Genomic DNA, 144,179 nt, shown 5'->3' on the forward strand with positions numbered 1-144,179 from the left:
GATTAATTTTTGTGTATGGAGTGATAATAGAGGCCAGGGTTCATTTTTAACCAACATTTTGTAAAAATACAGCCATTTATTGTAAAAATCAATAAAGAATTTTATAGTGAACACTTACATTTCCACCACCTAGATTCTAACATTAACATTTTACTACGCTACTTTATCACTTATTTCTTTACTATCCATCCATCCATTCATCCATATATCCATCTACCAATATACCTTATTTTTAAAATACATGTCCAAATAAATCGTAGACAGTAGTCTTCTACCCCCTAAATACTTCAGCATGGATATTATCAATTTATAGATCAATATTATTTATACACATGAAATACACAAATCTTAAGTATACTTTCACTGTTGTGACATGACCTGTGTAACCCAAACCTCTATTAAATTGTAGAATTTTACTATCATTCTAGAAAGTTCTCCATTCTTCTTCCCAGTTAACCCCATCCTCCATACTCATGAAGCAACCATCATTCTGCCCCCCACAATAGATTAGTTTTCCATGTTCTAGTACTTCATGTAATGGAATTATATAGCATGACTCTTTTGTTATAAGGCTTTTTCACTCAGCATAATGTTTTTGAGGTTCATCCATGTTAATATAAATGTATCAGTAGTGAGTTCCTTTGGATGGATGAATAATATTCTGTTGTATAAGCAATACTACAGTCTGTTTAGGGTCACCTGGGATGTTGACAATGTTATGAATGTTCTTATACAAGATTTTTGTGGACATATATTTTAAATTCCCTTGGGTAAACACTTAGAAGTGGAAATATTGGGTCATAGGATAGGTATATTTTTAACTTTTTGAGAAATTGTCAAGAAGTTTTCAAAAGTGGTTGTATCATTTTACATTTCCACCAACAATGTCTGAGAGTTACAGTCCACATTCTCCCAACATCTGATGTGGTCCATCTTTTACATTTCTCTATTTTAAAATTTAGCCATTCTGGTGTATTTCATGTGGTTTTAATTTGCATTTCCTTGATGAATAATGATATTGAACACTTTTTAAGGTGCTTATTGGCCATTCCTTATATTTTGTCTGTGAAGTAGCTGTTAAATATTTTGCTCAATTTTTTAAAAGTTGAACTAACTTTTAAAAAATTATTTAATTTTAAGATATTTGTAGATTTGGATGCAGTTGTAAGAAATAATACAGAGAGCTTTTGTATACCTTTTACCCAGTTTCTCCTAATGTTAACTTCTTGCAAAACTGCATCTTTTTTTTTTTCTTTTTAACACCTATAGCACTTGGTCTTCCTAGGTGGTCTTCCATCCAAGTACTAACCAGGGCCGACCCTGCTTAGCGAGATCAGACGGGATCAGGCTTGTTCAGAGTGGCATGGCCACAGATGCAAAACTGCATCTTGAAGATAAAGTCTTGCAAAACAGTATCACAACCAGGACACTGATATTGACACAGTCAAGATATAGAATATTTCATCACCACAAAGATCCCTCAAGTTGCCCTTTTATAGCCACCCCAATAGCCTCCTACCTCTGGCAACCACTAGTCTATACTCCATTTCTATAGTTTTATTTCACAAATGATATTAAATGGAATCATATAGTACATAAGCTGTTGGGATCAGTTTTTTTTTCGCACAGCATAGTTCTCAGAAGATCCATCCAGATTGTTTCATGTTTCAGTAGTTTGTTCCTTTCTCTTGCTGCATAGTATATTCCATAGTATGGATGCACTACAATTTATTTAACCATTCATTCATTGAAGGACATCTGGATTGTTGCCATGTTTATGGCAAAGATGCTATAAATATTTATGTACAGGTTTTTGAGTTAATGTAAATCTTCATTTCTCTGGGATAAATGCCCAGGAGTAGAGTTTCTCGGTTATATGGTTGTTGCATGTTTAGTTATTTGTTTTTTTTTTAAAACTGCCCATTTTTCAAACTGATTCTACTATATTACATTCCCACCAGCAATGTATGAGTAATCCAGTTTCTCTGCATCTTTGCCAGAATTTAATGTTAGTCCCTATTGTTTATTCTAGTCATTCTCATAGGTATGTAGTGAGATCTTGTGGTTTTAATTTGCATTTCCCTAATGGCTACTGATGTTGAACATTTTTTCGTATGCTTATTTGCCATTTGTATATCCTCTATGGTGAAATGTCTTTTGCTCATTTTCTAATTGGATGTTGTTTTATTTTTTTACTGTTGTGTTTTGAGAATTCTTTATTCTGGGCACTAGTTCTCTGTCAGCTATGTGGTTTGCAAATATTTTCTTCCATTCTGTAGCTTGTCTTTTCATCTTTTTAACAGGGTATTTCACAGAGCAAAGTATTTAAATTTTGATGTTTTCGTTAATACTAAGAAGTCTGCCTAGCACTAAGTCTGAAGGTTTTCCCATGTTTTTTCTAAAAGTTTAATAGTTTTATGTGTTACATTTAAATTTATGATCCACTTTAAGTTCATTTTTGTATGAAACTTAGATTGAAATCCATTTTTTTGCTTATGGCTGTCCAGTTGTTCTAGCATCATTTGTTGAAAAGGCTGTCTTTTCGTTTTTTTGTCTTTTTATTATTGACTTGTGGTAGTTCCTTATGTATCCTGTATACTAGTTCTTTGTCAGATGTGTGTTTTATCAATATTTTCTTCCCATGGATGGCTTATTAACTTTCTTAATAATTTCTTTTGATGAGTAGAAGGTTTTAGAGTTAATGAAATCAAATTTATCTATTTCCGTTTACAGTTATTGCTTTCTTAATCTTTCTGCCTTTTAAGTTGTGAAGATGTCTTATGTTTCCCACAAAAGTCTTTAGGGTTTTAATTTTTATGTTAATGTCTATGATCCATCTTGAATTAATCTGTGCATATGGTGTGAGGTAGGGGACATGGTTCATTTTTTTTCAGTGTGGACATTCATATATTCCAGCACCATTTGTTAAAAATCTGTCCTTTTTCCTTTAGATTACTCCAGTATCTTTGTTGAAAATCAAATAATCATAAAAGTATTGAGTTTATTTCTGGGTTCTCTATCCTCTTCCATTGATCTGTTAATTTGTGTGTACACCATTATTCTACTGTCCTAATTACTGTCACTTTATATTAAGTATTGAAATTAGGTAACCTAAATTCTCCAATTCTGTTCTTTTTAAAGATTTTTTGGCTATTCTATATCTTCTCATTTCCATATATGTATTAGAATCGCTATGCCTACTTCTTCCAAATAATTTGATGGTATTTTTATAGGAATTGTATTGAATCTATATATCAATTTAGGTAGAATAGATTCATTTCAATACTGAGTTTCCTTCTCTGTAACCATGGTATATCTCTTCATTTATTTAGATTGTCCTTTATCTCTCTGCAATATAGTTTTCAGTTTATAGATCATACACAATTTTCGTTATGTTTCTCTTGCAATGTTGACATTTTTTGATGCATTGCAAATGGTAACTTATTTATGAGAGGTATGATAGGCCTCCTAGTATTCATGCCTTTGTGTAATCCCCTCCCACACTGAGTCAGGCTGACTTATATGATCAATCGAAAGCTGTGGAACTGATAAAGTGTGACTTCCAAGGCTCGGTCATAAAAGGCATTTAGTCTTGGAATCTTGTATCATTCCTTCTGGGAGGAATCCAGCCACCTTATCACGAGGATGCTCAAGTATCCCTATAGAGAAGTCCACATGGACAGGTATTGAGCTTTCTTCCAAGTGTCAGCCACATGAGGGAGCCACCTTCGCCTGGATTCTCCAGCTCCAGTCAAGCCTTCAGATGAGTACAGCCCCAGTCAACACCTGACTGCAACCTTATGAGAGACACCAAACCAGACAGCCAAGCCACTCCAGGATTCTTAACCCTTAGAAACCATGAGAAGTAATAAATAATTTATGTTCTTAAGCCACTAAGTTTTGGGGAGATTTGTTGTGCAGCAATAGGTAGCTAATGCAGAAGCAAAGACCAGAAACAAAAGGCGCTCCTGGGGAACTCGAGGGGATGGACAATGTAGTCCTGGGGAGATGGGGAGACTGAGAGGCATATTAAGGGAGCAGGGTTGAGTAAGGAACCTATGAAAACCAATTTTCTGTATTTTATTTGTCATTTTATCCAGGATCAGCCCTAAAATGTTACTACAGATGCTCTCTGAAATGTGGGATTGGGGAATGCTGTGTGATCTTCATTCAGAAGAGATTTTAGGTGTGTCATAATGGGAGTGTTTCTATAGATAAGTAAGTCTCATTCTATACTGGGTAGGCGATTGAGCTCTATACTGAAGATCAGGTTCTGGAAGGGCAATAGCTGTTCTTTCGTTAACAAACTTTTTTTGAGATGTGTTCTATGTCAGGCCCCAGGATAACTGCTGAGTAAAATAAGCAAGGATAAATGAGACAGAGACCTTGCCTTCAAGAACTCTGAAACATGAGGAAGAGAAAAAGTGGCACAGAAGATAGAGGCTCTATTCATCCCTCTTACGACCAAGTCAAAATTGTGATAGAAACAAGAAGCAAACAGCAAGGGAAATCACCTGGGATCTAGATGAGCAAGCTCTATGAGTAGGGAGAGAATTAAAAAATTGCCCTGCAACAGGAGGAGATAGGACGGGGCAAGGATGCGAGGCTGTCCAGTCCCCAGCGGCTGAGTGGGACAGAGGCTCTAGCAGCAGCAGCAGCAGCAGCTGCAGATGCCTCTTAAAGGAGCCGTGACTGTGAACGGACTTTTGCGATGACAGACCTGCTCGCTCTGAGCAGCAGCAGCCAGTTGGCTGCACAAGGGGCACCAGGGACTTACAGGGGGACACTGAGTTGTCACAGTGAGGGCCGGAGGTGAGACTTGCTCTGCACAGAAGGGCTGGTGATATCCATTGTTCTTCTGTTGAGCTCTTCCCCACTCCCAGTGTGCAGACACAGCACTGCCGTAGCTGAGATGTCATCAAACTGGATAATAGAGGTTGCTTGCCCAGAGGATTCCCTGAAACTCCACCTCCCCCAACTCGTGGCCCCACACAAGCCACATCCAAATGTATCCTCCGTGAGTCAGGTGCCCCTTGCCGAGCAGCGCCTAGACTCACTGGTGGCAGCTGACCTCAGTTTCTGGCGTGGCCTTTTGAGGCAACTATAAGCACAGCATCTGTGGATTGCTTGCTGAATCTTAACAGGTGGCCCTGGAGGGGCACAGGCTGGGGCTAAACTTGGCCTGCAGCTGAACCCCTCTGAGGACTTTGCCACTGGACACCTACTTCACAAAGCTGCACTAATAAGAACACAAGACTTAAGAGTTTTGCTTAGTACATAGAAACAGACATGGAAAGGCAGCCAAAATGGGAAGATAAAGAAGCAGAAACCATATGACAGAACAGAACAGAGATCCAGGAATAATGGAGTCAAGCAATCTCACAGATACAGAGTTCAAAATGCTGGTTATAAAGATGCTCAATGAATTTAAGGGAAGAGTAGATGAACTCAGTGAGAACTTTAACAAAGAGATAAAATTTAAAAACGGAAGTGGAAATTATAAAAGGGAACCAGTCAAAAATGAAGAACACATTATCTGAGATGAAAAATATATTAATTAAATGGAATAAAGAGAGTGAATAAAGAAGAGGATCAAATGACCTATATAGAGGATGGAGAAACCAAGGACACTCAGAATGGCAAGAAAAAAGAAGCCAAAACTATAATAATTTAATGAGTCTATGGGACACTATTAAATGTAAAAATATCTGTCATAAGGGTATCTGAAGGAAAACAAGAAGTTGAAGAGCTATTTAAAGAAATAATGGAGAACTTCCCTAACCTGGTGAAGGAAATAGACATACAACCCCAGGAAGCTCAGAGAGTCCCAAAAAAGATGAACCCAAAGGGCCCACACCAAGATACATTGTACTTAAAATGCCAAAGGTGAAATACAAAGAAAGAACATTAAAAGCAGCAAGAGAAAAGCAGTTACCTACAAGGGAGCACCCATAAGACTGGCAGCTGATTTCTCAAAAGAAACTATGTAGGACAGAAGGGCTTGGCAAAATATTTGATGTGATGAAAACCCAGGATCTACGACCAAGAATACTTTATCCAGCAAAGCTATCATTTAGAGTTGAAGAGCTCAGACAAAAAAAAAGCTAAAGGAATTTATCACCACCAAGCCAGTATTACAGGAAATGTTAGAGAGACTTCTTTAAGAAAGAATATATATCAAAAACAGGAATAAAAAATGGTAATAACTACATTCCTATTAACAAGTACCTCAAATGGAAAAGAATGAAGCGCTCCAACCAAAAGATAGAGTAGCTGAATGGATAAGAAAACAAGACCCCTACACATGCCACCTACAAGATTAATCACTTCAGATTAAAAGACACACAGACTAAAAGGAAGGAGATGTAAAAAGATATTGCCTTGATGGACATAGAGGGTATTGTGCTGAATGAAATGGGAAGGATGGAGAAAGACAAATATTGCGTGATTTCATGTACATGTGGAATCTAAAGAACAAACTAAACAACAACAAAAGTGGAAATAAATTCAGATACAGAGAATATTTTGAGGGCTACTAGATGGGAGGGGGGTTGGGGACAGCAAAAAAAGGCAAAGGAATTAAGAGGTACAAATGGATAAATGCAGAATAGACATGGAGATGTAGATTGCAGCATGGGGAAGATGGTTAATAATGTAATAAGGGGGAAGAGGGGTACTAAATTTAGTAGGGTGATCACTTTCCAAGTCATGTGGATCTCTGATCACTACGCTATACAACTGAAACTAGTATATTGTATGCCAACTATAATTGAAAAAAACTCATTGAATTGTACAATGTAAATAGAAGCAACTAATTATCTATTTCAATAAAGCCTGGGAGAAAAAAGTCTGAAATGTGAGATTGGTAAGAAAACAATGACAACCCTGTGTGACAACGTGATAAAGTAGGACAAACCCAGGTCAATAGAAGGCATAGAGGCAATAGGGAGGGCTTTCAGGAAGAGGTGACTTTTAATCTCAGTTTTGCGAATATAATTTGGCCTCTCTGGGTGGGAGGGCAGAGACAATGCAGTGTGTGAGGGTCTCGGAAGAAGAGCCCTCCATATAACAGGGAAGCATGTTCAAAACTTGGAAGGTTGTCTAGAGGTTCAAGAAACTGTAGGTAGTTCAGAATGACTAGACTGTAGGGTAAAGTTGGCAGTTGCTAGCTCCTGCAGAGTCTTGTATATCCTGGAAGAATTTGGATTTTAACTTCAAAGCACTGAGGAGCAACTGTGGGTTTTAATCAAGGCCATGACCTAGATCTGTATTTGGGAAGGATTTTTCTTGCTGCAGTGGGTGAATGGGGCTGAAGGGAGGTCTGGATGGGAGCCAAGAAGCAGCAAGAGGGAGAATTTTAATGAAATAATGGCAGAAGACAAGGAGAGAAGGGTCTGGGGTTGAGGATGTCAAGAAGGCAGAAGCAATGGAGTTTATTATCAACAGAAGGTAAGAGATACATCAATGACTCCTGGGTTTCTGGCTTAGGCGACTGAAGAGATACCTCTTTACTGTGGTCATAAGGAAACAGGCAACATTTTACATATTAGGTATTTGTTGCAGGAGTTACAAAGAAGTATTTAACTGGAATAATGTACTTATTTATCTATTTTTACACCTACAGCACCTGGTATTCCTAGGTGGTCTCCCATCCAAATACTAACCAGTCCTGACCCTGCTTAGCTTCCGAGATCAGATGAGATTGGGCACATTCAGGGTAGCATGGCTGTAGACCAATGGAATAATACTTTAATCAGTACAGAAGTTCCCTTTTGTCTGTGGGGAATACATTTCAAGACCCCAAGTGGATGCCTGAAACCATAGGTGGTATCAAACTCTATATTCAATGTTTTTCCTATATGGTACATACATACCTTTTTACTTAAAGGAAGCACTTTATGGCTTCTCTTAGCATATCCGAATTGCCAGTATGGGTACAGCGAGTCATCCCTTAAAGTCGTTCTGTGACTTTAAGCAAAAAGATACATAACAAAACCATTTTATATAGGCTAATTGATATAAACGGGAGTTAAGTTCCTTTTGTACCTCAGCAACGTTATAATGAAAGGATATTATTTGAGGATCTGCTGTATTCTTGCATTTTGGGGCCATTATTAAGTAAAAGAAGGGTTACTTGAACACAAGGACTGCTATACCATAAGTTGATCTGATAATCCAGACAGCTACTAAGTGACTAACAGAGGGTAAGTGTACACAACGTGGAGACAGTGGACAAAGGGATGATTCACGTTCTGGAGGGTATACAATTTAAAACATTTATTTTTTGAATTTTCCATTTAATATTTTCCAAATGTAGTTGACTATAGGTAACTGAAACTGCAGAAAGCAAAACCATGGATAATGGAGGACTAATGTGTAATTTTAAAAATGAATTTAAATGTAATGTGGTATTTAACCATTGTCTTCCAGGAAAGGCTGGAATCCCTTGGTTAATGTCTTCTGAACAAGAAAAAATAATTATTCCTACTAAGGCAAGAGATTTGAGACTGATGTGTGGGCTCTTTTGACTAAAAAGGCCTATAAAAGCTGAGGAAGTTATTAGAAACCAATGAAAACCTCTATCCATCTATTTAATCAACATTTACTGAGCTCTTATTTTAGACAAGGCCTTGTGTTTGGAGATGGAGATATGAAGGCAAATGACACAAGACTGCCCTCAAGGCAGTTTACAATCTAACTTGCTTATTATCTTTACTCTTATGTACTGAAATCTGAAATGCCATTTGCAATTCTGCTCTCAACCTTAGGAAAGTGGCAGATAGTACAGTGTAGCTGGCCAGCTGCTAGTGTGATTGTATTCCTACAACTTTTCTATGAAAATTTTGGTAACAGGCAGCAAGAGCCATAAACATATTCCTACCCCTTGGATCTGCCTCTGGGAATTTATCTTGAACTATCTGAGATACAGAGGATTTATATATAAGGATGTTCACTGCTGTCCTAAAGAAACAGAGGATACAACCTAACCTACCAATGGGAAAATGGTAAAATAATTGATGGAACATCCCTATAATGGACTATTACGAAGTAATTAGAAATGGTATTTAAAAAACTTAATGACATGGAGAGAAAGCAGGATACAGATCTCTACAGAATGTGCTCAAAGATATCCATGATTTAGTATTTTTGGGCCCTCTGTATTTTTCAAATTTTTGACAATGTGTATATTATAGTATTTCTACAATCAGAACTTTCGTTTGTAGAGTTCTTTTAGAGACATAATGGAGAGAAGAAAGCTAGAAAGACAACTAAAATGACCAAGATTTGTGAATTCTGTTATGAGGACTCACCAAAATTAACTGAGATTCCACATCTCATGTGGTAAGGTTTGAGTGAAATGTCAATAATACTAATTGCAATGTACTGGTGCCTGCTATGTGCCAGGTGCCAAGTAGGTTTATTATCTGTATTACAGAGGTAAATAAATGATATAATGGAAATTCCATCCTAGGTTTGTTTGGTTTCAAATCCTGATCTTTTTTGACTATGCCAAATACAAGCAAATTCAAAAAGGGTAATAAGCAATTTACAGACAAATCCTACACAGGATTTTTGACATGTTTGAGGCATTGGCACATTAGGTTTGGCCTGGGCTGCTGATTACATTCACAGGTCTTACTCCATTTTTCCCTGCTAGAGAGTGTCTGGCTGTATATATTTCCCTGGTGAATTTGTTTGACATCCGCAATGTATACGCCTCATTTACTGCCAGAAATGATGCCTTATGATTTACATTGTGTGTGTGTGTGTGTGTGTGTGTGTTACTGGCCCTCGTGTTTACCTTAAGAGGAAGCATTTGCTTTATTACACGAATAAAAATTGCAGGATAAACATTTGTTCTTTCTAATGGACTAGATGCCCCAGCGCATAAGACTTCCAGCGCTTATGGTTGTCAGAGAAACGTGCACCGCCCCGCTACGTTCCTGCCTCTCCATCTTCACCTCCGCTATTTCGTTGCAGTGCTTAATTCTGGGCATCTCGGGTTGCACTCTGTTGCGTTTAATTGCACCCTACTTTTTCCTCCAGACCTTCCCCTACCCCCTCCCAGATGGACAGGCAAGGCCGAGGTTCGGGCGGCCTGACCTTGGGTCCCAGCGTGACCTTGGGAATGTCCCGCTTTCCCTCCAGCCGAGCAGCACGGCTGGATACCCGCGTCTCCGTCTGGGCCCGTTCCTCAGCCAGGATGGTCAGCCCCTGCTCCCGCATCCCTTTCACCCCCGGCTTCCTCCGTGCGCGTCGTACCAACCCCACCCCTACGCTCTTGGCGTAGCGGCCGCCTCCAGTCGCGCGGCTCGCTCATTTCAAGCGCTCGTTTACGCCGCGCGGACTGGGAGGGTTCGATTCCCGAACGCGGTCTGCGCTGCGAGCGCGTGGCCGTCCCGCAGGCCGGCGCGGCTTTACGCCGCTGACGCAGCGCGCCCAAGATGGCGGCGCGGTCGTCGTCGGGGGTGGTAGCGGCAGAGGGGGCGGCGGCAGTGGCAGCATCGGGGACGGCAGCCGTGAGGGCGACAGTGGCGCAGGGCCTGGGACGGGGGGAATGAGGAGGCTGCGGCGGGCCAGCGGCGGAGCTGTGTAGCGGATAAGCGGCTCCCCCTCCTTCCCTTGGTTGAGTCGGGGGCGCGCGCGCGAGCGCGCGGCCGTCCGGAACGGGCTCCCCACCCTCCACTCCCGCGACCCGCACGGCACCCCCACCCGGGCCCGGAGGATGATGAAGCTCAAGTCGAACCAGACCCGCACTTATGACGGCGACGGCTACAAGAAGCGGGCCGCGTGCTTGTGTTTTCGCAGCGAGAGCGAGGAGGAGGTGAGGCGCCGGGCCTGGGGTTGCCGAGTTCGGCGGTCGCCTGGGGCGGAGGCACGGGGGGCGCTGCTGTCGGGAGACTGTGTGCCCGGGCTCCGGGAAGGGCCGCTCGGCTCGGCCGGAATGAAGTTCCGACGGAATTTCCTGCGGTGAAGAAGAGAGGGAAGGAAAAAGGACGGTGGGAGGAAGGGAAATGGGTCTGAGCGTGGTCATTCGGCACCGGCCGGCTCGAGGGTGATGCCAGCCTGCGGCCGGGGCACTTTAGAGCCAACCGCCTGTCACTGGGGAGAAGGCAGTGGATGGGAAAGAGTCTGGCTTTCGGTCCAGGCCTCCAGCTTTGAATACAGGAAGGGCAGCTCTGCACTTGTCAGCACAGCACATGTGTGCAGAGGCCGCTGTGCACGAGGCGCTGGCCGCCCCTTTGTGGCAGAGAAATAGACCACTTCATTGGCAGATTTGGGATTTACCGAGGGATTATGTGAGTCTGTGAGCTCAAGGAGGGTCTTCTTAGGAAGATTTAGGGCGTTGTGCAAAAGCCAAAGCCAGTTGTTTATTTTACAGTGCGCTGGATAGCCCTTTTGTGTGGCCTGAGAAGAAGAGACATTTGATAAGATAATCTTTGTGGGCTGAAAATTTTTCCTTTTAATTGGTAAGGCCAAAAGTGGTATTTAAGATCTTTGCCCTGACATTCCTCCCTTGCCTTATAGGAAAGCCCTTAGGATTAAATGTGCTAGCAAAACAGAAATGCTTCGAATCAGTTTCTTTTTGCATAGGGTACTTAAAAAGAAAAAGAAAAAAGAATCTCAGCTTCTCAAAGCCTTTCTGTGGTGATAAAGGGAATTCGGAGAAGGAACATATTTTGTAAGTCCACAATGAATAGCGCTTTGGAAATTCGTAAGATGCCTGTGGGAACGCATTTCTCGTGTGCATGGTGGTAAAATGGCAGTTAAACTGGAAACAATGAAGGACTGTGAAATTCAATATGTTATAGTCCAGCTTTCAGCAGTGGGCTATAGTAGAAGGCTGGCTGCAAGTACAGTGCATCGTGTTGAAATGGGGTGGGGGGGGGAGGAAATTGACCCGTTAGTTATGAAAAAAAAGCTATGAGGAAAGAGACAGATGGATTGGCAGGAGCGTCTCTCTAGAGATATTTAAGAGGAAGTGGGAATTTAAATTATTGCCTGAAAAAAATTAAGAAAACACTAATGGTGCTGTTGAGGGATCTGTGTGTTCCTTTTCAGCAAAACAGAGGGAACCAGATTTGGAAATGTATACATCGTGTCCTAGCATATGTTGTTAAAGTCCTCAAAACAGATGCATTGTAGTAGGAGTATTAAGCAGAGCCATGCTGTAAATTATGTACTGTGTAGGAATATATATGAGTAAAGTAAAATTATTAGTGGTGTTTACTACTCCAGAGTCTTTGTTCTCTTTATTATCATATTATGGGAAATCAGATGGGATCACAGGCAGTTAACCGGAGGGACAACTAATTTAGCATCATAACATGTCTTACTACAGTACTATGGTTAAGTCTGTGAGCACCCCTATTATAAGTAGAAGGGTATATAATTTAGTTGTGTGAATGACGCAAGACTTTGTTAAAAATCTTACTAAACATTGAGGACCTGAGCAATTTGGATAAATTGGAAACCTTTATAGATCATATGCAAATTAACGAAGACTTGATTTTTCGTTTTCTCTTAAAAGTTTTATTATTGATATTAGCATTAACGTTAATACATTTGACTGACCATGGAGTTTCCTCTACTGAATTCCTTTTTGAACACTGGTTAATGAGTAGAAGATACATGCACATCTTTAATTACAGATTCAGTGAATGTTACCACTAAAGCCTAGGAGGAAAACAAAAATTAATGAAATGGGCCTATTTTAGATTTGTTCAGTTCAATTAAACAACTGTATATTAAGACCCTACTATGGGTGCAGCACTCTGTAGTGTGGGATTTAAAGATAAATATCCCTCTCTGCCCCCAAAATATCCCTCTCTGCTGTAGTTTTTGATGTGGCCCCTAATTGGGAGAGATTTTGGACCAGAAATAATCTCTAGGGTGCTGCTCAACTCTCGGATTATGTAATTGTGTTGGATGGGAAGGATTTGTTAGTTCCAGGAGAACTTGTATGTTCTCCATAGAAGTGCTAGAAATTAGAAGTATTAGTTGCCACACATTCTGAGAATGTGAAATTCAAACTCAGTAGGACATTCAACCCAAATTTATTTTTTAATGGGCACTAATGGCTTTAGCCAACTTGGAATAGTTTATTATTAGCATTAATACAGTAGTAATGTAAGTATAAATAGGACCCTGATTTATAAATTTAATTAACCAGTGTCAAAAAACATATATACAATGTAAAGAAAACTAGATGGAAAATATTAGCAGATATTTCAGCCCCAGAAAATTTTATTTATAGGCCTGCAGTGATAGCAGCTGAAATACTGATCCAGGTTAGGATGTGTGAACATATTCAGCAAGTTTACCAAGCAAGTTTGTTTAGCACTTAGAGTGTCAGGTTCTGTGATACAGTTACGAAGGAGACAGGCATGCCGGAAGCTTAGAGTCTAGTGGGAGAGAGAGAAGAGCAAAGAGAACCAACAACATGGTGAAAATGGATTCCCTTTCTTTCAAATCTCTGGCTGCTTTTCCTGTTGATAAACAAGAAAATTCTCCCACTTAAAAGTTTTACTAGTCATGATTGATATTTTGATAAATTAAAATCTTTAAATTTGGGACATTAATGATAACTAATATTTATTACAGTACTTTGAACCTGATGTACAATGAACATTCTCTTACCCAACCTACACTTTAAGCAGTTTGGTGCACTGAACGTTCGACAGTGCTAATCACTGGATCTGATATACCCTGACAGTGTGGCTTCCCGACCAATTGTGTGCTTACAAAGAGTCAGTTGTATTTATTTCTGTATCTGTTCATGTTTATGGTACTTGTTATTATAATTATTCAGTGTCATTAAATATGCTGTAAGCCAGTGAAATTTGAATTAAAAAAGGATGGTGTTATATTTCAACTTCTTTGGAATGATTCAGTAGTATCAAATCTCTAAAAGAAGTTACTGCTCAATTATGTGGATAAGCAAACTGAAAAAGATGGGGAAAGAGTCTTAAAAGTCTAGCAGGACTCTGCACATAGATCACTTCATGAATGTTTTCAGGTTTTTGTTTTTCTTTATAGAACTGGAAAACAGGTTATGAACAATGAGTTTGGTATATGAAAGAAAGACAACTTGCAGTTCAGCAGTAGATCCACAGTCAAGACAAAATCTTGGGCCTACAAAGATTAGCAAATAAATATACATTTATATTTTTAATTTGCCACATCTTCCAATTAATATTTTATCACAAACAATATAGAAGACTGAAATGTATTTCTTGAGTAAGATTTTATTGCACTAGATTGGGTAATATGACATTCATCTTTGTCGTATTATTCAACTTTGGCCCTCCTAATGCACTTCCAGTGAGATTTTTCCCTCTTCCCCCACTCCTTTTCATTTTTGGAGCCTCCGATGACAGGAAGTGAGAGACACTAGTGTTGGACTTGCTTGTACTCTGTACCCTCCCCAGCGTGGGGTGGGTGACTGTAGAAGGCATTTATGAGAGTTGAACTATCTAGCAGAATGAAATACTAATTTGGAAAAGCCAGTGATACAAACTGTATACCAGATGACATCACATTGCTGGTTAAAGCTGGCCTTAAGGGATCTGTTTGAATGCTGAAGGAAAAAATGTGTACTGATAGGATCATCTCAGTTAGCTTTCCGTGTGCATTAAAACTGTTTTTAAAAAGAAAGGACAAAACAGTCCTTAAATGTGTTAGGTTTGTTGAGCTATTCCATCAAGAGCCCAGCATCTCTTGGCAATGGGCTCCTGCTACTTATTTTCTCAGATCCTCGAGTTCACTAGGTTGAATGGGAAGATGATTGACATTGAAGATCCTCAGTGGACAGAGACTCTGGTGGCCTGAGTGTTTGTCAGTAAGAATGCCACAGAGGAGCAGATGGAAGGACGTCAATACAGACCACACCTTCCTCCAGGCTCTAGAGAGGAAGGCACAGGTGGCAATCCCAGAGATGATAAGCATGACAAAGGACTTCCAACAGATCCCAGGCTGGTTGGGTAGTTCTTTTGTAATATATCTTGATCATTCATTGTTCAATATTAATTGCTTTTAGAAAATCACGATAGGTGCACTGATCCAGTCATCTGACTGGACATTTCTGCCTCTCATTTCTCTGTTTTTCCTGGAGGCTTTTTTTTGGCGCGTGTGCTTTCCCTTGTGCCTGCCTAATAATACTGGTTGGTCAGTTAAACATTTCTCCCGTCACCTCCCATTCTACCTACTTCCTGAGATGTGAATTCTGATCTGAAATTATATTATAGCAATCTTCATTTTTCTTTTCCACTCCATGCCCTAATGTTATTTGCTTTTGGGTGATTCTCATTTCTCAATATAGTGTTGTGTATTTACTGTGTATGAAGCAATCTGTATTTTTCTTCATAGCCTAGTACAAAGAGGAAGGGCCCTTGTTCAAGAATACATGTGTTTATTCATTCCTTTAACACACATTTTTTTGAGAGCCCTAGAATGGACTGATCTCTGTGCAAGACCCTGGAAATACACAGATAAATATGACTGTGGTCCCTCATAAAGCCAACCCCTCTGCCTGTTCTGCATTTTCGCCCATCCCCTCCTGCCTGCCCAGTGACCTCACTCCTACAGTTGTCCCATCTCTTCTGCTTCATCACATTTCCTTCTCTACACTATCATTCCCAGGCAAACAGGCTGTAATATTTACCATCTTAAAAAATAATGCTTCCTAGACCCCACATTCCTTCCAGCAACCATCCTTTTTTTCTCTTCCCTTTCACAGGAAAACTTTTTCGTACTTGCTATCTCCACTTCCTCTCTTCCCATTCTCTCTTAAACTCATTCTAGCTCGGTACCCTTCTATGATTCTGCTGAAGCCACTCTTCAAGGTAACCTACAAGTTACCAAATCCAGTGGTCAGTTCTCAGTCCTTACGTTACCTAATCATTTGTCTTGAAACACTCTCTTCATCTTGCTTCTAGGGCATCTCTAGTTCTTCCCTCCCATTCTGTTGCTCCTTCTTAATACTATTGTATTCAAGCTCATTTTTCTGACTTCATTTCATTGCAGTGCATGAGGGCACAATCTTTGAAACCCTCTCTCCACCAGCACGCACTCTTACAGTAGGTGATCTCATTGCAGTCTCATTTTTAAATTCCATATTTATACAGATTACTTTGTCTATTTTTAGCCCTGATTTCTCTCCTGAAATCAAGACTTAAATATCCTGCAATCTATTCAGTATTTTATTCTGGATATCTGAGAGCCATCTCAAACTTAAATGCCCAAAATGAATTCTTGTTTCCATCCATCAAAAAACAAACAGCAACAAAAGCCCACTTCTCCCACAGTTATCCCTCTTTCTGTAAATGAAATCTCCATACTACCAGTTGCTTAGGTTAGAAACCGTGGAGTCATCCTTGACTTCTCCCTTGTCCTACTCACATCTAATTTGACAGCAAATCCTGAATAACCTCTCTTCAACCTCCACTGTGCTATTCTAGCCTAATGTATTATTCCCTCTCGCCTGGAATATTGCTATCTTTTCCTAACTCGTCTACCTGCGTCTGTCAGTACTCCTCTAGTCTTCTCTACCGCAGCTGCTAGAGTGATTCTTTAAACACAGAAGTCAGATCATGTCACTCCTCTGCTCCAGTACTGTTTTGTCTCAATAAATCCAAAGTCTTAACTATGATCTCTCAGGCTTTGGATGATCTGGTCCACTGCTATGGCTCTGACCTCATCATTTATCCCTCTCACTCTTATCCCTCTCTTCCAGTCACACTGGCCTCTCTGTTCTTTCTTTCCCCTGTTACCTGCATGGCTTGCTCCCTCACTTGGTCTCTGCTTAATTTTCACCTTATCAGACAGGTCCTTATTGATTAGCCTATATAAAATAACACTAGTCCATTGTCCCTGTGTGTCTCTCATGCTGTTTTTCTTGGCAGCACATATCACACTACCAGACATATGTATTCATTTGTTTGTTGTCTGTTTCCTCTCACTAGAAAGCAGGCTAATCCAAGAGGATAGGGATTTTTGCCTGTTTTATTCACTCCTATATTCTCAGTGCTTAGAACTCAGTAAATGCTGGGTATTATTTGTTGACTGTGTGAATGATTGAAAGCACACATAGTCCCTGTTTTCAAGGAGCTTACATTATAGTGGAGGAACTGAAAGTAGCCCAAATACACTGAATGCTACTATATACCAATAATGTGTTGATAACTATTTTTCAGAGAAGTCTCCCAGCTCTTTCCTTATTTTCAATGTCTTAGTGACAGGATGTCTGATGATCTTGAGTATCATCCCAGCAGGAGTATATGTATTTGGTTGTAAATCTTTTCCAAATCTTATTGGATCATCCTATGAAAGGACACTTAGCATTTCTTTCAGGTGTTGAACTTGAAAGTCTTTGCCATCTCACAGGATTTGTGTTGGGTGGTTGATATAATGTAGTGATCCCCAACCCTAATGGTACAGCACTTTAGGGAAAGGGATTTTCATTTTTGCTGATTGCCTGCAACCTTTTCTTAATAAGTAAATAAATAGACCCACAAACTACAGTCAAGTACATAGTGGATACTGTTTTAATGACTTGTCCATAGTGGTTTATAGCCAACAATATATGTCAAGCCTAGATTCTAAAGTTTAGTTAATATAAGACTAGTTAATTTGAAGATGAAGGTTGATAGAGATGGTCATAAAATTTCCCTGTTGTCATCATTTTGTTCTTTATCTAGGTCAAAGTGAAAGAAACATGATGTAAAATTTGTGACTGTTGAGTCTTGAAGCATTTGATTTATGGTGGTTAACATATGAAACAGAACCATCTTTGGGAAAGGAACCATCTTAGGGAAAAAAGATAATATGTGGATAAAAGAAAAATAAAGAATTGAATTTGGAGATAAAGTCCTCATACTTAAAATTTAATAGTAAAACATACACACCCAAAGTCAACTTTCTGATTAAAGTCCTCTCAACACCCAATAAAACTTTCCTGAATCGAGCTTCAGAATTTCTGTCTCAAAAATTAACATGGAAGCTGCTCAAAATTATTTGCATTCTTGGATTCCCAGCCTTCCTGAAATCTTTGCTTTCTTAATAGAGAAAAATGTTCATTCTTATATTCATTCATTCATGTATTCATTCCTTCTACAAACTTGTATTGAGTGCCTGCTTCCAGGTCATACACTGTTCTGGGGACACAGTGGTGAACAAGGCAAAATGGAAGCCCTCACTCTTGTGGAGCATTTGATAGTAATGCAGAGAGACAGTAAATGGACAAAAATGTCAGTGAACTTGATGACTTTAGGCAGCAGTAGGTGCTGGTCAGGAAGTAAGTATGTGGTATGACAGAGGGGTTCAGGTTGGCAAATTTTGGTTGAGTGATTCCTAAATGGCAAGGTAAAGGCAAGAGCAATTACAGAGGCCCCAAGTGGGGAAATGAGCTTGGCAAGAAGGAAAAACAGGAAGCAGGTCAGTGTAGCTGGAGGGCAGAGTCAGGGAGAATGGTTGGAGATGTTGGAGAGGTGGAAGGGAACTAAATCCTGGGGGGCCTTGTTACCCTTCCAGTTTTCCTGATTCTCCTTTAGTCTGTCCTGCCTGTATTACTTAAAGCAAGCCAACAAACAAACCAGTAACATTTCATGAAACGACCTTCTTTCCTTTGAATGTGAGGGATAGAAGTGAATAGGATGGTGAGAGTGTATTAGAAAACACTTAAGTAATGTACAGGTGGAGATCAAAGAAAATATGCAATCTTTTTAAGAGCTAAGTCTAAAAGGACCAAAGAAAAGACCCTAAAATTTCTTTACACTCTTCTTAGGGTGGTTTAGTCAGAAAGACTACTTTGAATAGCTAATACATACATATAGTGCAAAATTCAAAAGGTACAGAGGATACAGAGTGAAAGGTTAATCTTCCCATATGTCTTCCCTAGCCACCCTGTTCCTAGATTTGCCCTAGATTCTTGAGGGAGGTCGGGAGGGAGGGAGATAGAGAGATAGATAGAGAGCCTAGAAATCAGTTCTTGTGAGGCTGAGGATGTGTTGTTGGTAGTGTGTTAAGAAGAGTCCTACGTTATAGAAGCTACTTGCCTAACAAGCCTTCAAGCCCCTGAAAAGCATCTCAGCAGTTTTCTAGGTCAGACTGGATTTATTGATTTCAAACCCATCTCATTGTTTAGACTACTCAGAGTTGACCTTTTAAGCCAAAGTACCTTCCTTCTCAAGGTAATATATGTGTCTAAACCTGGTAAGAAGCTGTTCACTTTAGCCGTATGCCTTTGCCCGCAGCTGTGAAATGGGGGGCAGGTAGAATTCTGGGTGGAATTGTGTCTTTGCAGCTCTTCCTGAGGCAGACCATGAATTAAACTTCTTTTCTGTCTCTTCCTACCAGTCTCCCAAATACCAGAGCTGGGTGTGGGAAAACTTGACTGATAAAGATCATCACAGTGCAACTTCCTTATTTAATTTGAAATAGAAAAAAATTACTAGAATGGTATACCTATATTCAAATGTGAACACAGAAAGCATTTGCAAAGCAAACATAATTTTTCTTCTTTTTTTTTTTTTGACATCATTTAAATTGTGTGTGCTGCAGCTTCTTAGTTTAGTTAACCAAAAGTGGACTGTTTCTGCAAATCTCGTTATGAGGCAGAGTAAGATCGTGCCTTTTTTGTATGCTTAAATATACTTAAAAAAAAAAAAAACAACTTAGTTTAGGATGTTTTAAAACTCATTTTCAAAATAGGAATTTAATCACTTGAGTGTCATAAAACAAGATCTTATGTCCATGTATTTTGTGAGCACTTCTGAAAGGAGATAAAGAGAATGAATGTCTACTTAGTGTAAAAAAAATTATTACAAAAAGAATAAAAATTTAAAGCAAGTAGAAACAAACTGTTACAAAGAGAAGGCAAGAATATTATAAACAAAAAAGAAATGATCTCATTTCTTTCTTTGTATGTAGTTAGTTGATCTCTGTTCATAAAACAGTAAAGCCCTTTTAAAGAACTACCTGAAAAATCTTTTCTGTGATTCAGTCTTTTTAACACTTTTCTGATGTGCTTTATAAGAGCAGCTTAGCAGTGATGAACAGAAATGGATATGAACTCAGACATTGCTTTTACTTCTATTAAAAGGATAGTGATATTTCTTTGAATATTTAGGAATCGTAATAAAATATGCGTCAAGAGAAGTCATGTGCTTTTTGTAAAACACTTTTTAATACATGAGTAACTTGAACTAGTATATTTTAAATAATTGGAACTTTAATTACTTAACATTTTCATTTGCTGCTTCTTCGCAGAAATGACTCGGTCGCTAGACTTAGATTCAGACATTGACTAAATGTGCTGATCCCTGACGTGGCTTTTACATCTATCACTGCAGTGCTGATTTCTTCCCGAGAGGTTTACAGTTTTATAGATTTTATTTGTAAAATGAGAAATGTAATCCAGAGAGTTTGTGTGTAGTAATTGTATTCCTATGGTATTTTCATAAGTTCAGCAACTATTTAATAAGGAACTAGCTTGGTAGTGTCCTTCTGCCAAGCATTATGAGTGATTTTTTTTCAAAAAGGAATTAATTTTTTTTATTACCTAAGTAATTGTATCTATAAAAAAAATGCTTCAAATTGAGTTTAAGATGTGTAGAATGCAGAATCAGAGCTCTTAAGGAGCTTTAAACTGTTGGCAAGAAGTAATTTAGAGTGTAAAATAATTAGAGAATTGATGGAGGGGAGTTATAGGAATTTGGAGGAGTCTATGAAGATAAACTGGAGTGTCAGACAATTTTATGGAGTGCGGGACTTCACTTGGGTGTCTTGGTTGGATTTGCATAGTCGATGAAGAATATTCCATCTGGAAGACATGGGCCAGGTAAGCCATGAAAAGTCAGAAGCCTGGATGTATAGCCTTTGGAAGCCTGTTGGTCCTAAAATATTGTGAGGACCACAAACTGATGGTTTACAACTGTGTTTGGGCAGCAAGATGATTAAAGGATTTTTAAAAATTAGTTGCCAACATTTTAATATAGAAAATTTGCAATAAGAAACGTGGTCTTTAGGTTTCTCTTGAAAAATCAGAAGATCTGGCAGCACTAGGCTAACGTTCCTATGTAATGACTAGCCAGAGGTGAGTGGTGGCTGCCCTTTGCACTGTTGTTCACTCCTCAGTTGGCCACAGTTTTACTACTCCCTGTGGTCTCTGTGCTACCAAGGCCCAGTGTCAGCTGCCATTTATTGTGGTGGCCAAGGTGTTTTTTCCTTGTTAAGGTAGAGTTAAGAAGAAGTCAAATACTTCTTATACCCTGCAAATTCCTCTCAAAAGTGGGAAGATGAAAGATAGAAAGGGCTACATGTTTGAGGAAAAAGGGGAGAGTGCTTATGTCTTTCTGGAGATGAAAATATTCTTACCTCTTTACGTTAGAAACATGATGTGTTTATGTCCACATAGTCTGACTGACTTGATATACTTATGCCCCACTGTCCAGGCCCCTAGGTTGGCATTTGAGTTTTGATGTGTACAGTAGTCAAGAACTTGGACCCTGGAGTCAGAGAGACCTGGGTGGGAGCCTTGGCTCTTACATTTACTAGCCTGGTGATCTTGAGCAAATTACATCTTTTTACCCCATTTTCTCACTTGTAAAATGGAGACAATAATAGTAGCTTCTTATTTCATTGTATTGTTGGAGGATTAAGTGAACACAGTCCAGTGCCTGGCATGTGTAAACATTCAATGTCAGCTATGTAAATAACAAGCTAAGAAAAAGACAGTTTCTAGCTTCATTGCAACTTGGGCTTGCAGTAAGAAGGTTATGGGAATTTCTGAGCCCCAGTTGTTTGTGTTTGTTAATTAACTCAGCTAGTGCTTCTTGAGCAGTAAGCACTGTGCCATGTTCTAATGAACAAGGCAGACACAGCCCCTGCCTTCATGTTGCTTACAGTCTGGCAGTGGAGATAGATCTAAGCCAGCACTTGGAAATACAGTGATACTTATAGTAGATCTTAAAATAGACTAGTTCAGTGATTCTTCGGTTTCATCTTTTATGACAATTTTAGTGTTAAGAGAGGTACCAGACAGGGCAGAGTACTTGGTGATGGTGGGCTCTGTTCATAGGAGCATGGAATTGTAAGTGGTCTACCATCTTTCCTCCTCCTTCCTTCAGATAATTTATGGAGCACTTACCATCCATTAGGCAGATGTTTGAGGCTGGCAGAAAAAAGTGAAAGAGAAGCTTTTCTTTGGATAAAGAAAGCTCTTGGCCTCTGCCTGCCTCCTACCTCTGCCCCCAGTCTGTGCTGGGAGAAAAGAAATTAAGAGGGTCCAGCCCAAACCAATGTCTGGGAGAGGGATAAAGACACTACTTCTGATCCCCAAGAACTTGAAAATAAGGCCAACAGAGAACTCTACCAGTTTTGAACCTTGGAGCTGCTACTGGAGAAAAGAAAATCCTTCAAAATTTAATCTACTTTTTATTTCATGATAGCGAAATATGTACCATTAAAAATTAATGCTTTATTGCATGTCTAAGAAATTATTTTAAAGGCATAAAAATGATTTATTTTAACAATTTGTATTTTATTATTTAAAATAATTCCCATGGATGGCTTTTATAATAAAACTTTTTTTTTTTTTTTTACTAGAAATACAGTGCTGTGGGAGCAGGTTTTAACATTTTTCTTTTTGTGTGTGGTAAAAAAATTTTTCATGTTAAAGTTTATAAAACATTTAATAATAATAAAAACAGTGCAGTCAGATTAGAGCAAATGTAGCTAACACTGGCCTGAATGAACGCTTATTTTTATTATGGAATGCTTACCAGCATCATCAAACTCTCTCTACTCTTGATACTTAAGAGTTTCTCATTTTAGAATTGCCCTAAAGAATATTTGAGGATGTGTGAATTCTTAATATTTTAAACTTGTGGGTGTCGAGGACTAGATAAAAAAATGAATTTTAAAAATGTGAGTTTATGAAAACTGTAGGATGCTTCTTAAAGTACACATCTTGTAGTCTTCAAGTTCTATCTTAGTTAACAGGAATTTATTAAGTCCTTTATACAAAGCACTCTTTTAGGTGCAGTGATGATTTTAAAACTCTTCTCTTCAGGAAGAATGATTTTCTAAAATGAGTTAAATTTTCTTTAGCCATTTCAGTACAATTTAACAGGTGGCTACTATGTGTCTTATGTGGGATCATAGAGAAAAATTGAAGAGGCAGAACTTAAAGTACATGAAATAGTTAGAAAAATATATAGAGTCTACTTTGCAGGTACTTCGTTTTGGAGGCGAAATACTGAAGTACATAATATTGGGCTTTAAAAAATGGGCACAGTTTAGATAGGAAGGAGGGGAAAGGGTATGCTAGGAGAAGGGGACCCAGCATGATTGAGGGTGGGAATGAGCTTGTTGCCAGAGACTCTGTGAGCACATGAGCCTGGGTTGGGACTAGTGGTATGGCAATGCAAGAGATTGGTGGTGGGGGGTGGGGGTAGAAAGGGGAGTTGAGGGTATAGAACCTTGATTTCAGAGGATGAGTTTGAGTTTGATCCCACAGTGGGGAACCACGATTGTCCTTTAAAGGATTGTTGTGAAAAGGCTTGCTTGAGAGTGGAATGCAAGATAAACGTGATGGGCTTTTCACCAGAAGGAATGGTTGGAATAATGCTATTCTGTTTTAGAGTCGAGAGCCGTGGCAACAGGGGAATGGAGTGAAGTTGTAAATTAAGAGATGTTACAATCAAAGGACTGTCAGATTGCTTGACAGATGGTATGTTAAAGATGGCTTTTAAATTTTGATCCTGGGTGACACAAAAAATGGAAGTTTAGAAGAGAGGTTGGTTTTGGAGAGAAGACGGGACTTTGGTTTCTGTCTTGTCAAATTTGAACAAATGAACTGATAATAGTTGGAGATGTGAGACTAGAGGTGGAGTGAGAAGTGAAGAGTATAGGTAGAGAGTGTTGAGTGTCGGGGACCTAGATGGAGAGACTGTAAAGTCAGCTTGAGAGAAAATGCACAAAGAAAAGCCGAGGGCAGGGCCTGAGCTCTGTGTATCTTAATGGACAGAGAGGCAGTATCACACAAGCTGAGGGAGATGAACATTTCAAAAGGAATGGTGGATGATAGTGTCAGACCTAGAATAGTCAGATATAATGGAGAGGATGGAGCAAGGGAATTAATGATGACTTTAGAAAGAGGTTCCAACAGAATGGTAAGATGGACACATGGATTTCAGTTGAGTAGGAGAGATTTTAGGAAAGAAGCACATTTTCTTCTGAGATTGGAGGGTAGATAAAAGAAAAAACTTAGAGCCTCAATTATATTATGTGAATTTGAGAAAACTCCTCCTAGATGGCTCCATCCTTCTGAGAAGTTAAGTGTATTTACAGGAAGTAGTCTGGTGATAGGAGTTTGAGAGACAAAAAAAAAAAAAAAAATCAGTTGCTATGGTGTTGTTGGAATTGGAATAACAGTTTTGTAAGATTGGAGGTTGACTGAATGGTGTATATAGCCTCATGAACAATTATGGGCCTACCATGTATAGAGCACCACAGAAGATAAACTGAGAAAAGACCATTTTAGAACTCTGGTATATAACTTAGTGGACTCAAAAGAGAGAATAGAATTTATATAGTGTTTTGAGTTTTATTTTTTTATCCCTTTGCATGTAGAACTGGAGAGGGGAAGGGGACAACAGAGATGTTCCAAGGTTGGGAACTGACTCAAGAGCATCATATAAAGTCAGAGGAATGAGAAGTTGGCTGAGAGTCAATTTTTCATCCATAAAATGGGAATAAATAGTACTTAATTCATGAAGGTGCTATGACTTGAATGAAGAAAGGTAAAGTGCCTCCCATGTACATATTGAGCACTCAGGGATTGTTAGCTATTAGAATGAGGAATCACAATGGTCGACAGATAATTGTGGTATAGTGAAGTATGTGTTGTAAAAGATCCCTGTCCAGAATGCTTTAGGAATGGCGGATTGACTAATGCCGAATTGGGAAGTTGGAAACACTGGGAAAGGAGTAGATCTAGGATTTGAAGGATGAGTAGTAGTTTGCTGCCACTACATTAACACAGGTCGTGTAGGCATTATAAAAATGTTAGATCCTGATTATAACAGCCTAACACAGCTGCACAAAGATAGATTTCAGTGTGGCATGTGATCCCAAAGTATAGGAATTGGGAAATAAAAGGAGCTGTGTGAGTTTACTTTGAAAGGGCTTTATGGAAGATAAGACCTGATGTTATAGAATCTTTAAAATTTGTAAACCTGGAAGTGACCTTAGACATGATCTATCTAGCTACCTCAGTGAGAGAAAGGAAATAAAACCCAAAGGGTGTCCAAATCTGTCTGCTGTGATATTTCTGGTAAACTAATGTGTACAAAGGCAGAAAGAACACAAATTTCTTCTGACAGATCCACAAAAGGAGTTAATTAAGTGTACTGAAAAAACTTTAATAAAAATATATTTCTAAAACTGACTCCCAGCGTTAGCATTAAGACAAAACAAAGCATGTGGGAAGAGAGGCTGTGATACAGTTATAGAAGCATAATCTATACCGACTTCAGCAGCTTTTATTGCTCTTGTCACCATTAGCTGAAGCTGGTCACAAATCTTGGAGCTAGTACATGTGTGTTGTGGGAAGAAGCTGAATTTATCAAAAATATGGATTTTTTGGCAAAATTTACGAAAATTTGAAGGCAGTTTATTAGTCTTGCATTATAAAGCTATTTCACAATCAATATAGTAAATTTGGAAAACGGCCCCACTTTTGAGCCTGCTAGGATTGTTACCAGAGTTCTAATGTGTCTCTCCATATAGTTGATCCTTCATGGTGCTCTATACATAGGCCCACAATTGTTGTGAGGATAAATACCATTCATCCTTCAAATAATTTCCTCCAAAACATGTGGAGGAAATTCCTTTCTTTAATCGTGGTATTTAGTTTTTATAGCATCGTGATTGATTTATATACAATTTAATGTTTTTTCATGTATAATAAATATTTTTTCCTAATCTGAACTTGTCATACACATTTTTAATGGCTACGTGCCCATTGAGTGGATGAAAGAATTTATTTGCTGTTGTAAATGACATTGTTAAATCACAAAAGAAGATAGTATTGGTGATACAAGTAATTATTGGTTTATCTTTCTCCAGTCTAACAAAGTACACATTTAAAAAAAAATGACAACCGTCTTAAAGAGTTACCACCCTCCATTTGCCACTTCCTCCAGTGCTTGTTAAGAAGCCGGTGTTAGAGATTTAGTGAAAAGAGTGGTAGTATTTTATGTTTTTTTAGAAATCTCTTTAATGTCTGGATTAATTGAAGATAGCTGGGTTTTCATATCTGCTAGATTCAGTGTCTCGCGATATGTTGTTTTGAAGTATTAAGAAAATTGAGCAGCACACAGATGTGTAATGAATTATTTTGTAGAATGTCCATTAATTTGGGTTTGATGCTTCCTCATGATTAGATTGAAATTGTGCATTTTTGGCAGTAATTCACAGAAATGTTGTGCATCATATCACAGGGTACATGATGTCAATATGTCTTATTACTGTTGATGTTAACTTTGATTGTTAAGTTAGTGTCTGTCTGGTTTCTCCATTGTAGTATAGTTATAAAATTATTTTTTCTTGCGATGAGAGCTTTTAAGATTTATTCTCTTAACAACTTTCAAATATACAATACAGTATTGTTAAACTGTAGTCATCGTGCTGTATGTTAAATCCCCAGAACTTAATTTATCTTATAACTGGAAGTTTGTACCTTTTGACCATGTTCGCTCCGTCACCTACTTCTGGCAACCACCAATATATTCTGTGTCTCTGTGAGTTTGGTTTTTTTAAATTCTGTATATAAGTGAGATCAGACAATATTTGTCTTTCTCCATTTGACTTATTTCACATAGCATAATGCTGTCAAGGTCCATGCATGTTGTTGCAAATGGCAGGGTTTCCTTTTTTATGGCTGAATAGCACTCCTCTGTGTATACATTCATCAGTCAGTGGACACTAGGTTGTTTCCATGTCTTGGCTATTGTAAATAATGCTGCGATGAACATGAATGTGTAGATAACTCTTTGAGATAGTGGTTTTGTTTCCTTTGGCTATATATGCATAAGTGGAATTGCTGGATCACCTGGCAGTTTTATTTTTAATTTAATTTAAATTTTTTCCATACCGTTTTCCGAAGTGGCTGCACCAATTTACATTCCCACCAGCGGTGCACAGAGGTTTGCTTTTCTCCACATCCAGCACTTATCTCTTGTCTTTTAAAGACAGCCATTTGAACAAGTTTGAGCTGATACCTCATTGTGGTTTTAATTTGTATTTCCCTAATGATTAGTGATGTTGAGCACCTTTTCATTTATTTGTTGGCCCTTTTGCATGTCATTCTTGAAAAAATATTTAGTTTCTTCATTTTTTAATTGGATTGGTTTTTTGTTGTTGTTTTGCTGTTGAGTTATATGAGTTATTTATGTATTTTGGATATTACCCCTTATCAGATATATGATTTGCACATACTTTCTCTCATTTGGTATGTTGTCCTTTCATTTTGTTGATGGTTTCCTGTGCTTTGCAGAAGCTTTTTAGTTTGATGTGTTCTGGACACCAAGGAAAGATTGATTCCAGGCAGAGTGAATGTTAACCATGACAAAGACTGCTGATAGGTCGAGTGGGGTGAAGACTGAGAACTGACCATTGGATTAGCATTGGGAGGAAATTGGTGACCTTGATAAGGGGATGAAATTCTGTTTGCGGTATATTCAGGAGAGAGTGGGAAAAGAAGAATATAAATCAAGAATGATAGACAGTTTCATTGAATAATTTTGCAATAAAGGGAAGCAGTAGATAGAAGAGAGATATGGAGTAAAGAGAGGGTTTTGTTTTATTTTTTTCTTATGAAGAGAAATTTTAGTATGTTTTATGTTAATGGAAATGATCTGATCTGGTAGACAGATAAAATGTTATGATGCAGAAGAGAGCGGGAGGATTGTTGGAGCAATGTCTTTAAGTAAGGCAGAGAGAAGATCTCGTGCACAAATGGAGGGCTTGGTTTTCACTCACAGCACAAATAGTTTCTCCATAAATACCAGGAGGAGAGGCAGGATATATGGGCATGGATACAGGTAGATAGATGGATGTATAGATGAAAACACATGGATGTTCTTTCTAGATTGCTGTATTCTCAGGAAAACAAAAACAGAGAGAGAGGATGGGGCAGTTAAGGGTAATATGCAACATCAAGTATAGCTGTGAAATGGCAAAGAAGCCACAGAAGGACAGTCTGGGGCAATATAATATAACAGGTTAGGATACTTGTGAGTTTCACATCTGGTATTGCAAGTGAATTCTAAGATTAACCATTACAGACTTCCATTTTGGTTCCAGATTCTCACTAAACGAGGTATACTTATATTTCTTTATTTAAATTTCTTACATCTTAACTTTCATATTAAGGAATATTTTTAAGTGTACTGTCTGATTAGGGTTTTATGTCTTTTATGTGCTCACATGATTAGCTTTCACAGTCAAGTTTTACCTTAGAATTTTCTTTGTTTTAATGGTCACATTATTCCTTACAATTCTTTTGCAAATAATATATAAAAGCATTAGAAAAACTTATTAACTGGAAAGCAAAAGGGTAGAAACAGTTGATTGTATCAGGTCTCTCTTTTATATGCTAATAGCACCAATGAAAACAGCATCCATCAGTTATGTAAAATGTGTTAATGAATTTTGGTATAAGATGCAGATCTGTAAAACCAATAGCCAGCTGGTTTCCAGTGAAGGAAAAAAGCAAACAAATTCGTAAAGCACATTTTTGTTAAGTCATCCATTCCTAGAATTGTTTAAGGACTTTGCCTAATCAGAGTGATTTATTATATATTTGAAAGTTTGCTGCTTAATATTTGCTCTTTTGTGTGAAACCCAAATTTATCTTCATTATTAAAGTATATAGTCAAAGCCAGAGCGTTATACAGTTAACTTCAGAGAAGCAACTCTTCTTGTGGGTCACCTCTCAGGTAGCACAGTGACTGTGCTTGGAAAGGGTTGCCTACTCTGCGAAGTGATCAGGCTCTTTAGCTGAGTGTTACAGTTGTTTCTCTGCATGTTAAAACTCTTACGCTTAGTAGGTTGAGTAGTTTTAGTGCTGTTAACTTGTTTCTTTTGCTTTCTGGAATGCCTGTCCAGGAGCTTCTTGATAATAATTGCCTTGGTAGTGTACAGGAAGATCACACAGCCCGTTCTGCAGAATTAGCACTGTGTTGTGGACTGACAATAATCTTGCAGATGGCTGGGGTTAAAGCTCATACTTTGACAGAAAAATCATGTGTACAGCAAAGCTTTTCCCTGGGAGTACAGAACTGGAAGCTGTCACCTAATTCCACTGTAGCAGTATGCTGACAGATAAAGAACTAGCAGACAGACAAAAAATTCTATATGCGTTTTGAGAGATTGGTAGGCAAATTGTACAATGAAAATGACACATCAAGTTCTGGACCAAAGGAAAATTCTGTGGAACAGTAGACTTGAACAGTCTTCTCAGGGGCCCTGATGCTTGAGGTGACATAGACACACTGAATGATTTATTAAACATTTGGTCACTGTCACCTAGGAGCCATATATACTATTAATTGGCAGTATAGGTACCAATTTAAATCATCTCCCAGTAACTACCAGATAAAGAGCCACACTTACAGAAGACAAAAACAGAAGATTACTTAATAAGTGGCCTGATATATATAACCTCCAATAAACACCAGAATGGGACTAATGATAACAGAAAGAATTAGTTAAGTACAAGGGCAAACATCTGAGACTAGTGATGATCAACAAATAAACACTGTAATAGGCTATCAGATCCTTTCTTAAAGACAGGCTCCATCTGTCTGAAATTGAAATGTAGCCCTTTCCTGCAGGTGGAGAATGATCTAATTTTCAGAAGGTCTGCCCTTTAGCCCTGGTTTTATAATTAGCAAATGATAAAGCAGTCTTAAGGACTTTTCTTATTAGACTAGAAGATAAATTCTGTTAAACCTTTTTCCAGAACTTGGCAAAAAAAAGTTTCTAAAAAGTGCATGAAGATCATTGCTCTTATTCAATTTTGAGTAGACAGTCTTACTCTTATAATTTCAGTAATTAAAATTTATGAAGAATGACTGCCCCAAATATTTAAAAAGGAATTTTAAGGTTTATCTATACTCTCCTGCTTTGGTATTAGAGGTCAATTGTGTGTTTAAAAATATAGTAGGACTTTCGTCCTCTTTTGTTCATATTTCAAGGACCTTCTTAATTCAGATTTATATGCTGGTAATAATGTCAGTTAATAGTCTGAACTACATATTACGGAGCTTTCTTTATTCATAGATACATATATACATAGCATTAGACTATTTCCTAGTGAAGGTTCTCACCATCCATCTTTAACTGACAAGAGTTATTTATAGTTAACATAGATTATTTTCATATAAACAAGTGCTTAAGGATGTTTAAAATTTTTTGGATCCTACTACTGATTTACTTAGCATGTCATAGAATAAAAGTTAAATTTTTACTTGGCTTCTCAATTATAAATTTGGATTAATGATGTCTGGATTAATTGATGAACCCTGTACCAGATGCTTCATGCAGTTTTTGGTTTAGATGATATTTTGATGAATTTAGTTCCTTGGCTGGCCATTTATTTCTTAGGGTTCTAAGCACTTAAGGGTCCTTAGTCCCAGCCCAGTAGTTCTAAGAAGTATTGAAATTAATGTTCAAGATGTCACTCTGTAGTTACATGAATTGTTAACACTGAATGTTAACATGATAAAATAATCAAAGTTATTTAAGTCAAATTTAATTTCTAGTCTCTTCTGCTTTCTGCCTTTCCCCTAAAAGTTTTGATAAAATAAAAAGATAAGCTCATTTAATGTCACTTTACCACATGATACAAATTGAGTGGCACTGTGATGATGCCTGTAACATATTGCAGAAGGAATGTTAGTAGTGATCACAGGGAAAGCAGAATGGGGCTCCGCTGAAGCATCTCTAATAGAAATCTGCTGACCAGCCATCTGGAGTAGGAGCTGAAGGGAAGTTCCTGGGGTCTGGCAGGGGATTTATCCTCAAGTGTCTTCTAGTCCTTTGATGTTGATTTGGGGGAGGGAGGAGGAGAAGCAACTATAAAGAAAAGTGAAAAGAGACCAGGGTGTGGATTTATGTGGTTATTTTTGGTTGGTAATCATGATACTTCCATGAGGAATGTTGAAGACTCTAGTATCTCAAAGGAAAGGATCTTCAAAGGGAATAGTTATGAACTGTTTCTCTGTAGCAACTTATTTGAAACTAGGACCAAAAAAATAGCAAACTAATTTTTTGAAATTTATCATGTGTTTTGTTATAATCATTTGAAAGCAGTTGCTTTGATAGTGTTAGATAATAATATATCATTCAACAACTAATTTTAAAGGCGATTCTGCCAGGCCCTATGCAAGATACTTGATATTCACTGATAAGCAAAAATATGGACTCTGTTCTTGTGAAGTTTACAGTTAATCACACTCAGAAATATTTGATCACAAACTGAGGTGACGTTTAGGAAAAGAACATCAGTCAGTGAGTGCATTTGACAAAAGACCTTGATATGGACATGGTGGACAGGGTATCTTAGGGAAGACTGCCCTAATCAATGAAGGAAGAGTAGAAATTAACTCAGCATTCGGAAGGGCTTTCCAGATTGAGGGAACAGCAAACAGTGTAGCAAAAGGGAGTGTCATATATTTGAAGAACTGAAATTAGGCCAAGTGGGATTAGAGGTGCAGAGCACAAGCATGAAGTAAGGTCAGTGGGGCCAGATTGTGGAGGTCCTTGTCAGCCATGGTCTTCAGCATCGGGTCTTTGTTTCTTTGTTTTTTGGTTGTTATTTATTTTTAAACATTTTATTGTGGAAAATATCAAACATACACAGAAGAGACCAGTATAATCTCAGTATACTCATCATCCATCTTTAATCCGTCCTTGGCCAATCTTATTTCATCTGTATTTTCACCCATTTGATTATAGTTATGATTTTAAAAGTAATGGGAAGTATTTGAAGCATTTTAATAAAAGGAGAGGTGGGCGGAAAATTTGACCAGATTTTTGTTTTGAAAGGTAATTTTGGCTGCAGAAAGGAGAATAGATTAGAGCGGGGAGAGTACATATATTGAAAGACCAGTCAGGCAGTTTACTGTAGTTGTCCTTTCAAGTAAATACCTTGCATCAGGTAGTAGTGGCAGTGGAGCGGAGAGAAGTGGACATATTTCAAAGATGTAGAGACCCCTCGGGCTTGGTAACAGGTTGGATACAAGGGTGAAGGAGAGGGGGAAGGTGGCTCTGGTGACTCCTAGTGTCTGACTTGAACCCAGGATGATTGGTGGCGATGCAGTGTGTACACCAAACACAAGAAGAAAGGAGGCAAACGATTTTGCCATCTTATCTCCCCCTCGAACTTCCAATTCTTTGCCTTTTTCCAGATTACAGGACAACATGGCTTCTCTCACTAAAGCCAAGGAACTAAGCTGAACTGTGCTCTCCTAACCCTTCTTTGGAGCAAAGGATACACTCATGTTGGGTTCAGAGAACACCCTGGAGACATAGAATGGTGCCAAGAAGGTAGCAAAACCAAATTTATCCATTAGGGCAGGTGCAAGTTGTCAGAAATATTCTATGGATAATCTGTTTGGACTTTGAGTAATACTTAACATAGTCTTTGAGGAGTCACCACAAAAAATTTTATTCTTAAAAATCACAAAAAATATGTACACTTTGTAAATATTGCGTTTCAGGGCCTTATTTAACTATTTCTTTTCTTTTTACTCTTTCAGGTAATAGGATTATAGTAAACTGCCCCTGGTTAATCTTGGACTTGTCTCCAAGATTATGAGTATTATGTATTTTAGCACAGGCACTTGTGTTAGTGATTTCAGGAAGAAGTCAGGATTAGAGTCTCCCGTCCTTGGAGTCTCTTTACCAGCTAGCTGCTTAATACTGTACAAGCTTCTCAAGACGACCCTCTGAGCATCTGCCCAGCTCATAGCTAACGTTAATCCTCTGTAGGAATTTAAAAATTTTCACCGTTCTGAAGTAACATTATAAATAAATGATTTTAAGTAAAAGGGGAATCACTTTAGATCATTATATTAATTTTTCTCAAAGAGACCTTTCTTGGCTCTCTCTCTGATACAGCTCTCCCAAGTCATACACTGTCACATCATGCTCTTTCATTTTCTTTCTAGCAGTTATTAAGGTCTGATATCACCTTACTTGACTCCCCTCCTCTACACTGACTCTAAGAGATCAGTGGTCTCTACTGTCTTGCTCACCAGTGTAGCTCTAAGCTCTAGTTCCTAGACAAGAGTCTGACCCATACACATTCCCAAGAAATTGTTTTTGAATCAATAAATGATGTCAATATATAAATATATTTCTACCTTTCCTTCATTTACCAGATAATTCATATTGTTTTAATTTAGTTTAAAATAATCACATAAGTGTGCTTTGTCAACCAGTAAATTGTTTAGTAGTTAATGCATATTAAAATGCACATTGAAGTTAACTATGCATTATGGTTTATAAAACAGATGTTGCTTACATGGTATTATGTTTTGAATTTTTACTTTTGAATTTTTAAAAACTGCTGGTTTTTTCATGTTAGAATAATTTTTTTCAGAATGATGAAAGACGAGATTTCAGGGTGCTTTTTTGCAAGTATCTTTCAGTAAATAACATTGAAGATATGAGTAACCTTTAATTCCCACTAATAAAAAGTCAAGATGGAGATATCATATTTTTCTTTGACTTTTAGCTTTTGAGGTGTGGGGATATACTCATGTTATATATAGTGATTTTTATCAGTTGCGTGCAACTTGTAAATGTAAAAATCATTTTGCAAGAAATTTGTAGAATTATATTATAAACATATTTCTATACTAAGTTCCTTCTATATCCAGTATTCAACTAATGATGTTACAGGTTGTGACACAATAATCATTTGTCTTGAGCCTCAAAGAATGGGTAAGATTTATGTATTGATTCCCTGTTCTTTAAATTTAGCAACTATCATTAACAGGTTTTTTATTTTTTAGAAATTGTTATTAGTAAAAATACAAGTATTTTAAAATACAAATATATATTTTTTAAGTTTCTACAGAAAGGAAACAACAGGTTGAACTGCTGTTGGGAATACTGGAAATGACGCAGGAGTTTTATTCAGTGCTAGAGAACAAAGGAGTTGGGTTTCTAGATGAGAGCAAAACCTTAATAAGTTAATCAAAATCAGTTATATTTGCAGTGATTGACAAGTCAGTCAATTTAAGAACTATTACTATCTCCTGTGCCAGTCTTGTTTTCTGACTTTTTATGGTCATCTAAAACATGTTTCTTGATTCTTGATGTCCAACAGAAGTGGATCAAAGCAGACTTTGTAATATAATTTGACAGCAATAGAAGATACCAGCAGAAAAAATTCATGATATGAAACAAGATGCGATCAAGTTTAGTCTTACTTGAGAGCTTGACTCAATGTGGTTAGTTAGCAAGTAGCTTCCTTGTTTAGTTTCCCAAGGGAAACTAAGAACAGATATTGGGAGACCACCGGGAATCTCTCTGCCACATTTCTTTTCTTCCTTTCCTCCTTGCTTTCCTTCAGCTGCCCCACCATTACACCCACCCACAAATCAGATATAGATCATAAAGTTACTTTGACTGGAGGCAGGGATGCAGGGTGAGTGAAGTAAATAGTGGGAGTGAAAATTAACTTTCAAGGTGGGTTTACAAGGTTATAGGACAGTGGCAGGATCAGTACTGGGCTTTGAATAGGTGTTTATTCCCATTGCGAGGATGATTGTGGGGGTAGGAACGATTTTTATGGCATTTCAAAAGATTGATAGCTAGACTAATTTTGAACTGGACATGTGAATGTTATAAATGTGCAATTACTAAAAATATGTGCTGATCAGAACCCTCACCTAGCCCTGTATACATCTATTTTGAGCCCTCTTTTCTCATTGCCAAGGCACTCTAATCTCCCACAACTGCTGAGTTTGCTTCTGACCCTTAAATGGCAAGCCTGCTTTCCTCACTTCTTTTTATGGTCTAGGATAAAAATTCAGTTATTTTTCAACGCTGTGGGTAGGTGAGAAGTTAAATCTGCTCTTTGTGTTTTTATTTCCCTTTGATTATTTGCTACTTTTGCTAATTTATTTTGTACCTATCTTCCTCTAGTGGAAGTGAGGAAATGGCCATTACTTGTTAACTTGCAAAGGGACCCAAGTAACTCTTTACTTTCTTGAGGTAAGTATGTGGATCTGGAGGACTTTCCAGGCTCTGTTGGCTTAGTGAACGCTGGGATGGCTGCTAGCATGTAATGCAGCTTCGAAGTTCATAAACCAGCTATAAACATTTGTCAGCTTTTGGTTACCCAGAAAAGTGGAGAAGAAGGTGATATTCTTGCTGGTTTGAGTATTGTGATTTGTTACTGTATATACTGAGCATGTTTTGCAAATTTAAACCATGTACTATAGAACTGAAGCATAATTTGCTCTTTATTTAGATACAGACCCCAAGATTCTCATTATGAGTTTTAGCTAATGGTGGATAGTGCTATAGCAGTCAAAAAGAGTCAGGGGTGTCGTGGAAAGAACATGGTGGTAGAGTCAGGTCTGTAGTTCAGGTCTGAGTTACCCTCTTTAAACAGTTTCTTCAAGTGTAAAATGGAAATACGTCCACTAGTGTCATCTAATTTTAGCGTTATTATGAGAATTGAGTTAGATTATATTTACATGCATAGCACTTAGGACATTCTAAATTGTTATAGAAATATTAGTTACAACTGTTATTAATAATTCTGTGAGCTGAAATTGAGCCTTTACCTCATCCTTCAATCTAGCACTAGCATTTTAAGATATATCCAGTACCTTTAAAAAATATTTTAATATTTTTTAAAATAGACTGTTTTTTAGAGCTGTCTTAGGTTTACAGCAAAATTGAATGGAAAGTACCAAGAGTGCCCATATACCCTCTGCTCCACACTATCTTATCAGCATTCTCCACCCGAGTGGTACATGTTTTACAATCAGTGATCCTACACTGGCACATCATTATCACGCAAAGTCCATATTTTACATTAGGATTCAGTCTTGGAAGTATGCATTTTGTGAATTCAGACAAATGTATAATAACATGTATCTACCATTATGGTATCATACAGAATAGTTTCACTGCTCTAAAAATCCCCTGGGCTCTGCCTATTCGTCTCTCTCTCCCCACAACCCCTAGCAACCACTGACGGTTTTACTATCTCCATAGTTTTGCATTGTCCATAATGTTATATGATTGGAATCTTATTTACGTAGCCTTTTCAGATTGGCTTCTTTCACTCAGTAATATACATTTAAGGTCCCTCTTTGTCATTTCATGGCTTGATAGCTCATTTCTTTTTAGCGCTGAGTAATATTCCACTGTTTGGATATAGCACAGTTTATTTATCTATTCACCTACTGAAGAACACCTTGGTGGTTTTAGTTTTGGCAATTATGAATAAAGGTGCTGTAAACGTTCATGTGAGGTTGTGTGGACATAAGTTTTCAACTCCTTTTGGTAAATATAAGGAGCACGATTGCTGGATCATATGGTAAGTATGTTTAGTTTTGTAAGGAACCACCAAGCTGTCTTCCAAAGTGATTGTATTATTTTGCATTCCCACCAGCAATGAATGAGAGTTTCTGTTGCTCCACATCCTCACCAGCATTTGGTATTGTCAATGTTCTGAATTTTGACCATTCTAATAGGTGTGTACTGGTATCTCATTGCTGTTTTAATTTGCAATTCCCTAATGACATCGAGATTGAGCACCTTTTCATATGCTTATTTGCCATCTGTATATCTACTTTGCTGAGGTGTCTGGTCAGGTCTTTTGCTCATTTTTAAATTCAGGCGTTCATTTTCTTACTATGAGTTTTAAGAGTTCTTTGTATGTCCTTTATCAGATATGTCTTTTTTTTTTTTAATTTAAAAAAAGTTGAAAAATTTTTTTCCATTACAGTTGATATTCAGTCTCGACGTGGCTTCTTTATATCCTTAGTTATAGGAGTTCTGTTCAGCTATCTTGAGGTGGTTCTCAAGAGTGGTGGTTCTATAATTTAATTGTAATTTTGATGTGGTTATGGAAGAGGTGAGCACAGTATTTACCATCTTGACCCGAACTCTCAGGTATGGCTTTTGTAAATGTTTACTTCCAGTCTGTGGCTTTTCTTCTCAGTCTCTTGATATCCAATACATTTTTACTTAATTTCTGGGAGAAAAAGTCTAGTTAGTTGAGTTTTCTGGGGAGTGGTGGGGAAAGAAGGAAGGAAGAGGAAGAAATTGGAGTTTAATATTTCTCATTCCTACTGATGAGGCATTCTGCCTTGCTTTTGAAGTTAGGTAATTATTTGGACATTCTTAAAACTAGTTTTAACTCTCTACACCCACTAAGATGGCTATAATTAAAAAAAAAGTGGAAAATAACAAGTGTTAGTGAGGACATGGAGAAATTGGATACCTTGTATATTGCTGGTGGGAATGTCAAATGGTTCCTGTGGAATCAGCTTGATGGTACCTCAAAAAGTTGAACATAGAATTATGTTTTGCCTGACAATTCTGCTTGTAGGTATATACCCAAAAGAATTGAAAACAGATACTCAAATATTTGTGCACAAATGTTTAGCAATATTCATAATAGCCAAAAACAGAAACAACAAAATGTCCATCAATGAATAGGTAAATTGTAGTTTATACATTCAATGAACTATTATTCATAAAAAGTAATGAAGTAATTCATAAAAAGTAATACATGTTACAATGTGGGTGAATCTCAGAAACATGAAAGAAGCCAGACCTTTTGTTCACATATCATCTAATTCTGTTTGTATGAAATATGCAAAATAGGTAAATCTGTAGATGCAAAAAGATTGATGATTAGTAGGCATTAGAGGTAGGGGGTTTGGGAAACTGCTTAATGGAAATGAGGTTTTATTTTGGGATGATAAAAGTGTTTTGGAACTAGAAATGGTGGTTTCACAACATTGTGAATATACTAAATGCCACTGAATTGTTCACTTTAAAACAGCTAATTTTATATTGTGTATTTCACTTCATTTTTTTTTAAAGCTAGTTTTAAGATTACTGTAATTTTTAAAAAGTATTCTCTTATAAGTTTTCCATTTAGAGTGGTCTGTTATTAAATGGCAAATTATAATCCATTATAATTTCATGGATAAAAAAGCTTCATTTTGTCCATACTTCATTGGGTGGATGTTGTGAGGTTATTTCATTCTCCAGATCCTCTGAATTACAGCTGAGAGATAAATTTAGGATCAAATTGTTAAAAGTTTTAGAGGCACTACAAATATGTGGCCAAATTAATTGTTCAGGAAAGATGTTTTTCCAGAGTATAGCAGAGTAATTTTGCCCTCTTAATGGTTCAGAAAAAGGAATGTCAAGAGTAATTTATAATTTTCTTTACTTTAAGGAAAGAAGTTATGAGAGCTTGCATTTAAAATATATGGAACAGATCAGCTAAAAATTTAAAAATATCAGTGGAAGAGATGTTCCAGGAATGGGCAGTTGGCCACAAAATCTAGCTCTTTAAGGGTTAGCTAAAAAGAAAGGAAAATGTGATAGGACTAAGGGCTTTTTTTAGTGACTGATAAAAGAACACATATATGTAGTCTAGAAATAGACTTCTTGATATTATATTTTAAGATGCATTTATAAAGCAAATTCTCATTTGTAGGGAATTTGAGTAGTATAATGACAATATCTTTATACATGGTTTTTAGAAGATTCAGAATTGTTCTTTGTTTATTTCAGCGAAGTCTTAAAATTAATTGTAGTTTTGAATAGGTAATACATTTACATGGTTCAAAATTCAGAAGGCACAGGTGAGATATAGTCAGAATTCCCCTTCCCATACTTGTCTCCCCAGTCACTTAATTTCCTTTCCTATAGACAACTAGCATTATCAGTTTCTTATGATTCCTGTAACAGATGTTTGATTATATAAGATTTACTTATATTAATTTTATGTAGAGTTGGAATAATTAGAACATCTTGGTCTGTAATGAACCATCTCCCTCCACATTTACTTCTGTTTATTCTGAGTCTTAGAGCAATGGTTTGTCGTCAAGTAAAGAACTCTCAGCAAAGAATTGTCAGTCTTAATGTAGTCGCTACCTAGTTTTCACTGTGATTTCTAGTGATACTCTCCATCTTCCTAAATAGAATAAAAGAATAATTTATAGTAGAATAAAAGTTTTACAGATAAATTTAATTCAGTTAGGAACACAAAAATTTGTGAAATATAGTACTTGAAATTACATAAAAGTATTTTCCCTATAAAGTTCTCTTTCCATCTTAATTTTCTCCTATATAATTAAATATTTGGCTTATTCCTGGTACACCATATATTTTTGGCCCCTTTTTTGTTCTCATTTTTGTAAGAATTATAAGCTGGAGTTCATATGAACATAGTCAGAATTGCAAAAGAACAGTTGTTTGTGACTTGCCTGCCCCCTGCTAGTACTACTTCTCTGCCCTTCCTCCTCCTTCACCCCGCCGCCCCCCAATAAGGCATCGTTTTCCTATATATCTGCTTGTGGCTATGGCCATAATGTAACCTATTATGGTTTACAGAATATTGGTGTAAGATTTCTTTTTTACTTTTGGAATTTCCTCTTAATCACTTGATTGAACTTATGTATGGAATGAATATTATTTTAGTAGTAACCTATAAAAATTTGGTGTGACTAATTTGAAATAATAAGCTGTAGAATAGTTAGGAGCTCCATTATAACAGTAACAAAAAAGAATAAACAGAAGTGTGTAAAGAAAACTTTTAAAATGTTACTGAGAGGACTTGAATAAATGGGAAAATGTACCATATTCTTAGGAAGATTCAACATCATAAAATGTAAATTCTTGCTAAATTAATCTATAAATTTAACTTGATCCTTGTGGAAATTACAAGTTGTTTCCTTTAAACTACTCAAGCAATTTCTAAAGTTGAAATGGATAAGCAAACATGAAAGAATAATCAGATTCTGAAAAAGAAGAGTGAAGGGTAGGAGTGGTGATGTCTAGTCCAATTAAACCGTGTTGCAAAGTTATGGTGCTTAAAATAGAATGCTAGTAAACTGGGTCATGAGTAGGCAAGTGAATCAATAGAACAGAATAGATCGTCCAGAAATAGACATCAATGTGTATAGATGTCATCTAGAAAAAAACAAAATTGGATTCTTTCCTAATGTTCCAGATACTTTCCATTGTAGATAAGAAGTATAAATATTTGAAAAACAAAACTGTAAAAGAACAAAAATGAGGTAATTTCATTACTACCTTGGGTTAGAACGTTAGAATTATGCTATCTAATTCAAATCATAAAATAGATTTGAAGGACCTATGTAAGTGGAAAGTTAAACCTTGTTAATGGATTAGAAGACATTACATTTCTCCCCAAATTAATGTTAGTTTAATATTACTAATCAAAATCCCAGTAGGTTTTTTTTTTAATAGGCTCATTCCAAAAAATATATGGATACACAAAGGACTAAAAATAACCAAGACATTAAAAAAAAAACAAAACTTTTATTATGAAAAATTTTAAAACTGTACAAAAGTAGGCTGGATAGTATAATGAACCTCTGTGCATCCCTCACTCAGCTTCAGTCGTTATCAACACTTGGTCACTTTTGTTTTATGTATATCCCTAACCATTCCTCCAACTCCTGTATTATCTTGGATCAAATCTTAGACATCACATAGTGATTTCATTCAAAACTTTTCAGCAAATACTTTTAAAAGAGAACACTCTCTTTTAAAAAACACAATATCGTAATCTTGCCCTAAGAAATTCATATGGGAAAGGTAAGACAAATGATATTTTCCCTTCAATTTACCATTATTTTCCAAATAAAAGAGTTAATATACATCAAGCATGCTTCAATCTATTAGTTTATATTGATAATCTAAAACAAAACAAAACTGGTAACCAGTGAAGGATGCCAGTGACCCAACTCATTAATTTGGGAATAATGGCAAATCGAGGAAAAAATAGCATTCATGTACTTGATGATTCAGTCCATTGCAGTTTTTCTTATTGGCCTATTTTTTGACCAGTAGGAGCCAATTCAAGTTGACTCCTTAGCCCTTTTGGTATAACCCTAGAGCTTTTTGATAGCTTCCTTAACAGCTGGTATAACAAGTTGTTTCGGATTTGTTTGTACATTTCCTGCCTCAGTCATGAAATTAGCCATATCAGAAATGAAAGTTTAGTATTCCACAGAAAGAATCAGTTCACATTCTACAAATATTAACAAGGGAATATTATTAATAATTTTAAGACAGTAAGTTGATACTTGAAATGGACAAATTACTTGAAAGCTAAGAACTACCAATGCTCACTCAAAAAGATAGATAAACCTGTATCTATTATAGAAATTGAAGTTATAGTTAAAAACTTTCCCACAAAGAAAGCTTCAGGCCCAGATGCCTTCACTGGTGAATTCTAACCAATATTTAAAAAAGAAGTAATATGATCCTACACTAACTCTTCTAGAAAATAAAAAAAGTGGTAGCAATTGCCAGACGTTATAAGAAAACTCTGGATCATTCTCTTCATGAACATAGTCATCAAAACCCTTAACTAGAGGGGAGAAAAAAATAGTGTAGATAATAGAGGCTCTGTTCATTCTTCTGGCGACCAAATCAAAGTTGTGACAGAAACAAGGAGCAGCAGCAAGGAAAAATCACCCGGGATCTAGATGAATAAGCCATACAACTAGGGAGAAACCCAAGAAAGCACCCTGCAATGGTAGAAGGTAGGACGGGGCGAGGACGAGGGGCTGCCCAGTCTTGAGCGGCTGAGTAGGACAGAGGCTGCGGCAATGGCAGAAACCTCTTAAAGGGGTCACATCCATGAGCGGATTTTCGTGATGACTGACCTGCTCGCTCTGAGCACCAGTTGCCCTTTAGGCTGTGTGCTGGGAGCATGAGGGACTTGCGGGGAGATACTTTAGGAGTGAGGGTCTAGGGGAGACTCGCACTGTACAGAAGTGCCGGCAGTATCTATTGTTCCCTGTTGAGCTCTCCCCCCTCCCAGTGTACAGACACAGAGCAGCCATAACCATAATGTCATCAAACTGGGTAACAGAGGTCGCTCCGCCCAGAAGATTCCCTAAAACCCGCCTAGCCCAACTTGTGGCCCCACCTAAACCACAACCAGGTATATCCTCAGTGAGTCAGGAGCACCTTGCTGAGCAGTGCCTAGATTCACACTGGAAGCAGCTGGCCTCGGTTTCTGGTGTGTCCTTTTGAGGCAACTGTAAGCACAGCATCTGTGGATTTCTTGCTGAATCTTAACAGGGGGCCCCGGAGTGGTAGAGGCTTGGGTTAAATTTGGCCTGCATCTGAACCCCTCAGGACTGTGCCACTGGACACTTACTTCACAAATCCACACTAATAAGACCAGGAAACTTAGGAAAGGCAGCCAAAATGGGAAGACAAAGAAGCAGAAACCACATGAGAGAACAGAACAGAGATCCAGATATAATGGAGTCAAGCAATCTAACAGACGCAAAATTCAAAATTCAAAAGCTCGATGAACTTTTAGGAAATGTAGATGAATTCAGCAAAGATATAAAAAAAATAAAAATGGAAGTTATAAAAGGGAACCAGTCTGAAATGAAGAACACATTATCTGAGAGAAGTATATTAAATGGAATAAACAAAGTGAATAAAGAAAAGGATTAAAAGTCTACTGCCATGCTACCCTGAACAAGCCCGATCTCATCTGATCTTGGAAGCTAAGCAGGGTCAGGCCTGGTTAGTACTTAGATGGGAGACCACCTGGGAAAACCAGGTGCTGTAGGTGTAAAAAAATAAAAAAATAAGGGATTGTAAGCTGACAAGGTTCTTGCAATCTGTAAGGTGAATTAAAGGTTGCCTCACCTAAAAAAAAACAAAAAACAAAAAAAGCTAATGCCCTATTTAGAAGATGGAAAAACCAAGGACACACAATCAGTATGGCCAGAGAGAAGATGCTAAGATTATAAAAATAATTTAAGGAGCACATGGGACACTATTAAGGGTCCGTTTGATCGGCGTAACTGAAGAAAATCAAGATGTTGAACAGCTATTTGAAGAAATAATGATGGCAAACTTCCCTAACCTGGTGAAGGAAATAGACATAAAACCCCAGGAAACTCAGAGGATTACAAAAATCAGGGATCCAAAGAGGCCCACACCAGGACACATCTTAATTAAAATGCCAAAGATTAAATATAAAGAAAGAATATTAAAAGCAGCAAGAGAAAAACAGATAGTTACTTATAAGGGAACACCCATACGACTGGCAGCTGATTTCTCAAGACTATGCAGGACAGAAGGGCTTGGCAAAAAATATTCAACAGGATGAAGACCCAGGATCTACAACCAAGAATAATTTATCCAGCAAAGCTATCATTTAGAGCTGAAGGACAGATAAAGAGCTTCCCAGACAAAAATAAGCTAAAGGAATTCACCACCACCAAGCCCGTATTACAGGAAATGTTGGAGGGACTTCTTTAAGAAGGAAGAAACATGTATCAAAAACAGGAATAAAGAATGGTAAGAATATTATATTCCTATCAGTAAGTACCTCAAATGGAAAAGAATTAAGTGCTCCAACTAAAAGAGTGGATGAATGGAAAGGAAAACAAGACCCCTATATGTTGCCTATCAGAGACTCACTTCAGATTAAAAGATACAGACTAAAAAGAGGGCAATGGAAAAACATAGTGCTTTGATGGACCTAGAGGGTATTTAAGTCAGACAGAGAAAGATAAACACTATGTGATTTCACTGCTATGCAGAATCTAAAGAATAAAAAGAACAAACTAATCAAAAACAGACTCACAAATATAGCGGACAATTTGATGATGGACAGAGGAGAGGGGTGTTTGAGGGGCTGGGAGAATGGAGTTAAGGGTTAAAGAAGTACAAATTAGGAGCTGATGATGGTCTTAGGGTTGGGATGCATGGCATAGGAAATGCAGTTAACATTAATATGTTGGTTAGGTGGAGGATCTGGGGAGGGAGGAGCAATTGGGATTGTTTTACAAACTATATAGATGTCTAACCAATGGGCTATATACTTGAAACTAATTAAGTTAAAAATTTTTTAATGGAAAAAATGGTAAGTATGAGGTGATGGATGTGCTAACTATATTGTGATAATTTCATAATAATTTTATAACATGCGTATATAAGATGATCATCATATGGTACCCCTTAAATTTGTACAGTTTTGTCAAATTACCCTATAAAGTTGGGGGATAGAACACTTATCATACTGGCTAAAAAGAAAGGATAATACAATTGATTACATAAAAAACAGCTTCTGCATGGTAAAATCACTATAAATTCAAATCAATAATCACCAGGCTAATTTACTTAATACATAAGTAAAATTAGTATGTATTATGGATTAATAAGAAAAAGACTGATAAGATAACCTAATAGAAAAATGAGCAAAGGATATGAAAAAGAAATACAAGTGACTGTTAAATAAATGAAAAATGTACCTTTTTTGTAATAAGGGAAATGCAAATTGAAATGAAAAGGAGATAACCATATTTTACCTATCAGATTGGCTAATATCAAAATATTGGTTAATACCACATGTTGGCAAGGGTGTGTGGGAATAGTCATTTCCCACTAAAAGGAACCAGGGCTCCTTAGAGACACGGCCGAATTCAGGAAATGCTTAAGATGAGTCTGAGATATCTTACAGTGACAAAAAGCAAGAAAACTATCCAAGATTAAAGATTTATATCAAAAAGATTTGAGATAAACAAGATTAAATCATTACTAGTGGAGTCTTAAGTGGTAGGCATTGGGTGGTTACTATACAATTCTTTCAGCTCAGCTGCATGAACATTTTTATAACGTAGTGCTGGAGGTAGGTGAAAGGAGATGGGAGCCAGCCTGAAGCAGCTCTTACTCGTTAACGATGAGAGCATCAAAAGATTAATAATGACTGCAGTTGACTGATACACATGAAATAGAAAAGTCTAGTTAATGATATAATAATAAATATTTGGAGGGTGCTTGAGTACACTCATTCTGAAAATTAGTAAATAAGAAAAACCAAGCATTTATCTTGCCTTATTACAATCAAAGTAATCAAACAGTTGATAAGGAAGTTTCTTCTTTGGAGAATTTTAGCTAATAAATGTAGAAGGGACAGTATAATTAGAAAATCACCACTTGTATTCTTTAATAAAATTGTGGCTGTCGTTAATAGATGCTAAACCATTGAATGAAAGGCTAATGGTGAGCTGTGATGGACAGATCATGTGACAGCACTTGAAACCACAGTTTCATCTTCTCATCACTAAAAGTGTTGTCCGATTTTAATGTATCTCACAGTGCGATGCTATGGAAAGTATGTAGGCATTTTCGGGGAAGTTTTTCTTGCCCAAAATACCAAATCCACATCTGATCAAACTTCCACATCTATAGACCTAGTTACAGGAAATATGGGGGATAAAGGAGGAAGTTGAATATTACCATAAAAGAAGGCATTAGCAAATGCAGGAATGTGGGAAATCCTACAGGATAAATATGTTTTTCTCTACAAATAAACAGCTCGCCTGGAAAACAAAGGGTGAGGAGAGGGGAACTGTTTTAAACCAAGGAACTGTTTTAAGGAACTGTTTTAGATTGAATGTGATACATCCAAATGCAGTATGTGGACCTGGTTTGAATCTTCATTTAAATAAACCAATTGTAAAATAGCATTTTTGAAACAATTGGAGAAATTTGAATATGGCCTGATTATTAGATGATTATAAGGAATTATTAATTTTGCTAGGTGTAATAACATTGCGGTATATTTTTTAAAAGTCCTTATCTGTTAGTGATATGTAACTGAAGTATTTAGTGGTGAAATATATTGATATCTGGGATTTGCCTTAAAATACTCTGTAACGGGGCAGAGGTAAATGAAATATGATAAGCCAAATGTTAATCATCGAAACTGAGTAATGAATACTTGGAGATTCATTGTATTTTCTCTCTACTTTTGTATAAGTTTGGAATTTTCTAAAATAAAGAAGTTTTTAAAAAAATACCACATGGTCATTTTTAAGAAAACAAGAGGTTCTTCAGTGTGTACTGAATTTAAGGTAGAATAGTGTGTATGATGATTTACTATTTGAGTTAACAAAGAGGAAAGAAAAGAATATACTCAATGCTAGAATGTCTTTAAAGAAGTCTTTGTAAGAAGCTCCTGTGGGGACAGAGGTAGGAGAAAAGGCTTGTGCACTGTGTAGTATTGAAAAAATAGATTCTAAAAAAAGTGGAATTACTAACCAAAATTCTAGACACATAACACCTGTGTAAGATTTAGAACAGTAGAATGTTAATGTTGGTAGGGTTTTAGAAATAATTTAGGCCACCTAATTTTAAAACTAAGAAAACTGAAATCTAGAGAGAGATTTTTTTAAAATTTTAATTAGTTTCAAGTATACAGTACATTGGTTAGATATCTATATAGTTCGTAAAATAGTTCACCCCCCAGTTGCTCTGTCCCTCTCCTGACTCTCCACCTAGCCAATGTATTCATTCTAATTGCATTACCTATGCCATACTTCCCCATCCCCGTGTCCATACATCAGCTACTAATTTGTACTTCTTTAACCCTTAACCCCATTCTCCCAGCCCCTCAAACACCCCTCCCCTCTGTCCATCATCAAATTGTCCACTATATTTGTGAGTCTGTTTTTGATTAGTTTGTTCTTTTTATTCTTTAGATTCCGCATAGAAGTGAAATCACAAATTATCTTTCTCTGTCTGACTTAAATACCCTCTAGGTCCATCAAAGCAATATGTTTTTCCATCCCCCTCCTTTTAGTCTGTATCTTTTAATCTGAAGTGAGTCTCTGATAGGCAACATGTAGGGGTCTTGTTTTCCTTTCCATTCATCCACTTTTTTAGTTGGAGCACTTAATTCTTTTCCATTTGAGGTACTTATTGATAGGAATATAATATTCTTACCATTCTTTATTCCTGTTTCTGATACATGTTTCTTCCTTCTTAAAGAAGTCCCTCCAACATTTCCTGTAATACGGGCTTGGTGGTGGTGAATTCCTTTAGCTTATTTTTGTCTGGGAAGCTCTTTATCTGTCCTTCAGCTCTAAATGATAGCTTTGCTGGATAAATTATTCTTGGTTGTAGATCCTGGGTCTTCATCCTGTTGAATATTTTTTGCCAAGCCCTTCTGTCCTGCATAGTCTCTCTTGAGAAATCAGCTGCCAGTCGTATGGGTGTTCCCTTATAAGTAACTATCTGTTTTTCTCTTGCTGCTTTTAATATTCTTTCTTTATATTTAATCTTTGGCATTTTAATTAAGATGTGTCCTGGTGTGGGCCTCTTTGGATCCCTGATTTTTGTAATCCTCTGAGTTTCCTGGGGTTTTATGTCTATTTCCTTCACCAGGTTAGGGAAGTTTGCCATCATTATTTCTTCAAATAGCTGTTCAACATCTTGATTTTCTTCAGTTACGCCGATCAAAAGGATATTTGGACCCTTAATAGTGTCCCATGTGCTCCTTAAATTATTTTTATAATCTTGGCATCTTCTCTCTGGCCATACTGATTGCGTGTCCTTGGCTTTCCCATCCTCTAAATAGGGCATTTGATTCTTTTCTTTATTCACTCTGTTTATTCCTGTTTATTCCATTTAGTATACTTCTCATCTCAGATAATGTGTTCTCCATTTTAGACTGGTTCTCTCTTATCATCTCCATCTCCATTTTTATGTTTTTTATCTTTTTGTTGAAGTTTTCACTAAATTTATCTACACTTCCCAAAAGTTTATTGAGCATCTTTATAACCAGTGGTTTGAACTCTGCATCTGTTAGATTACTTGACTCTATTATATCTTGATCTCTGTTCTTTTCTCTCATATGGTTTCTGCTTCTTCGTCTTCCCATTTTGGCTGCCTTTCCTTATCTGTTTCTATGTACTAAGCAAAGCTCCTAAGTCTGCTGGTCTTATTAGTTTGAATTTGTGAAGTAAGTGTCCAGTGGCACAGTCCTGAGAGAGGCTCAGCTACAGGACAAATTTAGCTCAAGCCTCTGATCTTCCGAGGCCACCTGTTAAGATTCAGCAAGCAATCCACAGATGCTGTGCTTATAGTTGCCTCAAAAGGCCATACCAGAAACGGAGGCCAGCTGTCTCCAGTGTGAGTCTAGGCGCTGCTCAGCAAGGAGCACCTGACTTGCTGAGCATATACCTGGATATGATTGAGTGGGGCCGTCAGTAGGGGGAGGTGAAGTTTCAGGAAATCCTCTGGCAGAGCGACCTCTGTTATCCAATCCGATAACTTCACAGCTCTGGCGGTGCTGTGTGGGAGGGAGGAGGGCTCAGCAGGGAACAATGGATACTGCAGGCACTTCTGTACAGAGCTGATCTCCCCTCGGCCCTCACTCCAACAATATCTCCCTGTAAGTCCCTGGTGCCCCCTGTTGTGCAGCCAAATTGCCATTGGTGCTCTGAGCAAGCAGGTTCGTTGCCTCAAAAATCAACTTGCAGATGCAGCCCCTTTAAGAGGCGCCTGTTGCTGCCACAGCCTGTCTCATTCAGCCACTGGAGACTGGGTCGCCCCACGTCCTTGCCTCGTCCTACCTTCTGTGGTTGCACGATGCTTTCTTGGATTTCTCCCTAGTTGTATGGCTTGTTCATCACGTTCCCAGGCAATCCTTCCTTGCTGCTGCTGCTTGTTTTCGTCACAACTTTGGTCACCAGAGGGATGAACAGAGTCTCTGTCATCTACGTTGCCTTTTTTTTTTTTTTTTTTTTGCCGTTTTGACTGGTCTAAGAGGCAGAATCGTACCCAAGTCTCCTGACTGTCCTCTGTAAAGAAGACAGCATACAACTATGGTTTAAATTTTAACATCTTAAATTGGATCGAAATGTGAACAATATGTCAATGCTACTTTGGTGACACAATATCTGCCTTTTTACAGTGTATTCCTATTGTTCTAAGACTTTGTGTGGGAAAATGTTATTTATGCATGTCTGGAATGCTGTTGCTGTGGCTTTGTTTTAATAACCTCAGGAAACTCGAATGTTCTAAATATTTCATTCACTGCATTTGGCTTTCAGAAATTTCCTAAGGAATAATGCTTGGCATTCTTCTCGGCCAATTATAAAAGTCTTAAATGTTTGTTCTAAAGTATTCAAGCTATACACAAGTTTTTAAAGTGAAATGCCTCCTCCTCCATATGCCACCAATTGTACCGTACAGACCAATCATTGTTTCTTGGGTAAATGCTTTCAAGTGGTTATTTAAATTGAAGTTTCCCATCATATTCAGAGAATGCAGGAAGCCTGACTTCTGTACGTATCTCATACTGTTTTTTTCTTTTCCACTTGATCCCCTCCTGTATTTCTCTCTTGAGAAATAGGTATCTCTTGTCCATTTGTTGACCCCAGGAGAAGCCAGAGCCTCTGCATCCCTTTCATGGCACCATCCTCTCTGATTAGTTAAAAATTCTTGTCATTGCTGTTTCCTAAATATGACTTGAATCTACTTGCTGCTTCCTATCTCCAGGGATGCTGATTATATCCAGCTCCCTTGTCTTCTCTAGCTGACCTCTCTGGCGCATCACTCATTCAGTCTCCAGATTGAGGCTCCTGAAACACAAGTGAGATTACTGTTTTCCTCAAAACCAAAGATTCCTAGTTGCAGTAACTCTTTGGTGCACTCGCTATGTGAATTTTTTATACTGGTCCCAGTCTAATTTATCCACCTCCTCTGTTGCCCTCTTCCTTCTTCCCATCATGTACCCCTACACCATATCAAACTACTTGAATTTCTCAGCGTCTTCTGGATGCAATATACTGTTTCCTGCATTTGTGCCTTTGCAATTGCAGTGCACCTTGCCTGGAATACCTCCACTTTCTGGGCTCAGTAAATTTCTTCTCTAGGCCCAGCTCAAATGTTCCCTCTTGAAAAGTGTTCTGGGACCCTCTCAGTACCTTATTTCCTCCATGATATAGCCCTTGTCAACATGATGTTGTAGCTGCTCAGGCCCTTTATTAGATCAGGGCTGGCAAACTTTCTGTAAATGATCAGGTAATAGATACTTTTGGCTTTGTGGACTATGTGATCTATCCAGTCTGTCAAGATTACTCAACTTTGTCATTGTAGTTTGAAAGTAGCCATAGACTGTAGATAAATGAATGAGCATGGCTGTGTTTCAATAAATTTTTATTTATGGACACTGGACTTTGAATTTCATATAAATTCACATGTCACAAAACGTTCTTTTGAGTTTTTTCAACCTTTTGAAAATGTAAAGACAATTCTAAGGTCACAGGCCATGCAGAAACAGGTGGTGGGCTAGATTTGGCTCATGGGCCACCATTTCCAGTCCTTGCATTAGAGCGTGAGCTGTTCAGTGGTAGGCTTTATATATTTTTGTACATCTCTGCTCTCTACACCCCCTGCCATGCCTTAGTTCATTTCTAACCAAATAATGACAGCAATTGTTTGTGGAGTAAATGCTCAAGTTAGGAATTACTTGATATATGGTAGTTTCTAAACAAATGTGAAAAATAATGGAGATTAATACTGAGAATTAGTGATCATTTTTTATATTTATTAATAAACATTTTCAGAAAAGAGTGTAAAAAAGTTGCATAATATAGAGGAGTATCCCTCTATGTCGAAGATCTGCCAGAAAAGATCTAAGAAATAAGCAAAGAGTCTCTGCTTACGGAAGAGAATATTGAAAAGTGCTCCGAATCCTCTATTTGAGTCAAAGATAAGATTAAAATGCCTTCTCTATCTTTTCCTTTTCCTTATACCTGGCCTGGAGAAAATCATATTGTGGCTTTTATCCAGTAGCAGTTAAGTTTTCAGAGGTTTTTTGTTTGTTTGTTTGTTTGTTTGTTTGTTTTAATGAGGGTCTGCCTACATTGCGGGTGTAGGCAGTGGCCTTGTGGTTTGAATCAGGCACATAGACTATGTTTGAGTCCTGGCGCAGCACTGATCCTCTCTGTGCCCTTTGCCACATCACCAAATCATCTAAGGCTCGGTTTCCTCATTGCTGTAATGGCAAAAGTTACATAATACCTGGCTTGCATGAAAAGTAGAGATAATATATTAAAAATGGAATATGTAATGCCAGCATCTGGCTTAAAGTGGGCACCAAATAAATACTACCTGCTGTTATTATTTATTTCCCCTCAGCATTAGTCTATTTTCTTTTGGTATTTACAAGAGTTGTGAGAGAGGGTTAAGGTTTACAGGAGTACCTTGAATGTTTCAGTAAGTTATATTCAAACAGTGTAATCCAGCAACTTCCAATCTTTGTTTTTATTTTTATATAACCTGTAAATACTGCCAACTTTACTGGTTTCTTTAGTCTCCCTTTTTTTAAAAAAAATTTGTTTTAAAGATTTTTATTAGAATATAGCTAACATACAATAGTGCATTAGTTTCAGGTAAACGTTGAATAACATTTAGGTATAAACGTTATTCAACATTTATACCTAAAGAAGTGATCACCATGATAAGTTCAGCAATCATCTGACACCATACAACACTATCATTTAGTCGTCTTTTTAGAAATAAAAAAGTCCTTGAATACCAGGCATTAGAAAGTATTATGTGTGATCATCTTAACATTTGAACATTGATTTGGAAAAGGAAGGCAGGACATTCTTACTTTGAAGTCTAGTATCATACTCCATACCCTGGGACTCATAGTTAAGAATGATATGTGTGTATAATACTTTGTGTCTGTGACTACCTTTTCATATTGTTCTTAAAATATCTTATTGCTCCCCATAAAAATTGTCAGAGTATCTGTTCACAGCACAGTGTGTTGTGTCTTTGGACTAGTCAGGGAATGTCCTCTTTTGTTAAATAAACAACCTGATTAGCTAGATAAAGTGAAGGGATGTTTATAAGTCATTTTATAAACTGGCTTTGTGTCTACTTGTTCCTCCTGTTTAGGGAAAAAAAAATTGTTAATGGGTAAAATGGCTTTAAAACTCTAGGAACTGAAACTACTAATGCTTGGCCTTGTGGTAATTTACTGATTTAATTTGAACAACTTATTTCACCTCACACTCAGCTTTACTTATCTTTTAAACATAGAGTCATTGTGCATAAGAACTTGTGGTAGCTGTTCTATAAAACATTCTATGAGTAAGCTCCTATTTATTTGGAATCCAAGCAAGTGCAGATAATTACTGTTATGTTGGTCTTATTTTTAAGAAGGGATACACATGATTAGGATTTGTCTGTAGAAGCAATTTGCAGGGCGTATTTGATAGGACGCAGTCCTTGTACCATCTGGGTTACCATCAGAGCTCTCTGGCAGTAATGGTGGTGCTGAGGGGCTGTCAGATGCTAAGGGAATGAGATGATGTTGGGTGCATTACTGCATGCAGTTTTCTGGAAATTAGTAATATGTCTAAGACATATAGCTTGCTAATCAGGATTTCCCATGATGTAGATTATCACCATAGATAATCTAACTTTTTAAGGAAAATATTTCCAGAACTTTAACCTGGGATACTTGGAATATATCTACCACTACTATACTCTTGGTGGTGGGAATGGAAACTTGCATGACACCAATGGGAATGGAGGATAGGTAGAGGGAATGGGGAAAGCTCTTCTAGCTAGAGCTTTGCAAATGCTCATGTTGTCCCTCGGTTAGCCTTATCTTGGCTGGAAGAATGTGAGACTGTTGTTTTCCAAATCTCAGTCTCTCCCTCTTCTTAGCCCACATCCACATTTATGATTGTCCACCAGAAATATTCATTAGACATCTCATTGAACTCTGAAAATCATATGTTCGAAGGACAACCTCCCTATAGTTACTTCTTCCATGGACCCTTCCACATTCTCCTTGGAGGACAGCCCTCATCATGTCAGTCACCTGGTCCTGCAGATTCTTCCTTTTGTATAACTAAAAACCTGTCTCTTCCTTCCAACTCCAGTTTCTGTCCCTGTTCTTTCCCAGACTGAATGAACTGCAGAAACATTCTGTTACCAGGCTTGTCCATCTCCAGCCCAAGTCAAAGTGACTTTTCTAAAACCCAGATTGGGCTATGTCATTTCTTTGCTTAAACAACTTCAGTTATTTACCCATTGCCTTCAGGTTGCAAACTAAACTCTTTATAATTGGACTCCTCCCTTTTTTCAACTTCCCTAAGTAACCCATTCTATATGCTTTCTTATTTCGCGACTTCCCGGCCCTCTGCTTTAACTTCCCCACCACATACACACACACACACTTCTACCCTTGACCTACGGATGTTGCTGTCTCCCCTTAAGAACTGGATCTCTGAAGGTGTGGGCGTCTCCTTCCATGTGCTTGCGGCATGCACCCAGGGGGCCAGGTGCACCCAGGGGGCCAGGTGCACCCCAGGCCTGGCGCACCCAGGGTATGGTCCCGTGGCTCCACCTGGGGCGCAAACCCAGGACCTTCTGCATGTAAAGCAGACGTGCTAACCACTACACTATGGAGCCACCCCTGCATTCCTTTTTAAAAGCAGTTTTTCATTCAGTCTGGTCCATTCTTTCATTTACTCATCAAACATTTATTGGCAATTTATATGGGTCAAGCTGTATGCTTAGGGAATTGGGTTTAAGGCAGTCAACAGAACAGATCCTTAGACATTTCATTGACCTCTCACAGTGTTAATCAGGATAGACTGGGTTATGCTGCAGAAACAGATTTACTCCCAAATCTCATTGTTTTAACACAAGAGTTCATTCCTTGTTATTATAGCTGTCAGTCATGAGTTTTCAGAAGCTCAGCTCCACATAGGAACTCTCTTCCATTCAGGGAGTCAGGTTTATAGCTATACCAACTGGAACTCACCATGTCCTTGGACACTGTGACAGAGGAAGAGAGAGACTGGATGTGCTTCTCCCTGCCTCAGCCCAGAAGCGACACATGTCTCTTGCTCATATGTCATTTGCCAGAACTAGTCAAATAGCCCCATCTAACAGAAAAGGGGGCTGGATACTGTAGGCAAGAACATGAAATACCTAGTGAGCATTGTGGTCTCTGGCAGAGTCACTGAAATATATTTAGTCACCTGAATTCTTGTTGGTTTCATCCACTGGACTTTTAATTTCTCAAGAGCTGAGGTTGTGTCTGCTTTGCTTTTATGTCCAGAGCACATGATCACACAATAGGCTTTTCTGATAAGGTGTTTTTTTTTTTTTAATAAATGTTCTTCTTGAGCTTGGATTCAACTCAAGTCACTTTTTTTAAGAAACCTTCCCTTACCATCCTTCTACTGCCTCCCCAGCTTGGGTTAGGTGTCTCTTTCAGTGTCATTGTGGTATCCCGTGAATACCTCAACCAAAGCACTCCTTACTCTGTTATTACTCTTTTTTTCCTTTCTTTCTCCACTTAATTTCTTTCAGTGGCTTTTTAAAATATTCTTTTGAAAATTTGCATTAAGTAATGTTAAAGCAATTTTTTAAAAACTAAGAAATAAAACATTACTGTGCCAGTTAAAGTCTTTTATGTAAATCATCTCCCATTAGGTTTATCATTCCCACACATTTCTTTATTCTTTCACTCACACATGTCCCCAGTAATTATAATGATTTTCTTCTGTGTCAGTGTGGATAACAAGTTGTGTCAGCAGGACCACCTGTATCATGAATCCAAGAGTTCATATACGGGTGGGTATGTTCTGTGGGTACATTTATCCATCTCTGCATGCACCAGTATCACCTGTCTCGATGACGAGAGCTTCATAAAAGATCTGATACCTGGTCAGCCAGTTCTCCACCTTGATCTGCGTCAATTGCAGAGGTTTTAATTTCTGGCTCATGATAATGCTTAATGAATGTTTGTTGAATAAATGACAAACTTTTTTTTCCTTAGTGTGTCATTTTCAAAATCATTTAGGAGCTTTGCCATTTAATTTTTTTTCAAATCATTTTATATTTAAAAATGAAGCATCAGAATAAAAATTTAGTGACCAGAATACCACTTACTGTTCTGTAAGATAGAGAAGGGGTTAAAGCCTCTGGCTAAAGTAAGGAATATATTTTTCCCCCCTAGTAAATTGTTGATGGGTTGTCAAGGAAACATACTGAAGAGAACTATTTACTGGTAATAGTGTCTGCTTTGAAGTGTGACTACAAAGTAATGAGACTTGCTTTCTCCAGCCTCAGTTTTATATATGATCTTACCTCATAGTCATGATTTGAATGTGCAAAGCAGTAACACTTGCTAGATTTACTAATTAATATTTCACATTGATTGAAATTTAGAAATTGAATTATACCTTATGTTAGCGATTTCCTTTGCTTTAGCTCTGAAATGTCCCTGTAAAGATCTTTCTATGACCTGATTGGATGGCCCTAATCAGCCTTTGAAGTAAATGCTTAGGTTTACAGTGGCTGGTTAAAAACACTTTGGGCTGCCAGGAAGTGGGAGAACTCTAGGAAGAAAGACTACATGTTACTTATATAACGAATCAGTGAAAGATTAACCCCCTTTTCTACTCCTTTCTTCTTGAATCTTCCTTGCAGATTAGATAATGACTTAAATGCCATTGTCTAGAGTTGTTTTTGGAGGACCTTTTTTTTTTTTAGCTTTTTAACTTGAATTAACAAACATGATTATATTTGGGTTTATTTTTCTTTTGATAAGGAATTTTTTTAATGTGCCATTGGCTACAGTTTTAAAGGAGAATGGGTATGGCAGTGATCTCCTTTTTTATGGAAATAGTGTATTATTTTAGCTTTATGATTTAATATTATAAAACTAAGGGTACATTCTGGAAGATCACTCTCCTGGAGTGTAGACTCTGAAGAAAAAAGACTCCTTTAGCTTTAAAAAAAAAATTACTGTGATCTTAAAACTAGTTTTATTTTATTGCGATGAAGTTCATATAACATTAACTATTTTAAAGTGAACAAGTCAGTGGCATTTAGCAACCACCACTTTTATTTAGTTTCAAAACGCTTATCATTCCAAAATAAAACCCTGTACCTGTTAAGTAGTTACTCTCATTCTTTCCTTCTCCCAGTTCCTGGCAACCACCAATCTTTCTGTCTCTGTGGATTTACCTATTCTGCATCTTTCACATAAATGGAACCATACATTATGTGTGACTTTTTGAGTCTGGCTTTTACTTAGCATAATGTTTTCAAAGTTCACCCTTCATGTAGCATAAATCAATACATCATTTTTTTTTTATGACCGAGTACTATTCCATGTATGTATATGCCACATTTTGTTTATCCTCTCATCCATTGATGGACATTTGAATTATTTCTACTTTTTGGCTGTTGTGAATAATGTTGCCTTAACATTTGTATGTAAGTGTTTGAGTACCTTTTTTCAGTTCTTTGGAGTATATACCTGGGAGTAGAATTGATAGATAACATGGTAATTTTATGTTTAACTTTTTGAGAAACCACCAAACTCTTTTCCACAGTGCTTGAACTATTTTACATTCCTACCAGCAATGTATGGGGGTTCCAGTTTCTCTACATCCTATCAGTACTTGTTATTTTTAAAATTATAGCCATTCTAATCAGTGTAACATGGTATCTCATGGTAGTTTTACTTTGTACTTCTCTAGTAACCAATGATGTTGCATTTTTTCATGGGCCTTTTGTTTATTTGTATGTTTTCTTTGGTGAAGGGATGTTTGTCTTTTTGTTATTGAGTTGCAAGAGTTCTTTATATATTTTGGATACCAGACTCTTACCAGAGAGATGATTTACAAACATTTTCTCCCACTTTGTAGGTTGTCTTTTTACGTTCTTGATAATGTCCTTTGATGCACATAAGTTTTTAATTTCTATGACGTCCAATTTATATTTTCATTTGTCGCTCAGGTTTTTGGTGTGATGTCTAAGAATTGGCATATCTTGCCAAATCCAAGGTCATGAAAATTTACCTGTTTTATGATTTTAGCTCTTACATTTAAGTTGTTGGTCCATTTTGCGTTAATTTTTGTGTATGGTATGAAGTAGGAGTCCAGTGAGGACTCATATTTAAAAGCAATTTCTCATGAAACCTCCGCATTGTAGTTTTAATATCCCTCGATTAAGCATATTTACATACCAAACAAAAGCTACCATGGATTTTATATTATTTTAAATTATTCTGCATTGTATTAAAGCAAAACTTAATACATTTAAAAATAGTACTTGCAAGTATAACATAGTTTCTCAGTCCACGGGCTGTATATTGGTGATTATATATGGATTCATGGATTTCCTTCTTGTAAATCTGGTCCCCTCTGGGCTTGCAGATCACAGATTTTATAGAGGAGCATCATGAGTCTCTATGATGACAGGAAGAAAAGGGTAGAATTTCCAAGGGCTCACAGTTGCATAGACCTCAAGGGAGAGAGAAGAGATGACTGGAAGGTAGATAATCAGAAGTCAGTGGTAGAATCTGTAGGGCTAGAGAGGAAGTAATATTTTCAAGGAACAAGAAGGACTGCAAAGTAGAAGTTAAGTGCTACTTTGCCTAATGAAACTGTGCTTTAGTAACTCTTCTGTGATGGAGGAGGGGTGGAGGATAAGGTAAGGAATATGGTTTAGAATAAGGATGGAGGCTTAAAAGACATCATCAGAAATTAATGGTTTAGGGAGCAGTTGAGGATTCCTTTAATTTTGGAAATAATGCCAACTCAACTTTACCCCCCAGTGAGGAGTCCAGCTGTTTAGCATCAGCTGTCCTAAAAAGGAAGACAGACTAGGGAAATTCTAGATTTTATTTCAGCCATGACTAGAATGCTGGTTAAGTTTGAATTAGTAAACTATATCAGTATTTTGTATGTTTGTTTGCTTTGCTTTTTATTTCTTATTAAAATTTCCTAGTGAAAAAAAAAGTCCAATTTTATCTCAACTGAAAGTATGATGAAAAGAATTTTTTCTACTTCTCATGGAGATAAGAGAATCAGGTTCTCAGTGCACACTTAGAGCTTAAGGTGGTACATTGTATTGGCCTGTGGCCCTATGATGGAGCAGGAACTAAGACACACAGAAATAAGAGCTTGAAGAGAAAGCGATGGAACTATGGTGCCAGCCAGGGCTAAGGACCTCTTTACTTCTGGCCAGTCCTTAACTTAACAACAGTGCTCACAAGCTCATCATAGACAATGTTGTGTTTGTTTGTTTTTTGTCTGCTCCATATTCAAAGGGCTTTAGAGAAAAGAATGAGGGAGAGAATAGATAGGACATGTGACTGAGAGTCTGAGGGGAAGGTAGAGGTAATGGCTACTGGTTTAGATGCCCTTCTACTTTTACTAGGCAGATTGTTTACTTTTTCAAACAGAAACAAAAACTGCCTTACAAGATGTGATTTAGAGAGTTATAAACAAAGGGGTGTTTAGGTACTTTTACTTGTGTGATGTTTAAACACTGAATTTCTATGAACGTATATTTTTCATTTTTTAACCATTCATGTGACCTCTGTGACTTTCAGGTGCTACTTGTGAGCAGTAGTCGCCATCCCGACCGATGGATTGTCCCTGGAGGAGGAATGGAGCCAGAGGAGGAGCCAAGTGTGGCAGCAGTCCGTGAAGTCTGTGAAGAGGTATGCACTGAGAAAAAGATCACTGCTGTACCCTGTAATCGTGAACTTGTCATATCTGCGTAGTTCTTTAATTTATCACCACTCACTGAATAACATACTCATGGTCATAGAAAGAAGGCATTTAACAGTTACCGTGTACCTCCTTGATTAAAGGGGTGATCAGGCCGTGACATGATAATGTTTCTCAAGCACCACTCTATGTAGGGAGAGGGCTAATCGTAGTGACTATATCTAATTACACCAGACAGCCCCTAGTGATTTCCCATAGATCTCTTCCAACATTGCCTCTCTTACCCATGGCAGAAGATCAAGAAGGAGATAGTTCATTAGTTCTGAGAAATAAGAACAGGCAGTATTGGTATAAATGGCTCATTCTCCTTAACTTTGGATAAGGAGGAGGCAGCCCATGTTCACCTGTGATTCCTGGGACCTGCCCATCAAAGAGTTACTAAAGCACAGTTTCATTAGGCAGAAGCTGTTAATGGTATAGCTCGAGAGGTAAGTTTTTTTGTTTTTTGTTTTTTGTTTTTTTTTAAATTTAATCACATGATAGTCAACATACATGTGTTGAGTTTCTGGTCCATGCCCAGTATATCTTAGTAGATAGTCTAGAATGAGTAGTCTTAGACCCTTAGTTCCCTTACTTCAAGAACTTACAGTTTGGTTGGGAAAATGGAGAAAGAGATTACAATTCAAAACCAGGAGGAAGGAGCTACTGTTTCTCCATAGCCTCCTGTGGTGATACCATGCTCTGCTCTGCTTATGTTATCATCTCATTTGAGACTCTTAATCAATAGTGTAAGTTTTATCATCCCCATTTACTTGCCCTTGCCACATGGATAGTGTTTTTAGGTCTATTTCCTTGTTCCAGGGGGGATTTAAGACTGATTCTAAGAACATATAAAATAGCGCTTAGAACAAGTCTAAATTCTACATTTCTTTTGGGTCCAGCCCTTGCTGAAGTCCTCTTAGACTAATCTTACCCTCAGAATACTCAAGGAATTCTTTTCTTGCTCTCAACTCCTACAGACTTACATTGGCTTGTGTCACATTCATTTTATCATACATTTGGTATCCATAACTGGATCATAATCTCTGAGGATAAAGATTATGTTTCCTATTTTAAATCCTCCTTTCCTGTGCCTAGTACACAGCTTAGATGAACAGAAAGTGATTCATACATGCTTCTGCAACAGATGGAGCAGTGGATGGAACAATAAAAGTCCTAAAGAAATGCCCCAAATGGAAATTCGCAGCATTCTTTCTGGAGGATCCCAAAGATTTGACTATTCAAATAAGTGTGATAGAGCCAGTTGATGGACCTAAACTGCGTCCTTTTGATTTAAATCCAATTGGCTCCTATAGGTTCTAAGGCACCTGAGGCAAAAAGTGGTGTTTGACAGAGTTACCTACCATGGCAGTTGTGGATTCATACAGTGGATTCATATAGGTTATTGAAATAAAGTGATGATTCTGGAAGACCTGGAATAAAGAGAAAGGAAAAAGTTCACAGACCTTTGGCAAAACTTGCTGCTTGGTTTTAGGAGTTGGGCGGAGGCAAACCTCTGACAGATCTACCTTTGTAGAGGACATTTGGATCTGGCCGTGTCTTGGGAAAGCTTATATTAGTTGTTACTATTCTTGTTTTGTTTTTGAGTATTACAGTTGAATTCTTTCTGGGTTATACAAGTGCAGCTAAGATGTAGAAAACTAGATGATTGCCATAAAAAATGCAGCAAAGAAGTAAGAAAAGATATAGGGCACATTGCTTACTCTTTTGTTTCCTGGAAATTACACATCATTATCTTTTGGTAGGTAAAAGGGAGAATAGAGTGAAGTAGGAATAAAGTGCTTATGACATGAGAAAGTAAATGATGTAGCACACATAATTAAACTTTGCTCATCATATGTTCAGTATCTTACCTACCTCCTGTCTTGAAGGGAAACCTGAGCTTCAAATTAAACTCAGTCTGCCATTCTGAACCCTGAAGAACCCTGCCTGACTTTGAGTGCAGTTTTCAAGGAGAGTCATCCCATACCCTGTACTTTATTCCAGCATTGTTGAGAGGATAAAGAAATGTCTGTGGACTGATTGGAACTTTAGAATAAGGTCATAACATCAAAAAATGTTTGTACAAACAATAAAAGTTAGAGAAATGTGACATTACAGAAAACAAACATTTCAGTGTCTTCCATCAAAATAAAATGGAGGGTGTGGCTTTTCCAAATCCTGTCCATCAGCAGAGAATAAGACTTGGAATCAGAGAGAATATAGGCTGATGTGTTTTATTGCCTTAGAAGGGTAGCTTTTGTAAGCAGAAATCACTATTCAGGTGTTTGTTTAGTTTTCTTAATGTTATGACTTTTTTAGTGTGCATTCAAAAACTTAATTCTTTCATAATTCTTACAGATTTGATTGCTCTATAAGCATAGGAGATTTTACTAGTCACCTTTAAGGGGCCTTTGGATAATACCCAGACCAGTTAAGTGAAGACTTTCAGATGTTTCAGATTGCATTTATAAATTTCATATATTTGATTGCTTTTTAGAGAATTTCAGTTGTCTGACTTAAAGAAAAACCCTATGAAACTCTTTAACAGAAAGTCCTGTGAATCTCACATATTAAATTTACAAATAAGGTCAGTCTTAGATTCTTTAAATATATATCGTATATTTAAACTTAGGATTTTCAACTTAAAATAATATGAGAAATAAATTATTTAATTATACTTTCAAAATTGAGGTTACAGTTTAATAGGACACATTCTTTTAAACATTACAAAATCTGTCTGCTCTCCTTAACATTGAAATATTTATACTATGCTTGATTCTCTTACACATTTCTATGTTTCATTCTAAATATTTCCAGTGTTGAAAAATGCTTACCCACCAAAGAAACCAACCCTTCCTGTTAAATGAGACCAAGACCCTTGGGTGGCCTGATGGGAAATGCTAATCCAGTCACAGTTATTCTGTTGAGATTCTTACTTCATAAGGCTGGTGGCCATGGAGTCCACGTAGGTGGGAATGGGCATTGAGTGAGCAGTCTGCAGTATCTGGCACACCTGGCTAACTTTGTGCCTCAATCTAAAGGTTACTTTCATGAAGTCTTTGTGATTCCACCCTGTAGATTTGTTTTCTTTTGTGTTTCTATTGCAGTCTGTACTTCTAGCATCATGGTATTTAGCATCTTTTATTAATACTGCTTGTTTGTCTTCTGTGCTAGACTTTACACTCTGTGTCATCAGGCACCATTCATTCTTGCTCCCTGTTGAATCCCCAGTGCTTAAGAAAATACTGTTTTTTGTTTTACAGTTATTGATGTGACCACTAGAGCAGCCACATAAGTGCAGGTGAGATAGGCCCTTTCAAGTTATTAGGAGTAAACATACCTACAGGACTCTCAGTTACATGAGGAAGAATATGGCAGTATCACAGCAGCTGCCCAGCCAGGCTGTCTGGAAATGAAAATTGGGTCACAGTACACAGGGAGGCCTTGCTCAAAGCGGGTGAACAAGAGTGGGAATGCAGTGTAGCCTGGTCACTGCACCAGTAGCCTAGCCCCTCCCTTCCACTGTGGAGGAGCTGCCTTTCTAATCTCTTCTCAACTTCCTAGCTTCTGCTTAACCACTTTTTGTTTTGCATTTTTTCCTCCATTGTGTGCCACTCACCTATCTGTTGACTCTGTGTATCACACATTCAGCCTTCCCAAGAGAGAGAATCTGGTTTTTCCTACTTACAACCTTTAGGAAGAGCTGCCTGGCCCATCATTAGCTTCTGACAATTTTGAAGATTTCTACCTTACCTTTGCATCAGTTGATAATTTCTTATTCCTTTAGCTGTGCTGAGAGTGGCAAGTTCATGTGCTATAAAAGCATAGCAATCTGTGCTTATATACTGCCTGTTGCAGCTTTACCAAGGGTCCTGTTTATGTAGTAAAAAGATATTTACTAACACAGGAAGTTATTTTCACCCCATTCCTAAGTGGTGAAAGCAGGTTATGAAATAGTGTATGCAATATGAAACCATTTAATGGAGACAAAATGTGTGTAACTGTGTAGAAAGAGTAGGTATCACCGCTTGTACACTTACTATGTGCCAAGCTCTGTTCTAAGCATTTTACATATGTTGCCTCATTGAATCCTTGCCAGATCCTATGAGATAGGAACTATTATTATCTACATTTTACAGGAAAGAGAAAAACTGAGGTTCCGTGATATTAAATAATTTGTCCAAACAAATTGTGCCCAGCTAAATGTGTTCAAGAACTCAAGGTAAGATTTGAATCCACAATATCTAGTCACAACACCCACACTGCTCATGCTATGCTTCTTGAAAAAATGTTCACCCAAATGTTCCACCCAAATGAATGGAATGAGATTATTAAGTAGTTCATCATGGCATTGTCAGGCCTAGGTACCATTAAACTCAGCCTCTTCTGAAACTTTGTTCAACCCAGCTTAAAAATTTCAGCATAGTGGCTGAATTTCAGAAACAGATAAATCTGTAGCACTTGAAACATCTGCAGTTACATTTAAAGGGATAAAATATTCTCTTTTATAAACTGGCCTCCATTTTTTAGTTGCTTATAGTCAGAATCCTGTTATAGTGGCCCTCAAAGGGTTAGAGGGAGGAGACTTTCTCCCAGGGCCAGGCAGGGGCCTTGGTAACAGCATCTGTAGTCCAGGGCAACAAAGGCTTGCGTGAGCCAACCGTGTGACACTCTCTGTAATAAAAAAAAAAAAAAGCACCTCTTTGTGTGGTTTTCAGAACTATTCTTACTTATTCAATGGGAAAAGTAAAACTTGCCTGACAGGAAAAAAAGAGAAGCTGGATCTGAAGCCGTTCTGTCTTCTTTTCATCTGTTACATTACCATTTCTTTTCCCTGATCTTACCTCAGCGAAATCAAGAGCATTATTACAAAGATACAGGACATCTGAAAACAGAAACAGAAGGAGAAAATTATGTTTGTGCCTTCATTGCTTCTCTTCAAGGGTTACAAAGTTGGATATCTTCTGCCTACATTAGAGAAATGTAGTCAGTGATGATTATTGAGAATGTGTGGCCAAATGCCAGTTCCTTTTATCTGCTGCTTCATGTCTGGGCAAGGCCCATATCCACAGAACAATTTCTAGCAAATAAACTATAAAATAGGTAGCCTGATAATTAACCTGTGACATAGGCCTAGCTTTAAAAAAAAAAATGTAGCTTATTCTCTGACTTCCTCACTTGTGTCCCAGTATATCACACTTCTCTGCTACTCTTCTGGCTCTTACCACTTGTTGCGTTGCCGCATAAACCCACCATCTTGAAAATTAAGTTAGTAGATTTCCCTGTACCTTTATTCCCTCCCTCAATTATTGATACACCATACACAAAGTTAAAATTACATAGCATGTTTGACTTAATTCACCTTCATTTAAGAAAGTTTTTTTGAATGTCTGCATGCCTTAATATATTATCAAGGATTATAGTTTCCTCAAGAGTTCAGAGCTTTGTAACTATCTCTAGCCTTACTTAGGTTAGCCTATCAAGAATTTATTGTAACCCTTCTTGATCTCATTTGTATTTTCAGATAAGAACATGGAAAATGCCATAGTGAACTTTATTTTGAAAAATCTGTAGCTTTTTATTCCAGTTCTTGTACTGTGTGTTCCCTGTTTCTGCAAAAAGTGGTTGTACTCTATTATATATGTATCATAGCGACCAGACGTCTCCACAGGGTGTCTCAGAACTGTCTCTAATAGGGAAACCATTTTTCATGTCTCTTGTTATACACCGGTAGAACATTTAAAAGGCCTCGAGAATAATTTAAGATAGTATTTTGTCAATTTTTTTCTATTTTAGCTCATAAGTGTTTGACTCTATTTGAAATGGAGAAAAAAATTAAACCTCTGTATGACTGTGTTGTATTTTCACCTTTTCTTTTTAGCCAAGTCTTAACAGTTGTGAATGGAAGGTCAGGATAGGGTATCACAGAATTAGAAAAGTAACATAATTTTTTAAAAATCCAGAACTTTAATCATAAAATGTATATCATAATATAGTAAAGATATTTTCAATAATTTCAATGTAAGTAAAACAGGGGGAAGTAATGTAGACCAGGAGTCTCCAGCTCATACGCTTGTAGGGAAGGGGATAGGCAGTTGACAGTGAGTATATATCTGACAGAGTGAGGAGAGCCTGCCCTAGTCAGGAGTTGGTCCCTGGTTAGGGCCAGCCAGTAGTTGTCATTGGCAGTTAAGACCCACTGTGGCTCTCATGTTTCAAGAGAAACTTGAATGCTGGATTCACATGTGAGATCTCCTAATCTTTTAATGTAGGCAACTAATTTTACAAAGTTTGTTAATCAAAATAATATATGCATATAGATTAAAAGAAACAACAATAGTAGTAGTACTAAAAGACTCAGAATGAAAAACAGCCAAAAGATATGTTCTTTATTAGGTGAATGAATTGTGTTCCAGATTTTTACTTTATTTTAAACTGTAAACTAAGTTCTGACTTCTTAGAAGAATATAATTTTATTGTTTTAGTCTCCTAAACGATAAATGACAGTGAATAAAAGTTTTTAACCTTGCGAATGTTTTATTGTTTAATGGAAATATCAAGAAGAGAAGATATATTCAGATGTAAGTTACTGCAAATCAAAAAAGATCACAAATCAACCCCGTTTGTTTGTTGAAAAGCAGGCTTCATTTAGATAGTGTTCTCTGAATTTCCATTATTTAATTTTTAAAGAATTTTAAGTCCCACAAATACGAACTGTTAGTAATAATGTACATGTATGGCTATATGCACCTATAGATTCATCTTAAAAATATGTACAAAGATAGAAAAATTTTCTATGTGTTTGAAATTTTTCAAAATAAAAAGTTGGGTAGGAAATAAGCATGAATATTTATTTATGTGCCAAATATATTCAAGATCTTGAGGCGGAAACTGTGAAGTGCAACAATATGGTAGATGCCACTTTCCCTAAGACAAATTGTGTTTTCGTAAATACTACCATATCTTTATTTCTACTTGGTAAGAAGACAGATAGTTTTAGCTCCTTCGGTGACAGCATTATAAAATGTAAAAATTACCATGTCTCAATACACATGTAATGATCTTATTCTGATAATTTATTCTTTTTAAATAAATTAATGGGAAATGTGGTTCAGTAAATTAAAATTTCAGGAAGGTCTTTGTTCACCCACCATGGGCGTATGTATTTCTGTGTGTGAAAGCATCTTTATGCTGTTCGCCTAGGAAAGCATGTACACAAAAATATAGCAAAAGAAGTTAGGAGCTTTTCCTTAGGAAAAATTATTTTGAATATATAAAATGAACAGAGAAAATATGCCAGGTCTTAGCCTGGAAGCCGGTGCGAGGCCATTTTATGTTAGAGGACAGAATGAATCCTGCAGATCTCTGGCAAAGGCTCTTAAGTAAATCCGTATTGAATCTCTTGTTTCTGGCAGCTGAGAACTTAGAAAGAGCCTTTCCTCTCAGTTACAGTTCAGGGATGAAAGGAGACCTTGGCAAAGACACTGTCTCCTGTGAAGGGCCTGCCTTTCACAGGAGGCGCTGTGATAATCCCTGTGCTCAGTTTTTGCTCTGTGCTCACATGGCCAAGAGTGTAATTCAACTCTGACCCCAGAGCTAGGAGGCCTTTTCTTTCAGAGGAGGGCACCTCTGCTCCACGCTGTTATAAAATGGTAAATGGCTGCTCCTGGATTACTTCCATGATTACTTCTAGAGTCAGCATTAAATTGAGAATTCTTGGTGACTGTCATTTTGGCATTTGTAAAAAATACTTAAGATACTCTTGGCTTTATAAAAAGTGATATTCAAAATGTCATTGCACATTTATTTTAGTGACCATTTTAGTTTAAATATATAGATGCTTTTGACTAGGTATTTCCATTAGAGTTGTTCGTAAAATTTTTAACCTTAAAAATAGAAACAATATAATCTGAACAGAGAGAGCTCTTATTCTGAGAGCTTTTGAGTTTTCCTCCTAGCACATAGTTTAGCTAACCTGATTACTTGATTGAGTGCTGACTACTATAGCTCACCTTTTTCTGATTATAAAAGTAGCCGGAAAGCACAAAAATGACAGTTTATTGACATAATTCCATGGCTGATTATTTTTTCCTCAACTTTTTCATCATGAAAATTTTCAAACATGTAAGAAATATTTTAAATTTGTAAAATAAACACATGATCTCTAAATTCTGTTCTTTAGCATGCATCTCTTTGGCCAGTTCCCTAGATAATCCCATACTATGTCATGCCTAAGAAAATTCATAATTCCATATCATTCAAATATCCCCAATTATGATGAAATGTCTGTTTATATCTGTTTGTTTCCTCATCACAATGTAATCAAGATTCACACATTACAATTGGTACTGTCTTTACAAGCTATTTTCTCGTAGAAGCATAATCTCAGCCTTTCTATATTCCCACTCCCCATGATACTGACTTTTTAAGAGAATCCAGGTTAATTGTCTAATAGAGTGTCTCACATTCTGAGTTTGTTTGATTGTGTCTTCTTGACCTCCTTTAACTTGTTTCCTTATCCCTTGTATTTCCAGCAACTTCGTCTAGAACAGTGCTGCTGTCCAGTAGAACTTTCTGAAGTGATGGAAATGTTCCATAGCTGCACCGTCCAGTATGGTAGCCACTAGCCATAATGGCCATTTAAAATAATTAAAATTAAACAAAATTTAAATTTAGTTCTTCAGTCACTCTAGCCACATATTAAGTGCTCAGTAGCTGCACAGGGAAAACGGCCACCATATTGAACAGCACAGGTCAAGGCTCGATTAGATTTAGGGTGGACATTTTTTGACAGGTTGCTCATAGATGATGCCCTGTGCTTCCTAATACTTAACATCGGGAGGCATATGTCAGGTTGCCTTGCCATTCATTAGTGATAAAATATTTGATCAGATAACAACTGACAGACCTCTCCATTATAGAAATACATTTCTCCCTATGCAGCAAATTGGTAAGTTATCTATTGAGCAACTCTTCTGCACTGTGAATATCCTGTCTCCCGACAATCGTTCAACTAATAGTTTAGCATCTACTGATGATCCTTGCTAAACCAGATATTACACTAGAGACTTCAGAACAGTGATTTTCTAACCTTATTAGCTGAGTCTTCTATAAAGGAAAGGTCTCTTTTTTCTCCCCTCTTGCTCACACATGTGTGCACCCACATTCTCTCCACCCATCTCTCCCTCCATCCCCTCCCTTTCTTATTTTAAATACCCCTCTGGACTCATGGATTTTGATTTTTTCCCAGTGTATTATAATCAGTTACAGACTTTATTCTCTTCATTTTAATTGTCTCAAATTTGGCCAGTGTGCATGCTTGTAAGCAGCCTCCAGTGTGCTTTTGGCATGACGTTTTCATTGTTTATTTCCTTGCTTGTAATGCAATAAGATATTCCAGGCTCACCTTGAATTTCCCTATCCCAGACCTATTTTCAGGTATTTCTCCAGAGTTCCTTCTTAGTGGAGGACGTTATTTAGACACCAAGGTTAGGGTGTTAGTGTGCTCACTGCTACTGGGATATGATTATTCCTATGCCGTTTGAGTGAACAGCGATAGAAAGCATACTTAAAAAGAAAAATTGTGATTTCATGTTACTTTTCCATTTCAAATATAACATTAAAAGGTTTTATCTCAACTTTTTTTACATTTGTATCTCTTTTCTTTTAAGATGCTGGTTTTCAATAACATTATTTGCTTTATCAATATTATCAAGAGAAGCGTTATAGAGCCTGAGAATGTATTCTAAGCTATTTAATGTGAACTTGTTGATTTTAGAGAGGGGTACTGGTTGGGATAGAATTGAATAGACATTGGTGCTAATTTGAATTATCTAGGTATTGGATCTGAGTTAGTTCGAGTTAGTGGTAAGTGACAAGACAGTATTAAATTGGCATCAGCACGAGGCTATCACTTTTTTTGTAAAGCTGGATTATAGTTTGATTTACATTAGGTACAGTGTACCTAATATACCCCTTCTTTACCTTGTTTGGGGGTCCCTTTCAGGCATAGAAATAGTAAAACAAAGTAGGAAATACAGCCTAAGAACTTGGTAGGAGGGTTTTGTGTTGCTTAGGCCTGTAGGTGTACTTTATAATGTAAATTGATGAGAATGTTGGCATTACGTGGTGGGCTCTTTATGCATAAGTAATCATTATTTTCCTCTCCTCTACATTTGTAAATGATTGCTTAGATCAGAGTGGTTCTCAGCCTTGTCAGGCTTGACACCTCCTTTCTATAATAAATTTATATATTTCTCTAAATATATTTTTATACTTTTTATATGTACGTATTTATTTTGTTTTTATAAAAATAATCTCCTGTATTAACATTCATAGACTAGAAAAGAATTGAGTTCTGGGCTCAGATAGTCAAAACCAGGTTTCCCACCCACATAAATGTGTGGCAGGATTTTGAAAAGTCATGCAAACAGTCCTTGGATGAGACCATTCTTCCTATTGCAGGATATCTAGCATTCCTGGTCCCTTCCTACTAAGTGCCAGTCATTCTCTCCAATCATCATCACAACTCGAAACACTCTCATATATTTCCATAGTGTCCTGTGGAGTGGTCATGCTTGTGGAAAAACTACTTTGGATGATCTGCGAGTTTCTTTTGTCCCCCAGATTCTAGTTGCTTAGTTACTCATGCTTAATTGGTAACTTACTTGTCAAGTTCCTGCTGTAGGCTGTTAGGGTTGGGGCTAGTTTCATGAACATGGCAGATGGTGTAGAGAGAAAGAACAGGTCATGTACAAGAACAAGTACATCAGGATGGTAGGGAGCTTTGATAGCCTGACAGAGGAGTAAGTAAGTATACAGTTGAGTTTCTAGGACCTATGTACATTGATGAGAATGTACCCACTGTATCACTGCTCAGTGACTTGCAAACTCATGGACGGAGAGGGAAAGACAGTGATGGTTGTTCTTCTCTGGGCTTTTCTACTTCTAAGCGGAAAGGAAATGATAAGTAAAAAAAAAAAAATTATCTCACTAGTCATCAGATAAATGCCAATTAAAATAAGCTGATATCTTGCTCCTATCAAATTAGCTAAAATTTAAAAAAACTAATTTTATTGATGATGATGAAGAAGGCAGCCTGTATTAAGAGCCTTAAAAATGACTATACACTCTTGGACACTGTACACATCATTCCACCTGCTTTCCATTCAGGACATTCCACATATCCAATATAATATATGCGGTTGCCTCCAGCTAGAAAGCTTGCCCTATCCTCTTATACTTGGGCACACCTCCTGTAAGTTTTCAACTCAGTCACGTTTTATGGATGCTTTCATGACTTTCCAGGCTAATGTGTAAGTGTTTTTTCCACTATACCATTGTAATGTAAGTTCCAAGTATGTTTTTACTATATATTTTTATTCAATGTGGACATTTTGAAAAAAAAGTAAAAAGAACAAAGTTAAAATTTTCATATTTCCTACTAGTAACATTTTGGTGTATTTCCTGCTGTTTTTAACTGTCAGCCTTCTTACTTGACTGTAGGCTTCTCAACAGTATTCTCAAATATCAGATATGAAAGTGAACTGAGAGGTTCGTAAAAAATATAAAATAGAGAAGAGGAGGTGGCAGAGGTTTTCTGACTTTAATCTTTGCTGTCATTTTTTATTATCCCAGCCCTGTTCTCACCACAGGCTTGAGACCTGGACCAAACCTTGTAACTTTCTGTGCTTCTTGATTTGTATTTTGCCCAGCATTTTTATTTCTAAGTTTCTGTAAAATGCTTATTCATGGTTATAAAGAAGCATTTATAAGTGGTTCATCACAGCTTTATGTGTAATAGCAGAAATTGGAAACAATCTAAGTGTCCATCCATAGGAGAATGATTGCATCAATTTTGGCACAGTCATATTACCTATTATCATCCAGCAGTTTAAAAATAATAAAGGAAATCTATAAATCCCAATATGGAGAATCCTCTAAAACATTTAGTTAAATGAAATGGCAACTATGATCGATTTGTATAAAATGTCCTGAAACATATTCATATATGTTCATTTATATGTAAATGTTTAGAATGGAGTCTGGAAAGAAAAACACGAAACTGAGAAGAGTGATTACCTCTGGAGATGGAAGTGAGACTAGAAGAAAGCCCATGGGAAATTTTGCTTTATCTCAATGTTTTCGTTTTTTTTTTTTCACAACCCCATCATTTTTTCCAGAGTCTGGGCAGAAATCGGAATCCATCAAGTAGCTGTAAAAGTTAGTATTTAAAGTTCTTAACAGTATAGCCCCAATTACCCAAGGAATTCTAAAGGGATATATTTGCTCTCGGAAAGGTTAAAATTAGAATTGCTGAAATTCTGTTCTGTATTGTCTTTGCCTTGGCTGCAAAAAAATGAAAGAAGAACCTCTCTGGGGCAGATGATACAGCTTCAGTTAGGTTTTTGTTTTTGCTTTTGATGCAAGCTTATTTTTAGCTTTGAAATCTGATCTTGCTATTAGAATTTTTATTTTTTAAAATTTAAATTAAAATGATTGGTGAAGATAAGGTAGTTGGGAAAGGGACGGGTTCATGTGGAGATCATCTGAGACAGTTACTATGTTTCCAGATGTCCAGATTACTCTATCAAGGAGTATGAGTAGAAGTAATACATGAAGAATTGTCAGATGTGCTAATCAGCCTGAGAACTAAAAAATATTGCTGTCGGATTTATTTATGTTGGTGATGCTGACAGTTATGAGTTTAGAAATGGTATCAGTTATTTATTGCTGCCTAACAAAACCTAAACCCAAAATAATCCTGTTATCTCATAGTTTCTCTGAGACATGAATTCAGGCAGGGTACAGCAGGGATGGCTTGTTCATGATATCTGAGGCCTCAGCTGGAAGAATCAAAGGTTGGAAGCAGAATATTGTTGGAAAAAAAATCTTGAATAACTTTTTCTGCTAGGCTTCCAGGACTCCACACTTTCCTAATTTTTTTTCTTATATCTGATTGTCTTTGCTAATTCTTCCCTTAAGGTTAAATGTCCTCAAGTTCATTTGTCTTTTCTTTCCTTGTCAGTGTCTCTTCTACTCTTTAATGATCTAATCCAGGCTTAAGGCTTTAAATACAGTGGATGGGTGGATGGGTTACTGGGTAGGTAGGTAGATGGATGAATAGATGACTCATCATTCATCCCCATCCACAGCTCTCCTTAAGCTGCTAATTTGGATGCCCAATAAGCATCTGACTTAAAATATATGAAACTAAACCTGGGATTCCACTATCTTCTCCCAAACCTGCTCTTCAAGCAGCCTTCCCCATCTCATGAATGGCAATTCCATGCTTTCAGTTGCTTAACTCAAAAAACTAGTAGTTACCCTTGATTTCTTTTTTTCACACACTCATTATCTAGTTTATCAGCCAATCTTGTTGGCTCTATTTTCAGAATACATATATCCAGAATCCAACCACTTCTCACCATCTCTGTCACTACAACCTTGGTCCAAGTTACCATTGCCTCTCACCTTGATTCCTCTGCTCCCCGCCCCGCCCCCCGCACTCTTACCCATTTCAGTCTATTTTCAACATCACAGGCAAAATGATCCTGTTAAAAGAAACCAAGTTAGATCACATTCTAAGATGAAACCCTTAGAATGGCCTATAATCTCACTTCCTTTGGGACTCATTCTCACTCTCCTCCCTCTTGTTCATGGTGCTCCATACTGGTAGCCAGCCACCTTACTGCTTCTCTAAAGCCAGGCCCTTTCCCTGCTCAGGGCCTTTGTACTTGCTCTTCTTTCTTCTTAAACCACCATGGTATTGACACAGTCTTAGACATTGAATTTGGAGGAGAGAGACTTCATCCTGCTGGTTTTTCCTAATGGTTTATATAGTAATTGCTTTTTATTGGTGAAGAAATGCAATGCTATTGAGGATGGGAGATTAACAGTTTCAAAGATAGGTTTAATGTATTTATACTGTAAGTAACAGGTACATTTACATCAGTGCCAAATGAAATACTTTTTCATCCATCTACCTGCCATTCTTGCTCATTTAGATCTCTCTATACTTTACTGTCCTGTCCTTCAGATGAGGTGGCAGTTGTTAGAAGATTCCTTGAATGCCACTAAATTGTTCATTTCATTTGGCTTGTTTTCATTCCTCTTTACTCCCTTTTGGGGTTGAGGAATGACTTAAGGGCATAAGTGGGCAGTCTGGGGATATCATATGAACAGCCTATCCTGTCAGTTGAGAGACTTGGTAGAGCTCCATATCAGGCCCTAGAACAGATGCAGTTTTGGTTTCAAAATAAGGGCTAGGCTTTTGAAGTGGGTTTTTAGAATGGAGAGTGAAGCAGCTAAAGAAGGGAAGAGTAAGTATTCTCTTCAACCAAGAACTCCTCCATGACATGCTTTCACCGAGATTTATGAGAGCTGAAAGAAAGACGATCAACTGTTTATGGCTCTGTGACCAGCAAAGTCCTGGGTGCAAAACTGAATGAGAAGATCTTTACCCTCAAGAAACCTGAGGGGGAGTGTGCCTGTCTATATAGGGCCTATGATTTTAAGTGGAATTAATTTTTATAGGGTCATAGAACGACATTGTTGAAAGGACATCAAGAGGTTATCTAGTTTAAATCTGCACTTTTGGTCAAGCAAATCTAAACATTTACACCATCCAGGCTTTCATTTTTTTTCTTTTGAGTATGTATTTATACAAGGTACTAACTCTTTCTTGAATGTTATCTAAATGAATATTTTTTTAAGTGTTTGGTTTTTTAGAAGTTAGCTTTAACGTCATCCAACAATAAGATAACTACACATCTGTTATAAATGCATGATGCCATTCAGCAGCAGTCGAGAGTGAGAAATGTAATCGTAGTTTCTTGCTGCTTTCAAATAAACTGTTATCTCTGTTGAAGAATCAAATATATGCTATATTAAATGTGCCAGAAAGAGCAAGATCACCTTTACAGTGATATTTGGCAAAATTGAATTTTTTTGTTATTTCAACTGAAATTGCCAGTTCTGCCTTTAAAATAAAAGCTAAATTATCGTTAAGAAAATTGAGGGTCCTATCGGGTAAAGAACATCACAGTCACTGAAGATTGCTAGACCATCTTTTCTTAAGCTTTTGTTGCCCTACCCTCTTTTTAAAGCTGGTCCTTCATGCTGATTTTTCAGATTCTCAAGTGGTCTAGAAGGCATATTATGCACAGGCTTTGGACTCAGACACCTAGTTCAAATTCTGGTAATGCTTAACTACATGGCACTGGCAAACTATTTTTTGTCTCTAAGCATCGTTTTTCTTGTTGAGAACATAGGAACCATGATAATACCTGCTTCATAGGTAGACGTGTAGTAAGAACTCAAATACTAGTTATAATTAGAAGTAGAAAAGATGAATAATTTGTCCTGAATCACACAACAGAGCATGACATGACCACTCAGAAGTGTCTCCAGAAGCCCTGGGCTCTCATCTTCCCTTCCCACCCTAACCTAGTACCCTCATCAGGGGATCCGAGTAAAGTTAAAGAACCGTATGCACATTTTAAGTTACTTTAAGTATGTGGTTAGGAAAGAAACTTGATTTATATTTTTGGCATTGGGTTTATTTAATTTTTTTCGTCGCTTTTTTAAAATGCTCACATAACCGTAAAAAAAATGCTGCTGCCACCACCTTGCAGTATCTTCTATAGTATATTTTGTGAAGTCTCAAAAATACTGAAGTGGGAAGGGAACTACCTTACTTATTTTTAGGTTCTAAAATGATTTTTTTTCCTGAAAACTTTCAGGATTAAATATTTTCCTTACAGCCATGCCACCGTGAACAAGCCTGATCCTGTCTGATCTTAGAAGCTAAGAGGGTCGGGCTGGTTAGTTCTTGGATAGGAGACCACCTAGGAATACCAGGTGCTGTAGGCGTAATAAAAATAAAAAAATAAAAAATAAATGTTTCCTCACTATTTTATTACAAAAAATTTTAGACTCTTTGCCACATTGAAAGAATTTTATTGTAAACACCAATATACCCGTATATTAGTTATTAGTAAAGTGCTAATTGGTTCTACCATTAGCACTTTACTTTATCATATAATCTATATCTGTTATTGAAACTTTAAGAAATAACTAATACACAATGAACAAAGTCATTTGTATTTCGATCACCTAAAGTTATCCTTTGTTAACATTTTAGTAATTTCATATATACTTACACATCCATAAATGTGTGTGTGTGTATGCACACACATGTGTATTTAAAAGTAATACTGGAAGTTAGCCATTTAATTAGCTTATTATATTGTGAACATCCTTTTATGTTAATAAGTATACATGTAAGTGATTATTCTGAAATTATTCTTCGGTCCAAAAGAAAATCAAAACTGCAGTCTCAGATGATTCAGTGAGTAATTCATCATGATGAGAATGATGGAACATGGCCTCTAAAATCTGCTTAGAGAATTTATTAAGAAAATCTTTTTGTCAAGTATATTATCAGTTGTTATAAACATTTTATAACATGCAAAAGTTATATAATCTTTGTTCATATATACAGATAATTTTTATTGTTCCATTCTTATATATCTGTATTTTGTTGATTTGAACTACCAAATTCTGAGATGCTGTCTTTCTATGTAATCGTGATTTTTGTCTGTTTCTCTTTAAATTTCTAATATATATGTTCTTTGTATTTTTCTTTGTTTATGTAATTCAGCATGTAAAGAATTATGATTGTTTTAGTTCCATAATGGATTACACACAGTGTAATCAGTATAAAATTACCTTCTTTGTCCCATTTATTCTTTTTGCTTTGAATTTTAGCCTCCTCTGCTTTTTAGGGGTTGGTGAGGGTCAGCCATTTGCTTGGTATATAATTCCTCAGCCCTTTACTTTCCTACTTTTCTGTGTCATTTTGTTTAGGTATGTTTTTATGACTGTACTTTGTTTTTCGCTCAGTCTGAAAGTCTTTGAATAATAACCCTCTGAATAATGAAACTTTAGCTTTATTAACATTAATTATGATAACTTTTTGAAAACATTCCTCTTGGCCTTTTGAGCCACGCTTCTCTTGCTCAGGCCCGCTTCTACTTCTGGAAGTGTACTTTCCCTTCTAATAAAGCTTTTTTTTCCCCTGCTATAAAAAAACTAAAAATAAAAGTAAAGATAAAAACATTCCTGTCATCTTTTATTACAGTCTATTTAATAATCTGTTTGCTTTTTTTATGACCAGTCTACATTTTGCTAAATTGATTGTTCTCCTTTTATTTTCTCTAGTGACATAGAAGTTATTTATACTATTTCTTTACTACTATTGGTTATCTTTTTTTTTTTAATAGATTTAATTTTTTAAGGTTCACAGCAAAATTAAATAGAAAGGACAGATTGCACATATGCCCCCTTACCTCTACACACTCACAATATTACCCCACCTGAGTGGTATATATGTTACAATTAATGATCCTATATCGATTGTAATTGTAATAATGACAGTATTATTGTGATAATGACATGTTATCACCCAAAGTTTATAAATTATATTAAGGTTCACTTTTGGTGTGGTATATGCTGTGGGTTTTCACAAATGTATAATAATAATATCTATCCACCATTACAGTATCATACAGGATAGTTTCACTGCACTAAAATTCCTCTGCGCTCTGCCATTCACCTTCCATCCCCCTTGAGCCTTGGCAGCCACTGACCTTTGTACTGTCTCCATAGTTTTGCCTTTTCCAGAATGTCATATAGTTAAAATCTTACAGTATGATTACATCTTTTTAGATTAGCTTCTTTCACTTAATATACATTTAAGTTCCCTCCATATCTTTTCAAGGCTTGATAGCTCATTTCTTTTTAGTGCTGAATAGTATTCCATTGTCTGGATGTACCTCAGTTTATCAATTCACTTGAAGGACACCTTGGTACCTTCCAATATGAATAAAGTTGCTGTAAATGTTAATGTATAGGTTTTTGTGTGACGAAGTTTTCAGGTCCTTTTGGTAAATACAAAGGAGCATGATTGCTGGATCATGTGATAGAGTATGTTTATTTTTATAAGAAACCACCAAAGTGGCTACAACAGTTTACATTCCCACTAGCAGCGAATGAGAGTTCTTTTTGCTTCGTATCTTCCCAGCATTTGGTGTTGTCAGTCTTCTGGATTTGGGCCATTGTAATAGGTATATAGTGGTATCTCATTGTTGTGGGTTTTGGGAGGGGTTAGGAGTATGACCTTTATTGAGCTTATCCACTTCAATGGAAAATAATGTCTGTACAAAAGTAGATGTTTGTTACTATCACAATTACAGTGTTTTAAAAAACGTCAACTCAGTCAAAGCCCACTACTTCAGTATGAATAGCTTCTTTGTAGCCACAGTAACACTTAAATATGGTTAAGACTCAAATGTAGAAATGTGGTTAGTTGGAAAGCTAATTAAACTTTCAACTTGCTCAGAATTTCTAAAAGGCAAAATTGTGTTTTTCACAGAGATACAGTCCACTGGAGTCACTAACACTGGATAACTGTTAGAGTATTCCTGAGTCCCAGGAATCCAGGCATCCTCTAGACGGTTCTCTGTTGTCCTTTCTTTCCAATCAGAGATTTGTGGGGGTGTGGAGTGACAATACCACCAGCAATCGTGGCCTTAAAAAGGGAGTCCTATTCTCCATCTCCACGAATAGCAAGCTGTAAGTGAGGAGGAGGAATATGCTTTACCTTCAAGTCTTTTAATGCTTTCCCTGTTCTTCTTCAATATAGAATTAATTTATTTTGGGTCTTTTTCCTCTCCATATGAACTTCAGAATCAATTTGTAGATATCCATAATAACTTGCTGGGATTTTTATTGGGGTTGCATTGAATCTATAGATCAAGTTGGTAAGAACTGATAGCTTACTATATTCATGAACATGGAATATCTCTCCATTAATTGGTTCTTTGATTTCTTTCATCAGTTTTATACTTCTCTTTATATAGATTGGGTACATATTTTAAATTTATACATATATATAAGTTTCATTAATGGAGGTGCTAATTAATGTATATGGTATTGTGTTTTTGTTTAAAATTCCACTTCTTTATCGCTAGAATATAGGAAAGCAATTGACTTTTGTATATTAAACCCTGTATCCTGCAGCCTTGCTGTAATCACTTATTAGTTCCACAAGGTTGTTTTTTTTTTTTACCAATAATTTATGATTTTCTATGATTTTGTCATCTTCAAACAAAAACAGTTTTATTTCTTCCATCCAAACTATACATTTTATTTCCTTTTCTTGTCTTACTGCATTAGCTGGAACTTCCAGTATGATGTTGAAAAGGAGTGGTGAGAGGGAACATCTTTGCCTTGTACCTGATCTCAGTGAGAAAGCTTTGAGTTTCTCACCATAAAGTATGTTAGCTGTAGATTTTTGTAGATATTCTTTATCAAGTTGAGGAAGTTCCCCTATATTCCTAGTTTACTAAGAGTTTTTATCATGAATAGGTATTGGATTTTGTCAAATGCTTTTTCTGCTTCTATTAATAGGATCTTGTGGTTTTTCTTTTTTTTAGTCTGTTAATGTGGTAGGTTACATTAACTGATTTTCAAATGATGAACCAACCTTGCATAGCTAGGATAAATCCCACTTGGTCATGATGTGTAATTCTTTCTTAATACATAGTTGGATTCTATTTGCCAATATTCTGTTGAGGATTTTTGCATCAATGTTCATGAGAGATATTGTCTATAATTTTCTTTTCTTGTAATGTCTGTCTCATTTGGGTATTAGGATAATGCTGGCCTCATAGAATGAATTAAGAAGTATTCTTTCTGCTGAAAGAGATTGTAGAGAATTGGTGTGATTTCTGCCTTGAATGTTTGGTAGAATTCACCAGTGAAACCATCTGGGCCTGGTACTTTTTTTTGGAAGGTTATTAATTATTGATTAAATTTCTTTAATATACATAGGCCTATTTCTATTGTCTAGTCTTGTGTAACTTTTGGCAGATTGTGTCTTTAAAGGCATTGTTTCATTTCATCTAGATTGTTGAATTTGTGGGTATAGTATTCATTGATGCATAGTATTCCTTTATTCTCCTTTTGATGTTCATAGAATCTGTAATGATGTCCTCTTTCATTTCTGATATTAGTAATTCATGTCTTCTTTTATTCTGGTTAGAGACTTTTTATCAATCATTTCAAAGAATCAGATTTTAATTTTGTTTATTCTCTATTGATTTTATGTTTTGAAATTTATTGATTTCTGTTCTAATTTTCCTTCTGCTTTCTTTGGATTTAATTTGCTCTGCCTTTTCTAGCTTCCTAAGGTGGAAGCTTAGATCTTTCTTATCTAATATGCATTTAGTGCTGTAAACTTCCCTTTAAGCACTGCTCTTGCTACATCTTATAAATTTTGGTAAGTTGTTTTTTTATGTTCATTTAGTTCAAATTATTTTTAAGTTTCTCATGACATCTCTTCTTTGACCTGTGTTATTTAGAAGTGTGTTGTTTAACCTCCAAATATTTTGGATTTTCCAGTTATCTTTCCCGTTACTGATTTCGAGCTTATTTTCATTGTGGTCTGAGAGCATATGTTTTATGATTTCTATACTTTTTAATAGGTGTGCTTTATGGCCGAGAATGTGGTCTGTCTTTGTGCATGTACCATGTGAGTTTGAGAAGAATGTGTATTTTGCTGTTGTTAGATGAACTAATCTGTAGATGTCAGTTAAACTGGTTACTTTTCTGCTGAATCTGTTCATTTTTGATAAAGGGATGTTGAAGTCTCCAGCACTAATAGTGGACTCATCTACTTCTTGAAATCCTATCAGTTTTTGTCTTACATATTTTGATGCTCTGTTGTTACGTGCATACGCATTAAGAATTATGTCTTCCTGGAAGAATTGACCCCTTTATCATTATATAGTGCTCTTCTGTAGCATTATGTAATGCTCTTTATCTCAAGTCAATGTAGCCACTATAATGCCTTTTGATTTGTGTTAGCATGATATATCTTTCTCCATCCCTTTACTTTTAATCTATATGTACTTTTATATTTAAAATGGGTTTCTTGGAGGAAACTTATTGGCTCTTGTCTTTTGATTTACTCTGACAAACTCTGTCTTTTAATTGGGATACTCAGACCATTGATGTTTAAAGTGATTGTTGATATAATTGATTAATAGCTATCATGTTTGATACTGTTATTCTATTTGTTGTCTTTGTTCTTAATTCCTTTTTTTGTCTTCCACTCTTTTTCTGCCTTTAGTCGAGCACTTTATATGATTCCATTTACCTCTTTCCTTAACATAGCAGGTTTACTTCTTTTTAAATTTTTTCAGTGATTACCCTGGAGTTTGCAATATATATTTACAACTAATCCAATCCCACTTTCAAAATAACACTGTACCACTTCACTGGTATTGTGAGTACCTTATAATGACAAAATAGCCCTTATTCTTCTGTCTCTTCTATCATTGCTGTCATTCACTTCATTTATACATAAGTGTGTATATATATGTATATGTTTATGTTTACATAATCGAATATAGTATTGCTATTATTATTTTGAACATATCTGTTAGATCAGTTAAGAATAAGAAATATAAAAGTTTTAATTTTACCTTCTAATTCTTCTCATATTCTTTCTTCATGTAGATCTGAGTTTCAGACCTATATCATTTTCCTTCTCTCTAAAGAACTTTTAACATTTTTTTTCAAGCAGGTCTACTTGCAACGAATACCCTCAATGTAGGTTTATCTAAAAAAGTCTTCATTTCTCCTTCACTTTTAAAGGGTAATTTTCACAGAATAGAGAAATCTAGGTTGATGGTTTTCTTCTCAACAAGTTAAATAATTCACTCCATTCTCCTCTTGCTTGTATGGTTTGTGAAAAGTTGTCATATATCCTTAACTTTGCCTGTCCACAGGTAAGTTAATTTCCCCTCTGGCTTTTTTTCAGTATTTTTTCCTTATCTTTGATTTTCTGCAGTTAGAATACAATATGTCTGTATGTAGTTTTTTGTGTACTTACCCTGCTTGGTGTTCTCTGAGCTTCCTGGCTTTGTGGTTTTGTATCTGACATTAATTTGGGGAAATTCTCAGTCATTACTTCAATTATTGTTTTTATAACTTTTTCTTCTCCTTGTGATATCCCTGTTACACAGTGTTACACCTTTTATCATTGTCTCACAATTCTTGGGTGTTCTGTGGGTTTTTGTTATTGTTGTTGTTTAGCATTTTATTTTATTATTAGTTTCAAAATATACAGTGCATTGGTAAGACATTTATATAGTTTATGAAATGACCCCCTGATTACTCTATCTTCCCTCTGGCTCCACACATAGCCATTACATTACTGCTGACTGCATTCCCTATCCCCGTAACCATCTATCAACTATTAATTTGTACTTCTTTAACCCTTCACCGCTTTCTCCCAGTGGGGGTTGGGGAGGTCAGTCTTTTTTTTCTTTGCATTTCATTTTTGAAAGTTTCTGTTGATATATCTTAAAGCTCAGAATTCTTTCCTTAGCTGCATCTAATCTACTAATGAGCCCATCAAAGATTGTTAATAGTGTTTGATCTCTAGCATTACTTTTTGATTTTTTTCTTAGTTGTCATCTCTCTGCTTAAATTACCCATCAGTTTTTACTTTTTCCATTAGAACTCTTAGCATATTCATCATAGTTGTTTAAATTCATAATCTGATAATTACAACATCCTTGCCATTATCTGAGTCTGGTTCTCATGCTTGTTTTGTGTCTTCCTTCAAACTGTTTTTTCCTTTTAGTATGCCTTGTAATTTTTTGTTGAAAGTGAACATGATGTACTAGACGAAAGGAACTCTGGCAAATAGGTCCTTAGTAAAGTGTGCAGGGAGGAGAAGCATTCTATCATCCTATGATTAGGTCTCAGTCTTTTAGTGAGCCTGTGCTCCTGGGCTGTGAACTTAACAGGTGCCTCTCAGTAATTCCAGCTCCTCTCCCCAGATCCTCCTCACCCCCACTTTAGGTGGGACAGGATGGCTGGAAGAGGCTGGAATTGGATATTACCCTTTCCCTAGGTTGGCCAGGCTCTGATAAAACCCCAATAGGTTAGGCTCTGATAAAGTAGTTTCTCTTGAAGGTAAGCTTTGTTAAGAATAACAGAATGCTCTGGAGTTTTCAAGTGGCTCTTTCCCCGCTCCACCGAAGCAGGAGGAGATTCTTCTCCAATATTTACTGTGAAACCTGGTGGAACTCCTGTAGGTAAAAAACACAAAAGTATGATGGATCCCCTGAAGTTTTTAACTCTCAGACTTGTCTGCTAAGCCTCCAGCAATTCATCAGTGTAAGTTTAGATTTTCCAGCCTGCCTCTCCCTGCCCTTGTTTTCTTAGTAGTTTCTCCTCCTTTAAGTTATGATCCTCTGTATCTGCCTTTCTCGCTCTCCAGTTTTGGGGACAGCAGTTTGCCCTGCGACTTCACTTTTTTGAAGAATTTAAAAACTGTTAGCTTTTCAGTCTGTTCAGGTTTTTATTTGTTGTTAAGACAGAGTGGCAACTTCTTAAGCTCTTTACATGCTGGACCAGAAACCAGAAGTCCCTTTTACTTTTCAATAACATATCTCAACAAGTATTTCTTTTTCCAGCCGAACAAAACAATTTACTCATATGCACACACTCCCAATGTAAAAGACAAAACTTAGTGTTCCTTTATTACCCAGTTCTCATTTTGTTTAAATTTGTAACTTTAGGTATAGTTTAATCATTATTAAGATATTATTTTTGAAAATAGAGAAATTATCATTTGTTATGTCGATAACAAACATATCAACAATAATTTTTTAAATTTAAGACTAATAATTTTTACTGCTTTCATTGATCACAGCTATTTTTTCTTTTTTTCCCGTCTCACCCCCATGTATTTCCCTTATGTGTTTTTTTCCTTATTTGTTATTGGTTAAGTATAGTATATTGGGTAATTATTTTTAAGAAAAGTACAGTGAGTCATTATATATAATGAATGGTTTGCCTAATTATACACTCCTTGAATAACAGTTGTTTTCCTCAAGACTTGACTTCAGACATTTGGTATCGTAGAGGAAAAGTCTGGTATCAAAATTTTTTTCTGTATAAACACATTAAAACTTTTCTCTCTGTTGAAACTAAAAATGTTACTGTAGTATTCCTCATACTTGGTAAGCCCTTTTGATAGGAATGTTTGTATCTTTACTTAGCTTTGGGAAATTTTCTTATTTTTTCATAAGTTTTTGTCTCACCATCAGTTTTCCTTCTGCTGAAACTCCTATTACAAATAGATGCTCCTAGATGCTCCTCAACTTAGCGATGGGGTCATGTCCTAATAAACCCATTATAAATTGAAAACATTATAAGTTACGAGTGCATTCAATACACTTAACCTACTGAACATCATAACTTAGCCTAGCCTAACTTAAATGGGCTCAGAACACTTACATTAGCCTGCATTTGGGCAATTATCTTTAGTTTTATCTCAAGAATAATTGAGTTTTACCTCAAGAATAATTGCCTTCCTCTTTTTCTCACCAGAAGCAGGAGACACAGATGGGCATTTTTTTGACACAATAGGATGCAAAAACGCAAAACACAATATCCAAAGAATGCTGGCAACACAGTACACTAGAGCATCAGTTGTTTACCCTCACAATTGCATGGCTGGCTGGGAGCTGCAGCTTGCTGCTGCTGACCAGCATCACAAGAGAGTATCATACTGCATATCACTAGCCCAGGAAAATGTCAGAATTCAAAGTACAGTTTCTATTAAATGCATATCACTTTTGCACCATTGTAAAGTCAAAACATTTGAAGTCAGACCATCATAAATCAGGGACCATCTGTATATAGTATTCTCTTATCTCTTCTTATAATTTTGATCTCTGCATTTTTACTCTGAATGCTGACAGAATTCTTCAAATTGTATCTCCACTTTTCTGTTGTATTCAGTTAGCTGTTGCCTTCTCTCAAGTTATTTTTAATAATGAGATGTTATTTAAGAACTCTTCTGTTTTCACATTGTTCCCTGTTTGTGACAGCTTGCCATTGTTTTCTAATTATAATGTCTTCTTGAATCTTATTGAATAAGAATTCATTTTTTTCTTGTAATAACCCTGTTTTTTTAATTATCAGATTGATTCCCTTTTTTGAACTATTGACTTTTCTCTGAGTGCTTGTTTTTAGAGTGAAGTATAAGTTTCTTTAGTAGTTGTAACTTAAATAAATGCTTCAGTGATTATAGATTTTCTTTAGGGACAGTCTCTTCTTCATGGCTGTCTTTGCTTTTCTTCAGCTCATATGCCTAGGAGTGACTACATTCCACCAGCCTGCTCCTTATAAAGTCATTAGTTTTGTAGGACTTCTGTTCTCCATACACTGCAAGGTTAGAGTTCTGCTTACTGTTCAGTTCCTGGTTCAGGCATGCAGAGTGTAGTAGGATTCTATATGTATGTCAGGAGTGATTATGGGAGTGTCAAAGGCTCTGGGGCAGAAGTTTCCTTTACTCAACAGTTCTTGTTTTTGTTGATGCTTCTCCATTCACTCCATTCTTCTCTTACAAGATTCAAAGTTTCTTGTATGTTGGTTGTTACAGAAGGAAATTTAACCGAGAGAGTCAAATATATATAGGTCTGTTCATCTGGTATGTTTCTTTTTTAGGATAGCTTTTTCCCCTGAGTTCTCAAATGGTATCAAAATCATATTTGTGCCCAGTACATGGTTCAAAATAAAATAGGACTAGAAGACTTAGAATGAAAAGAAACATGCCTTAATTTCCTAAGGAAAAATACACAGTAGTTAATATCTTACTTCCTGCCTCACACTTTCATTGTCTCACTGAAAGTTTTACTAAATAGATTTTTTCTAATTGAAAATCACTCTCCCTTAAAATTAAAAGTATGATTATTAATGTTGCAGATAATAAGTCTAATACTAGTTTAGTTATTATTCCCCTGGAGATAACCTGTTTTTTACCTTTATCCATGACGTTTTGAAATTTCTCAGTGATTTGTCTTTAATTTCCATTAGATATTAGACCCCCTAGATTGTGCCTTTACTCTTATTCTTTTTTTGGTCATATTTTTCATCTGTTTTCTGTTATACACATTTTGATTTTGTTTAGGATACCATGATCTCAGATTTAAAGACAAGAACTAACTTTCCCCGAGTTTTCTTCTGTTCCTTGAATTTTTCTCTTCACCAGAGCCAGTTTTTATTTGCTTATTTTGATCTTTCTTTTCTTTTAGTGACTTTCCTTTGATGTCAGGTGATCCGTGATTTTCCTATCACCATTATGATTGAGGCAGTAGCAGTGCTGAATGAGAGCTCTGTGTAAGTGGGTATACATATAGAATGACCTGGAAGGAAGTGAAGCTGTTGTGCCAGAGACATGTTAAAAGAATGCCACAATGGGAGTTTATTCTAGGGATCTTTATAGACATATAAGCTACAGTACTTCCCAGTTTTTCTGCTTCAGTTAGAGCGCTCAGAGTTGACTGGGTGATAGGTCCCTGGCTCCAAGCCATTCTCCTAGTATGGGGATAGCTGTTTGGTATTTAGACCTTTGGCTTTCAGGACGCCTTCTCACTTCCACTCTCTGTGTTCCTGCCATATCCTATCCTGGCCCCTCTCCAGAGTCTGGAAGCTGAGCTAGCTTCTTTTGCTTTTCTTTATCTTTCAACTCTCATTCATCACTTTGCATCTTCTTGGAATTTTTTTGAAATTGCTTTTCTTCCAGTAGCCTTCTAGTAGACTTTTCCAGTCTTATTTCTCTGCTTCCATTTTGATGAGGGTCTCAGGATGAAGAGGTGATATGCTTAGTCAGTCTACTATGATATTTTTGTTAATTTTTTTTAATTTTTAGAATTATAGCTCTTCTTTTTTCCTTGGACTCTATAAATATTTTTGTTTCTCTAATCATCTAAGATACTAAACAGGGAATATCTTGCTTTCAGTAGATTAAAATTTTTAAGCAGGTCACATTTTTGTAAATTCAGCCATCTTTATGTGTGATATATCTTAAACACTAGCAGCTTTTTTACAGAATCACTCTTTAGTCAAAGAATTGATATATGTTATTTATTGTTTCTTATTTATTTTAAACTTACTGGGAGGACCTAATTTAAAGGTTAGCTCTCTTTTATTGCAAATAATTACTCCTAAATTACTTTGCAACCATTTTTTTTAAAAAACTGGAATAAAATTAAAGATATCTTTTACTCAGTTTATCTGTCTACATTATCGCACATAATTGAATGCTATTCATTGATGAAAGTTAATTCAGTGGCTTAGTGTAGAGATTAGAATCTGCCCTCTTAGAGAATATAGTACTGTATTTGAGCTGGTTTGTGTTGGAACTCTGAATAGAGACTGAATTACTGGGATAGGAGCCAATTGCCTTCTGCTAAATGAATTGAGTCCAGATGACTCTTCCAAAACAGTTGTATTTGCTTTCCCACCCAGCTCCACATTCCAGGAAAGGCTTTTTAGTCATTAGGAAGTATATCCACAGCTTACTTTTCCATGACTTCAATACAGTTCACAGTGGTTTCACCAAATGCTAAATGCAACTCTTGCCTATGGAGACTCCACAATTTTTAAACTACGAACAGCCACTGGACCTGGGCAGGACTAACTTATCTGGATGAGGGCCACTTAACTTCCTCTTAATTCAGTGAATTTACAAATGCAAACTGCCTAGCACAGAGCTTACTACATAGGAAATAAATTTAAGGACTCTGATTTTCTCTCATGTTGAAGAGACCCTGTGTGGCTCAGTGAAAAGCTAAGTTTCAGGTTAAATCACAATAAATGTAACTTGATTACACTTAAACTTACTAACTAATAGACATGCACTTGGATTAAAAAAGAAAATAAAACTTGCTAACTGTTGTTTTCAAACACAGTAATGCTGAATAACTAAGAATGAAGGGATGAAGAAAAACGTATCAGGCAAATTCTAACCAAAAGAAAACTGGAACAGTAATTGTAGTATCAGATAAAGTAGAATTTAGGTGAAAAACATTTAAAGGGACAAGAGAAACATTTAGTATTGATAAAAGGAACAATCTACCAAGATACATAGCAGTCCTGAACTTATGTATACCTAGCAAACTCTTTACATAAAGCAAAACTGACAGAGTTATGGGGAGAAGTTGACAAATCTACAGCCATATTGAAGAGTTTAAAACATCTAATTTAGAAACTGAAAAAAAGCAAACAGTAAGAAAAATAGGGTTAACACCATTAACAAGGTTGATCAAATAGTTTTGAGAGAAAACCTTGCATTCAGCAAAGAGTATATGATTTCTTCAGACACAAGTAAAAGAATTATAAAAGCTCACCATATATCAAGCCATAAAAAAAGCATTTAAAAATCCCAGCACATCAATAACATAGACTATTATATATACTGACACAATGCAGTAAAATTAGAAATCATCACTAGAGCCATCTTGACAGAGGGAGAAACATGTATTTGGAAACAGAAAAAAATGTTCTTAATAATCCTTAAGTTAAGGCACAAATCACAATAAAAATTAGTAAGTAACTAGAGCCGATCAATTATGAAAGCAGTCCATATCATGATGTATGGGATGCAGCTCATTCAGTTCTTTGAGCCTTAGAGGCGTTTATTAGAAAGTAAAATAGACATTAAATAAACTAAGCTTTCTAAGAAGCTAGGGAAAAAAAAACAGCGGGTATGCTCAAAGAAAGTAAAAGTATGGATATAACTAGGAAAAAGGCAAAAATTGAGAGAAAAATAGAAATGATCAAAAAAAACCAAAAGTAGGTTATTTTTATTTGTCTAATAAAGTAGGCAAACCTCTAGCAGGACCAATAAAGGAAACTCTAAGGGAAAGACAGAAAATAAGGAACAAGAAAGGAATAACCACAGGTATACTAGAAACTTTTAAATTAAGAGAATGCTGCGAAGAGCTACAAACAACCAAAAATAATTGAAAACTTTGATAAAAGTTTTCTAGAAAGAAACTACCCAAATTTACTTAAGAAAAATTAGGAAACCTGTATATTGATCATTATTCCTTATGGAAATGAAGTAGTAATCACCCTTCTCCCAAAGAAAAATGCCAAGATCAGACAGGATGAATTTTACCAAAATTTTCAAAAGTACACTTTACGAATTATGCTAGAAAAGGATAACTACATACCTCTTGTAAGGCTGGTATAATCTTGATCAGCAGTCAGCAAACTTTTTCTGTAAAGGGCCAGATAATAAATATTTTAGACTTTAGAAACCATATGGTATCTGTCACAAATATTCAACTCTGCTGTTATAATGTGAATGCACCCATAGACAATACATAAATGAGCGTGGCTATGTTCCAATAAAACTTTATTTATAAAAACAAAATGGCAGACCCGATATGGGCCATGGGCTATAGTTTGCTGACCCCTGATCTTAATAATTAAGAGTAGAAAAGAACAGTAAATTCTCATTTATGACCATGGATGCAAAAATTCCAAGTAAAATAAGAACAGATAGAATCAAAAGCTTTCTCAAAGTATCACACAACTAGATTATCCCTAGAATGAAGCATAGTTCAGTCTTAGATAACATGTTTATATAATTTACTTTATTTAAAGAGATTAAAATAGAAAAAATTCTCAGTAAATGAAGAAAAATATTTATTAAAATTCAATATCCAGTTATTTTAAAAACTATTAGCAAGCTGAAAATAAAAGGAAATTTCTTAACCTGATAAAGTGTCTAATAAAACCTACGCAAGCAACATATGTTTGAAATTTTCAAAGCATTTCCCATGGCAGACGGGAAAAAGATAATTATGTTTGCTATCATGCTGTCATTTAATATTGAACTGGAGTCCTAGCTACTGCAGTAAAACAAAAATAAATACACATTATAAAAATTCTAAAGGAGGAAACAAAATTGTCATTATTTGCAGATGCTGTGATTCTAACTTAGAAAACCAAAGGAATACAACAGAAACTAGTAGAACTAGTAAGAACATTTGGGTTATAAAATATAAGATTAATGTACAAAAACCAGCAATGTTTCTTTAAACTATCAATAATAAATTAGAAAATATGTAACTTTAAAAAATATATACCATTTACAATAGCAACAAAACTAAAACACCTTGCTATAGATTAAAGGAAGGATCTTTATAGTAAAACTTTGATAAAGGAATCAAAAAGACTTGAGTAAAGGAGAGGTATAGTCTATTCTTAGATGAGAAGACTAAATATTATAAACATGTAATCTAAAATTCAATAATAAAAATAAACATCCCAAAGGATTTTTTAAGAGATCTGAAAAGCTGATTTCTGAAATTTATGTGGAAGAATAAAGGTACAAAAATGGCTTCACAGTTTTTGAAAAAGAACAGGTATTAAGATAAAGCTGTATTAGTTAAAACCATGTGATATTAGTACATAACAACTAAATCAGTAAAACAGAATAATATCCATGGGTCTATTCTGGAATCTCTCGACCATTGGCTTTGGGAAGAAATTCTCAAGTTTATTTTGGTAGATCCTCATATAAAACTCTCAAACTATGGAAAAAACACAAGATACTAAGTTTATGTCATTCGAGGTAGTAATATATTTCTTTCTTTTTTTTTAATATGTCATTTAAAATTTTTTCCAGCTTTATTGAAATATAGTAGACAATAGCTCAGATTTACATTTTAAAATTCAGTGAGTTTTTTCAAATATAGTTGGCATACAATAATATCTTCGTTTCAGTTGTACAGTATAGTGATCAGAGATATATATAACTCATAATATGATCACCCCCCTTACATGTTTATTATATTATTAACTATTTTCCTTATGCTACACTTTATATCTCCCTGTCTGTTTTCTAACTATTCATTTGCTATTCCCCCTAACCTCCCTCCCATCTAGTAGCCCTCAAAATATTCTCTGAATCTATATTTATTTCCACTTTTGCTATTGTTTATTTTGTTCTTTAGATACCACATGTATGTAAAGTCATATGATATTTGTCTTCTCTGACTTATTTCATTCAGTGAAATACCCTCTAGGTCCATCAAGGCAATATCTTTTTCTGTTCCCTTCTTTTTAGCCTGTGTGTCTTTTAATCTGAAGTGAGTCTCTTGTAGGCGGCATTTGCAGAGGTATTGTTTTCTTATTCATTCAGCCACTCTATCTTTTGATTGAAGCACTTCATTCTTTTTCCATTTGAGGTACTTGTTGATAGGAATGTAGTTATTACCATTCTTTATTCCTGTTTTTGATACATATTCTTTCTTAAAGAAGTCTCTCCCAACATTTCCTGTAATACTGGCTTGGTGGTGATAAATTCCTTTAGCTTTTTTTTTTTGGTCTTGTCTGAGAAGCTCTTTGACTCTAAATGATAGCTTTGCTGGATAAAGTATTCTTGGTCGTAGATCCTGGGTTTTCATCACGTCAGATATTTTTTGCCAAGCCCTTCTGTCCTGCATAGTTTCTTTTGAGAAATCAGCTGCCAGTCTTATGGGTGCTCCCTTGTAGGTAACTGCTTTTCTCTTGCTGCTTTTAATATTCTTTCTTTGTATTTCACCTTTGGCATTTTAAGTACGATGTGTCTTGGTGTGGGCCCTTTGGGTTCATCTTTTTGGGGACTCTCTGAGCTTCCTGGGGTTGTATGTCTATTTCCTTCACCAGGTTAGGGAAGTTCTCCATTATTTCTTCAAATAGTTCTTCAACTTCTTGTTTTCCTTCAGGTACCCCTATGACACAGATATTTTTATATTTAATAGTGTCCCATAGGGTCATTAAATTATTATTATAGTCTTGGCTTCTTTTTTCTTGCCGTTCTGATTGAGTGTCCTTGGCTTCCTCATCCTCTGTATGAGTGGTTGGATCATCTTCTTTATCCACTCTGTTGATTCCCTCTAATATACTCATCTCGGATAATGTGTTCTTCATTTCTGATTGCTTCTCTTTTGTAATTTCCATTTTTATTTTTTTATCTCTTTGTTAAAGTTCTCACTGAGTTCATCTACTCTTCCCTTAAGTTCATTGAACATCTTTATAACCAGTATTTTGAATTCTTTATCTGTTAGATTGCTCGACTCCATTATTCCTGGATCTCTGTTCTATTCTGTCATATGGTTTCTGCTTCTTTGTCTTCCCATTTTGGCTGCCTTCCTGTGTCTGTTTCTATGTATTAAACAAAGCTCCTACGTCTCCCGGTCTTATTAGCATGGCTTTGTGTAGTAGGTGTCCAGTGGCACGGTCCTGAGAAGGGTTCCGCTGCAGGCCAAGATTAGTCCCAGCCTGTGCTCTTCTGGGGTCACCTGTTAAGATTCAGCAAGCAATCCATAGATGCTGTGCTTATAGTTGCCTCAAGAGGCCATACCAGAAACAGAGGCCAGCTGCCCCCAGTGTGAGTCTTGGCACTGCTCAGCAAGGAGCACCTGACTCCCTGAGGACATATTTGGATGTGGCTTGGGTGGGGCTGCAATTGGGGGAGGTGAAGTTTCAGGGAATCCTCTGAGAGAAGCGACCTCTGTTATCCAGTTTGATGACATCTCAGCTATGGTGGCACTGTGTCTGCACACTGGGAGTAGGGGAGGGCTCAACAGAGGAACAATGAATACCACCAGCATTTCTGCCTGGGAGAGAGCCTCGCCTCTGACCCTCACTTAGACAGCTCAGTGTCCCCCGTAAGTCCTGCACCCTCCCTAACCCCCTCCCCTACCCCTCCCCATGCAGCTGACCCATTGCTGGTGCTCAGAGCGAGCAGATCCATCACTGCAAAAGGCCACTCGCTGACATGGCCCTTTTAAGAGGCATCTGCAGCTGCCTGCTGCCACTGCCACAGCCTCTGTCCCACTCAGCCAGTCAAGACCCGGCAGCCTCACACCTTTGCCTCTTCCTACCTTCCATCGTCGCAGGTTGAGGAATTATTTCTCTCCCTAGTCATAGTGCTTCTCTTTGTCTAGATTCCAGATGACTTTGCTTGCTGTCATCTACCTCTATCATCTACGCCATTTTTTTTTCCAGAAGCCCAGGAAAAAAGATACTAAACACACAAAAGGAAAGATCAGTAAAATCAGCAATATCTTATAAAACATGTTTGGCAAAGGACATAAAACAAAGATAAAACAAATGCCAGGTTAGAAGTAAATATTTCCCACATAGGATAAGTAGTAAGAAGATATAAATCATTTCTGGCATCAAGATTATTGTAATCATCAACAATCAAATAAGAAAAATGGATATAGATTATGAATTCCCAGAAGAAATGTGAATGTTCATTAAAATTGGAAAAAGTGCATGATTTCAGTATAAAAATTATGCAGTATAGTTTTATAGTCATTATATTGACCCAAAATAAAAAGGGTGATAACAAACATCAAGTAAAGAGGAACAAGAGGGATAAGAACTTGCACACCACCTGTGTATTTGGAGAATATATCAGTTATCGTTGTATAACAAACTATTTTAAAACTCAGTGGCTTAAAATATTAAGTATTGATTATTTGCTCGCAAGCCCATGGGTCAGCTTCTGGTGTCAGCTGGACTGCTTGGATGTCTACAGCCAACTCTGGATCAAGTAGGCAGCTCTGCTGATCTTGGTTAGGTATTTTCACAGTTTGACGATTGGCTGGCTATAGGCTGCTTTGTAATATCCTCAGCTAAGATGAGTCTTTCATCCTTTAGGAGTCTGGCTCACATGGCAGTGGCAAAGTTCCGAGAGAGAAAGTGGAAACTGCAAGGCTTCCTAAGGCCTGGGCTCGGAACTGGTATACCATCTTTCTGCACTCTGTTGCCCAAAGCAAGGCACAAGGCCAACCTAGTACAGAAGTGAGTAAATAGATTCTAGCTCTTGAGAGGAAGAGCTGAAAATTACATTTCAAAGGACATAGATAGAGGGAAAGGTGGTGAATTGCAGCCATTTCTGCAGTTGATCTACTTCAGAGAGCAACTCAATATGTGGGAAAATCGGAGATATTTTTGCCCTATGATTCAGAAATTTGACTTTTAGTATAGATCTTAAATTCCCACACATGGTAGATAACAAGAATATCTACAGGGAAGTTTTTGTGGGTCTTTTGGTAGCTTTTTTTTTTTAAATAATAGCAGGACTAAATGTCTACCTGCAAGTGAATAGATTAATAAATTGTGATAGGTTCTTAAAATAGATTACTGGTCAGCAATTTAAATGAATTAATTAGAACTACATGTATTAATATAGCTAAAACTCAGAAACATATTAAGGGGAAGTAGAAGGGGATATAATCTTTTTTTTTTTTTTAACCATGTAGAGAAATGTGCAGAAAATACTATATATACCATTAATAGTAGATATATGCTTGTGTTGTAAAAGTATGAAAACATTCAAGAGAATGATAAACACCAAGTTCAGGTGAGTAGTTACCTTTGGGGGGTACAGAAGGGGCTTCAGTTGTACCAATACGTTTATTTCTTTAAAAAAATAATAAAGATATAGAATGATACATTACTGTTTGACAAAGCTGGCTAGTGGCAACCTGAATTTATGATTTTTTATCACTTTTTTGATGTTTGAAATATTTCCTTTAAAAACAAAACAAAACAGAAAACCTGGGAAGGGATTTCACTGGACTTAATGCTGGCTCCCCATCAAATTCAGTCTGTCCTCACTGTGATTCTTCCCTTCTGTAATTGCTAAGTTTGGCAGGTACCAGAAAGTTGTGCTCATTGAAGACCATATGTTTTTGTTTGTGTGTTTCCTCATAACGGACACTTACATTAGAGTTGCTCCACTGAGCTCCTTATAGGTCTGGGCTTGTTGCCGTAATAAAGGAAGCTTTTATTCTAGTGCTCCCTTGAATGTTCAGAATTTTTCTTTTGGGATAGTCCGTCTTCCTCACAGAGCTACCTTTTAAATCAAGGGAAATAGCAGGAAGCTTTCAGATACAAGTACCAGAATACCTGACTAAATGTGGCTTCAGTAGCACCAGTTTTTTTTTTCTCATACAAGAAGGTAGAAGTTGGCCATTGTTGCTTGAACAGCTCAGCAGTGTCAGGGCTTTGGTTTAGCTCCTCACTGATTCTCTTGGCCTTCCCCTTATGATCACAAGATGACTATAGCAGCTCCAGGTTTCAGGTCCCCACTTGACAAGCAAAGAGGTGTAGGGATTCTTTTTGTGTAACGCTTTTTATTATGGTGGGAAATCTTTCTCAGAAGCCCCTGAGAGGCATTTATTTATCCAGAACTGGGACACATGCAGCATTCCTGAACCTGTCACTGCAGAGAGGTAGAATTCCATATGCTGCTCCAAGTGTGCCATAGCTCTCACCTGACAGAATCTGAGTCTTCCTGGGAGCAAGGTGGTAGGTGAATGCCTGGCAGGCTAGACAGCCATCAGTGTCTGCCAAAATGTCAACCTTAGAGTGAAAATTTGTTTTCGGAAGGTGATGGTCCACTTTGTACCCATCCAAACTAAACAACAAAGCCGGGATTCTTTGTGGTGGGAGATCATTTTTAGGGGCAGGTTCAAAGGCCCATCCATCCACACTAGTGCCTCTGCTTGAGCCTCCTTAATATTCAGGAAGGCTGCTAGAGGGAAAAGTGAGATCACTGAAGTCTCCCTGAGTGGTCTAACCCTTTCCAGATAAATACCTCCAGTATTGGTAAAACACTCTAAAAGGAAAAAAGGCATTTGTGACATTTTCCTTTTAAAAAGTAGGCAATTGTTCACATTATTTTTAATTAGACTGAAATTGCTAGAATTAATATTGTTGTGTACTTTGAAGTTCTAGGAAGTACTCACCTACATGTGGTTGAATAATAAAGACTAACAGCTACTTTATTTGGAATTTTTACTACCAGCTAAGATGGGCTATTCAATAAAGTCTCATTCTCTGGATTAGGGCCTTTTGACATATAGGTTGAAATGATAACTCCTGTCAAATGCTTTTGAGAAAAACAGGTTCATGCCAGCACCCTGACCGGACCAACTTACATACACCCTGAATCAAATCTTATCCCCAGTGTCTGAGCCAAATTTCAGTCAGATGTGACCCTGACACCTCCTCCAACCTACATGCAAGAATCATGTGAGAGATAAAAATAACTGTCCGATTGCTTGTGGCAGCATTTGAGAAAGAGCTGGGAAATGAAAGTTGGAAAATTATGAAAAAGTAAAGTGATTTTAGTGAACTCTGTCTTGGGGGACCTTGCCTGTGAGGAATCTTTGTCTTTTTCAGCACTATGACTTTTAAGAACTGAAATCCTATTTCTTATTAAAGAAGAACCTTCTTTCTGCCTTCTAAGAAAACTGCTAAGTCTCAATTTTAAGAACTGGTAAATATATGAATATTTCTTTGCTTTTTACTATAGAATCATTAATATGATCACCTTAGAATTCTCACAAATAGATCCTCCTAAGTGTGAAAGAAACATTGAGACAAATAAAACTATTGTTAATTTCTACAACTTGAAGATTAATGAGAAGTGAAAATAAATGGCACTAAAATTTCAGTATACAGATGGCAGCATTATTTGATTTACACCAGACTTTATAAGAATGTGCATATTTCATAAAGAAAAATGTTTTATATTTTTCCCAACTGCCTCCAACACAGAATAAATCATAGATATTGTTTGTTGAATGCAAAAATTACTATTATTAAACAAGTTTTAAATAAATTATATTGAATTGTCGTATAATATTAAGTTGATTTGTGCCCTTAAAATTTGAAGACCATTTTCTTTTCTAAACTTTTGTTTTCTTTAAGATAAAAAAATTAATTGGAGAAAAACTGATAAAGAGAACTGTTTCTCCATTTTGCAGAAAAGTGAATGATGGCCTCTATGAACCTCTGTGAATCTTTCCTCACCCCCTCCAACCCAACCCAACCCAACCTTCGCTCTCCCCAAGCCTGACAGTTCTACTCCCAGTGACAAAGGCACAGGTGACACATCTCAGGAGTTGGTCTGAGCATGTTTGGGCTGCCTGGGATCAGAGTACAGAATTGGCTTTCCAGACGAGATTGGGCTGCCAGTCTGTCCCACTTGAATAGGCAGCTTCACTAGTTAATTCATGAAGTACAATCTAGCTAGTCTTGGTGGCTCAGGATGCAGTTATTTCTAAAAGTGTAGAGAAGCAATTTAAATAAGAAAAAGTGGACATTTCCATTCAAGTAGACCAAAAGCCACATAGAGACAGGAATTGGATGGAAAAAAGAATGGGAAAAGAAACAGGCACGTTGGCAAGAGAAAGAAATAGAATTCTTTGACAGATAATTCACAAAAATTAATTTCAAAATATAGCTCACCCAGGACTCTAGGCCTTTAAATTGACCTCTATTGTTTCTATTATTAAATATCTCTTATGAACTTTTAGAGTACTTATTATAAATTTTTGTTCATTCTGTACAAACTTATTGATCACCTACTGTATTTAGAAAGTATTTTTGCCTTAATTTTAAGTTTATTATACAAACAAGGCAGTAGTAATAGAAAACAAGTTACAGTATTCCCCAGGCATTTCCAGGGGGTCATTTTTCCCTCAGCTTTGACCCCTTCTGACCCTAGTGGAGACAGATATAAAAAACAAACACTTAAAAGAAATAGCCTGGCTCAAAACCAAGGTGGACATCACCTCCATTGATCAGAAACAGAGCAGAACTGCAGAACAGCACAGAAAAACTACATAACTGGCCTTGGGTAGCTAATGGTTAGACCCCTTGGAGTAAGAGAGAGCCCAAGTGCCCAATGGAAAGGACACTAGGAACTGAGACTTTCAGAAGATGTGGGCCTAGGAAGGGAGAGGACACAGATGCAATGCACAATAAATTATGGAGCCACACCACCCTCTTATTTAGTGGCTCTGTCTATAGTAGTCTCCATATCACCTTGGAGCAGGAGCTTAAAACTGTCAATTTAGGACCTGCCTCTGGAGAGCCTAGTGAAAGCTGCCTTATAAGTAGGCCCTTCACCAATTGGAACATGAATTTACTTCAGATTAAATGAATTTTATAACATGGCCTGATGACAAAGAAATATGTCCAGGTGTTCAAAAAGTAAGTAAAGAAATGACTTCTATTTTAAAAAGAACAAAATATGGAAACAAAGATGTACGTAATAGAAACAGGTATTTATGTAAAGAACAGATAGAAATGAAAAATATCAAATAAAAAACAGACTAGAGATAGGATAACGCTAGCCTAGATACTGTTTAAAAGGAAATCAATACATTGGAATAGACGAAAAATTTCACCTAGAATGCATCAGAAAGACACAGATCTAAAAAAAAATTAAATACCAAAGGGCTAATGGGAAATACAGAATACATACACAAAGGCCTAATCACTGTGTGAGGTTCTCACTCTCCCATCACGGTGTGTCCATCACTATGTTCTGTGCATCTCTGTCCATACTTGTCCCTGGCAGAATTAACAGTTTAATGTTTTTGTTGACCTATGCTTTACTAAACTCCTGCGGGTTGCTGAGCTCTGTTCTGGGCGTACTGTATACAGACATCCAACAACAATTCAGATGTGGGTCTCACTGTCCTGGATCTTTTGTTCTAGCCTATTCATCACTCTGTCTCTGGTATCTACAGTGTTATCTGGCTCAAATTAGGCATTCAGTCTTTTTATTTGTTGTGGAATAAGTTAATAAATGAGTGAAGTAATTCATGGCCTTGATTATCTGCTCTATTTGGCCAGCTTTGCAATGGAGAGAGAGACTGGGAGGAGATGAGAGGAATTCTCCCTCCCAAAGCACACCCTGCTCTTCTCAGGAAACACTGGTGTGACCGCCACCAAACTGGAGTCTGCCTGACTTGTGTCTTCTTGTTTATTATTTCTATCTTACAAACTGCTCAAGAAGATTCAGCACGAGACCAGCATTATAAACAATATCAATTTCTTTTTTTTTTTTTTCACTTTTCAGGCTGGAGTAAAGGGGACATTGGGAAGATTAGTCGGGATTTTTGAGGTAAGTCTGTTAAAATCTTTGGTGCGTTTGCAATCAATAACCAGATACATTTTTGTCTTAGTCCATTCAGGTTACTATAACAGAATACCACAAACTAGGAGACTTATAAATAATAGAAATTGTTTTCTCATGCTTCTGGAGGCTTGGAAGTCCAAGATCGAGGTGCCAGCAGATTCAGTGTCTGGTGGAATACCCGCTTCCTGGTTCATAGATAGCTGTTTCTGTCTGTGTTCTCTGATGGTGGCAGAGGGAAGGTTGCTCTCTAGGTCTGTTATAGGGAACTGATCCCATTCATGGAGATCAGCCCTCATCCCAAAGGCCCCACCTTGGGATTAGGGCACCATCACATTGGGGATTAGGGTAGCAACGAGTGAATTTTGGGGAGGACATAAATATTCAGTCCATTGCAGTCTTAATCTAGGAAAGATGCCATCTTTGTTTCACCAAGTTTTCAAAAACAAAGCAGCACCAGCAGAGAAAAGCTTGCTTTCTTTTTAAAATCCCATAGTTTCCTCCAAAAAGAATATTATTCATAAGTATTATTTATCCCATCCCTACCTTTCTTCCTTGTCTCCTAAGATGTAAGAAAAGGGTACATAAGTGTAGAGAAGAGCAAAAATAGAAGATAAGTAGCTAATGTGAAGGAGAGAGAAACAAGGAAATACACTGGGGTGGAGATTTGGAGGAAGGGTGAAAGAAGTGAGAAATTAGGGAATAAAGATGAGTGAGATTGGTAGGTAAAGGGGAGATGTGTGAGGTAATCAGCTTGCTTGCACTGATGATGCCCATCCACTGCTCTTTCTCCTTCTGGTGTCTCAGCTAGTTAAATTTACCTGGTGCCTTTTTCTTGAGAGGTCATGAACTTCCTTCTTACAGCATTCCCATGAAGTTGCTCTTAGGGGAAGGGGAGGGGACAAGAGAGTAAAGCTTTGCTTTTAGAAATGTAGCCAAAGAGCACACCCTCAAATGTAAATGTGGCATGTTTTAAATAGGCCGTCTGGTACTATTTCATGTTTGTTTGATTGTAGGACAATAAAAAGTAAAAGGAATCCTTGTGTCTAAGCTCCCTAGACATATGTATAAGGGTGTACCTCATTTAAGTAATCTCAGCTCTGTAAAGAAAAACTCTTCCTCTGTCCTTCTGTCTTTGCCCACAGAACCAGGAAAGGAAGCACAGAACATATGTCTATGTGCTCATTGTCACGGAAGTGCTGGAAGACTGGGAAGATTCAGTTAACATTGGTAAGTCATCCCAGACAGCCTCCAGAGAGCTCCCCATAACCAGCCCTTACCCCACCACAGGTTATTACTTAGAACCAGAAACAAGAGCCTGATAAGAAAAGAAATAATAGGATATGTTTAATAAAATAAGCATGTCCATTTTTGAACTTATGAAAGTTAGTATTTTGAAATATTTAAAAGGAAGCTGAAGTTGGGTGCATGGTCAACAAATAAAAACATGGCCCATAAAAATAAGAAATGTCTCTAAAGTCAGACTGGATTCTCCTCAGCAGATGCTGATCAAGGGCCTCAACAGTGCAAGGCCCACTGCTGGCCCTGAAACCCCAGGTAAGAGCAGAACCTTGGTGGATCTGGTGATGCTTACTCTTATTGTTAGAGAAAACTGTTGGTTTGATGGTATAAGCCCCTCTCCAGAGTCATTTAGTAGATGCAGAGTAGGGGGAGTAGTTCCCAGTTCTAACCATGTTACTCTTCAGGGGCTCCTAGCTTTTACTATTTTCCTTGATCTCGTAGATCACTGTTGGGTTTATATCTTTTGAACTAAAAATTGAAGAGATTTAATGGTTGGTTCATGCATTAATCTTTTACCTCTAAAGGAAAATATATTCTAGGTAAGTGTAATATTAATTTAACTTCTGTTATAAATTGAAACAAACAGAAATCACTTGCCAAAACCTCTCTCTTTATTGTTGGTATGTGCTTTCACCTCATACCCCTCACACTGCTGATCTGGGCATTTCATAGCCCTTCAGCATTTAATGGCTTTGTATCTGGTAAGAATGCAATATGCTTAAATAAGTAAATTCAGTAAGGATTTATTAAAAATAGACTGCTTGACAGCTGGTGCTGAGGTCTGAAAAGGAGACAGAGGTAAGTGTGGTGTGGCCCTATCCTCAGAGCACTCCGTCACGCAGGAATCACACACTGGTGGTATGATTTTTTAAGATCTCACTGCTCCAGTAGTATCCAAAAAGCCTTTCACCTTGTACTCTCATTTCTGAGAATTGATCCTAATGAAATAATCTAAAATATGAGGAATAAGCCTGAGCCTTCCTTCAGATGAGCCTTTTTCAGATGAAAAATTGGGTCTTAAATGTACAACTCAGGTACAGATGAATAAGTACATTCATCTGATGGAATGTTATGCAGCTGTTAAACACATACTTTGAAAGATATATACCATAGGAAAGTGCTTATGAAACAGTGTTGATGAATGAAAAAAGCAGGGTATAGAATTACACTAGTTGAAGCTACATTAACATAGGAATATGAAATTTAACAAAGATGTGATATTGGTTTTCTAAAGAATTGGCGATGACCAAGAAAAGGTAACATTTCTAGCAGGGGTGTGGTGAGACCAACGTTTTTACACACCCAAGCAGGATTAGGGATTGGTATAGCCTTCTTGGAAAGCCATTTGGCACTATATATTGTGAGTCCCCTAAAGTTCAACTGTTTCATCTACGGCCATACTACCCTGACCAAGCCCGATCCCATCTGATCTCGGAAGCTAAGCAAGGTCTGGCCTGGTTAGTACTTGGATGGGAGACCAACTAGGAAGACCAGGTGCTGTAGGTGTAAAAAATAAAGGATTGTAAGATGACAAGGTCCTTGCAGTCTGTGAGGTCAACCAAGGATTGCCTTGCCTAAAAAATAAAAAAATAAAAATAAAATTCAACTGTTTCATTCTTATACTCTCAATTCTAGGGATCTTTCTCTGGGAGGTTAAAAAAGAGAAAGAGAAAACAGATTTTTTACATTGTAGCATTATTTATAATAACTAAAATTGCAGGATATTGATGTTTAATGATAGGGAAATGATTAAATGAATGATAGTATGTCTGTGCTAGATGTTATGATGTAATGCACAGCCATTAAGTGTTATATTTTTATATAACATAGAAGAATGCTTAAGAAATAGTGTAAAGTAAAAAAGAAACTGACAATAATAGTAATAATAAAAAGCAAGCTCTTATAGCACATACTGTAGCCAGGTATTGGTCAAATACTTTACATATTAATCCTCACAATAGACTTTTGAGATAAGTACTATTTATTATCTCTGTAGATCAGGAAAATGGGACACAGAGAGGTTCAGTAACTTGCCCAAAGCTTCACAGCTCATTAGAGCCAGTGATGTGTTTGGAGCCCAGCATATTAGCTTCAGTATCTATGTTCCTAACCACAACACTCTATCAGAGCATTTCAGGATTTGGAGCACCTTAAAGCATGATCCCAGATGCAGTTGTTCAAATAGTGTCTTTTTCAATATGATGAAAGAAAAGCAAACACACTAAGGTGTTGAGAGTTGTCATTTCTGATTTATTAAATTACGAGTAATTATATTCTCTATACTTTCCTCTGTTTTCCCAATTTTAAACAACGATCTTTCATCATAAGAGAAAAAATGATAAAGGATTTTAGAATATGCATTAAGAGGAGGACCACATATGAGATGGATTGAATCCATAAATGATACCGTGGGTGTGAGTCGATAAGAGCTGAGCAGAGCTGTTGAGGGCAGGACAGTGTGGACATCACTCATTCATGGGGTCACCAGGAGTCAGAGCCGATTCAGTGGCACCTGATACACACATTTTAAAAAAGAAATAGACTTAAAAGTTAATAGTGATTGTGTTGAGATTATTTTTCCTCTTTGTAAAGTATTTTCTGTTCTATAGCTTTATCACTCATAAATTTTTTAAAATAAATAACTGATTACAAATCAGCCATCCAGGTAATTCTGGGAGCTTGATGTTCATGTTGATTTTTGCAGGAGATAGGGATACTGGCTGGACGTTAGGCACTTACATGCAAGCCCAGAAAGGCCCAGAGGCCCAGGAGCGCAAGAGGCAACCACTAGCAGTGGTTCTCTCTGGAGGGTGAATTTAATAGTTACTGTTCGTGCTTGAATTTTCAGATTTCTTACGTATATTTTGCATTAGGCATTTGTACAGTATTTGAAGCTTATAAAGTGTGCTTGCATTACTCTTAGAAAAAGAAAAAATAAGGAAAATATGTTTATAACACATATCTTTAAAATATTAAAAATCATTACTTTCATGTTTTCTTCTACATTTTCTCAAAAGTTTTAAGGTTAGAAACCTTTTGTTGCTTCCCCTTTGTACTGATTTCTTTTTCTCTCTGCCTCCACAGGAAGGAAGAGGGAGTGGTTTAAAATAGAAGATGCCATAAAAGTGCTGCAGTATCACAAACCGGTGCAGGCGTCGTATTTTGAAACATTGAGGCAAGGCTACTCAGCCAACAATGGCACCCCGGTCGTGACCACCACATACTCAGTTTCTGCTCAGAGCTCTATGCCAGGCATCAGATGACTGAAGACTTCCTGTAAGAGAAATGGAAATTGGAAATTAGACTGAAGTGCAGATCTTCCCTCTCACTCTTGCTCTTTTCACCTCTCTTCACAGGCCTCCTCTTTCAAATAAGGCATGACGGGCAGCAGAGGAAGGGTTTATTGATAATGTTCCTGTTTGGTGTTAAGTGATGGGGCTTTTTCTTCTCGTTTTTTTTGAGGGGGGTGGGGGTTGGGTATGTAATTTGTAAGTACTTTTGTGCATGATCTGTCCCTCCCTTTTCATACCTCTACAATTCTCTAAAAAGAGGCAGACAGCCTTCCCTTTGCCTTGGATTCTGAAGTATTCCTCTTTGTCTCATCCCATCCCTGGCCAGACATTTTTCTTTGATTTTTAATTTTTTTAAATTAAAAGCTACCAATATGAGATGAAAACTTTCAAGAATTTGTTCTGTAATGTGCTGTTCAGTCCGGTAGGTTGGTCAGTTTCACTGCAGAATACATTTATCTACACATTATATACTGGGCATATAATATGTAAATAAATGACTTTTAGAAGAAAAATTTAACAGTTTAAATTTTTTTCAAGGTTTTGTTTTGTTTTTTAAATTTGGGGTGTTTCTGAAATGGAGAGCCTCACAATTTACTTTTTAATTTTTCCTGCTAGTGTCTAGATAAGTCTTCCTGTCCTTTCTCTTTTCCCCAGTCATTGATGTAGTTATGTAAGGTAAAGGAAGAGTTTAGCTACCTTCCTAGTGCTCCCAGGACTCATAGCCTTCTCTTCGCAAGCTGTGTTTCCATGCCAAGAAAGAAACAGGAAGAAACCTATTTGCTTTTTTATTACCAAGCCAGGAGCAAATGGCCTCAGCTCAGATCTGGAGAAACAGTGATAGCAATTGAATTCCTCCCTTGTATGTTGACAATAGGGATTTGAACTGGATTCTTGGGATTACTATCTAAAAAACTGGAGCATCAAGCACTGTTTCTATCCTGCTAGTTTGGAATTTTTTCCATAATGCTACTTACTACCGACAACAGCCTCTCTCCTGTGCATACATGCCTTACAGTGTGCCGAACTAGATATTGTCCTTGTGCTCTGAAGCATCCAGCAGGTGCATCTGTACAGCCCTGTCCCCATCCTGGGTAACCTTGTTAAGTTCCTGAAAAGTACACGGGAGGAAAGTTCAGGTGTTTGCTGATCTTCGTAATGTTATATAGCTCTTGTAATTGCACCATGGAGCATGCTCAGAAATACTGAATTTGTCTCCCACTGGGATGTGAAAGGTCCATCTTCTGCTGAGAAGTGATATGGGAGAAGCTTAATCATTTACTAGAACAGCTACATAATGCATTAGCTCACTGCAAACTGTCTTGTTGGTTTTTAGTACAGGTTTCATGTTGGTTTCATTTGCCAATTGAGTTGTTTAGTTGAGAAGTAAGTAGAAAAGGGTCTTGAGATCTGGGGCTGTGACTGGGAGTGGAGGAGACACTGATCATTCCCTGGCTTGGGACAGGAGTTTGTTGCTGTACTCTTAGTGGCATCTCCTTTGTCAAAACATAGCCAAGATGTGAAATTAGAATCGTAGTTCTCCTTATTTAAAAATTCTAATAAATACTCAAATTTTGAAAAGCTTTTGCTCTTCCCTCCCACTAAAAGAAATGTATATATCTGGTAGGGCTTTGTCATTTAGTGTTCAACATTTTGGTGGACATCACTTGGTAAATTTAAATTTTCTTATCTATTCTTGGTTTGTGTCTTGTCTCCCACTCGTAAAACACAGAGCCAGAACAAGTGCTGGCAGTTTCCTTAGGATACCATTCTGTCTCTGGGAAAGGAATTCTAGCCCCAAGTAAGGGTCCCAGTGGATAGAAACAGCACCATGGGATTTGAGTCTAAATCCAACTCACTGTTCACATGTCCTACTTAAAAATGAACATACTGCTGCTTGTTGCCTGTTTAGAGCATTCTAAGGTTCCATTTAAATATATAAAGAAGATAAGTTCTAAGCACTAAGTGGAATCAAAAAAGCACATTCTTCCAAATAAATTCTACCTTTATGATACGGATTGAAAGTGCTTTGCAGGAAAACAGTACTCCTGACACGGGAACTGCAGTGTTAATAGTAATTTGTGCACTTTTTAATGATCTGAAGATGTTTTTACTGGGCTGGTGTAACAGTATACTACCCTACAAAGTCCAGTTTGGATTGTTGTTGGCATCTTTGAGTCAGGAAAGTGAATGATGCCAAGAAGTATTTTTTAGTGACATGAATGGATCCTATTAATGCAGTTAACTGGAAAGATTATGCTGATGCTTTCTTGACTGACAAAAAGAGGCTTTGTTCAATACCAGAATTGTTGAAACTGGTGATCTTTTCTGTTAAAATGGGATTCTGATGAACAGGAATTGATGTTTTTCCCTTCTTGTCACCATAAATACCTTGGCTACCTTTCCAGATGGATAGTCACAGCCCTTCTGTGACAGATTACTTAAACCCATAGTTGCAGTAAACTTTATATCTCCCCAAAGAAAACAAGGAGAAATGAAAGCACAGAAATTACCCTACTTTCAAAATATTTCATTGACACTGATTTACCATTAATTCTGCAAGTATTTATTCAGGCTTGACAGAAACAGGTTCCTGTGTTCAGGGAAGAAAGAAAGTCTCTCACAGTGAATTTGCACATCTCAGATTCTGGTTATTATTGGACCATCTATCAAAGTCCACCATCCTCAGGGCAGAGAAAGATAGCAACAGATTTTTTAAAATTAAAATTTCTATGTAGTTTATAAATTATAGCCATTGGGGAAACACCAGTGAGTTCATGTCATCTTTTTGGACCAGGACTTTTTCTGTGTGGGGGAGTGGGGAGGAGAGGAGAGAAGAGAAGACAGATAAGGGTCTGCCCTCGGGAGTTAGTCATTTTAGATTTTTTTGGAGCCCTCCAGAACAGTGCAGCCCATGAAACAGGAGTCTTGATTTTTCTTGTAGCAAACATAACAGGATGGAAACGTTTAATGAATTGACTGTGTTTTGTTCTTACAAGTATCTGTGGCCCCATCTGCCCTGCATGGAGAGGGCTGTCTCACAGAGAGGCCATCTGGAGGGATCAAAGAGTACGAAGGTATTACCCACTGTGAGGCCATGGAAAGCCAAGAAGGTGGCCTCCTGCAGGATTTCTACCTTCTGCATTGCGGCGTTGAGTGCTATGGAGCAGTGAGGCACTTATGGCCTTACTTCTCGTAAGGCCCCTGGGGACAGAGTGTGTCACTGCCCTCTGGGCGTGTTTCACAGCAGTTTTGTAGTCATATTGCTACATGGCAAAAAAATATTTTCTGTTTCGATGTTAAGAGTCGTAAAGTCTCCTAGACTTGCTTAGAAGAAAGAAGGCACCTTTTGTTTTTAGAAGAAAAAAGTTCCATGCAGAACCATTCTTCCTCTTTCTCTTTTCCTTTCTTTTCTCCATGTACAGTGCTCATTAGAGGCACCTTCTAAACCTCTTTAACCAGAAGATTAATCAGTCTTCTGGGTGCATTTCACATGTTGTACTTTACATATTTGTCATTTCCATCGCGTGTTGTATTAATGCCTTCGTTGGTCTCCCTACCTGATCTTTTTTCACAGCAGCTTAGCCCAAGCCACATTTTTGTAGTTCACAAAAAGGATTTAATAACCACAATGTGATTTTTGCCACGGCTCTGATTTTTTAATATTTCCGAAATGTTTTGTAAACCTATCCGAGTTGAGAGTAGATTTAGAATTAGAAGAAATGCCTGGAGAAATCACCACAGTGGCATGAATTTTTGCTTTAAGAGAAATGAAGTTTAGCTTTATTGACACTATACCTTCATCCTAGTCCCATCTGCATTTCAGAAAATAATCCACATTTTTATTTTTTAAAAAATGAGGACACACACTAGACAGTTAATTCATGCAGTTCTGGGGCAAGGAAATTATTTCATAGTGATTGAATAGTGCAGACGGCTCTTCTGGTTCTTATTCTTGAAGATAAAGAGGGCAAACAAGGTTCTGCAGTTCACGCCTCCCAGTTGAGGTGGCAGTCATTTCCTCAGAGCCCCACTGGGATAGGACCTCTTCCTCAAAGGGCGGGAAGGCTTCCAAGCAGTGCCTCTGTTCATCTTCGTGGCCTCAGCCTTGCTCCATCAGGGCACTCACCTCAATCGGAGTAGATGTCAAAGCACCCCAGAGTCAGTCTCTCTGCTCTAGGGTGAGCCTTGCAGCAGATCTCTCACCATCCAGAAGAGCTGTGTTTTTTTCCATGCCATTTAGGTGTCACCTAGAGCAGTGAGACATTTAAGATTTTTAGGTAAATGGTAAATTGGGAAGCATTGACTAAAATCCCTAAAAGATACTGTTGGCCTTAACATCAGGTTGACTTGAAATCACACAGGTCCTAGGGTCTTGGAGATTTTAGGCAGACACTCTTTTAGAATCCAGTAGCCTTCCACTCCTACAAGGGCAGTTTCACATTTTGACCACGTTCTTGCATTAGCTTATAACCTTTCAGGGATGTGAGAACGCTAATCAGGACATCTGAGAAAATGATACCCCTCACCTTCAGATTAATCAAATAATGTGTCCTCTTAAGTCCCCTTAAAATTTAATAAATAAAAAGAGAATCGCATTTGTTGATTTGGACAGATTCCTTGAGTTGAGGTTAGCAGTCACATGATTTTACAGAGCCTTGCATTATGAAGCTTTCTAAGAAAAAAAGGCATGTTTCTCTCATAAAACTTTGTAGTGATAATTTGGCGACCTTGAGCTTGTCTTAGAAAATGAGACTGTCCACGCAAGTCGTGCTCAAAGGGAAGCCATACAAACTTAATTCAGCACACCAAGAGGGACTCTGCTAAAGAAGGAAGTGCTTTTGGCTAAAAAAAGTAAGATTGATATCTAAAAGGCGGAGGGTCATTGCTTCTGTGCCTCCAGCAGTCAGTTGTTTAATGAATTACTCTATGTTTCCTTTGGTTTACATTCCTAGTTCTTAACCCCGCACAGGGGCCACTAGAACACCAAAAAAGGCATTTAAAACCCTGGAGATAGGCTTTAAAAGATACAAAAACTGCAGCATTGTCATTTTCCAGGTTCATCACCATTTTGATGTGCTACCCATTCTTCTACCACCATTTCAGCCAGGCCGGATGTGAAATTTTTATTAACCATTGACTTGGGAAACATAAATTCTGCTTCTGGAACAGTTACCTACTAAATTGCTTACCATCTGCGGGTTGTGCCTTTCAGAGAACATCTCAACAGTACAGTAAAATCACTCTTCTAGGCTTGAGGTCCCCATCAGGCATTTAGATCAAAATTCTGAGTCTTTGGAACTCCTTAGGAAAAAAGCAAGATGCCTCATTCCCGATACTGGTCCTTGAGACTGTATTCCCCTCTCTGTAGTATGGGATGCAGTGGCCCACCTTCAGGAAATCATTTTTCCTATGGGATTTCCTATAAATCCCTACAGAAGTCATACTGATAGGAGCTGGTCTTTCTGAGCATTTTTGTGCTGAATTGAAATGTTAACCTAAAGCAGCAGCAGTTCCACGTAGCCTCTTTTACCTCTTTATTGTCCTTTTGGGAAAAAATAACTTTTCAGGCTCAATTATAAATGACCAAAGATGACATCTAGTTTTGGTTACTTGATTTCAGCAGGATAATAGATGTGACTTATTCCAGAGAAGTTAGAGGCTGCTTATGAAGACACCCAGTAACCAAAACAATGGATCTGCTTCACAGAGAGCCTCTACCTGGGGCAGATCTGAAATTAGGTCTTAGAGAGCTTCCCAAGTGCTAAAGGGAAGGGAGGACCTAAAGGGTCTTTGCGCAGGGAGCAGGCAGTGCTGTTCCTCCCAAGAACAGAGGAGTTCTGAAGGAAAAGACAGGCATCTAAGCTACAGCGCACAGACACAACCCTGCCCTTTCGCCACATGGCTGTGAGCATTTCTGTTCAGGATTCAAGGGGACTGTCCCTTCCAAAATCTAATTCGCTTCAGGTGTTTTGTTTAACCTTTGAGAAGCTCACCCTTTCACTTCCACCTGTTAATGGACCTACATAGATTTCTTGCTCAGGGCACAGATGCATGAGTGAGTCCAGGGCCCAGTGACATAGTGTTGCATTTAGTATTTAAACAGTTGGTCCACTCTGTTGTAAAAGAAATACAGTATGTGGTGCAGTTTTGTGAATGTCAGTTCTGTTTTTATTGTTTTGTGGTCTGAAAATATATTCAAACTGGTTAATAATCAAAAGATTGGTTAGAAAAAGTAAAATTTCAGTTAGTGCATCTAAAGAAAGATAACTACCAGTTTGCCATGTGCTTAAGGAAATCAGGAGAATTTGAGGCTGTTGGGAGCTGTTGTAAAAGTAACGAGTGTCTCCGGCCTACCAAGTGTATTATTCCTCAGAGAGAGAAAGCGGAAGCCCAGTAGTAGCCTTTTCATACTTGCCAGCCCAGCCTTTATTTCAAGGACCTTGTCTCCCATCCAATCCAGTAACGTTAGTAAGGGATGGGCTCTGAAGAGTCAGCAAAGCCCCAGCCTTGTTTGTTCAGCTGCAGAGTGTGGTCTCCAAATGGCATAAGGTTTAAGGTGTTTCCTCCCTATGACCACCTCCACTCCACTCGTCTACCACTGGCAGCAGAAAGGTTAAAATCATTCCAGTTCTACAGCAGATAAACTAGATGTGCTTCCTCCCCGGTCACAAGTGTATTGCCCAGATGTAGTCTACCTTTGGCCAAGTCCAACAGATATTTCCAGGGAACCACTTGGATTGAGGGAAAGTAGCCAAGATGTATTGAGTTTAACTTCTTCCAAAAGACAGAAGTTCTTCCTTCTTAGTGCTCATACATTTTAGCTGAGGCTTAAGTGGCCAAGTCTAGTAATGTCTTCAGATCTGAGACAGAGAGCCAGGGGCCCACTCATCCAAGGATCCCTTGGGGATCACACAGGCTCAAGCTAGACTTCTGTTCTCACCAGAACTCTGCTGCTGTCCTCTTACATCAGGATCACTCAGAAAAGCAAACAACTTAGCCTTCCCATCATAGGTCACCTAGCTCCTTGACCATTCTATGGAGTGAGTGTATGTATCACCTGCTTAGACAATGTGTTTCATATTTGTAGGAAGTATAGAAAGTAGAACCACCAATGGGCTGAGTACTCACATCCTTGGAGAGATTGGCAGAAATAACCCTGAATGAACTCAACAAAACTGGGAGCCCGAGGAACAGCACTTATATGGGAAGAGGGGTTGGTTATGGTCATTTAACCTCTTGGGACCTGGTGCTGCGTTATGAAATGGGTTTGGAATGGTATTGCCTTTACCCCAATCCAAATGCACTCCAGGACTTAAGTTCCACCCTATGGGTACATGGCCTTGTTTTCCTTTTTTTGTTTGTTTCCCTCCAAAATAGCCTTGCTTGGTATTGCATGGAAAATCAAGTTGACCTTCCTACCCACTTGGGCCACCTGCCCAAGCCTGGCCTCTTCCCCAGTATCTTCACAGCACTCCCAAGGAAGAGCATCTCAGTGCTTCGTAGGCACTGAGAGGAGTGGAACTTAGTCCAGAGAAAGCAGAAGGAAACTGAGTTTTCACGTTTCCTTTTCTCAAGAAGGATGTTCAGGCTTCCTTCACACTTCTCTTTCTCATGAGTACAGTTGGATTGAAGAGGAGGGCTGAAAAGAAAGGGGAACGGGGTCCAACTCTAGTTTTGGGCCCGAGACAGGTGCATAGCAGATATGAGTTCCACTTTCCCCTTTTAATAGCAGGCCAGCCATATGTAACCATTCCCAGTTTTTACTAAAGCATCTGCTTACGTGGTGCCAGCAACAGAGGACAGACAGACCCCTCCCCCATGGTTTAGGTAGAGCTTTGGTACTACCCCTGAAATTCTACCACCCCCACATCCCACTTCTTTTTGTACAAACAGATGCTTAAACCTGTGAGCATGCTATTCCATTCTTTGTGTTAGTTTCCCTCCATTTGAGCTGTGTGGGAGGGAAGGGCTTTGGGATTGTAGGTTGTAATCTTGTGCCAACCAATAAAACCAGTATTTCACACACATTCCTGCTTAGTGTCTGGTCTCTTCTTTCTAGAGGTTTTCCTTGGGTCTTCTGCATCAGACTCGATTTTACCCCCACTCTCTGCTGGGTTCTTGGGAGTTGCTCCAGAAGTCATAGGTGGTCCCATGGAGATTTGCTGTTCAGGGAGTTCGAGTAAGGGGTAAATTAGAGAAGCCTGTAGCAGGCAGTGAAGTGTGAATCAGTGTTATGTTTTCTCTTGCCATCACTGCTACAAGGTTCCCAGGAAGATCCCTGGGCAGACTGTTAGTGCCCGGTGCTAAGGAGAGGGCCTGCCCTCAGCCAGGGAAGCTTTCCTAGGAGCCCAAAGGAGCATGAGGGCACAGAGGTGAGCCACATCCAAGATAACAACGGAGCACAGCAAGAAGTTGCTTTCCTGTGTGGAAGCAGAAGGTGGGCATGGCGGAGTCAAGAGGGCTAGAGGGGTATTTTGGAGATGAATAGTAGTAGAACTTGCAAGCAGAGGAGAACAGGCAAGGCATCATCAGTGAGAGAGCAACATTAAGTGAGCTGTATTCCCCAGGCCCAAAGATGAAGAGCATTTTGAGCTATAATGAAAAGTAAAGCATGATGAGGTTAAATTATGGAAGACCACAAAATTTAGGCCAAGGAGTTTGGCTTCACACATGTGAAGCATTCTTGAATAAGGCAGTCATATAATATCAGCCATATTTGAGGAAGAGGTGGACTCAGTGGGTGGACCTAAGGATGAAGAGGGGGAGATAAAAGTAAGAATAAGCAGCATATCACAATCAGATAAATGTGTTCGTCCACTGAGGCAGGCTGGCCTCTTGGGGGCTCTGTTGGCATGGCCAAGTTTTGTAAGCCAAGAAACCTGATATAGTCAGTGTACCCAGAACGTCACTACTAGGACGAGACTCGCGTGACCCTAACTCCAACTGAGAAGTGTGTGCCTGGTTGACAGCTCGTTTATGTGATGATGAATGTCAAACCAGATTACTTGGTTAGTGTACCAGCTGTCTGAGTAGTCAAAAATAGGCAGAAAGTTGGTTACTGAACAATAATAGCCTGATGACTTCATTCCACTGCAGGGCAAATTTCCTATCAACTGGTCAGGATACTCTTTTCCCATAAAATTCTAATTCTGCTGACCTCCTTTGTCCATATTATGATGATTACCCCTTCTTCTATCAAAAGATTCTTTGGCCAGATTTAGAGTGTATAATGAAGTTATGAGCTTATGAATGCGAATGCAACTGATATACTTAGGAAGCCAACAAATAGCCACCTGTACCGGGACCTAGGGTTCTGGAAACTACATTCACCTATGTCAGATAATGATGGGCCATTCTGCAGGTGGCCCATCAGAGGGAAGAGGGGAGAGGGATTGAGAGAAGCTGAGCATAGTGTCCAAAGGACACTAACGCAGTTCTAACATTGCCGGGACCAGCAATTGCATTGCACTTTCTATGCCCTTTGTTTTGCTGGGTGGCAACTCTGACCATCCAAGCCAGATGTGAGATTCCTGCTCATCCCCCAGTCAGTCTGTCACCCATCCTTTCCAGAGACTCGATAATCATGCCCAAGAAAGCTTGGTGTTATAAACCATGGACTTGTTTGCTTTCTGGTTTCAGACACACTTGAGGTGTGAAAGGTTTATTTTATCTCCTTGAACTTGTGACACCCAGCTAACCTCTAAAGATGCAGCCATGAGGCTCCATGTTCAATGTCCTGAATACCAGCAATGAGCTAAACCCAGGACACTCAGTCCTCACAGTGGCACCTGCTGGGATGACACATAGCATGAAATGGGAGAGATGACAGCCTGGGGAGGTAAGCCATTGGAAGTGGAGTGAGAGGATGATGGAGAGAGCTGAGGCAGGAGGACGATGGAAGGGTGAGATGGAGTACAAGATTCAGAAAGAGGAGGAGGAACAATCATTCATCAAAAGGCTGCTTGCTATCATGGAAGCTGTGAACATTGGAATTAGACCAGGATTCAGGTCTCAGCTCAGTTGTCAGTACGCTCTGTGATCTTAGACAAGTCATCATCCCTGTTCCTTCCTATTCAGTGGGAGAGAAGTCTACTTTGGGATTGTGAGTATTCATTCAGTAAAGGAGGGTATGGGATAGCAGAGTCGGTGTGTGATCATTAAATGGTGGCTGAGAGTGAACATCTGTTTGGGAAATGCTAAGGGCTATGCTAAGTTCACTAAGACAAGTCACAACAGACACAAACGATCACAATGCAAAGTGACAAATGTAATCAACTGAGGGACCATCAGGATTCATGAACGATGAAGGAATTCTCAGCCAAGGAGATAGCGTGTGCAAGGTCAAGGTGCTGCAATTGGGTAACAGCGAGTTTGCTGGGGCTGGAACGTGACAGTGATAGTGAGCAGGGAGATGGGAGAGGCAGGAGGTGTCACAGGAAAGATCAGCTGGGGTCCAGTGGCTTGGCGGGCTATTTGAACTTTACTCCGCATGACTGGGAAGCCAAAAAGGTTTTAAAACAGAGCAGTGACTGAATCTGGGCATTTGGGGAAGATGATACTACTGCCTACTGAGTGCTTTTTGTGTTCTAGGCCTTTAATGCCAGAAAGTGCGTCCACTGCTTTACATTCGGTCTTTGGAGTTCTGTAAAACATAGGACCTGGGGTCATCACCATTGTGTGGTAAAGGAAATGGAGGCTTAGGAAAGCGAACTACTTTTTAAAGGAATTGGGCAGACTAATTTTTAAAACCATACGGTAAAGTGCCAAAGATGTCTAAGACAATTTTGAAAAACTACAAGGGAAAACACGACTAAAAGGGAAGTCCCGTGTTCTATCAGTATCAAGACTTAATATAAAGATACAGTAACTAAAACAACTTGATAAATGAGAATAACTAGATAGAGAAATAAATTAAGAAATAGAACAGAGGAGACCAAGAACCAGACCTACGCATATGTGGGAATATGGTAAGAGACAGAGGAAACATGCACCTGAATGCAGAAAGGATGGGTTACTCGATAAATAGTAGAGAAACAAATGACTACCGAATGGAAAAAATAAAATTAGATTCCTACCTCACACCATAAATGAAAATAAATTCACAAGTGTGTAAAATGAGTCATAAAACTTTTAGAAGAAAACATAGAAGTTAAGTAATATATCCTAGGTCACAAAGGTTATAAACAAAAACTATAGTCAAACCTGAGAGGTCTGATACCAGACCTCTTGCCCACTCAGTAGTGCTGTCTCTTGGTCACTTTAGAGTGTAAGGTGAACCAGAGCAAGTGGAAATTGAAGGTAGGAAGGTGGTGAATGAAGGCTGAATTTGCATCTGGTCCCCAAACACCTCCCATGAAGGGTTGCTGGGGAGGCAGAGGGAGGGACTTACTCATTATATCACCATAACTCAGTCAACAGGTTGGGCACTGATGACGTACCAAGACACTACCAGGTGTGTGTGTGAGAGATACCAGCAGGACCTCAACAAACATTTACTGAGGGTATATGGATGATCATGGCACTTGGATAGGTGTGAAGAGGATAAAAATAAGGCAATAGCGGTGAATCATTGCATGGTGAGACTGGAAGCATTTTAGGGGTTATTTAGTCCAATTCTCTCATTTTACAGACTGGGAAATAGGCACAGTGAGAAGGGACTTCTCCAGTGTTCTGGTTTGGAATCCTGAGGAAAGAATACAGATCTCGACATGTTGTAAATAGCCAGCTCCTCTGTCTCTGTTGACATAAAAATCTTTTTATTTATTTATTTATTTAATTATTATTATTATTTATGCCTACAGCGTCTGGTCTTCCTAGGTGGTCTCCCATCCAAGTACTAACCAGGCCCGACCCCGTTTAGCTTCTGAGATCAGACATTGGGCTTGTTCAGAGTGGCAAGGCCATAGACCATGGATCGTGGCTCCACTGGGGTGCGAACCCAGGACCTTCTGCGTGTAAAGCAGATGTGCTAACCGCTACACTGTGGAACCATGTCCAAAATCTTTTTAAATATGGTTATCCTGGCCACCAAACTCTATCCAGCCAGTGCCAGGTCTAACCCCATATCCATCACTTCATCACTCACTCATTCATCATTCTTTACTCCATGTTTCTTGTCCCCATGTTCTTCCCCTGCAGCCTCCCTTCATAATCCCAATCTTGAATTATTCCATCTATTCCTATCCCCTCCTATGCAAGAGCTGAGCCTGCCCAGAGAAAACCATAAGCTGTGGAGTCACCACCGGTCCATGCCTGCCCTCCAATGAGCCTCCAGTGCCACCCATCAATGGCCAGTGACTGCAACATTGACAAGTCCGAAGGCTACTTGCCTTATTTGACTTCACTGACCCTTCCCTCCCACCATGGTGTCCCTGACAACACTTCTAGTTCTTTTCCTACCCATAGCTTTCAGAGTAAACTTCCAACTCCTTAGATTAGTATCCAATATCTTTTGTGATTTGGCCCCTGCTCACCTCTGCAGACTCATTTCTTGCCACCTGCCTTGCCCTTATTTTCTCTGGCCTCATAGAACTTTTTGCATTTCAAATGCATCGTACACCACTACACTGCTTCATAATTCACATGGGCTGTGTCCTCCTTTGGGAAAGATCTCCAAGATCCTCTTCCTTAGATGGCACCGTATGACTCTTGTACATGCCCCCATTGTGAATGCACCTTCTCAAGGCTGGGAGAACCTCTGTTCTTGGTATCCAGCTGAGTGATTCCGAGCAGGTACCTAGGAAATGTAGGTGGAGGAAGCAAAGCGCCAGATGGCATTTGGGGAATGTCTACAGCACAGGGAATGTATACCTAGTATCACCCTGTCCTCTCAAAACTCCCCCCCACAACACCCCTCTACTTTCTCCCAAACCTGGAAGCAAATATGAGACTGCCCCCAGGGATATGGGGAGGGAGAAGTTTGAACAGGTGGAGAGGGACGGGGCACACCATAGTAAACAGGCTCTTCCCTTTGGGGTCAGGGTGATGTTCAACCACCGGGCCACCCATGGACCCATCAGGACAAATACCTGATGGAAGCCTGTCCTCGGAGGCCCCTTCTCCAGCTTTCTCTTTCTGCCTTGAGTTTGGGGGTGAGAGGGGCAGAAGGGAAGGTGCTTCTTCAGGAAGAAGACCTGTTCCTGCTACTGCCCTTTGTCTCTCAGCCCAGGATCCTGTGAATTTTTCCAGGCCTAGGGGAGGAGCTAACGGCAGGCCTAGGGCAGGATCACTTCCTGCAGGGCCTACATCTGAGACTGGCATGGGAAGCCAAGTTGGGGGTGAGACTAGAGAAGGGAGGGGCAGTGATAGGGATTTGCAGTTTCGGGGGTGGAGTCGAGAGGAATTTGTTTTACTTGGAGGGAACCTGATCTGAGAAAGTTGAGTGGGCCAGTTATAAGAGCTAACATTTGACTAATGCTTTCCAGTTTCCAAAGTACTTTCCTATCAGTTCAGACAATGCCTTAAACACCTATACTGCCTGTATAGGGCCAGGGGCAGGGCCCTGACCTCTACATCTACCCAGAGATGCAAGTACTTTGATCCTCATCTCATTGTTGAGGGAGCCGAAGCCTGGAGGAGACTGGAGGACAAGGGGAAAAATAGTTTGGGTATGAGTCAGGTTCAGAAGGTGAAGGAAACTGGGGGGAAGTAAATACCATGTTAGGCCTGCATTTTGTCCAGATTCTCTTTTTGGCATACAGCTGTTTATAGCATTCTCTTATAATCCTTGAAATTCCGTAAAGGCAATAGTGATGTACCAGCTTCCATTGATGATTTTAGTTATTTGCCATCTATTTTTTTTTTTTAGTCTAACTAAAGTTTTGTCAATTTTATTATCTTTTCAAAGAACCAACTTTTTGTTTTGTTGGTTCTCTCTATTGCTTTGGGTTTTTTCCCCTTCTTTTTCCCCTATCTTTTCTCTAACCTTTATTATTCCTTCTGCTGACTTTAGGGCTAGTTTGCTCTTCTTTCTCTGGTTCCTTAAGGTATAGAGTCAGATTGTTGATTTGAGATCCTCTATAAATTTCTCACCAAGTACTGCTTTTACTACTCCCATAAGTTTTGGTATGTCTTAATTTATCTTAAAGTATTTTCTAATTTCCCTAGTCGCTTCTTCTTTGACCCATTAGTTTTTCAAGAGTGTGTAATTTTCCTGTTATTAGTTTCTAGCTTCATTCCACTGTGGTCAGAGAAGATACTTCATATGGTTTCAATCCTTTTAAATTTACTGAGATTCCTTTTATGGCCTAGCATCTATATTAATAAGAGGTATTTATTTACCTGTAGCTTTTTCTTTTATGTCTTTGTCTGGCTTTGGTATCAGAGCAATGCTGAGTTCAAATGAATTCAAAAGTGTTCCTTTCTTTTCAGTTTTTTGGAAGAGTTTGAGAAGGATTTGTGTTAATTCTCCTTTAGATATTTGGTAGAATTCACCAGTGAAGCCATCTGATCCTGGGCTTTTCTTTGTTAGGAGGTTTTTTTTAATCTAATAAAATATGTTTTGTGACCTAATGTATGATCTATCCTGGAGAATGTTCCATGTGTACTTAAGAATAATGTATATTGTTGTTGGGTGGAGTGTGCTGTATGTCTGCTGGGTCAGGTTGGTTTAGAGTGTTTTTCAAGTACTCTATTTCCTTATCGATCTTCTGTATAGGATATTCTATCCATTATTGAAAGTAGGGTATCGAAGTGTCCAACTATTATTCCAGAGTTGTCTATTTCTACCTTCAATTCTTTCAATGTTTGCTTCATATATTTTGGGACTCTGTTGATTGGTGAACATGTAATTGTTATAGCTTCTTCATGAATTGATCCTTCTTTCAATATAAAATGTCCTCTTTTGTCACTTGTAAGAGTTTTTGACTTAAAATCTATTTTGTCTGATACTAGGATAGCCACTCTAGCTCTCTTTTGGTTACTCTTTGCATGGAATATCTCTTCCATCCTTCACTTTCAACTTATTTGTGTCTTCAGGTCTAAAGTGGGTCTCTTGCAAGCAGCATACACTTGGATTTTTTTTTAACATTTTTAACCATTTTTAAGTATACAGTTCAGTGGCATTAACTACTTTGTTGTACAACCATCACTACCATCCATCTTCAGAACTTCTTTCACTTTCCCAAACTGAAACTCCATACCTACTGAACAATAACTCTTCATTCCTCTCCACCCTCCAGCCCCTGACAACTACCATTCTACTTTGTCTCTATGAATTTGACCTCATAAAAGTAAAATCATATAGTATTTGTCCTTTTGTGACTGGTTTATTTCACTTAGTGTAACATTTTCAAATTTCATTCTTGTTTTATGACCCATAAATGTTCTGTGCATACTTGAGAATATGTATTCTGTTATTGTTAGGTGAAGTATTCTCTAAATGTCAGTCAGGTCAAGTTGGTTGATAGTGTCGTTCAAGTTTACTATATCCTGGCTGATTTGTCTACTTGTTTTATCAATTACTGAAAGAGTAGTATTGAAATCTCTTACTATAATTGTGACTGTTTTTTCTTGCAGTTCTATCAGTTTTTATTTCATGTATTTTGAAGCCCTCTTATTGGGCACATGAACATTTAGAAATATTATGTCCTTGATTAATTAACCCCTTTGTTATTATGAACTGAGCTTCTTTATCCCAGGTAATATTCTTTGCTCTGAAATCAACTTTGTCTGATTATCATTTTAGCCATCCCAGCTTTCTTTTGACTAAGCATAAGCATGGTGTATCTTTTAAAATCTTTTTTACTTTTACCCTATTTGAATCTTTATATGCAAAGTACATTTCTTGTGGGCAGCATATAATTAGGTCTTGCTTTTTTATCCATTCTATCAATCTTTTCCTTTTAATTGGCTTTTAATGTGATTTTGATATAGTTAGGTTTCGGTTTATCATCTTGTTTTCTAGTTCTCTCATTTGTTCTGCGTTCCCCCTTTCCTCTTTTTCAGACTCCTTTGGGATTATTTCAGTATTTTTTATTCTATTTTATCTCTTTTGTTAGTTTATTAGCTATAACTGTTATTTTACTAGTTGCTTTAGGGTTTATAGTATATATCTTTAACTTACCACAGTCTGCCTCAACACAGGAACAAATCAGGTCTCAAATGCAGCCCTGGAGCAGCTGCCAGCACAGAGCTGTCCAGGAAGAAGGACCCACCTGTCATCCCATTCTGCCCAACCCTTGCTGAGCATGCCAAGGGCCTTGGGAAATCATCACACTGCTCATGGACTCAGCTTACTCATTTTTAAATTGGGGTTGCCCCTCTGCCATACCTAGCTCAGAATGATATTCTGTCCTAGGAATAAGGGAAGTGAAAACATGCCAAATCTCTGACACTGAGACCCCAGTGCGCTTTCCATACACTGGTCTAGCCACTGTGACCACTAGGCCTGCTCTTAGGACAAGCAGGCCTTCAAGATATGTGATTGGAAGCCCTGAGGATGGGGACAAATGTTGGGTGCGTGAGCAGACGAGGCCTGGGTTCTAAAACCTATCACTTGAGTCAGAAAGGACTTTGGTGTCGAGGAGAATAACTACCATAGCTTACAGTGCTTTGACAAAACCTCGGATGTGTGGCCTTCTGGTCAAGTGTCTGTGACTTCATATTTTTGGAGCAGTCACTGTATTCCTGGGGGTTGCAGCTTTCTATAAGTATGCTGTGGCTGAAACAAGAAAGAAGGCATGCAAAGATTACTACAGAATTTATGATTCTATGAAAGATTTTGAGGAGATGAGGAAGGCTGATATCTTTCAGAGTGCAAAATGATTTTGGAATGTAAAAAATTTCTTTGGGTTGAATTCCATGGACCTTGTCCCTGACCTGTGAAATGTGAATATTTGGGCTTAGGAACAGTTTCTGTTGATAAATAAATAATTAACAAATACTGTGGGAAAACAAATAGAAAAAACTGAAACCTATCACTTGATCCCTAATTCCTTGCAAGGTGAAGCAGGCCTCTTCTGGGGAAGTGGCCTCCTCTCTCTGCCCTCAGCTCTGATAAAAGTCTACTCTAAAGACCAAAAAGCCTGAGAACACCAGGAAATTTACCTGGAGCCTCCAGACCCAGGTGTTTCTCACTCCTTTCCCTTTGTCTGATTCCCCACCACAGTCAGATGGTGGTATCTGGAGGCAAGAGGCCAGAGTTCCCACCTGCTGTTTCCATTTGGGTCATCTCTGCACCAGACCTGCCCTCATCCAACCTTCTCTGGAAGGTCAGGAGGAAACTGAAGTCACACCAGACAAAAAGGTTCAATCATGTCCATGCCATTGGCTGCCTCTGGCAAAAATAGGGTGACCCGGGCCACCCCTGTATCTCCAGGAGCACCTGAGGACGCAGGCTACCACAACCTTTATGTTCTAAAGTGGTTTCCATTACCTGCCAGTTTGGAATTTTCCCAGTTACATATGATTCTGAGGGGTAGAAGAGGGTCTGGTACAAAACTACGCGTGCGTACATGCACACACATTTGAGGTAATTGTACATCACCTGCAGTTTTAAGATAGAGATCCCTTGTACACTTTGCCTAGCTCCTCCCAATGACAACTTTTGCAAAACTACAGTATATCATAATCAGGATACTGACATTGGTAAAATCCACCAATTTTGTTCAGATTTCTCTAACGACATTTCAATTATCAGACCATGAAAGCTTCGACCCAGGCTTGCCTACTTAGCAAACTACCTGTAACCCAGGGGACTTCACCCCGCTGCCTCAGCTGTGCCCCCTCCCCAAAAAAGGTTAACGGGAAATTTAACATCCAGGGCATGTTGTATGCTATGCTCGGTACCCATGTCATCGTCTAATCGTCACAGCACCCTATGTTACAGACATTAAAAATGAGGCGGAGAGAGTACGGTTGGGTCCAAGGTTGGGCGGGAGCTAACCCAGTCTGCCTACTCGGTCCTCTGCGCGCAGCCCAGAGGGATAATGGGCACTAGGAAGCGTGGAGGACTCAAAACACACTAATGGGGCAGGGTCCTGCCGTCAGGGACGCGCCGCCAGTCGCCTCACGGCTGGGCTTGGCTCTATACCTGGGCTCCAACCAGACGCGAAGCGGGGCAGACACCGGGACTCGCCTAGGAATCTGAATCCCAAACGCGGGCGCACAGCTGGGGTCTGCCCCAGGGCACGCCGGGAAACCATGCGCCCCGCCCCCTCCCCTAGCGACCTCCACCCCCCGCTGCGCAACCCTCGGCTGCCCCCTGCTGCCGCGAGATGTACCCTGCAACCTGGGGAGTCCCCAACTTCGTACCGCCCACTCCCCGCCTCTGGATTGGCCGCTCCAGAAGTGTCCGGGCCGTCAGCCTTCCGACACCGGATTGGCTGCGCCCGGGCGCTGCGGCTCCGCCCATTTCCCCGGGTCCTTTGATCACGCGCCTCCAGGTTCTTCCGGGGCCCTGGAGCAGACCGAGGGCGTTCCTGTCCGGGCTGCAGCGGCGGGAGGTAAGGCACGGCTGGGTTGAATGGGCTGCAGAGCGCCGGCACGGGTCCATGCCTCGGGTTGCCGGGGTTCCAGGATGCCCTGGCCTCTCTGCGCTCCCCTCAGACTCCCTCTCCCGGCCTGAGCCTCCCAGAGCCGTGAGACCTACCTCCCGCTCGCCGTTGCTGGTCCGCATCCTAGGAGCGGCCTGACACACCCTCCCCACTTCGACATGTATCCTCGACCATGGGACAGTGTGCGTGCGATTGGGCAAACCCAGTGACCCCCACGGACACCGGGACAGGTAGCTCATATGGAGACCCAGGCAAACTGGGGTCAGGGACCTTGGGGCATCTTTGTGCAGCCGCCCAATGGCAGTCTCCTTACATCTGTCGATGGCAGCTCACTCTCTCCGCATCTCAATCCAGGCCTGGAGGGAAAGGACCTGGGCGGAGCCCTGGGTGGGGACCAGAGGGAGGTGACATCATCTTGCAGGTACAGTCCAGCCTTGCCCATTTGTGTCCACCCTGGCAGAAGACAGATGGGGGAGAGGGTGTCCAGGCTATATGTCTGGAGTGACAGCGGGGACAAGGGGGACATAGGGCCTAAAGCTTGAAATGTGGGCATTGGATCAGAACTGAGGCTGCGCTCCTTCAAATGCTCCTACTTCACCCCCTATGCCACAGTGCAGGACTCTCAAGTTTTTACCTAATCTCCCCATTTTGCTTCACTGGATAGGAGCTGGCAGCCCCAGGAGGTTGGGGCAGGAGCTGGAAACTTACATCTAACCTTTCCCCAGGAGCTGATATCTGCAAGTGTTTGGCCAGCAGCTGGGCCCCACCGTGATTTGGGGATAAGAGCTGGGCAGAATTTAGGCTCTGGGTCTGGGCCTTCCTTAGGTGCCTTTTACACCCAGGGTTTGCTGAGAATCATTGGAGGATTAAACTCATCACATTGACTTGGAGGATCCCTCATCCCAGTGCCTGACCTAAGTTTTCATACATCACCCCCGCTCTTGAGGAGGGATCCAGAGCCTGATGTCACCCTGGGTGAAATTGATAACCTCCCTTCCTCCTCCCCAGGGAGCCCAGTGGAGGCACCCTCCCGAGGCACTACTGCCCATGCTGACTACCCAGCTCTCCAGCTGCCGATGTCATGAGTAACACCACAGTGCCCACTGACCCCCAGGCCAACAGCGACTCCATGGTGGGCTATGTATTGGGGCCTTTCTTCCTCATCACCCTGGTCGGGGTGGTGGTGGCTGTGGTAAGGAGCTCCCACATTCACACATACACAACCACACCTTTGTTGAGCGGGGCTGCTGTCCTGCTGTTACAGTGGAGTGGAGGGTGTGGAGGTGGGTGGGCCATCCTGGGTTCCCAGCCTCCACAGTGCTCTCTCTCTTACAGGTAATGTATGTCCAGAAGAAAAAGCGGTGAGTGTCGCTGCCCCCGAATGCTACCACCTTCACCATCTACTTAAATTTCTTCCCATAGTATCTGAGTTCTCTGCATACACGTATGATTCCTGTCAGCCATCCTGATACAAGTCTGAAATTCCCTACACTCCAGTTAGGTTAGGCTCAGCTTACCCCCTGGGGAGTAGAATTGGACATGTGTTCTTAGAGACGTAGTGTATCCGGAAAGGCACCCACTGGAAGTGCCCCTGCCAGGGAGAATGGAGACAGGGCAGTCAGGTATTTAAAGAATAGGGTGGGCCTCCTAGGCTGAGCCCTGCCTCCCCTGCTTCCCAGGGTGGACCGGCTTCGCCATCACCTGCTCCCTATGTACAGTTATGACCCCGCTGAAGAGCTACACGAGGCTGAGCAGGAGCTACTCTCTGACATAGGAGACCCCAAGGTGAGCAGTCAGGACGGAGAATCGGCAGAGGTGGGTCTGCTCTGCTCTCACCCATACTCACCACTGAAACCAGAGCCTAGTTATGACCTCAGCTCTCCCCATTTGGGCTGAGTAGCGGGGTACATCCTCCAAGGTTGTGCCATGAACTCCTAGTGTCCAGAACCGTTTTGTGACATGGTATCCTCTCACAGGTGGTACATGGCTGGCAGAGTGGCTACCAGCACAAGCGGATGCCCTTGCTGGATGTCAAGACATGACCTGACTCCCTTGCCCTGATCTTCAGAACTTTGGGGCCCTGCTGCCTGCTGCTTTCCCCTCCCACTCGTGCTCATCCAGCTCCCCCTGCTGGGTCCTGGGTCTCCATTCCTCCTCCCATCCACCCTGGCAGCACCCATTTTATAAGCTCATGCATAGCAGCCAGCCCCAACACTTTACTTGCCCCTAGGCCTCAGTCCTTTGTGGGCTGAGCCTGCTGCCCACTCCCAGGCACCAATGGGAACTTTTTCCTTTTAGGGTTAAATGGTGGCTAGGAGACGAGGCATAGCTTTGCCCTTTCTATTGGCCCCATCTTTAGCCCTCTCTGACTTGGCTTTGGAGTTGTTTCTATGGTGACAGGGCCTGATGTACATTCAGTATATATTTTGTAAATAAAATGTTTTGTGGCTAGCAGTGTGGTTCATTTCTTCAAGAGGGGTTTAAATTACCTCTCCTAGAGCTGATGCCAGTAGCTTGTTCTTCTCCCTATCCCCAGCCTAAGAGTTGGGCAGGGGACCTCCAAAGTTCTGCCTGCACCCCGCTCCCCCAAGATCCTTGGTTTTCACCCTTACCTGCTCCAGGCACCCACCAGAGAAAGACTCCAGTCCAGAAAAGGATATTTTTTTTTATTCAAGTAACTGCAAATAGGAAACCAGAGGGGGGGAGCCCCAGGCTGGGACAAATAATGGCTACCTCCTCCCTGGCAGAACAGGGGGAGAAGGTGGCCCCTACACTTCGACGGTCAACACAGGTCCCCCCCCTGCTCACTCTGCTGCAGCATCCTAGGGGCAGGGCCCCACCTTCCCTGGGACTGGGGTAGTCGGTAACCCAGCCTGCTTTGCTCCAGGCCCCATCCCCTAAGAATATCTTGGAGGAGGGGAATGTGGGCAGAACAGGAGGCAATGAGGATGAACATTTGGCGCTGGTAGCAGCAGCAATGACAGATGTCTAAGAATGAAACGTTGAACAAAAAACAACACAACTGTCCAGAGGTAGTTTGTGAACAGAGGAAAGATGGAACCAGAACCTTGGGGGGTGGGGAGGAGCAGAAGGGTGGGAGTGGGCAAGGCTAGCTCCTTAGTAGTGCCCCATGTGAGGAAAAGGGAAATGAGGCCTAGAGTGGAAGCAGATGGGGTAGGGGGCTCAATCCCTCCTGCCTTTCTTCCTGTGCCCCAAGGGGGCTGCTAACCTAGTGCAGGGACTAGGCAAGGTGGGGAAGGAAGAAAAGTGGGTGTGAGCTGCACCTGGTGAGAGACAGGTTGGTTGGGAGCATCTTGGGGCCAAGCAGCCCTATCCATTGGCCACACCTGCTCCTGCTGCTGCTGCCAGTACAATGGAGTGGGCATGTCAGAATGATGGGGCTTGGGCCCCTTTTAAGGCCAGGGAGCCCTCCCAGGCCCCTTAATGGATGCCAGAGGGAAGAGTGGGGGAGAAAGGACCCCCAAACCAAGAGCCCAGTCAGCAATGTCCCTACCACTGAGAGTGGGGACGCAGCAGGTGCAGGGTGCGGCTAAGTGGGAAGTCAGCTTTGGGAGGGCAAGTGTGTGCACGTGGGTGAGGGAGGGGTCGCTGGGATCCGAGACCAAAGGAAAACTGCTCCCCACCTGGGCCACCAGGGCCCTGCAGCGGCTGGTGTGCTGTGTAGTGTGGCGGTGCAGGCGCAGGTAGGTGGCGGTGATGTGTGGGCCTGGGGGAAGGGGCAGGGGGGCAGTGGGAGCGGAGCTGTCCAGTCCCAGAAGGAAACTGCTCCTCGATGAGGAAGCAGGTGGCACGGCGCGGTCACTGCTCCTCCTCTGAGGACTCCTGCGAGATGCCCTCTTCTTCCTCCTTCTCCTGTGAGGTAGGCAGGGCTGTCAGTAGGAGTGCCAAGCCTGGCCCTCCTCCTCCTCCACCCCCAGAGCTGTGGGGGAGGGGCACAGGCCAGGCTCCCCCCACACACACCTCCCTGCACTCCCTGGCTCTCCAGAAGGGGGATGAGTCAGGGCTGAGTGTGTGGGTGACTCAGCAACCTCCACAGCCCAGTTTCATTCATAAAAAAGGAAGAATTTAAAGGGAGGGAAAAAAACCACACACACGCTGCTCTCAGAGCCAGGCTCCCTTGCCCCAGGGCCCATGGTGAGGGGACTGGGTAGAGCTCAGTACCCTACTAAAGCTTGAGAAGTGAGGAAGTGACTAGCTCTTCAGTGGGAGGGGAGGAGGTGACCAGGAGAGGAAATGGGAAGGGAAGGGGTGGCTGGAGGGTGCATGAGCCCCCCCTGGTGGGTACAGGGGAACCAGGTGGCCTTGGCCCACAGGGGCAGCTGCTGGGCTGCAGAGCAGGGCTGTGCAGTGGCCACAGCCACAGGCTGACCCCAGGCCAGGGTGGGGAGGAAGTGGAAGTGTGTGTGCCGCCCGCTGGGGCTCACTCACTGGGTGGGAATGTTGGGACACCACACAGGCCCGGCCCCCGTGCCAGGCACAAACTCCAAAACAACTTGTTTCCTGTTACTCACTCTTGGGACTGAGCCAACACCCCCTACTCCCCCTAACCCTGGTGGTGGTGGCTGCTCAGCTCGAGGAATGAATGCCTCAGGGAGTGCAGGGAGCAGGTTGGGGATAGAAAAGGGTCAGGAGGAGGAAGGCTGGGGTGGCTCTACCTGCAGGGTAGCCCCCTAGAGGCAGTCTTCTGACCAACCCACCTACTTCCACTGACTATTTGGGGGCCCGGAAATAGAAGAGCCTCCCTGTGAGGAACTGCCTCCACGTGGGATCATTCCTCAGCTCCCACCCAGCACTGACCCTATCTCAGGGCTGAGAAACTGCTGCTGCTTCCTCCCTCCTCAAGATCAGGTTGTAAGGCCAAACCTCACCAGTTCCCTGTGTAATGTCCCTTCCTCACTCCTATGATGGGGAATGGACTAAATGACCTCCAAGATCCCCCTGAGAAGTCCTGTGTCTGTTCTAGAAGCAGAGGCAGAGACATCCCCCACTAGTGCAGGGCAGCGGTCTGGTCTGGTTTATACTCGGGTCCCCTCACTTCTCATGGACACACAGCCCCTTAAAAGCCCTGGACTGGGTGCCAGGAGCCTGACTGGGCCTTGGGCAAATCCCTTCCCTTCTCTGGGCCTGGGTAAAATGTGATACCCCACCATTCCTGGCCCTGCAGGTCAGGGAGAGCTGTCTTTCCATAATGGGTGCACAGGATCAGGCATCACCCATTTTTTGCACCCTCCCCCGAAGAGCCAAGGTGCCACCGCCCCTTCACCTACCAGTTTTTTGGGCCTGCCCCTTGGTTTCCTCCCTGGAGTCGTGGTGGTTTTCTAGATGGTCAGAGAAAAGATCCACTAAGTGAAAAATGTTCCTGACAGTGATAACCCAATGACCAGAGCCTGGGATGGTGAAGGAACAGAGGTACAGAACTGCCTACCTCTGCTCAGGGCAGCCCAGGACTCTCACCCCAGCAGGCCCACCCAAGTCCAGCTGTCGATGACTGGCCAGCCACATTGCCTCCCCCACCCCACATATACACACGCCCCCCACTCCCTCCTCCACCCATGACTCAGAGGATATGAGTCGTGTCTTAGAAAAAATAAAATAAAAAACAAAATAACTTCTCTGAAAGCCTGATGCCACCAGAATCTGGCCTTCCTTGCTTATCCCCAGTCCCTCAGGATCCAGGGGACCCCAGGATAGAAGGTAACATCCTCAGCCCAGGGGCTGGTGGGGCTGTCCCTTCACTCCTCCCAAATCACCTTTCTCCAGACCAGGAAAGCTATGACTTCTGACTTGACTTCCCCATTGTCCTGGGCAGGACCAAGGCCCCAGAAGTGAGACCTCAGTCATCACCTTGCTTTCCCCAATTAGCAAGACCCATTGCCTACCACCCACATACCAGGGAAGAGGGAGCTGAATCAGGACAAGCCAGCCCTTTCCCATACTCCCCATGAGAGGACCCTCCCTCCTTGCATTAGGAGCACCCTCCCACTGAGCCTCACCCGGGTCTTGGCAGCGCCCTTGTTTTTGCTCCCCTTTGGTCGGCCCCGAGGTCTCTTAGGTGTTGGCACTTCACTGGGTTCCTTCTGCAAAGACAGACAGTGAAGAACACAGATGCCACCTGTCTCACCTCTTTTAGAAAACAGAGCTTTCTGCCCCACCCTGGCAGGGTTAAGTCAGCGAACCATCACCCTGACTCAGGAACCCACAGGAAGGATGGCAGGGGCAAGCCCTCAGGATTCAGTTTAACCATCTTTTACAAAGGCCCTCCCCTTTCATCTCTGTGACAAAATGACAAGCCAGAAGACCCTCTGGGAAATATGTCATGGGGCAAACAGGCAACTTACCCACTTCCCAGCTCTGCCACTGACTAACCCTAAGATTTTGCGGAAGACACTTAATGCTCAAGCTCGTTTCCTCATCTATAAATGACAAGACTTACCTTGTAGGATATCATGAAAATTAAATGAAGAATATATTAGTCCTAAACCACAATCATTGCCCACCCGCTCCAATGATACATGCTGGAGACCGGAGGATGCACAAGAGAAAAGAGCCTCCAGCCTCTACCTGCCAACTGACCCTCCGGAATGCTTCCCAGGGAGAAGGAACCCCAGAGATCCCTGCCATCGTTGCCACTAAAACTTTAATAAGCCTGAGACAGGATAAAAGGCTGCTGCATAATGCATAGAAACTGGGCAGTAAAGGCATATCAGCTATGGTTTCCTGAGGTGGCTGCCCATGGGCTGTTTATAAGCATGGTCCAGTAACTCGACACCCCTTCTGTAACACCTTTCCTACCCCCAGCCAAGAAGAGAAGAGGGGAGACCAAGGGAACCAGACCAAGAGGATAAGTTCCCCACCCTCAATGCACTGGGCTCAGAAAGAGAAAGCTGACTCCTTATGGCTTATGTCTCCTAGAGTCAGGACAGAGCACTCTCTCTACCTTACAGATGGGGAAGCCGGGGACCTGATGTGTAACAGGCAAGGACCGATCTCAGTTTCCTCTTCTCCAGGAAAAGGGCAGCAACTGGACTTCACCCACAGCTGCCCCTCATGAGAGAAACCAAGACCTCCACCATGTCAACAGGTGGCCTGCACAGCCTGACTGGCCATGCTCTACAGGGTGTCCCAGTGTAAGGCTGGCCTTCTAATCCTGTGGGAGGTCAGCACCAGGGTTCCAAGGGTCATTGCAACCAACTCCCCAACATTTTCAACTTCCTGGACTTAAATTTCCATTTATGGAGCCAGGGGCAAAGCCTAATTCAGGGACACTGGCACTGAGGCCCATGAACAGGTGCGGGCCCACAAACTTTGCTACTGGCCCAGAATGAGGGAAGTATAGAAACTGACAATAAGTATCTAAGAACTTTCACAGTAAATTCACGGAACAATATGCGTGATGAATCTCATGATTAAAAATCCCAGGCTCGTGTATTTTCATTTTCTAGAATTCACCTTTATTGTGCTTTATAAACACACTAGTCCATGATGGACTAGAAAGGGTGAGTGGTCTACCACAATGTAAGCATTGGCCTTTGTGACCAGAGGGTCACTTCGGGCTTAGACTTTGTCATGGGCTCAGCCCCCACTCCTCTTCCAAGGTCTCAGAAGAATCTGACCAGCGCTGGTGAGTGCAGGGTACGGGCCTGTGTTGGGAGGACACACAGACAAGAACAATTCTGCACCTCTCCATTCCTGTTTTCATCTGTCGAGATGCCTGGCACCTCCCTAGCCCAAAGGAGTAAACCAAGGCAAAGATTTGGACACCCACCTGACTCCCTACCAGCGTTGTCCCGGGACTCACCGGAGGCTGCTTACGAGGCCTGCCCCGCCCTCGCTTCTCAGTGCCATCCTTTTCCTGCTTGGAGGCCAAGGGCTGGCTGGACTTCGAACTTGACTCGCTCATCTTCCCTTCTCTATGGAGCAGATGGAGAAGCAATGGCTGGGATGCTTCAAAAAAAAAAAAAAAAGGCATTTTTAAACAAAACATCTTGTTTCAGCCACCTCCTACCACCTTCATCACTCCTACCCTCCAATCGTACTGCAGCAAACTGCCTGCTCCCAGGGGTATCCAGTATTCCCACCCTGCTGCTACAGGGGGAGGCTGGGCCTGTTGGTTCTAATTAGCTCCTTATCTCCTTTTCAGAAAGGCTCTTTGTTGTCCTGCCACCCTCACAGGGTCCTGGCCCAAGAAGCAAAAGCTGGCTTAGGCAACCCAGACCTGGCTGAGGGTGAGGCTGCCCTAGCAAAGGTGTGGGTGAGGTGGGGGGGTCCTTACATGGCTGAGGCCACCATCTCTAGTCAGCTGCTGCCCTTTCTCTTTAAGAGAAAAACCAAGCCTAGGGAACTCACAGGGAGCAAGGGAGGAAAGGTAAGCAGAGAGAATGAGCCCTGGACATCTGGAAGCCATGAGTTTCAATCCCCTGGGCACCTTACTCACCACACTGCCAAGGCCCAAGGCTTAGGATCAAATGCTAGAAGAGTCAACCCTGATACTTACCAAACACAAGGCCAAGGTTGGTGCCCACCCCATCAACGCCCCCCTCTGTTCTCTCCCAGGGTAAAGCCTGATGATTCAAAGATGGGGACACGATTTGGGAAAGGGGAAGATGGCTGAACTGCAATGAATGAGGTGAGGGAAGGAAAAAGAGACCAAAGTTGAAAGGTGGGTCTCCTCTTTCCCCTCACCCCAACCCTGCCTACCTGGAGTAAAATGAGATCTTTCACTTTGATTCCTTACAGGAAGGGCATCTCCAACTAAGATAAACCCTTCTAACAGATGCTAGCTGACCCCCTGGAGCCCTGGCAGGGATATCCTAAAAGCTTCTTGGTCCTTTTCTAGCCTGTTCCCTCTTCTTAGAAGGCTAGAGTCAAATCAGCCCCACTATTTGAGTTTACCTAAAACCTACTGCAAGAACACCTGCACCCTGGAGTTGGAAGCCTCTTCTTTCCAGTATCTTAAAAAAGACAGTAAGGGTCCCCCACATTCCCATCCCTTGTCCCCTCAGTTATTATCCCCAAGTTAGAGACTTGAACTAGGAAATCTATGGCTCCACACACCTGTGGTAACCAATCCCTGACTATATTTGGCAAAGGGTGGGCCCAGTGGCTCCACTTCTGAAAGCCCCTCAATCTGTAAAATGGGGTTAACAGTAAGACATGTGCCTCAACTACCTCTCCAGACTGCTATAAGGATAAAACCAGAGTTTAAAATGCCTAAACAACAGGAAGTCTTCGCCCCAATCAAAAATGACAAAACATTTGAATATGACTTCTTTCCCCTTTTCATATTTTCAGACAATTTCCAATTTTAACGCAATGAGAGGAAAAAACCATTTTTGCAAATGTGACTTTTGGAGGGCCAGAGGCCCCCATCCTTAAGCTTCAGGATGCTCCAGAAGCCGGGACTTCGGTAATTATTCTACTTTATATTTCAGACTTGAAGACCCTTTTAAACAAGGTGGTTGATGATTTATCCTGCTCCGTCATTAGTGGCTTGGCCTGCTCTGTAATTACAGGCAGTGATTAGAATCTTCTATTACACCACAGGTCCCCCTTTCAAACTAAACATCGAAATTAATCAACTAAATGAGCACTGGCCTCACATGAGGTCTGCAGGAGGCACCCTCATAGAGGGAGTTCCAGTTGGATGGAGCTGGTCCTAATTCCAGAGAACCTGGGCCCCACCTGCCAGGATCCTGCCTGGTTTCCCTGAAAGTTTATTTCACCTGGTGCATCCCTCCATCTCTTGCTGTTGAGAATCCTTTAATCCATTCACCCATTCCAAACCCAGGCCTCCACAAACTGAAGGCCCTAGGCCCTCTCTGGTGAGACCAACATATGCTGTCTCTTCCACCTGTTTCTGAACATCAGAGGCCTAGCGCAGAGAAGCCAAGTTTAGGGTCCAACTCAATCCTTCAATTTACAGTAAGCTTTTTTGGGCCTCAAGCTTGTCCCCTCCATAGCCATGCATGCAATGTGTGAACCATAAATGTTTAAGAGAATCTGCAGGAAGGACCCTAGGATATCGTCACAAATTTTATTTTACAAAAAAAGTAACCCAGAGAGCCCTGATGAGTAGCCTAAGGTCACACAGTAAGTTGGCGGGCCGGATGGAGTAGGTTCCTGGTGACCCTCCAGCCCGCCACTTTCCTTACCCTCCTGGAGGCTGGTTAAGTCCCTGTCGTCCCCTGCTCCATACCCGGCCCCAGGGTGACTCTGCAAGTGTCGGCGCCTGGCCGTTGCAGGTCGGCGGGCGGGACGAGGGGCCAGAGCGCGCGGGGGGAGGGGCGCAGGCCACTCTTGCAGGCGCGGGAAACCGGTGCACCCCGACCGCATGCACCGCCACGCGGGTGCACCCGGCCCCACTTCCTGCCAGAGGGGGCACCCAAGCCCGCCTTGGGGCAGGAAACCTGGCACACGCGGGCGCGGGGGAAAGGAAGAAAGCCACCTCCTTCCGCGCCCTCCCCGCAAAATAAAGCCCCAGGAAAATAAATTGAAACGGGGAGTCAAAGGGACTAGTTCCAACAGAGCCCAGCAAAGCAGAGAAACCAGTTTGTGGGGGCGGAGGGCAGGCCTGGCCCTGGGGGCTGAAGAGGCGCGCGGGCCAGGGCCAGAGGTGGGGTCGGGGTGAAGCCCCAAACCCAGGCCTGCTCTTCGGCCTCATCTGCTGAGGGGACACCCAGAGAAAGGCCGAGCCGGAGTAGGGCCGAATTGTGGGGTTCCTGCCCATCCCCCTCACTTCTAGAACTTCCAAGCTGTAGGAGACGGCCGGCCCCCCACTCTCCCGCGGCGCCGCAGCCTGTTCCCCTCCCCGCCCCCCACACCTGCCCAAGCCTGGCGGGAGCGGCCGCCGCGCGAGGTGCACCGAGCTCCGCCGGGTGCACAACTCGCGCTCGCCGCAGCCGCGCGCCCCCTCCCCCACCGCGCGCCTTTCCCGGGTCCCCGCCCCCCGCAGGGCGCCCGCGCCGCGGGGGAAGCGGTGCGGGCGCCCTCCCCGCGCCGCCGGGCCCCGCCGCTCGCCCCCGCGCCGTGCGGCCCTCCCCCGCCGGCGGCTCGCGCAGCCCCGGCCTGGGAATAAAGCCGGAGGCGCGCGCTGCAGCCCCGGGCGGCTCACAGGAGGGGCGGCGGGGGTGCGGGCGCCCCCCTCCGCCGCGGGCCCCGGGGACGACTCACCGCGAGCTCGGCCGCCGGCCTGCGGTGCGCGCTCCGGGTTGCTGGGAGCGACGGTGCTGGGCGCTGAGGACCGGCCTGGCTCCGCCGCCGCCGCCGCCGCTGGTAGCAAATGCGGATCTGAAACCGGGAGAGAGCAGAGGAGCTCAGAGACTGCCACCGCCGCGTGCTCGCCGCCCAGGCCCCCGCGGGGTATTTATGTGTCACATCCAGGCGGGGGGACAAAAATATTCCCCCTCCCCCGAAGGATGGCGAGGGGCAGGAAGCCAGGCACGGCCCGTGCGCGGCCTCAATAAATAAATAATTTAATTAAATAATAGATATAAAAAAAAGAAGCCACCGGAGGGGCCGCGAACTCACGCCTTCTTGGAGCCGCGCCAGCGCCAGAAATAGCCCGGGCTCGGAGTCCCAATTAGAGGAGCGCAGCCCCGGCTCAGGGGAGCTTAAAAAGAGCGACCCAGGGGCAGGGGGGACGGGCCCGCCCGCGCCAGCCGTGTCACTGAGGTGGGGCGGGGCCATGCAAATGAGCCCGGGGATTTAAAAGGGCGGCCGCCCGCCAGCCGCCGCCGCCACCGCTGCCGCCGCCGCGCGGGTGGGTGCCGACTGCTGGGAGGGGCGCGCGGTGCGTCGCACCTCGGAGCGGGCCCGCGGGAGGCCAGGGATGGGAACCCGAGGCTCTGGCCCACTCCCCACTGTCCCGGGCCGGGAGACCTAGGAAGGGGCACAGAGGAATTGCCAAGGGGGCTTTTCGCAGGGATGTGGCGGGGGGCGTCCTTACTGTCTGGAATGGTAGTCTCTGGCAGTCACCCTTGAGGGGCCTTCCGGGTGTGTGAACCTGATTCCCGCGGGGCGAAGGACGTAGGCGGCGTAGGTCCCTGCGGGGTCCGCGCATGGGAGGGAGGGAGGGGTGGAGAGGAACTCGCTAGTTAAGGAATTCCGCGGCCTACTCAACGCCCCCTTCGCCCAGATACGCGGCTGGTAGATTTCCCCTGGGCGGACAGGTGTCAGCATGTACATTTCAGTGCCAACCCGCGTGTGGCTGACTGGTGATATCCAGGTCTTGTGAATTTCAAACGTGAAACTTGTGAAATCCAGAGTTTTAATTTATTAATGGCCGCGAGTGAACCATCAAGGTGCAGCCTTGAAGTGAAACGATTCGCTCGTTACAGGTAAACCTGAGGGAAGGTTAACTCCCTTAGGTGACCTGGAAGGTGTTTTGGAGAAACGTGGTCCCACTTGGTGCTCTGGCCCCCTCCACTGTGACTTTTTAAGAAATAAAGCGTGAACCACTGGTCGTCTAGAAGCACTTTGAGGGCAGGGACTGAGTCCACGCACGCCATGCGCGACAGCGCCCGGCTCAACAAAGACTTGTTGCACGACAAAAAAGGAAGCCAGTGGGAAGATGGCGGGGAGGGAGGTGGGAGAAGAAAGGGGTGCTGTCAGAGGCGCACCCTGCAGGCCGGGCCCGGAGCCTTCCCGGGCGCACCTCCCCGCCCGTGGTCCTTGAGGCGGCCTTCCACACCTCCTGTGATGAAGGGAATTGCAATGCGGAGCAGTGACACACGGCTGTGACTCATGTTTTTCTCCGCTCCCCGTCTTCCTCCCCAGTCAGCCGAGGCCCCGGCCCAGCCCCCTCCTCAGGGGGCGAGCTGGCGGTGGAGGGGGGACGCCTGGAAAACCCTGATCCGGGAGTGGAGGCGGGGTGGGGAACCAGAGGGGCCGGGCCTCCTAGTTTCAGGAATGTTTCAGGAATGTTTCCGGTGGGGGTGGGGAGCCGAGGCGGGAGTGGGCCCAGCCCCCACCCGGGGCAGCACGTGCTCGGCCGGGTGGGGGCGGGGCAGCCCGGCGGGAAGGCGCTGGGGGCCAACTGAGTCGGTTCAAAGATGAAGGCGCGGGCCTGGGGCTGTCCTAGGCTTGGTGTGGGCGGGGAGCTGCCCTTCGCGCGCCCGCTCCCCGCCCAGAGCCCAGGTGAAACGTAGTTCCTGAGAAGTCCCCAGGCTGCCCCTGGAGGGAAGAGGAAGTCACCAAAGGGCAGCCTGAGGGTGGAGGGGAACGCGAGGGAGAGGCTGGGGGAGGGGCAACATGCCCCTTTGTCTGGTTGGGGTGGGGGTGGGGTTGGTGGAAGGCGCTCTGCTCCCTCCATCTTTGTGTTCTGTATGCCGAGCGCGCGCTTAGTAGGCCGCGAGTAGACTTGGCTGAATGGCATTGAGTTGCTAGCTCCAGAACCTTCGCAGCGTTGAGTGGAAGAACGATCCTTCAGCCCTTACCCTACCGTCGCAGGTCACAGGCCCCTGTCAGCAAGTTGGGCTCCCACTTGGGGGCCAAGGGATAGCCCTTACAGAGCAGCATTTGCCTAGACACAGCCCTCCCCAAGCCCTCCTAGGCTTCTAGGCCAGGCCTTTGGAGCCCAGGGAGGTGTGGGGAGGAGTCTTACAGCCCCTCCATGGATGCCCATGGCCTTGTGTGGCCTGTGGGCTCTCCTGAGAGGCATGTGGGGAAGGGAAAGGGACTTACGTTTCCATTGGGCTCTGGGAGAACTTGGCCAACTTTTTGGCCCACTTCTCACCAGCCAACTTGGTCTGATTTTTCCTACTCTTACTTTCCCCTTGTCCTGATTTTCTCAGATTTGTTTTTTACCTTGTATTATGTGTATTTTTGTAAGCCACCTCAATCCCTCTGTGGAAGGAAGCAGGTATAAATAAATTTGTAGGCAAATATAGTAGCTTGTTCTTCTCCAGTATTACCCACACCCTTGAAATCCAAATAACTACCCACTGACCCCCACTTCCATGCTTTCTGGATTGCAAACGCCTGAAATCACTTCCTTTCTTCTTTCAATAAGTATTTATTAAGCAGAAGGGTGAGTGGCAGGGATAAAAGAAAAACGAATAAGACAGCCCTTCAGCGAATTTCATGTCTAGAGGAATCAGAACCAGGAACACATCAGAGAAGGCTAAGTAACAATCTCTGAGATGCCATGAGGCAGAAAGCATTCATTCATTCATTTGCCAATTCAGTCAGTATTTCCTGAGGGCCTACTATGTACCAAGACCTGATCCAAGCTCTTGAGGTACAATCAGTGAGAAAGTAAAGTTCCCTGCACTTTTGAAACAGACTAGGGGGTCAGATGCTTATAGAGAAATTTAGTAAGTGCTACAGGAGGAGAGAGGATGGGACGTAGGGGTAGTTAGAGAAGTCTCCTAGAGGAGATGGGCTTGAGCAGGCCCGAAGGAGATTTAGATAGGTGGGGGATCATGGGGAGCAGGCAGGGAGAGGGAGCCATTTGAGGCCTGGGATATCAACCCAGTTGGTCAAGGCCTGAAGGCCGCAGAGGAATTGGTCATATCAGACCAACTGTCACCTGAAGCATTTTCTTATTGTCAGAGTTGAATTACACAGTTTTTATAAGGACAACCCAGTGAATTTTGGTGACCCCAACAAACACATGCAGAAAATGGGGAGTTCAAGTCAACTTTTATTTTTCAGAACAGCTGAAAGTTAAGCTTACTTTTTTTTTTCTCGATATGTGTTAGTTCTTTCCCCGTCCTGCTAAATGGGGTAGCAGGAGCCTGATAAGCTCCCAGTCATGGCTTGGAAATGCAGAAGTTGTGGGAGGTTGGGGGTGTCCTTTAGCATTCCCTGGGGATTCATGTCTCACACCTCTCCAGTGATGTATTTGCTTATCAGTTTACCTCTTGCTTCCGAGTCAACTGCAGCCCTTGGAAGAGTAGTGGTTAGTAGAGGTTTCCTGAAAGACTTGGGAATAAGGTGTGACAATTTTCTGTGTCCAGCCCAACATGGAAGGTAGATGGGAAGAGGCAGGGAGAAGAGGACTAGGAATTGCCTAACCTATTGTCCAAACAGTATATCTTTTAAAGTAAACCTTTTACTGATGAAAACTACATACAGAAAATGCACAAATACTGTGTTCAGTTGAGTGGATTTTCATAAAATGAACAATATCCTTGTGTCACTAGTACCCAAGTCAAGAAGCATAACATTTCCAGCCCCCCTTATGTAACCACCATGCCAATTTCTGATAGCATCCTTTAGTTTCACCTGTTATATGCATTGAGTGGATGGAATCATGTACTTTCCTAAGTTAGTTTCTTTTGCTCAACATTACATCGCGATTCATCCATATTACACATAGCTGCAGAATGATCATTCTCATTTCTGCATAGTTATGTGGTATGAATGTACCACAATTTATATATACACTCTGTTGAAGGGCATTTGGATAGTTTCTGGTTTCGGGCTAATACAAATAATGCTGCTGTGAATGTTCTATAATATGTTTTGGTGGGTAGACGTGCAAATTTCTGTTGGGTATATGCCTAGGAGAGGATTCCTGGATCATAGAATATGTATGCCCAGTTATTACAGATGAGCGGGACACTTCAGAATAAAAGGGAGTACTACTAGTAGTTATGACCAGACAATGGGCATAAACCTGACCTGGCCCATTCCAACTGGGATTGACCCAGGGTCATATCAATCAAGATTGACCCAGGCAAACTGGACATAGGGTCACCCTGGCGCAGTGTTTGACCACTCTCCTGGAGAGTCAACCAGCTACTAGTACATTTGGTCATCTGGCAGGATCACGCCTCTAGGCCCTGCTGACCACAAGCTCTGCTGCCAGGAAGCCTGGCAGGCCTACAGTGGGAGGAGGGCCTCTTCTGCTTCCAACTTTCGAGGGAAAAACTCTCCAATAAATTGGAAGATCTAGGATGCAGGCACCTCTCTCTCCTCTGCCCTGAGCCAGCCACCCACACTGCATGACCCCAGGACACCATCAACTTTATCAGCCTTCTTCAGGGCTGGAACTCAGGAAAGCCCAGCTCCTCTCCAACCTAAGAAAAAAACGAGGAAAAGTGGGGAGTTTATGAGCACCTACTAAATATATAGGTTCTCTCAGATCCCTTAACGCCCCTACCAGGTCAGCAGTGCTGTTGCCCCCATTTTACAGATATTAAAACAGGCTCAGGTAGGTTAGCTTGCGATTCTGCTTCTTTTCCCTCCAATGTGTTTTCTCTTGGTCTGGGTGAGCTTGTTGCTTTTCTCACAGCCCAGCCAGATGGAGTCTTCCAGGCACCAAGATCGGCACTGGGGACCTGGCCTTGAACTAGGTAGCTACAATCCCTATTCTTAAGGGACTTACTCTGGGTGGGGTGGGGAGACAGACAAAGGGAGACAAGGGAGACAGCACAGAGTGTGAGCAGAGCATGCCGGGGGCAGTAGAACAAGGCACCTGACAGGGGGATGGGCTTGGGGCTGTGATAGGGCGGCTTGGCATTCAGCACCATTCCCTACACTCCTTTGAAGCTACAGGTTTGGTTGTGAATTAGATCTCATCGAAGAAAAGAAAGAGTGAAATTTGGAAGGAGGAAACAAGGAAAGGGAAATATTGCTGTGTGGGCTGTGGAGACACAGAGTTTTCTGCAGCATCTCCAAGTATCCAGTTACCAGCTTTCTGCGGGTCAAGAGGCAGGTATAAATTATAGCCAATAGGAAAAAACAAAAAACAAACAAACAAAGCAAACAGGCAGGTATAGTGGTAGAGGGACATCCTGCCCTTGGATCACAACTCAGTCATATAGGCCAGGACTCCTGATTCCCCACTCTCCTGATCAGGGCAGAGGCCAGCAGTTCAGTAGTGTTGTTCCAGGAGGCCCAGCCTAGAGCCATTTCCTCCAGTTCTTCCAATGGTTTTGTAAGCACCTAATTCCCAGTATGAAATCGCTTTCTACCTAAAACATAAGGCATGTCATTCCTCTGCTCAAAATCCTCCAGGGGCTCCCATCTCATACAGAGTGAAAACAAAGTCCTCACAAAGGCCCACAAGGCCCTGCAACCTGCCCCTCTCCCCAATCTTATCTCCTACCTGTTGCTCTTCTTTAGCTGCACCAGCCTCCTCAGATGTTGCCCAGACCTGCCAGGCATGAGCTCACCTCAGGGTCTTTGCACTTGCCATTCCATCTGCCTGACATACTCTTCACCTAAATATCCTCAGGGCTTGCCCTCTCACTGCCTTCAATATTACCTGTCCACATTATTTAAAATTGTACCTCTCCCCCTGCAAGTCTCATCTACTTTACCATGCATTCCCCCCCATTAACACTTGTCAGTTTCTAACGTACTATATAATTAACTTTTCTATTGAACGATTATCAATAAAAGTGATATGTATTATGTTTTCTGTCCAGTTCTCTTTCCTGAAAGGTCAGCTCCATCAGTGCAGGGAATTTTATCTGTTGTGCTCTCTGGGGTATCCCCAGGGCCTAGCACAGTGTTCCAGCTCAAAAATGTAGTGAATGAAGAATAACTAGCCAAAGTGATTTGTTATTAGCAAAGGCCAAGCCATAAGGAACTGAGTTGGGGATCTGTCTCCAAACTTCAGGGTGGAGAAAAGGGCAAGTAATCCAGCAGATCATCATGGGAATGACAGAGTGGCCCAGCCTAAGGACTTGAGCACCTTACAGAGACACCTGTTTTTCGTCTCACTAGGTTAAAACCACTGCCCCATTGTCACATGATCTCCTTCGCAGATTCATTTCTAGTAAGCATTACCTTTAGATTTTATAATTTGCCACCAATTGTGGGAAATTGTTTTTTCTCCTTGTTTTCAGGTTTAGTCATCAGGAGCTGGCAGCCACTTGACAACCATCTTGGCCTTTGGCTGGGTCGAACTAGCTGACTGCTTATTGGTGCCTGGGCAGTGGTGGCAGCTCACCAGAGTGCATTTTAGATAAGTGTAAGATTTATGCTTTGTAAGGAACAAAATAGTTTCCTTTTGGTCTAAGGAACTATCTGACAATGTCCACTGCAACAGTCTCTGCAAGCAAGATGCCTCCAAACATGCTGCCTGCTGCCACTCAGGAAAGGCTGAAAATACACGCACTATAAAGTTGTGTAGCCTGTGGAAGCCCCATCCATGTGAGCCAGTGGAAGCGTTAGGGCAATGACTGCGGGCCTGTGACTCTTTTTTTTTCTGTGACCCTCTTCTCTGGGGGCTGGGCTAAGTTTTGGAGTTGGGCTGGAGGCCCTGGGCTAGGTTTGTCTCCCCAGGCCACAGACCCACCAGGGTTGGAGGTCCATGTCAGTTCATTAACCAGCTGTAGGACTTGGGGCCTCAAGTCCTGTGGCTTTTTAGCTACCTGTTCCCACCCATGTCATACTGATTTGGAAACAGGCCCCAAGGTTTCAGGAGATTCTCATATGTTTTTTTACTTCTGTTTCTCTTGTCTCTATTCCTTGCCTGCTTTCCAAATGAGAATATGTCCTGGGCTGGGGAAGGGACACAGTGACCCTTGGGGCCTTCAAAAGCGACTGTCCTCGCATTACTAGCTGCAGGAGTCTCCCTCCAAGTCTACAGTTGCCCGAGTCCAGACTGGTCCGTTCTGCCTCTGCAGGGGGATGCTCTTCTGATTTCCTGGATCACCCAGCGCTCTGTCCCCTCCAGGCCACCCTGAACCCTCACCCTGAACTTTTCTTAGGGCTGAGAGTGTGGCCTTGGGGGCTCCATACCGGGAATGGACAGGAGAGGGTGCTGCCCGCCTGCTCCCAGAAGCACATGGACGCTGGGCTGGACGGAGGACCTACAGGTCCACAGGCCAGGGCCAGAGTCCGGAGAAGGAAAGGAGTGCAGGGTGGAGGTCGAAGAGCCGGGGCCTAGCTGAAAGGAGGTGGGCTGGGGTCGGGGAGGAGCCAACGCCAGGCCAGGGATTGGTCAGAATCCTCCAGGTCTTTGTTTTGTTCTTCTCCACACACCCGAGCCTCGCGCCAGGGCCTAAGGGGGCCTTGGCGCTCAGCAAAAGTTTAATGAATGGATGGATGAATGAGAGCGAAAGGAGCTGGGGGAGGGGCGCAGGAAGTTGGTGGCTGGGGGAGAGGAGAGAAGTGGAGTGGGGGAAGGGAGGTGGCCACTGGCGGGAGAGCGAAGGAGCAGGGAGGCGGGCGGAGCAGGGCGAGCCTGCTGGTCTGGAATCTGGCTAGGAGGAGATGGCGGCGGGGAGGGGCCCGGCCAGCTCTCTTCTCCGCCAACCTTGCTTAAACCTCGTTGTTCCCTGTTCACCCAGCCCCCAGGCCTGTCCCTCACCCCGTAAATCCTGGGGTTCGTATATCCTCCAAGGCCTGGTCCTCACTGTGAATTGGGTGGGCGGCTTCATTCTTTTCTTTCTTACTTTCAATCACTAGAGGGGTCGGTGACCTTCTGGGTCTAGAAGTACCTTAGTGGCCCTGGTGGGTGAGCAGTGTCAGACTGAGGGAAAACCTAGGCTTGGACACTGACTGTCCCCTGGCAACCCCGCCTTATCGCTGAGTTCTGGATGGTGGGGGAAATAGTGCTACTGGGATCTGGGCAGCTTGGAGAGTCAGCGTAGGTCTCTAGGGGTAGAGGGGCTAGCCAGTGAACAGAGAAAACCTAGGGACTTCTGCAGAAAGCAGTGGAGCTCTGTGTAGGCAGTGCCAGGGAGGAGCTGCTGACAGCCAGGTTTCTGGGTCACCATCTAGGGTACCCTGCCAGTTCCCAGGCTTTGGGGGTGGGGTGGGATGAAGGGTGAAGGCAGGTCTGCATCCCAAACCCAAACCCTGCTGCCTCTTTTGGGATTTCTGGGCCTGCTCCCCCCACCCCCCAATTTTAGGCTTCATGGGACCTTGATGGAACCCCGTGGAGTCCACCACAAAGGCCTTGATTGTTGATCCTGAACTTCACTTGGGCTTGTGGGCCTGCCTGCCTACCTGCCCTATAGGTGGGGTGTATAAAGGTGATCCACAACTCCCACGGCAACCCCTTGGCTTGGGGGCCCCCTCTCCTCTACCCCTGCCCCGCAGTTTTATCCTTGGTGGAAGGAGTCTTTGGGGGCAGGATAGCTTTTTGGGCAGAAATCTTTCTCCTAGTTTCCAAAGAGAGAATTCATCTTCCCAGTACTGTAAGGTTGGTACCTGGTGCCCCGCATCCACATTGGCTTTGGCCTGCGTCCAGCTGAAGACGGTGGCTTAGTCCCCCAGAAATTTACAATATGTTTCTTCCAAGAGCTCAAAGTGTCCATTACATAGTCTGTGAAACTGAGGTCCAAAGAGTTTAAGTATCTTGCTGAGGTAGAAATAGATTTAAAAAAAAAGACAGAGAGTCGGGGTGGATGGGGTGCTAGGCTGCCATTCGTGGCTATTAGGTGTCCGGCTAGAGGGGACGTGATGCTGAGACTGGAAGGCTGTACCCTGGCCACTGCTACAGACAGCTGGAGGTGGTGGGGACAAAAATAACAATGAATAGGTGTTACTCCAATCTACACAGAAGGAATCATGTCCTCATTTCATAGATGAGGAAAACTGAGACTCAGCAAGGTCAGGTGACTTGCCAAGGCCAGTGGCAGAGCTGGGATTCGTAATATCTGTGGGTCTCACTTCTCTTGTTCCATCCCAACCGCTTCTCCCAACCCCCTTACCCTGTTCTGCTTTTTAAATTCCATAGTCCTTACCTGACATCTAGACTGTGCTACCCATTAAGGTTACAGGCACAAGTGGTGACTGAGCACTTGAAATGTGGCGAATCTCAATTGAGATGTGCTGGAAGCATAAAGTCCTCAGTGGATTTTCAAAGCTTGGTACAAAAAAAGTAAAAATATTAATTTTTCATACATTGATTACATGTTGAAATGATAATATTTGGGTATATCGGATTAAATAAAATTAAGTTCCCGTGCTGCTTTTTACCATGTCTACCAGAAAATCTAACGTTACATATGTGCCTTCCGTTCTATTTCTATTGGACAGTGCTGGTCTAGATCATATGCTTATTTATTATTGTTTATTGCAACCCCTCCTCCCCAATCTGCTCTTGTAGGGCAGTGGTCGACATATTTTGTTCACTGTCATATTCCAAGTTTTCAAAGCCTGGCACTGGTCTTTATTATAGGTGTTCAATAAATATTTGTTTAATGGAATCCAGTGATCTGATTGCAAGTCAGTCTCGGAGGGTTAGGAGGAGAGCCCCAGGGAGGGAATCTTTCATCCCTGTGGGACCCTGAGTTGCCTGTCTCCTACCGCCCCACGGGGCTCCACAAGGTGACCTGCCCCACACTCTGTGTGGGGAAATGGGCCTGGGGTCTGGCTGCAGGAGAGTGATGCTGGCTGGAGCACTCAGTAGGCCTTTGATAAGCTGGGAGAGGGACTGCCCTGTGGAGGTGCAGGAACAGATTGGGAGAGTTACTGAGACCCTGGATGTCGGCCCCGCGCCCAGCCTCACCTAGCGCGTTCCGGCCGCGGTGGGAACCCCGGCAGCCGCGCACCTGGGAGCGGGCGTGAGGGCCCTCGGCCGCGGTGGGCTGGGGGTGTGCATGTTATTGTCTGTGGGTAGGGTGTTGGGGTGTGTCCAGCCCGGGCTCATACAAGGTCATTGTGTCAAAGGAGCGTTCCGAACACTTTCTCTTTCCCTGCGATTCGATTGCGGCTCCGAAAGCCCCTTCCGTAGGGACTTCCCTCCGCGCCTGACTCACGCTGCCTCATGCGTGTGACTCAGGCCGGGCGCCGCGCCAGTCCTCGCTCCCCGCACCTCCTCCCCCCAAGGCTGCCGCAGGGGCGGAGGGACGGGCAGCGACAGGAGGCGGGGCGCGTAGGGACTGGTGCTTGGGGCAGAGATGCGGGCACTGTGGAGGCGGAGAGTCAGGAGCACAGGGGAGAGTTGCCGAGAATCTGAGCTCTGGGGGATGGATGACAAGTGAGAGAGCCGCTGTAGGAGAGACCAGAAGACTGAGAAAATGGGAGAGAGAGAGAAAGTGGAGAAGCACAGAGACACAGGAAAGAGAGCCAAAAGCTTCTCAGTCAGAAGGTGAGAGAATGGGACAAGTGCGAGGAAGAGAGAAGGAAGGAGGGAGACAGACCCGAGTAGGTGCTGCTGCCCGGGAGTCCTGCCAACACCTGGGAAGCTGGGCTGAGGGGCCATGGCCTTTGAGACTTTCTCTCTCCTCTTCCAGCTCCACCTTACCAGCTCTGTGCTAGAGAACAAGTTACTACATGTCTGGGAGCCTCAATCTTCTCATCTGCCAAATGGGAAGTGATGATGATGGAGAATAATCTTGTCTCCCTGTGTTTGTTATTCTCCCTTCATTCACCCCCTTAACCCGTCCCATCCAGCCTACTCTGACCGGCACTGTGCCTGCGAGGCTGATGACCACTTGGCCCAAGTCCCCGGGCCCCCTTGCCGGCTGGCTTTCTGTCGGGCAGGACCTACTCGCAATGACTCCCTGCCACCACTCCTCATTGATCCCCTTCACCCTGCCAATACCCTTGTAAATAGTCCCTCCATTAAAGCTTCTTGAAGGTTCTGGATTAGGTTCCATTTCCTGCCAGGGCCCCAATTGCTATACAGCAGGGGGAGCACTAAATGAGGTGGCACAGTGCTCAACTCTGGCACCGGGTAAATCGCAGCTCTTATTGTCATCCTGCTTCCTCCTTCCAATGAGGGCGTGGCGGGGGTGATGATAACGCTCAGCAGAGTGATGTACAACATTAAAAAGCACTTAGATACCTATTAACTCTTTAAATCACAGTGAGTGTGAAACAGGTGTGGGGTTATTCGCTTCATTTAGATTAGAAACATGAGGCATTTAAGAAGCAACTCAGTGGAATAAGAGTAGTAACAGTGGGCTGTTTCCTACGGGTGATGGGCCAGGTCAGGGAGGGGGCAGCTATGAATAACAATAATAATAATAATAATAGCAGCTAAGATGTATTAACACTTCCCAAGTGCCACACACAGTTCTGATAATCTCTTATTAACTCATTTAATCTTTACAAGAACCTTATGAGAGGCTGCTGTCCTTATTGCCATTTTACAGTTGCCTTAACTGATACACAGAGACGTTGAGTAACTTTCCCAAGGTCACAGAACAGAGCTGGAAGGCAGTCAGTCTGGTTCCAGATCCACCACTCTAAACCTCTCCTAGGTAGCCCCTTGGGTTCCTAGGGAAGGGGCAAGCAGGGTGAGCACACCTGCATTCCAGGCAGAGTAGAGCACATGGGCAGAGCCTTGGAAGAGAAAGAGCTTTTGTCATAGGTTTCAGAAATAACCAGCCGTGCTGTAGTGCCTGGTACGGTGTGGGAAAAGGAATCAGAGGAATTTGACAATTATGGGAGTAAACAGGAGCTGATACTGGGGAGCCCACCTGTTAGCCAGGGACATGGACTCTATTCTGAAGGTAATAGGAAGCCATAGACGGTTTTAGCAGGGGTGGGACAGGTTGGCATTTTAGAAAGGATTATTTTAAAATGCAAGAGAGTTACTGGTTTTCTCCTATCAGATGGCAAGGAGCTTTAAAACGATCATTCTCAATGCTGA

General features: G+C 40.4%; 3 protein-coding genes, 1 non-coding gene and 2 pseudogenes across 9 annotated transcripts; 4 read left to right on the top strand and 2 right to left on the bottom strand.

The window, feature by feature from the left end:
• Positions 1 to 7,615: 7,615 nt before the first annotated feature.
• On the bottom strand, positions 7,616 to 7,734 carry LOC120597739 (uncharacterized; annotated as a pseudogene).
• Positions 7,735 to 10,453: 2,719 nt separating this feature from the next.
• On the top strand, positions 10,454 to 110,185 carry NUDT3 (nudix hydrolase 3). Of its 2 annotated transcripts, XM_039856164.1 has the most exons (7): positions 10,554 to 10,825; positions 58,523 to 58,633; positions 92,283 to 92,426; positions 97,507 to 97,551; positions 98,709 to 98,793; positions 101,950 to 102,141; positions 105,155 to 110,185. In XM_039856164.1, the coding sequence occupies exons 1-6, from the start codon at positions 10,727 to 10,729 to the stop codon at positions 102,126 to 102,128; spliced, it is 663 nt and encodes a 220-aa protein (XP_039712098.1). In that variant the 5' UTR covers positions 10,554 to 10,726; the 3' UTR covers positions 102,129 to 102,141; positions 105,155 to 110,185. The 2 variants fall into 2 exon arrangements, with proteins under 2 accessions (XP_039712099.1, XP_039712098.1); XM_039856165.1 differs by lacking the exons at positions 92,283 to 92,426; positions 105,155 to 110,185 and having other exon boundaries at positions 10,454 to 10,825; positions 101,950 to 102,670.
• Positions 42,792 to 42,910, top strand: LOC120597719 (uncharacterized; annotated as a pseudogene).
• Positions 100,253 to 100,371, top strand: LOC120597770 (5S ribosomal RNA). Its single transcript, XR_005651450.1, has one exon. It is a non-coding gene; the product is annotated as a 5S ribosomal RNA (ribosomal RNA).
• Positions 110,186 to 120,485: 10,300 nt separating the features above from the next.
• On the top strand, positions 120,486 to 123,106 carry SMIM29 (small integral membrane protein 29). 4 transcript variants are annotated; one of them, XM_039856077.1, is made up of 5 exons: positions 120,486 to 120,601; positions 121,661 to 121,784; positions 121,988 to 122,013; positions 122,332 to 122,437; positions 122,629 to 123,106. In XM_039856077.1, the coding sequence occupies exons 2-5, from the start codon at positions 121,734 to 121,736 to the stop codon at positions 122,692 to 122,694; spliced, it is 249 nt and encodes an 82-aa protein (XP_039712011.1). In that variant the 5' UTR covers positions 120,486 to 120,601; positions 121,661 to 121,733; the 3' UTR covers positions 122,695 to 123,106. The 4 variants fall into 4 exon arrangements, with proteins under 4 accessions (XP_039712011.1, XP_039712008.1, XP_039712010.1 ...); XM_039856074.1 differs by having other exon boundaries at positions 120,487 to 120,601; positions 121,661 to 121,844; XM_039856076.1 differs by lacking the exon at positions 120,486 to 120,601 and adding an exon at positions 120,608 to 120,882 and having other exon boundaries at positions 121,661 to 121,844.
• A 191-nt stretch (positions 123,107 to 123,297) lies between these two features.
• Positions 123,298 to 132,342, bottom strand: HMGA1 (high mobility group AT-hook 1). 2 transcript variants are annotated; one of them, XM_039856073.1, is made up of 6 exons: positions 132,200 to 132,342; positions 131,843 to 131,959; positions 128,472 to 128,617; positions 126,667 to 126,750; positions 125,941 to 125,991; positions 123,298 to 124,525 (listed from the first exon to the last, which is right to left on the bottom strand). In XM_039856073.1, the coding sequence occupies exons 3-6, from the start codon at positions 128,571 to 128,573 to the stop codon at positions 124,472 to 124,474; spliced, it is 291 nt and encodes a 96-aa protein (XP_039712007.1). In that variant the 5' UTR covers positions 128,574 to 128,617; positions 131,843 to 131,959; positions 132,200 to 132,342; the 3' UTR covers positions 123,298 to 124,471. The 2 variants fall into 2 exon arrangements, with proteins under 2 accessions (XP_039712007.1, XP_039712006.1); XM_039856072.1 differs by having other exon boundaries at positions 128,439 to 128,617.
• Positions 132,343 to 144,179: the final 11,837 nt, after the last annotated feature.

This window comes from Pteropus medius, unplaced genomic scaffold, assembly GCF_902729225.1.
Source record: "Pteropus medius unplaced genomic scaffold, Ma_sr-lr_union100, whole genome shotgun sequence".
In the NCBI taxonomy this organism is placed as follows: domain Eukaryota; kingdom Metazoa; phylum Chordata; class Mammalia; order Chiroptera; family Pteropodidae; genus Pteropus; species Pteropus medius.

Bases quoted from the DNA above. Each gene is read 5' to 3' on its own strand.
- NUDT3 (XM_039856164.1), top strand. From the start codon at position 10,727: ATGATGAAGCTCAAGTCGAACCAGACCCGCACTTATGACGGCGACGGC. The intron at 10,826-58,522 runs GTGAGGCGCCGG...TGTGACTTTCAG, and splicing joins GCAGCGAGAGCGAGGAGGAG to GTGCTACTTGTGAGCAGTAG. The intron at 92,427-97,506 runs GTGAGTAAATAG...TTCACTTTTCAG, and splicing joins AAGGCCAACCTAGTACAGAA to GCTGGAGTAAAGGGGACATT.
- SMIM29 (XM_039856074.1), top strand. From the start codon at position 121,734: ATGAGTAACACCACAGTGCCCACTGACCCCCAGGCCAACAGCGACTCC. The intron at 121,845-121,987 runs GTAAGGAGCTCC...TCTCTCTTACAG, and splicing joins TCGGGGTGGTGGTGGCTGTG to GTAATGTATGTCCAGAAGAA. The intron at 122,438-122,628 runs GTGAGCAGTCAG...ATCCTCTCACAG, and splicing joins CTGACATAGGAGACCCCAAG to GTGGTACATGGCTGGCAGAG.
- HMGA1 (XM_039856072.1), bottom strand. From the start codon at position 128,573: ATGAGCGAGTCAAGTTCGAAGTCCAGCCAGCCCTTGGCCTCCAAGCAG. The intron at 125,992-126,666 runs GTGAGGCTCAGT...CTGACCATCTAG, and splicing joins AGGGCGCTGCCAAGACCCGG to AAAACCACCACGACTCCAGG. The intron at 124,526-125,940 runs GTAGGTGAAGGG...CCTACCTCACAG, and splicing joins GGGGCAGGCCCAAAAAACTG to GAGAAGGAGGAAGAAGAGGG.